General features: G+C 39.6%; 4 protein-coding genes and 2 long non-coding RNA genes across 9 annotated transcripts; 4 read left to right on the top strand and 2 right to left on the bottom strand.

Moving 5' to 3' along the window:
- The first annotated feature begins 34,070 nt into the window (after positions 1–34,070).
- LOC134295826 (uncharacterized) lies at positions 34,071–71,013 on the top strand. The gene is made up of 3 exons (XR_010002424.1): positions 34,071–34,205; positions 38,601–38,718; positions 70,626–71,013. It is a non-coding gene; the product is annotated as an uncharacterized LOC134295826 (long non-coding RNA).
- A 1,397-nt stretch (positions 71,014–72,410) lies between these two features.
- On the top strand, positions 72,411–83,894 carry ccng1 (cyclin G1). Its single transcript, XM_003215118.4, has 7 exons — positions 72,411–72,707; positions 76,264–76,527; positions 78,392–78,645; positions 79,388–79,466; positions 79,559–79,657; positions 81,023–81,217; positions 81,751–83,894. The coding sequence occupies exons 2-6, from the start codon at positions 76,264–76,266 to the stop codon at positions 81,212–81,214; spliced, it is 888 nt and encodes a 295-aa protein (XP_003215166.1). The 5' UTR covers positions 72,411–72,707; the 3' UTR covers positions 81,215–81,217; positions 81,751–83,894.
- A 1,554-nt stretch (positions 83,895–85,448) lies between these two features.
- On the bottom strand, positions 85,449–86,777 carry LOC134296217 (uncharacterized). Its single transcript, XR_010002833.1, has 2 exons — positions 86,224–86,777; positions 85,449–86,107 (listed from the first exon to the last, which is right to left on the bottom strand). It is a non-coding gene; the product is annotated as an uncharacterized LOC134296217 (long non-coding RNA).
- Positions 86,778–92,421: 5,644 nt separating this feature from the next.
- Positions 92,422–98,415, bottom strand: nudcd2 (NudC domain containing 2). 2 transcript variants are annotated; one of them, XM_016995040.2, is made up of 4 exons: positions 98,159–98,415; positions 95,280–95,328; positions 94,427–94,503; positions 92,422–92,635 (listed from the first exon to the last, which is right to left on the bottom strand). In XM_016995040.2, the coding sequence occupies exons 1-4, from the start codon at positions 98,345–98,347 to the stop codon at positions 92,552–92,554; spliced, it is 399 nt and encodes a 132-aa protein (XP_016850529.1). In that variant the 5' UTR covers positions 98,348–98,415; the 3' UTR covers positions 92,422–92,551. The 2 variants fall into 2 exon arrangements, with proteins under 2 accessions (XP_016850529.1, XP_008111398.1); XM_008113191.3 differs by having other exon boundaries at positions 94,427–94,578; positions 98,159–98,413.
- A 4,991-nt stretch (positions 98,416–103,406) lies between these two features.
- On the top strand, positions 103,407–128,479 carry hmmr (hyaluronan mediated motility receptor). 3 transcript variants are annotated; one of them, XM_008113209.3, is made up of 18 exons: positions 103,407–103,553; positions 108,076–108,174; positions 109,419–109,510; positions 110,961–111,041; positions 111,740–111,928; positions 113,194–113,277; positions 113,795–113,895; positions 114,530–114,601; positions 115,086–115,267; positions 116,286–116,404; positions 116,861–117,075; positions 120,148–120,264; positions 121,873–122,031; positions 123,650–123,796; positions 124,626–124,725; positions 125,468–125,644; positions 126,633–126,795; positions 126,919–128,479. In XM_008113209.3, exons 1-18 carry the CDS (start codon positions 103,508–103,510, stop codon positions 126,972–126,974), a joined length of 2,199 nt encoding a protein of 732 aa, XP_008111416.2. In that variant the 5' UTR covers positions 103,407–103,507; the 3' UTR covers positions 126,975–128,479. The 3 variants fall into 3 exon arrangements, with proteins under 3 accessions (XP_008111416.2, XP_008111422.2, XP_062826560.1); XM_008113215.3 differs by lacking the exon at positions 121,873–122,031; XM_062970490.1 differs by lacking the exon at positions 125,468–125,644.
- Positions 128,480–131,543: 3,064 nt separating this feature from the next.
- mat2b (methionine adenosyltransferase 2 non-catalytic beta subunit) lies at positions 131,544–143,605 on the top strand. The gene is made up of 7 exons (XM_003215120.3): positions 131,544–131,710; positions 133,307–133,501; positions 134,769–134,883; positions 135,159–135,311; positions 137,071–137,264; positions 140,749–140,862; positions 142,143–143,605. Exons 1-7 carry the CDS (start codon positions 131,648–131,650, stop codon positions 142,311–142,313), a joined length of 1,005 nt encoding a protein of 334 aa, XP_003215168.1. The 5' UTR covers positions 131,544–131,647; the 3' UTR covers positions 142,314–143,605.
- The last annotated feature ends 574 nt before the right edge of the window (positions 143,606–144,179 follow it).

The following is a 144,179-nucleotide window of genomic DNA, read 5'->3' as shown; positions in this document are numbered from 1 at the left end:
ATTAGTCTCCCAGGTACAAATCTGGTCAGATCATAATGTTGTTAACAATTCAATTACTCAAATATCTTTGGCTGTAATCCAGGAAGCAGGTAGATCCAGAATAGTAGCCCCATACATGAGCTATCTTCTTCATTGGTGTACTCATGAAATGTTTGAAATGTTTATTCTTCCACATTTCTACAAAAGAAAGGTACAAAATGTAGGCAAAATCTACACTGGTCATTTATTGCAGCTTGAAGCTGACTTCAGTGACTTAGATGAAGGGTTAGAAGGCATGATCATCAAGTTTGTAGATGATATCAGATTGGGAGGCATAGCTAATACTCCAATAGACAGGAAGAGGATTCAAAATGATCTTAACAGATTGGAGAGATGGGCCAAAAATGAAGTTCAATGGGGACAGAGGAAGGAGATTCTACTTAGGCAGAAAAAATGCAAAGATACAGAATGGGGGATGCCTAGCTTGACAGCAGTGCATATGAAAATGATCTTGGAGTCCTCATGGACAACACGTTAAACATGAGCCAACAATGTGATGTGGCCCCTTTGACCCTTCCAGCTACTTTTCATCCTCACTGTTGGAGCTGGCCATGACACTGCCAAAACATGCTTCAGTGCGAATTAAAGGGTTTAAAGTATATCAAGCCAAGCTCAGGTGAAAACCAAGTTAAACCCTTTAATGTGCTTAAGTGAGGTCTAAATTTAAATAATAAATCAGCAGAATGTGAATTGCTTGATAGACATCTATATGTACTGAACCTATCTGAAATAGGTTTGAGGCCAGCTTCCACAGATAATGTAATCATCTTCCTGGCCTCAAACCTGTTCCTGTCATGTCAATCTAATCATCTGCACAAAGAAGCCAGTTTCTGACAAACCAGTGCTAAATCAACCTAAGTGGTCAGTGCAGATGTGCCCATAGTGGAGCAAATATCAAAACGCTGTAAAACAACAGTAGTCCAAGACAAACATGATTACTATCTACATGAATCAGTGTGTGCCACTTAATGGGTCATTTCTATCTTTATTTTCTCCATATTGGCCCTGGTGGGCTTCTTAGCTGTTCTTAAATCCTTTTTTTTTAACAAGGTGTCCTTAGACTCTCTAGAGAAATAGGATATCCCCCTCATCCTATAACAAAATAATGAATAAGAATCTAAGCTTCAGAGCTCACAAAAAGGATATTAAATGAGTAATTCTTTAGCTCATCTTCCCTTCAGTATTTAAAAGTTAAGTTTTCAAAGTTATATTTACCATAAAAAAACTATGACCTGAAATTCTATATATTACTGAGTCACAGCTTGATGCTCCCCTAAGAGATGTTTTCAGTTTTCCCCTTGCTGAAAATGATGAATATGCACCACTTCAAAAGGGATTATTGCCTATGGAAACCAAGCAGGAATATCAGAAAGATAATAGTGGGAGACAAGGAATAACCTTGGAGAAAAAATATCTTTCTACTTTCAAGACAGGTTTAACCTCTTTGGTAAAGAAGTGGGGAAAACTTTTCAAATTAATGTTTGTACAGCTGTTTAGTCATATGTGCATGGATCTAGGACATGGGAATGCAAAAAAGTAATCAAATATTTATAATCACCATCGTTTATTTATTTATATGATAACATCAGTGTGCATTGGACCTTATGCAGCAAAGATATATACTGTTCCTGAGGAAATTAAAGCTGATCAAGAAGGTGAAATAAGCCGAGACAAAGATTGCATATCATTAAGTAGGGATGATACTATAACAAACTTTTTAGAGAAAGGAAAAAGAAAGAAGGAGACTTCAGAATAGGAAACCTTCTGTATTGGATTTCTTTCATATCTCACCTCAAAGTCCTGGGATAACAGTCTTTCCTAGCCATGATTTCTAAATGTCAACTTGAATAAAAATATCTTCTAGAGGAGGAAGAATATTATGATACTTTGATGAACCACTGGCCAATCTGTGGTGGATCACCAATACTTTGTAGAATTCTTGGGATTGCCATACTGGGATTGTCCCACACTCTGGGATTTCAGAGACCTAGTAGCAACCCCTCTTGATGTCAGAGAGAAAGAGTCCTGGTGATATTTAAAATATGATAGTTCATGTGATGTCATTAATTGTGTTACATAAAAATCTGGGAGAAACTCTAAGATCTAGGAACTCTAAGAAAGCAAGGTGCTTGGTATTTGTTGATTTTCACCCAAAATGTATTGAAGCAAGTGCACATGAACTTACACTATATTCAAATGTTTTTACTTAACAGTTAAGGAGCCCCCTATGGTGCAGTGGGTTAAACACTTGTGCCGGCAGGACTGATGGCTTGAAGGTTGGGTTTCTGACCTGAAGGATGCCAGTTCAAATCCAACCCAAGAAGAGCGCTGATGAGTTCCCTCTGTCAGCTCCAGCTGCATGCGAAGGCATGAGAGAAGCCTCCCACAAGGATGGTAAAAACATCAAAACATCCGGGCATCCCCTGGGCAACATTCTTGCAGACAGCCAATTCTCTCACACCAGAAGCGATTTGTAGTTTCTTAAGTCTTTCCCGACACAAAAAACCCTAACAGTTTAACCATTCCAATCCAGTAATCTGAAATCTGAAATACTTCAAAATCCAAAATTGTCCACATGAGTGGCTGAAATTGTGACACTTTTGCTTTCTGATTGTTCAATGTCCTCAAAATTATTTAAAATATTGTATAATATTACCACCAGGGTATTTATATAAGGTGTATATGAAATAGTTTAGATTTGGGTCCCATCTCCAAAATTTCTCATGATGTACTTATATGCATCCATTATTATTATTATTCCAAAATAATAATAAAAATTGAAATGTAGAAGTGATAGCCTGGACAATATAAGCAAAATGGGTAGGAAAAGTGGTAAAAATGAGTATTTTTTCTGAGCACAAAGAGCTTGTTTCTTTTGCCAGGATGTGCATCTATGTTCCCTTAGGACCAAGAAAAAATGCAATTAGACCACTTGATCTCCTGGAGAATGCAAGTGCCTCTTCCTCTTATTTAATACCAACAACTAAGGCCTACTGGGCACCAGCCAATCATATGCATGCTGCCAGTCAGATTCCTTTGGATGTCCCTGCAGGAGAGCCTGGTGCCTGCTGTCTGACTGGGTTATGTGTTTTGCACCCACACCCCTCCTCTGCAATCTCAGCAGTATCTGGAGAAACAGCTCACTGCCTGAAGCAACATTTTAATCCCTTGGCTAGGAAACAGGGTGTTGAATTCTTCCACTCAATCACACTAACCAACATTGAAATCTTACAAAGTTGCCAGGTAGAGCTCTGAAGTGCAACATCTTTAAGGAGAGAATAAATACAGCCTTGACATATGCACTCAAGTAGCTAAAGCTGGGGAGGGGGGACGTGATAAGAAACAGTACACATGCAATTCATATATAGCTCTGTCAGGGATGGAGATTTATCAGCATCATGAGATGGCCATGCACTATTCGGGAGATTATTCCTGAAAGTTAAAATAAAAGTCTAAAGGTGGGAAAGTGGCAAGTTTTAATTTTTCTAAAATTATCTCAGATGGCCTTGAACTGGAGAGGTGAGGGGACCATCATGCCTTTTGAAAGAAATTCATGGGGAAAACAGTGTGTTTAAAATATGATTTACACAACTATCTCTAAAGAAACCTAAGGTATGCCCAGCAGAGTTCAATAAGATTACACCTAAGGGGGTGTAAGGGGCCCCTGGTGGCATAGTGTGATAAAGCGCTGAGCTGCTGAACTTGCGGACCAAAAGGTCCCAGGTTCAAATCCCGGGAGCGGAATGAGCGCCCGCTGTTAGTCCCAGCTCCTGCCAACCTAGCAGTTCGAAAACATGCAAATGTGAGTAGATCAATAGGTACCGCTCCGGTGGGAAGATAACGGCACTCCATTCAGTCATGCCGGCCACATGACCTTGGAGGTGTCTATGGACAACACCAGCTCTTCGGCTTAGAAATGGAGATGAGCATCAACCCCCAGAGTCAGTCACGACTGGACTTAATGTCAGGGGAAACCTTTACCTTTATCTAAGAGGGTGTAAGGTCTAAAACGCATGTTTAACATGCATATTTCACCTAATGAAAAAAGACATTAGGTTTAGATGTTGATTGGTAGCCTCTGGACTACATTTCCTAGGACAATTCTTTATCCAGTAGACAACACCATTTAAATCCAGACAGATGTCAAATAATGCTGGCAGTAGCATAATAATGACAGGTTAGAAATAGGAAAGATGGGATTGGAACATGCAGAGATATGTGTACCAATGGCAACTCTGTAAAGATCAAGACTGTATTTAGGATTGCACAACCTGATTAGGTCAATGAGATGAAAGTCAGAAGCCATAGATAATCACGCTAGACAAGCAAATATCCTGAATTGCCTCCCCAGAATAAATTATATTAATCAAAATCAAATTTAAAATTTAAATGGATTTGGCTTAATCTACATAATATGTTGCAATTGCAAACCCCGAGGTTCCTACTCGAAGGGCATAATCTGCAATCGAAGTAGCAGATGAAAGGGAAGTATTGACAGAGATTAGCTGATGTGCCTGCAATGGGAGATAATTAGGTAAGATATCTTCTCCCCACCATCTGAGTGGGCAATTTTTTCTGTAAAGTGAGATGTGGGACCAGTGTTCATTGGGGGCACATGAATGAGAACAGAAAATGAAAATATAGTATTAAATTTGGACACCAAAAAGCTTTCTGAGTTGGAATAAAGGTTCCTTGAGGACTATGTGATTTTTTGGAGGAATCCAGTGGTGTATCAGCAACTTTTCTGCCTAGTTAAGGAGTCTGTTTCCTCTATGTTATTCCATTATATTTCTAAAACAGGTTCTACAATAACTACCCTGTTTCCCCAAAAATAAGACTGTGTCTTATATTAATTTTTGCTCCCAAAGATGAACTAGGTCTTATTTTCAGGGGATGTCTTATTTTTCCATGAAGAAGAATCCACATTTATAGTTGAACAAAAAATGAACATTTATTATATACTGTAAAGTAGTTGTCATCATAAATCAGCATAAACCAGACAAACTGTGAATCCTAACAAGAATTTCTTGTTACTACCATTATTTCCATATACAATAATCTATGGTACCTCTTGCAGTTTAGGCTTCACAAAGTTTCCATGCTGATTTTTCTCTATTCTAGTTTCAATGTAGCCATGAATAATGAATAATATAATATTCAATAATAATAAGGTAATAATATAATATAATATAATATAATAATAATATAATGCTATAATAATAGAATAATATAATGACATAAAATATATTAATAGGATAATATAATAAAGGGATATAATAATAACAGAATATGATAATATAATAATATGATACTATAATAGAATAATAATAGAATAATAATATAATGATATAACAATAGAATAATATAATATAATGATATAAAATATATTAATAGGATAATATAATAATGGGATATAGTAATAATAACAGAATATGATAATAATATGGTAATAGAATAATAGCACAAAATAATACGTTTCATGGCATAGGAACAAGAATAGGAGAAGGAGAATCCAAATGTGTCCTGTGCCTTTAAGAAGCAGGAGCAAAGGTGAGTGGGAAGCGTGTTCAAGCCCTGTCTGGAATTCCTCTGTTTTCTGAGTGGTGTTCTTTATTTACTGCCCTGATTTTACTTTTTTTTTGGAAACACAAAAATAGCAGATGTGATGGTTGCATGCATTTTAAAGACGCTATTTTGGGGGGGGAAACTCCTCTCTTATGGGGTGGCCTTATCAGAATATATCTCGGGGGGTCTTGCTTTAACAGAACATAATTGAAAGCAATCCCCCTCCTTTTTCAAAACCTGGAGCCCCATCTAAGTGCCATATAATGCAGTTTGAAAGGGCATGATATATGATCAGTGTAGCAGACACATATAAACAGTTTTGCTGCATTAAACTGCATTATATGAGTTTCCTGATAGGGCATTGTAGGTGGGGACTTGGGGCCAGGACCTGAAGGTGTCCTGTTCCTTTAAGAAGCAGGAGCAGGGGCGAGTGGGAAGTGTGTTCAAGCCCTCCTCCTCCCACCCTCCCTTGCCCTGGCAGCAGGAGCTAATCAGAAGCCTCTGGGGCAAAGGGGGCATGGCCAGGATGGAGCCGTGTCTCAGAGGGAAGAAAAGGCAGTGAGCGAAGGAGGCACCTTGGTTCTTTGAACTGCGTATATGCGTTGGCGGCCGGGAAACAGGCGGGAGGCAGGGCCGGGCCAGCCATGGAAGCACAGAAGGCAAGCACTCTCCCTCCCTCCAGTGCGTATGAGTGCTGCTTCTGCCCTGCAGCCATGCTTCCCAATGGAACTCTGCTGCAGCTGGAAGGTCCCATTCTTATTAACTTTGCTAGGTCTTACTTTCAGAGGAGGCCTTATATTTGGCAATTCCCCCAAACCTCTACTAGGTCTTATTTTCCTGGGATGTCTTATTTTCGGAGAAACATGGTACGCAACATGAGGTACTATGGCAAGAAAAAATCACTACATACTCAAATTTCAGTACTGAAGGTCCATTTTTATGTGAAATTCAGCCTCCTGTTGTCTCTTTTTTATAGTTAAGACCAATTCTTTTTTCAACTAAGACTAATGTTCTTTTGTCTTATAATGAAATTGTTAACACCTCTATGTGCATAAGATTTTTGCAGTGCAAAGCTACTCATGCTCATTGAGAAGTCCCACAGTGTTTCCCATGAGACTTACTCTTACTTAAATATCCAGAGTTAGGGAGTTTGGAAGATCTTAGCAATGTCCAGATGGCTATCTAGGTACACTTCAACTTTCAACATGGAAATCAGGTTTGAAAAAATGTCTACTTTCAGTGGACTCAACATCTCATGTTCTTCAGAACATGGGATGCCAGAAAAATCTAATCTTACTAATAAATGGGCCCCAGTTTCCCACTATTTCTTTCTTTTCTTTTTCCCCCCCTTTTGCTTCTATCATGATCTTTACTGAGGTATATCCTTTCTATGTATTGTGGTATCTGGGTTTTTTTGGTAAAGGAAGATGGATGAAAAAGAAGGGAAGTGGATTAGATGAAGAGGAAAATAGCAGGGATTTGCTATTGACACAAGGCTTGTGCTATGTATCCTAATTTTGGAAAAAGAGAGGAATACTCAAGGTTGACTACTGGTAATGTTGTGGTATTGAAGAACCTTCATAATTTTCATAATCCTTGACATAACTGTCAAGGAAAAAGAAACATAAGGATATAATTAAGGTGTCTATTGTCATAGAAATGTATTTCAAAGTAATTTACAAAAATAAACAAAACACCTCATAACCTCTGAGGATGCCTGCCATACATGTGGACGAAACGTCAGGAGAGAATACCTCTGGAACATGGCCATACAGCCTGGAAAACATACAACAACCCTGTGATCCCAGCCATGAAAGCCTTCGACAACGCATTAAACAAAATGTCAATCAGCAGAAATTAATAGTGTATGGTTTCAAGTCCTGGAATGTCTTATCCAGTTTTCAGGGGAAGGGGGAAAACTCTCAAGGTGAGATTGCTGTCACCTTTGAAAGAAGACCAGGGCCCACCCCCCATGACACCATAAGGATCCTTCTGTTGATCTTATTTTGCCTTGAAATATCAGGGCCTGCCTGAATAGTCCTATCATGGCAACCATGTTCAATAGTAGAATGTTGGAAGAAACCTCCATCAAGAAATAGACCCAGCAGAGAAGAACATATTCTGTTTACAAGACAAGGAAGATACTACTTTAACATATTTTGCATTTTGGCTGATTTCCATTTTGGGAATTTAAAGAGCTAATTTAGTCATTTAAACAGTAATTCCCTGACATTATAGCTACTTGCCCCTTCAAATGAAATAGCTATCATTTAGGATTTAAAGAAACAACAATTTCATTTTGTGTTTTCAAAAGTACATAAGTTAATATAATTATAAATTTAAAGAAGTGAATTAAATTATATTCTATAAAATATATTGAAATTCTGATAGCCAGTAGCCTATGATTAAAAAAAAAAACATGCCCTCCTCTTGCCCATTTCATCTTGGCTTCCAAATCCAGGCAATACTCAGGTCAGCATAAAAAATAGCAATACTTCAGTTCAGCATGAACCAAATGATATTCTTCTTGTTCCATTTAGAGTACACCTCAATAACTACAAAAGTACTAAAATATATATCAGTACCTACACTGAAAAGTTATCACTTGTTGTGATGTAATGTGGTTCTTAGTCATTTCAGTAAAGGTATTGATTACAAGTAACTAGTTATTTGCAACTAGTTTCTTCTGCACACTTATCACCTTCCTAACAGCATAGATACCCTGTAGACAAGATACATTAATAATAATAAATACTCCACCACTCATTCTGCCCCAAAGCTCATAATTTGTAAGACCTCCAGTAAAGGCAACAGAGGCTGTTGTATTTTTGCTATATTATGTGATGACATGGGTCATTGGAAAATATGATGCTAGAGAAAATGGAACTCAATAGGACAAGATAAAGACTGCTCTTCAGGGTTGTTTTGGTTTGTCTTCAAGTCATTTCAAAACCAGGGGATACACTGCAGTTTGCTAGAAAGTCTGGAGAACTCCAGAACTTTGGGGCAGTCTGGACAATGGGATCAGGTCTAACTGAGACCAGATAATGCTTCCATCACACTTTCCCTGTGCTCATCAATGCAGGGAAAAGGAATGGATACTGCTCGTGTCATCATCACTCCTGGCCAGCCATAGAGATCCATCTGAGCTCTGAGAATGGGTTACCCACACAACCAGCATGAAAAAGTGGAGGCCATGAGTTTGACAGCAGCAGAAGCTCCCACAATAGCCAGAGACTTGGATGAATGAGTAGTGGTGGTGGTAGTGACACAGAAGAGATGAAATGTGGTCCACCACAGAGGAATGGATGGTGTCTAGACAACAGTCCTGGATTTGGCAGCCAGATCTAGGGCTGCTTCATGGTTTACACCGAGCAAAACTGTCCAGAGTAGATTAGCCCTTTAAGTACGTCAATCTCCTTTTAAACTTGACTTCTGACATATCCCCTAACTTTTCTCTCTGATCAAAAATTATTAGGTTAAGGATATACTTGATATACCTTGAAAAAGTGTAACAGTTAAATGTCTCAAACATGGCAGTTAGTGATGCCAAACTGCACTGATAGATGCACAGTTTGTCTTTTCTCTATATCCCTGCATTGTGAACATAACCAACAAGAAGATATTCCAGAGATGATATGGGATGTCTTTGAAAGGGAAATTGGAATGACTTAAGTCTTAAGTTTTTAATAATCCAAACTATAATGAAAAATAGAAAGATCAGGTTTTTTATTGTAATCAGTTCTTCTGCAATAACACTTGAGGGAAAAAATGGAAGGAAATCTGGATCATTGTCACGAGTGATGATAGCTTATTGTCACATTGTTTCTCAACAGCTCCACCAACCTTCTTTTTCTACACTGATAAGTGCTGTAGGGTGTGAATGATTAATTTCTTGGTTGCTTAATCAGTTCATCTGTCTCTACTGCCATGTGTGATATCAGTCATTTTGAGGAAAGAAAATCCATATACCTGGCTTGAAGTCCTGAGGACCATTGATTGAATTTCTTGTGGGCATCTGTGCATTGTGTGTGTGTTTGAGGGGGTGAATAAATATGAAGAAGTGCTTTCATTGTAAAGAAATGGGAAATGTGATATTTCGTTGCATAATAATCATACTTTATTTTCTTTTTTTGAAAAAAGGGGTGCGACTATTACACAAGGGAAAAACAGCTTTTTGTTCAGAAACAGTAGCTTTTTTATAAAAATGTTGAAAACAACTTGAGAACATATACAAGAGTGTCCAGAAAACTAATTTACACAGTTAAACATTTTAATCTTCCTTTTCAGAAGACTCTGCACCACTGTCATTGCTATCAGGATCTGATGTGTTGTCCTCAGCATTGCTTAAATAAAATGTTTTATCCTCCCCATCATTCTCCCACAGTGTATCATCTTCTGATCCATCCAGTGCAATAAAAATGCCAGTTTTAAGAACTTTGCACAACAATGTCCTGCATGATAAGGTCCCAACTCTTAATGACCTATGTACACAGAGGCGGTCCAACCGCCAGGTGAGGGAAACATTTGCCTATGGCGCCATCGTCCCGGGGAAGCAGTTGAACCCCCGGGACGATGGCACCACCCCCACCACCCCCCATCTCCTCCTCCTTTGGGAAGGCCCATCCAGGCCAAAAGGAGAAGGCTCATCCAGGCTGGATGGACCTTCCCACCCTGGCCCACACACCCTGGCCCCACCTCCCGTGCAGCGCGGGAGGTGGGGCCAGGGTGCATGGCATGGGAGCCGGGGCCAGGGCGCGCGGCACGGGAGGCAGGGCCAGGATGCGCGACGTGGGAGGTGGGGCCAGGGTGCGTGGCATGGGAGGCAGGGACAGGGGATGCACAGCACAGGAGGTGGGGCCAGGGCACGCGGCACGGGAGGCAGGGCCAGGGCGCGTGGCATGGAAGGTGGGGCCAGGTGTGGCCCCGCCTCCCGCACTGCACGGCCTGGCCCAGCCAGCCTGGATGGACCTTCCCGCCATGGCTGCGCAACGTGGGAAGCGTGGCCACCCGATGTGGGAGGCGGGACCAGGGTGCACGGTGCTGGAGGCAGGGCCAGGTCTGGCCACGCCTCCCGGGTCACACAGCCATGCCTCCTGGCGGGGCCAGGGTGCGTGGGCCACAGCAGGAATTTTGGGAGGGCACCAAAATTCATTTTGCATACTAAGGTAAAATACCTATGGACGCCTCTTGTATGTACACATCAGTTCTAAGAACAGGCGCTTCACATTTCTAGAGGATGTCAATTGGTAATCATCACTCATCATCCAGTCATTATAGAAATGGTGCAAATGGTCTTAAGCTCTTGTTCACTGATACATCCAGTGGCAGCAAGAGAGAGAGAGGCCAAGCCACCAGGAATCAGTGCATCTTGCACCTCATTGTCCTGGAGAAGTTGCTTCACTTCCTTCACAAGGTGACTTCAGAAACTATCCAAAACTAGCAGAGCTGGCTGTTTCCATAACAACAGTTTTAACCCAATCCACGAGTCCATCCAACCCTTTGCCTGCATCCATACATGAATCCCACAGGCATTGTTTTCCTTTTAAAATTATGTAAAACAGTAACTTACTTCCATCAGCTGTAATAGCAAGCATTAGGGTTCACTGCAATCTCTCATGGTAACACTAGATGACCCTTTTGGTGCAACAATACTGCTGCATGACACATCAAAGAACACAGCAGTTTGGTCAGCATTACCAGTTTGAGGTGTAATCACATGGCTGCTTTTGGTGTAAAGTAGATCTCCTTCAGACAGATAGGTTGTGTCATTACATGAAACTTATAATCCAACCATGATTCATGTTAATGTTGTGTTTGCAGGCTACCTCCTGTGCTTTCATCTGCAACATCTCATAGGATACACTGCAGCCATTATCATGTATCTCCCTCACATACGCAAATCCACACAGAGTAAGGGTGGTTTTCTCTAGCTTCTCTTTAACTTGTGCACCAACTTTTCATTCACAGAAAACATCCTTCCTTCAGCTCTGTTTCCCACACTCCTCAGAAAAAGCAGTGACTCTCAGCTTGAACCCTGCTGAGTAACTTCTATAGTTACCCCTATTCATAATCAGCTCAGCAGTTCTGATGAGAACACAATTTGGAGGAAGGTAAGCAGTCCCCAGTGTTTCCTCCATGTATCTTTCTGCCCTGTCCTGAAGAGCTTTACCACTTCATCTACCCAAAGATCCACCCACCCATCCATTTATCCATCTGCCTGCCTGCCCAGTCCCAACTGCCGGCTTCACTCACTTGCCTATCTACCACCCACCCACCCACTCACCCGTTCACACACTCACTTATACACCCATCCATCTGCTGCCTTCTAGAGACATTGCTTGAAGCAGCTTTTGGTATCCTGGGGATGGGATAGAAGGAGAGGGCAGTGTACAATGTACCTAAACTGCATTTTTATGCAAACTTCCTTATGAGGTATTTCATCAGTGAATGGATTGTCTGACTAAATGTGGAATCATAGAATTGCAGAGTTGAAAGAGACTGATAAGAGGACCACCTATCCCAGCCCCGTGCCATGTTGGAATACACAATTAAAGTACTCCCAGAAGTTGATCATCCCAATCATACTCAAAGACCTCCAAAGAAGAGAAGTCCACCACGTTTTAAAGCAGTCTGTTTCACTGTCAAAAATTCTTACAGTCAAGAAATTCAAATTTCTGGTTGGAGCTGCTCGCTGAAAATTGCAACCTGATATAAGAGTTGATTGTTAGCAAACATTTTAATCAAATATTAATTTGAAAATTTATTTTCACACAATGAGGCTATTTGTTCATTGATTTTCACTCTGATCCATGAAGTCTGCTTCACCTTGTCATTACTGTCTAGAACTCATTACATCTCCCAAAAGGCCTGTGGACATTGACAACAATTTCTATGGTATCCACTTTGTATATTTTGAATTACCCTGTGTAGAAACATTATGTAAATAGTTTTCAGACATGTACTGCAACAGTTCTTTAAGGGAGCAGACAGGAGGGGGAAAGAGAAAGGGAGGTCAGGATTGCCCTTGAAGCAAGCAATAAACCTATATTGTAGCATTATTGTGTTTAGAATAACAGTGGAGCAATGAATCTCTGCAAACCAGTGAATCAGAAAACAAAGACATAGGAAAAATAATTACCTATGGATCTTTTTGAGCTTACAGCCAAATTGCCTTCATATACAGTCAGTAACACATTATCACCTGGCATTTTACGAGTACCATAAACGCTCCACTGGGCTTTGCTTCTAGGCAACTACCGGTACTTTCACTTTACACTGGCATTTGTCAGAGTAAAGACTACATGTACCCTGGGAGTCCTGTGCCTTCTCTACATCATATGAAGAGAAACTCACACCACTTTAATGATTGTGTCTCTTTAAAAATTGTGTCAGATCTACATTTCATATTCCGTGCCCTTGTCTAGGCCAGCAACCTTAGGTGAATCACTTAGATAAGAAAAGTTGTATTTGCATTCAGCTAGCATATGGGATGCATTAACCAACCATTATATGGAATATAGGAGTTCCTCGATCTGTCAAATATATTGTATAAAATGCCATTCTGAGGGCTCCTACCCCTTTATGGAAGAGCAGAGAATTTTGGATGCTGAACACTTATTGCGGACCACTTTCTCTTGTTCTTTTTAGAGCTCTTCAAGAGATGAATAAGAAATAATGTGGATACTTTTCAGATCTGTATCAAGGGATGTATCTCCAGTTCTTCATAGTCATACTAAATCTGATTCACATCACTGATGACTCCCTTTTCACTGAAATTACCAAATAACTATAGTTTATTCTTGTGTCTGTTGTTCTTGCCCAGTGTGGGTCCAGCACCAAGAACAGGAACACCATCCATTGCTCTTTTATGAAAGGAATTTCATCACTTCCAGTGATAGTTTTCATGCACAACTGTGACTACAAAATAGCCAGATTCTATTTGCTGTCCCGTCAGCAGTTAACCCATTGAATCAAATATAGACATTTTTCAATGTATAAACATTTGGTGAGTCTATTTCAGTTGGGAATTCCATTGTAAAGTTCTTTAGAGAGACAATATGTACTGAGTACAGACCTTATAAGTCCCATAGTCTAAAATGGGACAAAGAAAAACAAATCAGAAATTGTAATACACAATACAAAGGCATTACATTATTTTAAAAGTATGCTATAACTACAAAATCCCATCAATAACCTACATCATCCCCTCTCAACCTCAGAATTGGAAAAGATCATCCTCAAACCCATTACCAACTTTCATAACAATAGTCTGAGCCATTTTCTGAAAATAAAACAGGAATTCCTGATTTCTTGTAGATTTTATTTATAATGATGGAATATGATTAATCTGATTTGACTTTCTGTAGTCCTAAAGTTAAACTGCTAAGTGGCCCTATAAGAATCACCCTTCAAGATAAGATCAAGGTTCAAAGAGGCCCCATCTACAATGCCATATAATGCAGTTTTAAACTGCTTTATATGGTCAGTGTAGACTCATATAACGGAGCTCAAATCTCCACAGACTGTATAATTCAGTTTCATACTGAATTATATAGTAGTGTAGATGGGGCTCTAGATTGTTGGTTCCCAAATTTCCCCCCTTCATGTGTTTTGGACTTCAATTCCATGAAGCTCTGGCCAGCTTGGGCATAAGTAAGGGATTCTGGGAGCTGAAGTCCCAAAAGGCTCAGGACCCAATGTTTGGGAACACTGACCTAGCCAGTCTAGGTTAAAGTAGCATTTGTTCCAAGAATCCCATCAACAAAAACGGTACTGGGCCAGAAAAGTGCAAATAGTTTTATACAGTACAGAATAGGAAAGAGGTAGGTACCAGGGACTATTATCCCATTAAGGTGCCGGAGGAGGCATACACCCAAAGACTATATACGGCAAGGAGTAAAAATGCTATAAAAATAGAATGGACAAACAGGGCAATCCCAAACTAAGGAAATCAGTCGCCAAAAGCCTGTTGGAAGAGCCAAGTTTTCAGGCTCTTCCGAAAAATAAGGAGGGTAGGGGCCTGCCTAATCTCCCTGGGGAGAGAGTTCCAGAGCCGGGGGGCCACGATGGAGAAGGCCCTCTCCCTCGTCCCTACCAACTGCGATTGCGATGGTGGTGGGATCGAGAGGAGGGCCTCCCCTGATGAACAGAGAGACCGTGCAGGTTCATAGGGGGAAATATAGTCGCGAAGGTAGGTGGGTCCTGAACCGTTAAGGGCTTTATAGGTGATAACCTGCACCATGAATTGGGCTCGGAAAATAAACGGCAGCAGTGAATGAATAAGCAGTGAATGAATAAGCACTATTTCAGGATTGGGGTGAATACCAGATTAGACACGTGTCATGTACAAACTGTCTTGCACTTTAAGAAACCCATTTGAATTAGATTTTTTAAAAGTTTCAGAACTTTAAATATTTTTGAACTCTATTTGTGAAAGCGATAACATTTCCTTCCCTTCAGTGAGCTGTCAGATTTCACTTTGGAACATGAGAATCATTCTTTTTGGTGGTTAAGTTTAAGCCCCCCCCCCCTTTATAAACTATCTTCCATCACAGTCTTTTCTGATACTTCTCAGCACTGGAATTATATGTAGAAATAATTTTGCAGCTCTCTCTGAAATGCTTAGAATAAATATACTGCAACTCATTAATGAGCATTGCGTTAAACTGGAGAAAGGCAACATAAATCATGTATCAACAGCTCCCCCCATTGGAAAGCAAAATTATACCTGCAGTTTCATCCCTCTTTTTTGCAGTTTGCAAAATATATAATCATTATGTGTTAAGTACTATTTGCATTTTAGCTGCTTTTGTTGATGACATATGTCTTCCCATTCGCCTGGGTTACAATACCAAGTATACTGTAATTAACAATCTAGACAATGTTATAAAATAAATTAAGCAAAATTTCAACTGTAACAACATATGACTGAAAGAGCAAAAAGCATGCATAAAATGTAAAGTGCTTGGAAACTCAAAATTAGAAGTGATATACCTTCAGATGTAAATTATTTTTGTCTTTGTATATGGGCAGCCCATTTTCTGCTCATCAGGTTTTAATAATGTGAATGTTTGATGAGTGTTCTAAAAAAATGTGGATAAATGCAATGCTTTTGGAAAGCTATAAATACAGATAGTGAATGCCTAGTAAGTTAGACTCAAACAATTCTGTATCTTGCTGAGCCAAAGTTGTCAACCATTCTGACATTCAACATAAGCTCTTTCAAAACACAAGACTGAAAATTCCTGAAAAAAATCAATCCATCTCCCCAATTTCTTTAGTAAGCTAAACATCAGGCTTTTTAGCTGGTTCAATACAGATATTTCCTTAGATTTCACCAAACTGAAAGTTCCCACAAGACCAGCAATAAGCTGCCTTTTGACCTTGGTTTCTCTCCAGAGCAAAGCTAACAGCCTTGGTCATTGGAAGTTACACATTAGGAAGTGGCAGGCTATCTTCAACACCAGTAATTACAGAGTGCTTCCATAGTTATTTATACCTAAAGAAAGTGATAAGGCGAATGACAAGAAAGCGTACAAATGCACAATACTGTAATTTGTGAAAATGGTGCTGAAAATAAAAGAGAGAGACATTTGGTTGAATATAACACACCACACACACACACACACACACACATGCACACAGTACTGTATATCTTTTGCTTCCTATATTTTAACAAGTGGGGCTCCTCTTCTCACTTAATAGAAACAAAATCCAAACCTCTGTATCTCTCCTTTCCAGAATCTAGACTGTAATTATGCAGCTCACATACGAAAGACATAACGAGGCCACAAAACTGCACAATCATTTAGGATCCCATTGGCTGACCTTTTCCATTTCCACATAAGCAATGACTATTTCTGTACTGCAAAATGCTTACTGAAGGACAGACAGATTATATACCATGCATTCTAAAGTGGATGGTTGCTATGGTTTCCTCAACGGAAAGCACAAGATTATCTTTGTGAGATTGTCACAGACCTGGGGAGTGATCTGCTTTGGCCAGTCTGCCTCTTAGACCCAATTCTGGAGTAATTTAGTACAGACCATCAAAGGCTAACCAGCTTTTCACAATAATGCTACACTCAGGACAGCTAGCACCATTGTGCCAGATAGCCAGATTACACAAAGTATCTTAAATGGCTTTTGTAGAAGAAATACCCAAAGTCAAAATTGTTGTTACTGAATTCAACTGTTAATTCATACTTGGAATATTCCCAGTAAGCTTCAACTGAAGTCCTTTCCTTCTCTAGAGGCAGTGCTCTTTGTAATCACATAAACACATCTCATGCCATGAATCCATGCTGCCTAAGTATAAAAAGATCAAAAGAAAAGGTAGCCAAGGTCTTTTGTTTCTTGAAATACACAGAACCTTTGGTATCTGCCTGAATTTGGTTTCAGGAACAAGGTCCCATTGTACACTAAAGTGTAGTAAAATGATGTTCCTTATATAAAAGTGGCCTCAGAAGGGGGAAAGAAGAAGCAGGCATATCTCCACCATGCCAAGGCTCAGATGTAGATGTAAGTCTCTCTTTCCAACCCAGCTGCCATTGCCCTAGCCTTGGAGGGAAGGAAGAAGATTTCAACAAACTGAAATCTGCCCTGTGTCCCCTATTGGGTGAAAAGGGCAGGATACAAGTACTGTAATAAATAAATAAAATAAAGTTTGTGTTCATATAGTCATATTAATTCCCCTTTCTCTCTGCAATCCTCTTCCCTTCAAATCATAGAAATGTAGAATAATCGAGTTGGAAGAGACCATGTGGGCCATCTAGTCCAACCTCCTGCCATGCAGGAAAAGCACAATCAAAGCAATTTTGAACCCATTACTCTGAATCCTAGTTTCTAGGGCAGTGGAAAACAAGCCTGGACCCTCTTCCTTATGACATCTTTTAATATATTTATACATGGCTATCATGTATCCTCTCAATGTTCTCTTCTGAAGACTAAACATACCCAATTCTTTAAGACACTCCTCATAGGGATCTCTAGATCTTTGATCATTTTAGTTGCCCTCCTCTGGACACCTTCCAGCTTATCAAGATCTCTTTTGAATTGTGGTTCCCAGAATTGGACACAGCATTCCAGATGAGGTGTAACCAAAGCTGACTAGAGAAGCACCATTACTACCCATGATTTAGTCACTATACTCCTTTTGATGCAGCCCAAAATCCCATTGGCCATTTTAGCTGCTGCATCACAATGTTGGCTCATGTTTAACTTGTTGTCCATGAAGACTCCAAGATCTTTTTCACATATACTGTTTTTGAGCCAGGCATCACCATCTTTGCATTTCATTTTTTCTGCCTAAGTGTAGTATCTTGGATTTGTCCTTGTTGACATTAATTTTGTTAGTTTTGGGCCAGCTCTCTAATCTTTTAAGGTCATTTTGAATTCTGGTCCTGTCCTCTGAAGTATTAGCTATCCCTGCTAATTTAGTGTAATCTGGATACTTGATCAGTACGCCCTCTAAACCTTCATCCAAATCATTAATAAAGATGTTAAACAGTGATTGCAGACTGCCTCCTTAATGACCTGTTCCAAAATATTTCCTGGTATTTATGCCAAACTGACTGGATGGTAATGGTTTTGGTCCTCTCTTTTCCCTTCTTGAAGATAGGGACAACATTTGCCCTCCTCCAGTCAGCTGGAACTTCTCCTATACTCCAAGAATTCTCAAAGATGATTGCCAGTGGTTCTGAAATGACTTCTACTAGTTCCTTCAATATTTTTGGATGTATTTCATCTAGCCCTGGAGACTTGAATTCATTTAGAGTAGCCAGGCATTCCTGGACTATTTCTTTACCTATTTTGGGTCCTGTCTTTGGATTGTAAGCCTGGAGACTTCTTGTTATTGTATAGCATCAAGTGTAGTGATGGCACTATATCTATAAATAAATGATCATCATCATCATAATTGTCATTGTTGTTAATGTGATCTGCTCTCAGGAATCTTTTTATAGAACCACCAGCCTTTATTCAGATGTTATCACTTGTTCAGTAAATGTTTTGAAAGTGCCTACTTCAGAAATATTAGAACTTTCATTCCAATTAGGCATGTGAAGGCCATAGACAATATGCCAATGAAATCGCGGGTTTATGTAATGTTATGTATTTCTGTGTTTCATAATTTTATATAGCCCATAAATAAATAGGCCAAAACCTGTCAAAATTGATATTTTTGTTTTTTAACTACTAATAAAAAGCAACCATCTTTTCAGCGTCTTGAGATGTCTATCCAGTTTCTTCTGTGGCTTCCACTGGCTGTATTGGATGCAGTGGAAGTGTCCTTCTCTCCTGGGTCAGCCACCATGTCCATGGCTATATCCCATTTCAGCTGATTTGTATATTTTCACCTAGAGTTATCTTTTTTAACTACAACTCCCAACAAAGCCAATATAAAATGTTTAGAAGTGTTCTTTTCAAGGTCTGGTTTCAACAATGGATGGCTCTAACAGTTGTATATCCCACCCATCTATCTGAGGGATTTTACCAGAACATTGTCTATATCTGATGTTTTGCAGTGCCATGAAGTTTCTGCCAAATCTCTTTTTTTTTACTATAGGATTGTAGGCTTAGAACCACATTTAAAAACTGCTGGGTTATATTTAAAAGGGGGAGAAAGCTTGTAAATTACTAATTTTGAGAATGGAAAGTCAGTTGTTCAATAGCTCTGTGATTAACACTTACCAGGCAATCTCTGCAGGATATGTCTGCCTAGCAACCAAATTGAATAAATGTGGGATCAATACAGCAGCAGTAATACAGTTAATCTGGTTTTAGAGGTTGAAAATGTAGTATTTAAATCTAGCTAGTCTGATGTGACAAATAAAGCAAGTACTTTAAACAAAATATGTAACCAACAATTAATGTACAAAGTATACAGCCCAAAGTGAAGACTTGGTTTTACTCCTTGAAATTGTCAAGGTCATAGGTTGCCCTTCAAATTTCCTTGTATCTTAAAACACAGAGATGCTCTTAATAGCAGTGGCTTCCTCCCAAAACAGAATTTTGAAACAGATTGAAATGCAGCTCAGTAGAAGCCAGTAATTTAATGGACTGAGACTTTTTCAATACTTTAGATCACATTGTGCACCCCTGCCTAGTTTCCATTGAAAGTTATGATGGTAGCTACTTTACAGATTGCAGTTCTCAAAAAATTATGCTTAGAAGTCGCTTATTCTGAGAGAGAGACAGAGAGAGAGAACACAAATCAAGCACATGTTATTATCATAAAAGCTCTGCACTTCTTCAGGCAAGAGGAGTTCTGCATTATCATTTGCAAGAATGAGCAGGACAGACCCAGGTAAACCAGTGCCCAGCTTCAGAGCTGAGCATACTTAAACAGCATGATCAGTCAAGATGAACATCCAGGCTGCCGTTTAGATCATCTCGCTTGGAACAACATCATGATGTGGATCACTTACAGCAGTTGAGCACAACTGATGCAGAACTACCTAATGGAAAAGCATGAGATAATCTGTTGCAAAGCATAAGAATCACTGAGGCAATTTTAGGCGTTTCCACCTCTGCAAAAATCCCATGTTTTTGGTTTTATTCCTATCACCTCATTCTTGGGTCACTGGTTTTTCTGTTTTCCTAGTCAAGACAAACCCCTTTTTTTGTCCGTTTGAGGCCCATCCTCATGGCCTCTTTCTTCTCCTCCTAAAGCTGGGCTGACACAGACCCCATCTAGTACCACCATCTCCATCTGACAACTTCTGTGAATACATTTTTAAAAACCAACCATTTGGAGCTCATTTCAGCAGTTCGGTTTTCAATCTCCCTGCCTTTGTTATCCCCTTTAATAAAAAAAAAAAATCTATATCTACCTAGGATGCTAGGAGACACTCTGAATCCTTCAGATGTGAAAACCAATTTTTACAAAAGAATAATAATAATTTCACCCAAAATGCTTGAAAATGTCCACAGGGAGCATGGCATGCATTTCCACTACCAATTTCCTCAGGAGAGAACTTTGAAATTCAAGTCATGGTGAAAAGGCCCCCATGCCCTCAAGTCATTTGGGTGCAAAACATTGTTGTACTTTTGGGAGGAGGCAGAAGAAGGTGTGGCCCTCCAAAAATGTTTGGGCTAATTTACACCAGCAAAGTAATTCAGCTCCAGTATGTAGTATTCTTACTGGGTTCAAAATTGTCTAACACCACACCAATCCTTTAAACATCCATACTGTGATTATTTTTTTTCCTGCCTGAAGGCAAATTGGCACAAAAGGATGTCTTTTCCTATCTTGAACACTGAGTCACATGTATTAGAATTTTCTTTTCATCCCAGTATTCATAACCATTTGTTAACCAACAGCCTTTCTAGTTTCCCTGTAATTGACTGTCCATCTGCACTCTTATAGGTTGCCTCCCTTGCTGGATTTCCTCTTCAGGGAAAAATCAAATGCCTCCTCCTTCAGTTCTAGTTGCAACATTTAAAATTCCACACACATATCTTATCTCAAAAAACCCTATGGAATGGAACAGTGAGTTTGTAAACCTATCATCTTCAATCCAGCAAAAATCACAAGCTGATGCTCCTCATGTTTCTTTTAATCTATTTCCTCAACCCCCATGATTTGCTGATATTTTCTTGTTACTTTTGATGAGCAAACTATTTTAAACCCCTCGTCTTTTACACTTTCATTGAACTTCATGTTTCTTCTCCAGGTTGAGCAAGGGTTGGAGATGGGGGTGAGGGCTGAAACAACACCAGAGACTGTTCCCCAACTTCTGATCTCCAATTCACCTTTTCCATTAAGTTGGACCTGCAATACAATTCATAGGGGTTTTTCTATATATATGGGTTCATTTGGGTGGGTTCATTTTCTCTTTCCCCTTTGCACTTGCAAAAAGATATATATATATATATATATATATATATATATATATATATATATATATATATATATACACACACACATACATACACACATAATCTTTTTGCAAGTGCAAAGGAGAAAGAGAAAATGAACCCACTACCCTGGGGTTTCCTGTGTGGGAAAGCAAATCACAGAGTGAGGTGGGAATGGAGGAACTGGCTTTGAAGTTTAATTTAAAAGATCCTCCTTTTCTTTTTGATCTAGGAAGAGTGAAAACACCTAGCACACCATGAACAATCTCCCATGGGGAGATTGAACATTAACAAGGAGAAGGAGGTGAATAGGTCTTCACAGGAGCAAGGCAGGAGGTTGAATACTGCTTGGGATTGTGGGAGCATGTTTTTCTCTGTGTGCACATAGGGGGGAGGAGATCAATAGAACTTTGGAAACCAAAATCATGTATCTGTTTGCAGCGATGGTAGCACTGGCATCCTTTCACTGGCCAAGATGTCAAGTATTAACCCAGAAGGATAGATCTGCCGACACTGAACTGTTCCTTTGTGTATTAAGCTTGGATTGCCACCTGCAAGATTCCAAAGCCTCACAGCTGCTGGCACAATTGCTGCTTCTGCCATCTTGCTGCCATCTGCACAGATATGATAGGCATACAACCACAATTTTAAAACTTTGCTGATTAGAATTAGATTAGAATAAGAGACACAAAGATTGAGTTTATGAAAGGTGTGGGCTTTCCCTTTCATAACCTTCACCAATCCAAATGGGACATGAGAGAAGCCTACCACAGGATGGTAAAGAATCTGGGCATCCCCTAGGCAATGTCTTGCAGATGGCCAGTTCTCTCACACCAGAAGCAACTTGAAGTTTCTCAGGTTGCTCCTGACATGGAAAAAAAACCCAATCCAAATGACCACATAATCGAATCTCTCAAGACCCACATAAGAAATGAGTCTGGGCTGTTACAATGCTAGAAGGCCGAAAGAGAGTTGAACGTTAAACAGACAGTGCTCCCACATTTCCATTTCCTCCCCCCGCCAAACCGTTTCATACTTCCTCCATAGCCATTCCCACTGTGATTCTTACCCTTTTTCTTTTTTCTTGTCCATTATGGGCTTTCCTGGAGCTGCAACTGTTGAAGTGGCTGCACATCGTCAACAAAAAATAATGACACCACACTTACTATACAAGATGCCAAGGTAACTTCCCACCAAGTTCCACCCCTCAACCACCTCACCAACCTACCTCTGTTTAAGAAGTGTAGTTTGAGATTTTTTTTAAATAGAGCTCTTATGTATCAAAAAGAACTGCTTTCGCTTTGAAACTGTTATGAACATCATATGTTCTAATGGCACCAGCATTAAGGGGAGTATTTTACAGGTGTTAAACAGGTGTGGGGAAATGGCAAGCTCTGCTGCAGTGATGCTTCCCTATCACATGGGGGAAGTGCCACCCAAATGGGGGCAGAAGTGTGCTGGCCCAATGGAGCCAGCACAACACAGGAGCCTTCCCGTGTTGATGAGGAAGCGTCCTTGGATGCTTCCCCACCGGTTGGGGGCAGGGCCTCTACTGGAAGTTGAGGGATGTTGTTTGATGGACTGTGTGCCCATCTCTGCTTCACTGGACACTTAAATTGGTAAGTATGACTTAAGTAAGTCTTAACTGCCTCTTCTCCTATCCCAGTATTCCACTCTTTGCTAACAGTTAGCTTGAATTCATTCACATTCTCCTGGCCCTTCTCTTTTTTGTTGATTTGTATTTCTATACATTTCATTTCACACTGTTATGTATTAATTAAAGACTCCTGTGAATTCAAGGGATCAACCCAGAAGAGAGTCTAATCACTTCATCATACGGGGCTAGATTCGGAGGCAAATGCCGTTCTAGCCCTGGTCACCCACGGAGCCAGCCAACACCATTTACACAACATTGTGTTGGCTTTGTGGGTGAAGAGGGGCAGAACCGGCATGCCACCCAGGCGATGCAAAGCAAAACAAGGTATGGGTTGCCAGATTCCACAAGCCGTCCCCCCCCCCCCCCGGCAAAGAGGAGCACCGCTGTTGGCCTCCGCCACAAGTATGATGGGGTCATATATGCTATTCCTCTGCCATGACAGACGCAGCTCATCTTTTTCTGTTGTTTTTCTTGGATCATTCTTGAACCCTGATGCTGAGAAGTAATATGGAAACATTTCCTGCTTGCCTTTTGCAGTTCTAGATAGGTCATTGTTCTGATCCTGCTATTGAGGACTCATAGCCAGGTTGGTGACTCATACAGGAAAAGAGAAGTTAGACTTTCTAGTGAAAGCATAGCATTCATGCCATAACACACTCTAGAAACAAACCAAAGAATTCAACATACCTCAGTCAGAAGAAATATAAAAAATGATTTTGTACACAGACTTCACAGTAACATAACAATAAAAAACCAACAGCTGCTTTCTCAAGAAGTTATCAGTTGCTGAGGACAGAAAAACAGCAGCATTAATATCTTTTAACAAAAATAATAAAGTTCTGTGATACATGAAATACTACTATGTTCTAAATTATCATATGAAATTTTGGGGGGTAGAATGGGGTCTACATTTAGCTGGACAGTTATTTCTAGCATAATCCACATCTGCCCCCGTTCTTTATTTATTTATTTCCACCATTTCTACCCTGCCCTTCTCACCCGAGGGAACTCAGGTGTTCTCATCTGAGGGTCCTTTAGTCTTACCCTAAAGCACTCTGGCTCTCAAAGTATTCCTCTCCAAAATGCAATATCAGCACACCCACAAGAATGTACTGATCTTTATTTTGAACATTTTCCCACTGTAAAAAAAAAATCTTCAAAACTTCTTAAGATGCAAGAATTTGAATCTGGTGGATTTGCTCTCTTTCTTCAGTTTATGCTGCCAACTTTTAAGTAGAAATTTGGAAATGGCAGCAAAGAGCCTAGAAGCATATACTTTCCAATACCACACACAGGGTCCGCCAAGGCTGTTGTTTTTTTTTAAAACTAACAAATTATTTGTTCCCACTGAAGCTCTGTCCTTCAGTTTTATTTCCTCACTTGGACACTACGTAGGCCTAGGGACATTATAAGAAAATGAAAATGTTGGCTGCTGAGAATCATCATGCTGCATAGCCATCACCCAAAAAAACAGAAACCTGTGTTGCTTGGGAGAGAGGGAGAAACCTAGGAAGGCTGGCCTGAATAATGTTTGAGAACACAGGTCTTCACAATTCCAAACATGCCCATAGGCCTAAAAATATCAGGGACCCCCACCCAATCTAAACAGAAGCCAGTGTGGTGTAGCAAACAGATTTTTCCTTTCTTATACACTCAAAACAAATCTTTAAAGCAGTCTCTTGAAAGGGAGAGATAAGGGAACAACATTAATTCAAAATTGGCTGCCTCAGTTTTGACCCACGCTTTTTATTGTTATTGTCTTGTTTAGTCAAGGGTGAATGCAGAGGACTAGCTTTTAGCAATTTCTTCTGAAATCTCCTCCTCTCGAGAGAGGCTTTTAATACACACGGACATGCTTCAAAGTCCTTTATAAGTGATTTCAGGCATCTTCCCTTTCAACAAACTGAAACGGTATCTGGTTTCCCAGAAAGTCAAAAAACTTTCTCTTTCTCAAATCAATCACTGTGCTTTTCAAATTTTTAAAAAAGTTATGGGATGAAAAATAATTGAATTCTAAAGGAGCAGGGATGCTAATATAATATTTTAAACTAAGATGAGCTGAGAAGAACTGTCATGCCAGTCAGTACCATTCAGAGCCTACCTACCCTACTGATGGTTCCATTTAAAAACAGTGTAAATGTAATAAAAGCTTTTATCTTGTCCTACTTTGGGGGATACTGACAAATCGATCCCTGAGTGCCAAGCATCAGTGAACAGGCAGGAAGAGGAGTTTGAAAGGCAAGGACTTGCTTGGCAGAGAGAAGGAAAGGGGGAATAATAGATGTTCAACATAACCCTCCTACTACCCGGGGTGCATCTACACTGTAAAATTAATGTAGTTTGACACCACCAGAGGCGGTCCAACCATAAGGCGAAATAGGCATTTGCCTGTGGCGCCATCGTCCCGGGGGCACCATCGTCCTGGGAGGAGGGCACCACTCTCCACCTCCTTCTCTTTCGGGCCTTCTAGCGGCTGCGCTGGGCCTTCCGGCCGGCGCAGACCCACCTTCGCACCACGCAAGCCCACCTTTGGGGCCTTCAGAGATTGTGAGGTCTGTAGGAACTTGGAAGCTAGGTATGTGGGGTTTATATATCTGTAGAAGGTCCAGGGTGGGAGAAAGAACTTTTCTTTGAAGCAGGTGTGAATGTTGTAATTAATCACCTTGATTAGCATTTAATGGCCCTGTGGCTTCAAGGCCTGGCTTTTTCTTGCCTGGGAGAATCTTTTTTTGGGAGGAGTTAGCTGTCCCTGATTGTTTACTGTCTGGATTTCTTCTGTTTTCAGAGTGTTGTTCTTTATTTATTGTCCTGATTTTAGAGGTGTTTTTTTTAATACTGAGGGCTATCTGGGTTATCTAAGTCCACACTGCCCTATATCCCTGTTCAATGTTTAGTGCTAAATTTGCAAATATAGTAATTCCTACATAACATTACCATGTATTGAACTGCTTTTTCTATTGATTTGTTGTAAAACATGATGTTTTGGTGCTTAATTTTTAAAATAATAATGTAATTTGATGTTTTATAGGCTTTTCCTTTATACTTCCTTATTATCCAACATTTTCGCTTATCCAACGCTTTTATTTTTCAGTGATTGGTTTGGGGGGGCGCCAAAATTCTGTTCGCCTACACTTGAAAAATACCTAGGGCCGGCTCTGGACACCACTTTGACTGCCATGGCTCGATGCTATGGAAACATCAGAATTGTAGTCTGGTGAGACTCCAGCTCCTTTTGGCAGAGAAGACTAAAAACGTTTCAAAACTAAAACTCCAAGGATTCCACAGCATTTAGCCATGGCAGGTAAAGTGGTGTCAAACTGCCTGGCTTCTACAGTGTAGATGCACCCCATGTTTATTTATCTAAGTTAACTATTGAGGAAGAGGTGTTCCATAATTTACAACCTCCTTTCAAGAATCCCATTGTAAAAAAAAAGGTCAAATATAAAAATCAATCAATCATTAAAAATACATTCAGATGTTGAGTAAATGTTACATAGTCACACGTCAAGTCATGAGATTTATTGATTCTCAACATGAGAAGTGAGCAGAAAACTGTCCAAATGCTTGGAGGATGTTGTTTTTTTTCTATCAATTCAGAGCAAGGAGAGTCTAATAAACTATGTAACAGCATTGCATTTTGCCTGTTAATGAACAGACACTTCAAAAGAGTTGCTGGAAGCTAGTGCTCAATAAATCATTCTCAATTCACTTGTAAAAGAGCATGAGGAAGCCCCCTCTAGATACTCACCCATATTTGCCTCAGAAGAAAGTTTGTGACACTGCACTTCCATCTTTAAAAAAGGACTATTGGTTGTCACTTTTTAATTCACTTAACATGCAAGAATGGGAGCATCCTCAAACTTCACACCTGACTCTTCAAGGTGTTTCATAATGATTAACAGATGTTGATTCCTGTATGTTGAAGCTCCCCAAATTGCCTCCCTCCAAATGCCTGCAGTGTTCGCCTTTTTCACTGCAGTTCTTGGACTAGAAATCCAAGCTCAGTCTATTCATTTTTTATTCATTCAGCTTTTAAGGCCTCACCCTCTCCATTTTAAACCATTTCTGTTTGCTAAAAGCTCATTTCCTCTGGTGTATGGGTTTATTTCCTTATTTCCTGAATATGTTGAGTTTCCCCCCCCCCCCTATGTATAGGCTATTAATTCCCTATTAACATTCATATACTTTTGCAGTTAAACTCTCTTTCAAACAGTTGTTTCCGGAATAATGATTATTTTCTCTCCCCTCCCTTTCCCCCCTCTGTTGCTCTGTGTTTACATTTGTGTGCTACAACGTGTAATTCTAGGAAAGTGAGCTTCCATTAATATAAATTAGTGGGTCAAATATGATAACAACTGCAACTTCCAATATTTAGAGATCCTTTATATAGATGTAATTCTTCATGCTCATATTTGGAGAAAACACTGGTTAACTATGGTAGCATTTCCAAAGTTAATGAGTTGAAATATGCCATCCTCTGTATGGTTTTACTAATGCCTTCTCCAGTTTTGTTTGATCTACACAATTCTCTAATTTAGTATTTATCTCTTCCAAGTTCTATATAGACATCCAGTCCTGGCAGTTATGATTCAAGAGGGCAGGGATCCAAAGTTGTTTCAGTCCTCCAAGCATCCTTAGGCAGTACATATTGAAAATTGATTCATAACAAGGAGAACCAACAGTGATTTGGCAACATCCATCTCAGAAGCTATGCTGCTGGCCCTGCAAATATCCAAAGTGTGCCAGATCTTTTCTAATTCCTTGGATTGCTGAGGACAGAAAGACAGAGGGATCACCTCCTGCAGTCTATGGAAGGCAGAGTTCACCTTAAAGATTAGAGTGATTATTACACAATCATTTAAGATACCTAAAAATAAAAGCAGGTTATAGTGCATGGCACAATTGTAATCCCATCCCAAACCAAACTTCCAGTTGTCTGAAAATTGTAGTTTATGAAAACACTTAGGAGTCCTCTTTTGCTTCTGAACCCACTTGCATTTAGCTTTCTTAACAATGTAATGAATCAAATTGGGCCTCTGTAATGGGGAGTGGGAGATTGTGGGCAGAGCTTCTGGGAACAAATATTATCCCTTTCCAGCTGCAAAGGCTGGACTCTTTATCTCCTTTAACACCACTTGAAATGCCGTGTTTCAACGTTTTGGAATCCTGGGAATTGTAGGTTGTACTACTCTAAGAATTCAATTTGCCGCCCCACGAACTGCCATGGCTCAATGCTATGGAATCCTGGGACTGACATTTTGACTAACACTGGCACAGAGAATTATCAGAGTATCTGCCCCACAGAACTGTGCCGTGTTCCATGGAGCTTTGGGATTAAAAGGTCTGAAAGGCAGGAATTACGTACCTTCCTTTCAAGCTGCTATATCTTATTTCATTCGGTCTTTCCTTGCAGCCTGTGGACTCCAAAGAGTATAGACTCCATTTGAAGGAACAAAGATGTTAGGCTTAAGAGTTTACTGTCTGACATACACTCTAGCAGATTCTGCAACCAATCAGAATGAAATATGATTCGAATCTTAAAAGTACCAGCTCCCACCTTATCAATCGATTGCACTAATGGCAGGCACTCCACCTTGTAAGTAATGTGAATGTACCACTTTAGAAAAGGAAGGCTCTGGAGGTAGGGGGCAAGGAGAAGGAAAGGAGGTGAAAGGCTAAAGACAAAACAGAGTATACGTTGAAACTAAAAATTTAAAGAAGTTGTTTTAATATAGGAGACAGAAATAGAAATCAAGAAAGGGCGAAGAAAGGCTGAGAAGAGACCAAATTATGTAAGAGGATTGAAGCAGCTCTAGCAACAAAGTAGAGCAGAAGAAGACACTCTGATAGGATTGTCAGAGTGGTAGGCAGTAAAGGGGGGAATACCAGAAGATCTTTCTTTTTTCCTGCCAATTGGAGTGAGCCAGCAGTTCAGAAGATAGTCGCCCTTTTTCTGCTGTGAAATACCTTGAGTTGGGCTTTAATCTGTTTTCAATTAGGTATTTGTCAGACAAGTTCTGCTGTCTCCAAAGACATTCTTTGTTCTTGTCTTGAGCATATCATGAGGCTAATGATCAAGAATATTTGGGAGCAACTATATCAACAACATTGATCAGCTTGATTTTACAAGTATTGAACAGTGCCTTGGCAGGATCACTGGCTAAAGGTGACATTTTCTATTTTTGTTGTTTCTTGTCTATATTGCATTATTTATCAACTTGCTGGGAGAGATAGAACTCTCAGAATTTTTCAGTATTTCAATTGTTTAATCAGGAAACTTGACCAAACTTGATGCTGTAGATCATGGAGTACAGCAGAAGTGCTGGCTATGGTTTTTGACCTGAAAAGGTTTCCCAGTTTCTGTGTAATTGAAAGGAAAATTAAATTGGTTCCATTTTTTAGCATATATATGTACATCTAGGCAAGGGCATTGTACAGATATGGCCATATTCCTCGCACCACACTTCTGCAGAACATCAGTAGTTCTGTCAAATGTGTGAGTCAGATATAACATGGTTACCATTGTAGTCATGAAATACTGGACCATAACATGATAGGCTTAGAAGCGTTCCATCTCTCATCCTCACAAAAGGCCTAAAGCGGAAACTCTGAAAGAGGTGGAGGACCATGGGAGGGATGGTCCCACTAATGCCAATTAAGATCATCAAATGTCCTAAGAGTGATTGAAATGTTCTTTGGGGCGATCTCACCAGTTGACTGCTTGTACAGCATGCAGTCATCACACGATGACTTCCTTATGTTGCTGTTGAGTGTTTTCAGCTCTGCTAAAAACATGGGTTCAGGGGCCCCAGTGTGTCTAGTTTCCCAAAGGCCAAATCAGACACAGATGGATAAAAGGCAAAAGCAGAGGGTTATTCTTATTGGCCAGAGAGGATGTCAGCAGAGAAAGCACTCCAAAGTATTGACATATCACAATTGCAAATAGAGCTTTTCTTTTAATTTGACAGCTATTCATGAAACCTGCACCAGCTCCTGATAGGTCCAAAAACTGTCCACCTAGGATCCATGTCCTGAGTGGCTCAGGACTCCATAGGACATAATTGCTGTTTGGTTTCTTGTGTGTCAGAAGATTTAACAAACTGTCATTGGTGGGTTTTTTTTAAAGAGTTGGTCCATTTATTGATTTACTTCTGAGAGAGACACGATCAGAAAAGAATGCCATGTGGCATTGGGAAATGAGTCCATTATGGGCTTAATGGATTGGCTCTGGTTAACATAATAGGGTTAATCTTATTACACAATAAGGTGCCCTTAGTTGTTGGTTGGTTGGTAGACCTCTTCCCATGCAGCTGATACAAAGGTCTGTGAAAAGGGAACATTCCCAGACCAGCTCAGATCATTCATATTATTTATGCCAGATGTATGAGGGAAACTCAGAAGGCTTTGACTCAAATTCATTGTATGTTCCTCTCCCATTCTTCCTTGGAGAACATTATGGTGATTGTCTCTGTGTGAGGATGTGGACGGATGAAGTTCAAGGTCTGGGGAATTTCTAAGGAATGTCATAGTCGCTTCTTAGGGTGATTAGTAATGACCATGTTGCTGGCTATTTTTTCCAATGGAGCCACAGATAATAATTCATAATTTGGGGTCCAATTTCTCAATATCACTGCATCATTCAATATCACCCATTTGAACACTAGTAGAATAGAATAAAGATAAAAAATGCCTCTTCTCCTAAAATAATCTGATTTTAGGTAAGTTTTAGCAGACATATCTGACTAATATTTTGGTGGACATTGGCTACACAAAAACAGCATGAGTTGTCACAGTTTTCGAAATTGGTTTGCTTTTTGTAGTTTTGCAAATGCCTGGAGTTACCCTTTGAAATATTACTAGGTTAATTACCTCTTTAGAGCCAACTGTGCTTTCAATTTTTATGCAGAGCTATGAAAAAACAATATGACAATTTTCGGTCTCTCAATTAAACCCAATGTGCAAGATTTGGCATTCAGGATTTCTGAATCTCAGTTTGGATAGGTCAAAAAAGACTTTATCTGGCTCAAATTCAGATTGCTGAATCAAGCTGTGAGCCAGATTGTTTGGGGATGAGGCCATGCACAGCCCTACCTCTTAGAATAATTGTCCCTCTTTTGATAAGCAAATGGAACCAGTATAGCAGAAGATCAAAGAAACACCTGTTTTGAACAGGCATGTTAAAATGTGTGAAAGCGAATGAAATAAAGAATGATCTGGTGACCACATGAAATATGAATAGCTGATTTGAATATATTAGATCTTTTATTCTTTTTCATCCCCATGCCACGATTGTTTAATATTGAAAACTCCAGAAATACAGACTGAAATTGACTAGAAAAACAACACTTTGGCATTCAGAGCAACATTTGCAATTTGCAAGCAGAGGGGTGTATATTATTGGCAGCCTCACAAACTCCTCCCAGGGTCTGCAAGTCAAGCTGTGTATCTTTTGATTTATGCATTGTTACTTAGCAGGGGAGTTTAAAGAGCTAATGTCAATTTCAGTTTCACCTTGGTGGTCCCACCATTCCAATTTCAAGAAAAGCATGACTCATATACAGTCAGACATAATGCAAAGTCAGAGCTGATAGGTAGTACATGTGGAATTTCCACCTAACATATAACTCAAGAGGGCCAGTTGCTTTGAGGACACACACAGAAAACAAGACAATATTATTTTACTCATTTTCACAAGCCAAAAACATCAATCATCTCAAATGTCATCCAGATATGACTTCATCTAGATATGGTATAATTCAAACTATTTAATTACTTTTTAAACAGAAACATAATCACTATTGAACAGGAGAGATTATAGTATGGATAGTATTCAGTGCAAGAATGTGTCACAGTGTCCCAACTTAGATGACGGACAGCATGGAATATCTGGCAAGCAGTAGGTCGAACCCTGACCTTGCCTATGGTCCAGGCTTACATAGCTTCTTCATTCACTGGCATACCTCTGTCCAGGGCAGGTTGGAAACTTGGCAGTGAATACGGAATGTGGCCACCAAGTATGCGGGAAAGGGCTTGCTCAATTTACACCAGTCCTTCTTCATCAGCATTGACTAACAATTCTCCCTCAGACATGATTCAAAGTGCTATTCTTCAACTTTCACACTCTTAATAATTTCATACCAGATTATTTCGAAAAAAACAAAGCTCCCCATTTGCTCCTGCTAGAACCTTAAAATTGCAATGGTCATTGGCTATACCAGTGGTTCCCAACCTTTAGGCCTCCAGGTGTTTTGGACTTTAACTCACAGAAATCCCAGCCAGCTTACCAGCTGTTAGGAACTTTGGGAACTGAAGTTCAAAACACCTGGAGGCCCAAAGGTTGGGAACACTGGACTAGACACTAGGCATGTGTGATCCATTTTTTAAAAAAATGGTTCAAAAGTACTTACAAAACTAAGGGGTGCTGCCGCTTCATTTCTAAGGTGTTTCTAAAGTTTAGGTGGTTAAAATTTCAGAACTCTAACAAGACTAACGAAATTTCATTATAATAATAACAATAAAAAAACTTTATTTATACCCCACCACCATCTCCCCAATGGGGACTCAGGGCGGCTTACATGGGGCCACGCCCAAAACAATACAATGTAAACAGCATATAAAAGAACAGCACAACACAATACAATAAACAATACAGTAAATAATATCCATTACAAAATAAAACAAGGAGACAATAAAAACAAGGGCAGACCACATGAACATTAAGTTAAAACTCGGGGTGAGAAAGACATAAAAATAAAAACCACAGCGAACAGGGTCATAAGGGAGTGGGGTATTCTGGAGGATAGATATTAGGGGGAGCAACGGAAAAGAAATATAAAATGGTTATTACATTATTATTTTGTTAATGACGATTGTGCATGTGCATTAAGGAAAACATCACTGTCAGTGGGGAAGCTTCAGGGGGCCCCATTTTAAAACTGCAATAGTAGAACATTTTTACCACTGATAGCCCACCAAATTTAAGAACATTTGACTTATTCATGGATTTTTGGCAAATTTTCAAAGTTTTTATAAAAATATATATTTAATAATAAAGAATATCTGTTCCTGGTTTGAAACTGTTATTTCATGTTTCATTGTGTGGTCTTTACTTTGAAAGCAGTTGTTCTACTCCAGAAATTTTGTTTTTGTGGAAGAAGCTGTGGTAAATGGGCGAAGACTCAACAAAGCAAAATGTGCTATAGGGCAATGTCCCTTGCACAAAGACATAGTTTTTGCAGTGAAATAAACTTTCACCAATTTTTATGACAGAACCAATTAGGAACTGCCATAAAACTGCAAGAAGGGGAGGAGAGAGGAGAAGAAAAACAGAAATCACAGTACAGACATCATCAAAGGACATCTAGACTGACCCCCTTCTTCCGGGCAGAAAGGAACCATCCAAACTCTCCTGACATTCAATGCTTTCCGTATTGAGTTGGGGGGGACCCCCCTCTGATGCAGTCTGGGAAATGTAGTTTAAAACAGGTATTTGGCTCCTCACTTCCCAAACCACATAATGCAGTAATTACTACTATTGGGGAAACTTCAGGGACCCCTATCACCTTCATTTTTAAAGCTATTGGGGTGAAATTTGCTACAATGGAAGAACACATTTGCCACTCTTTGCCTATCAAGTTTCTTAATGTTTCACTTATGGGGAATTTTTAAAGTTTTAAAAAACAACATTAAAAAAAACTACAAGAGCTAGCTCTTTGAATTTTCTATCCAATGACACAAGATAACAGAGGATCATTCCCCCCAATTTTCAGAAATATTAATACATATAGTGATTTTAGGAATTTTTTAAAAAAGTTTTGAGAAAAACAAACTGTTTAGGGGAGGGACAACTTCCTCTCTCCTCTCCTGATTGGTGCATTCTCATTCTGATGCATACTGAGAAATGTAGTTTAAGGCAGAGCCTTTTGAATTCTTTGGCATAGGGCTGCTCTCCTTCCCATTTCCCAAGTTCTGTGTGTTCCCAAAATGCAATTTTCCCTGTCTTCATATGAGAAGGAAGCCACCATGAAGTCTTCAAATGGAGAAGCCATTAAACAGGGAGAGGGATGGCAAAGAAGGCAGCCAGGTATGGTAGCTTTAGCTTTTCTTATGCTTTCTTTCACTAGTAGCAGCTAGCAGGACCAGGAGTCTTCCAAGCTTTACAAAACACTAACAAAAAAGTTTGAGGGTCAGCTTTGATTCCTGAGTTTTTGGAGTGGGCCAAGCTAATGCTTTGGAAAAATTTTCAACTTACAAAACTTCTGATTTCTTCTGATTTTTCACAACTCATTTGCATACCTCTACTAGACACAAACAAAATTTGACGTGATCTAAAATTGCCCTTAAAAGCTCAGGTTTTTTCTTTTTTCTTTTTTGATAGCCAAAAACATTGCAAGATTGAAGATTATACAGTTTAAGATGTAAGATGTGTCCTATTGCAAGTCTCAGGAGGAGTAAAATACTTATTTTCATAAATTTCTTAATACTTAAAAAATGTAATGATTTCTTTTCCATTCCTAGACTACATGTGAGAGCCAGTAAAAATAAGGATGAAAATGTAAAAGAAGCAAGGAATTTAGAGATTATATATTTGCAAGCTTGTGTTTGTGTGAATTCATGGTAAGACTATGAACACCATAAACTTTCTTAGTTAAGGAATACTCATAGGTGGCTTTACCAGTTTCTTCCCTTGGAATATAGTCAACAACATCTGATAGCAGTTGGTTGTCTGCCATCCAAGTACTAGCGAAGTACTTGTGAAGTCATAGTGAGGGGAAGTCATAGGGAGGAGGGAGCAAGCTTGTTTTCTGCTGCCCTGCAGACTAGGACGCGGAACAATGGCTTCAAACTACAGGAAAGGAGATTCCACCTGAACATCAGGAAGAACTTCCTCACTGTGAGAGCTGTTCGGCAGTGGAACTCTCTGCCCTGAACAGTGGTGGAGGCTCCTTCTTTGGAGGCTTTTAAGCAGAGGCTGGATGGCCATCTGTTGGGGGTGCTTTGAATGTGATTTCCTGCTTCTTGGCAGGGGGTTGGACTGGATCCCCATGAGGTCTCTTCCAATTCTTATTCTATGATTCTATGATACTCAGTTTAGCTTCCATGATTGGATAGGGACAAGTGGAAGAATTTATTCTGGGGAAGGATTAGAGGCCACATATTGTTGTGGCTTATATGATAGATTAGGATTCAAGGAGACCAAAATTTAAATCCCCACTCAGCCATGGAAACTCACAGGGGGGACTTGGATAAGCCAGAATCTATCAACCTCAGAGGAAGGCAATGACATACATCATGTGTATAGGTCCTGCCAAGAACACATGAGTAAAGTATGCTTGTTTAAAGCAAAATCACACCCCTGAAATCTCCTAATGATGGGGGTGGGTAGTTTTAAGGACTAAATAGCGAAGGTTGAATAGCGTCTCCCAGAATCTGCTGCCTGAGAATTCTTCCTAATCAGAATAGATCAGACAGGTGGCCTGCTGAATAGTCTACACTGAACCAAGACAGCTTTCTCTATGAAAATGAAAAAGACAATTCATAAATTATCACAACAACAACTAAGATATTATTTTCCTATCTAAATTGGAAGCAAATATAAAGATATTGGGTATTTTTCCATTTAATATAAGGTATGCAATCTCTATTCTTATGTCTTCCTATACAGAAAACAGGGGTTTTTTTACAGTGCGGACTGTTGAAAGGTCTGATAATTTGCAATTAACCAATACATTCATTTTTGCTGAATAGTACAACAAAGCAAATCCAATTTATTTCAGTTTTGCTCCCACGCTGATTACCCATCACTCAATTATTTCCCATTCCAATCTAATTAGCATTCCAATTAATTGTACCTCTTCACATTGAGAAACAAATGTTCTTTTCATTGATTGCAAGATATTTCCCCATTCCTAGGGTGAGAAGTGGGGAGGAAAGAACATTAAGGAATTGTGGATCATGTACTAATGAAATAAAGTGAGCCACATAAAGAGATTAGCTGAAGTGCCAGGGGAAAATGGGTCTAATGTTTACTAAACTTACTAATAACTGGTGACCTATCATTGTTAGACTGAAGTAGGGCTTCTGTAATAAGATTCAGAATTCCAGTGCCATTAGGCATTCAACACTACTGAGAATACTATTGCTGACTGAAGTGTGTAGGTTGTCAAAATTGTTTAATTCCACTTGAAGCAATTTTTGACCTCTAACATCAATAGAGTAGATTATAGTTGCTCCATAGGCCTTGGCAGTAATACCTGAGGAAAGGCATGAAGGACCTTTATACTGTACCTGTCAAAGGAATAGAATCAGAACAAGATGTCCAGTTCATAAGGCTATAAGGGCTGATGCACTTCTTCATGGGTTTATTCTTTTAGATGGAAGAGCATTCCCAACTCATTTTCACATTTCCCTCCTTTGCTCCATTTGGTGTGATAAAGCGGTCTTACGAAAGAGCTATCCAATTACCACTGCTTGAGTATGACTAGAAAATATTTTTCCAGTATAGTATCCACATGGGATACATTCCCAGACTTCAAATGGATAGGTGAAATCATGAATAATAGCAAACCCTATTATTTTCAATGGGATGAACAACAGAGGCACTGAAGAGCTTACAACAGTTTACCTAGTACAGAAGACCCTAAGTGAATAACTGAATAAGTGAAACCATGTATCTGTACACTGTATAGGATGGTCTTGTGTTCAAACAGTCCTCTGTTTGAATTTGTCCTCTACTTGAAGCCCCCTTTTTGAAATTTAGTTTTAAATATTCAGAAAAGGGAAGACCATGGGCCTTGAAATTACCTATCCATGGTTAGAAGCAAAACAATAGCCTGGACAAATACACAAAACTGATATGATCACAATTTTTTTCACAATGTTAACAATGTCTAAATTTGCATCTAAACATATAATAGCCCATATGAACATCTTGTGTTGTTCTGTGGCTGTGATCAAACTGCTGTTGAAGAAGCCATCACTGGACCTCACTCAATTAGACAAACTTTTGGCCAATTTCCAATCTCCCCTTTTTGGGCAAAGTAGTGGAACATGTGGTGGCCGCGCAACTCCAGGCATTCTTGGTTGACACTCATTATCTAGATCCGGCGCAGTCTGGCTTTAGGCTGGGACATGGTACCAAGATAGCCTTGGTCACCTTAGTACATGATGGCTCTGGTCCTTCCTAGAGGGTCGTTCCCAGAAGGTGTCACTGGGGGACACCTGCTCGGCCCCGCAACCATTGTCTTGTGGGGTCCCGCAGGGTTCAGTATTGTCCCCCATGTTTTTTAACATATACATGAAGGGGAAAATCATCCGGAGTTTTGAAGTACGGTGTCATCTGTATGCAGATGATGTCCAACTCTGTCACTCCTTCCCACCTGTCACTAAGGAGGCTGTTCAGGTCCTGAACCGGGGCTTGGCAGCTGTGTCAAACTGGATTAGGATGAACCAATTGAAATTGAATCCAGACAAGGCAGAGGTCCTCCTGGTCAGTCGCAACGCCGAAAAGGGCATAGGGTTACAGCGTATGTTGGATGGGGTTACACTCCTCCTGAAGATACAGGTTCGCAGCTTGGGTGTTTTCCTAGTTTCATTGCTGTGCCTAGAACCCTAGGTCTCAGCAGTGACCAGGGGAGCATTTGCACAACTAAGACTTGTGTGCCAGTTGCGCTTGTACCTTGGGAAGTCTGACTTGGCCACGGTGGTCCACACTCTAGTTACATCCTGTTTAGATTACTGCAACGCACTCTACATGGGATTGCCTTTGAAGATGGCCCGGCAGCTCCAATTAGTATAATGGGCAGCAGCCAGACTTATAACCAGAGCGGCATATAGGGAGCATACCACTTCTCTGTTACGCCAGTTCCACTGGCTGCCAATATGCTACCAAGCCCAATTCAAAGTGCTGGTCTTGACCTATAAAGCCCTAAACGGTTCTGGTCCAACTTACCTGTCCCAACGTATCTTCTCCTATGAGCTTACAAGAACCTTAAGATCATCTGGGGAGGCTCTGCTCCTGGTCCCACCTGCCTCGCAAGCGCAACTGGTGGGGAAGAATGACAGGGCCTTCTCAGTGGTGGCTCCTTGGCTGTGGAACTCCCTCCCCAATGACGTCCGGCAGACTCCATCCCTTTTGGGCTTTAGAAAGAAATTAAAAACATGGCTATGCGCGCAAGCGTTTAATGAATAAGCTTTTACGGCTTGACATGGTCTGGACCAAGGATTATGCGCAAGGCTTTTGGATGAACGGATTTAAGCACTTTGCATGTTTTAAGTTTTGTATATTGTTTTTAATTGTTTAATGCTTTATTGTTTTAATTGTTCTATGTTTTATTTTATTGTATTGTTTATTGCTATTGAATTTTGACAGATTTGTAAGCCGCCTTGAATCTCCTCAGGTGAGAATGGCGAGATAGACATGACATAAATAAATAAATAAATAAATAAAGTGAATTTGTCCTCTTTTCTCCTCTTTCAGATGGTACATTTCTCCTGGATGGCCATATGTCATGGGTGCTTTGAGTTTGTTTTTCCTGCGTGGCACAGGGATTGGACTGGATGCTCCATGTTTATTTACAAATGGCTGTTATAGTGAAGTATGTGAATTTGTCAAATGTTACACTTTCTCCAGACCAATTTGTCATATCCACTTATGTGTGCCCTAAATGAACTACTGCCCATAACCTCTGTTGTATGTGACAGACAATATATAAAGATTTTTTGAGTCGCAGTACAAACTAAGAATCCTATGACAGATAAAAACATGTCCTGGACATTAATGATTAAAGTAGTTCTTTTCAAGGATGTCCTAAATGAGGGGGCAAGCAGAGAGCAGATTGGGATGGCATGATTCCAGCAGCAGTAGATTCCAGTCCCCATATGATATGCAGTAAACTGATTTTTGTTATTGTTTGCTGTGAAGTTGACTTTAACATATGGCAATGTTATGAACGAGAGATCTTCAAGCTCCCCAGACATTAATTGCCCAGCTCAGATCTTTGTTTGATTATAGTGTTTTCAGTGTAAAATACTTTAATAGTGATTTAGCATTGCAATCTTCTGCTCAATACTAGATCCTTTGGTGCTGCTGCCATTGCCTCTGCCTGCATGATATGGGAGTTCCCTTCAAGAACAGTGGTGCTTTCAGCATAGCTCCTTGCCTCATTGGAGTGCACAGTCCTACCACCACAAGAAAGAGAGTGCTAAAGTGGGGGGGGGGGGGGTAGATGAGTAAGATGTTTACATTCCCAATGAATCATCATAAAAATTGCAATAACTCCCTCCCAACCCACCCACACACACACTCCAAGTAAGGTACCTCAAATCAAGACAGTTTTGAGAGATGTTTCTTTGAAAAGATTTGCATGCAAATTCAGGCTATAGTACTGCAGGTTAATTCCTGAGCTGACCAGGTCTTGCAATTCTCTATCTGCTTCTCAGAGTTACTATTCTAATTTTTAAAAAAATATATTATTCTTACTGTTGGCTCTCGGGATTCTAGAAAAATATCAAGTAGAACCTATAAATCTGCCTGCTCCTGCTATGAATTAATTATAGGATCATGCTAATGACAGTACAGTTGCTGTTCAGTCTCATTTACTTGCACTCTTTAACATGTGAGGTGAATAAGCTGGTGTGTGTATGTGTGTATATGTTTGCCTTCAACCTCATAAATTTATTAGGATTTTCTTAGGCATGGAATATTCACAGGTGATTTACTGATCTGGTGCCTTCAGGGTATTTAGGCCAGATAGGTACAATATTAGCCTCTTGTCAGAGTATCCATGAAGCCAATTACTGACACCCCAATCCCTTGAAAAAGACATCACATGGAGACTGGACCATAAATAACAACATAATTGCATTAAACAGGGTGTGTTTTCGTTCCCCCTGGGTTGTGTTTTTCTTTGCTTGTTAGGGTAAAGAATAATCTCCACAGAAGTTGTAAGTGCAAAATTGTGAGAAACATAAATATACTTCAGGGTATACCCCATTTCCCTCAGAGTTCTTTGTATCTAATTATCCCCCAGGTGACAATCTGTTTTTGAGATTTCCATGACATTTGACTGTAACTCTTTAGCTTCAGCTGAAAACAGACGGCCTTTATTTTAACTGATTTCTTTCAACTGCAGTAAAATTCATTTTTCCAAGAAACAGTGTGGCATTTGTACATAGACTAACTGTACTGTTTTCTTGGGGATCATGCTTTTATTTCTCTGTAACAAGAATATACATAACACCATGTAATTAATGGATTAAAATAAACCATAAAACTATCATTGCACCTAAAAAAATACTTGTGGCTATACCCATATATGAAAAAAGAAGGACAGATAAAAGACAAAAAGGCCAGGTCTAGGAGAATAAATATTGACAATTGGGATTTTGTGTGCAATGCATGAAATTGAAAACATTTTGCTTTCTGGGAAGCTCAGATTTTAAAGGCAAGACTTCATATTTAACAGCGTCATGCCAAAGTGACCTTCTGTGGATTGATTTAAAGCAGGGAACGCAGATCACACTGCCTTTGCAGCTGGCCTATAGCTAAGAAGAGGACTTTTACTTTTATAGACTGAAGGACATAAAGAAAAAGTCACTGAGGAATTAGACCGCACATTCTTAAAGCTTCTTAAAGCCAGTAAACAGTTCAGCTGCTAAGAACCAGTTTTTTGGAATCATTCAGTCCTGACTGAGGTTAGCAACTACTAATTGCTACTTTGCATTAAAGTAACTTCATGTTTATTAGGTTTTTCTCCCTACCTGCTCTCTTCCAATTCTCTTCATTTCAATCTGCTTTTTCTTCTTTTGGTACTGTTCCACTATCCAGGTAGAATAATGGAACAGTACCCTTTGTTCTTTCTTCCCCATTACACTATGTGTTTAGATATGAACAAGTAATTGCAAGTAAAACTAATTTATATTAATTTATATAAAGCTAATTTATATGTTTTAGAAAAAAGACTATGTTTATTTCCTTCTCAGATCATGTGTGTTTGTGGGTAGGTGTGGGGCTGGTTATTGTTCTGTTATTATTCCATCATATTTAACATTTTCAGGAATCACTTATTTCTAATTTTGTAACATTCCAACTTGTCCAAATATCAGTACGTATTTTTTTACAACCATACATAACACCTTTCCAGAACACAAGTTTAACATTTACATTTCAAGAATTCTACCATAGCACATATACTATGGAAAGAAAAGTCACATCAAATGATCCAAAGGATCAAATACTCCAAAGGAGGAAATTAAACCATGCAATGAAAATTTAGATTTTATAATGGTCAAGCTTTCTATTTTAAACTTGAAAACCCCACATTGAAATAGTCTTCCCTTCTAGAAACCTTTTGAAAGGTACCCAGTCTTTCCCAAATTCCAAAGGTTCTTTTGACTGGAGATATCCTTCAGAATGTCCATCTCAGCCACCTCCACCACTTTCAAAATCCATTCCTCCATTTTCGGAGTTTCCTCCAATTTCCAGATTGGGTTAAAGAAGCATGGCCTCATACTATATAACTCTTTGGGTTTTGCTGATTTGCACTAGTTTTTTTTTTTTTAGTCAATTTTCACTTATTTCCACTTCTGGAAGAATCTATTTGTAGTCATTTCTTTGATCTGCATCAGCAAAAAACAAAAAATAGGGAGATGGTTTGCTGAGAAGATCCTATGATTTGAAGGCAAAATGTTCTGTCCCCTGATTTTAGTTTTAAAAATTCTAAAATTATAGAAGTTGAGAACCCAAAATACTCAGGGCCAGAAGTGTTTTGGATTTTGGATTTTTTTAAAAATGTAGATTTTTGAATACTTTTATTTGCATATGCACAAAGAATGAAATTCCTTGGTGATGGGACCCAAGTCTAAACACAAATGTCATTTATGCTTCAAATACTTGCAGCCTGAAGGTAATTTTATTCAGAATATTTTTAATAATTTTGTGAATGAAACAATATCTATGTTGATTGAGCCATCAGAAAGGTGTCACTATCTCAGCCGCCCAAGTGGACAATTTTGGAGCATTTCCAATTTCTAGATAAGGTTATACTCAATCTGTATTGCAAAAGTGTCATTTCATGGTGCACTATATAGTGCTAAAACCTTTTTTTAAAAGAAGAGAATGGAGATATGTTCCAGTATGGTTTGGAATTAAAAGGAACCCTCCTTGAGGTATGGAATAAAATGTTGCATTCATGCTAGGAATTATCAGAAAAAAGTAGAAACAACAGAAACACTGTTTGAATTTTTTTTGAAATCCCTGCGGCTACAAATACTACAATATCCTTACAGGTTTGTCCCATCTGGATGATCCTATGTAGTTATTTGTATCTTATTTCTATTAACCATTTGCACGGGAATACCTGTTTCAAAACAAAATGTATACATGTTACACTGGTGGCACAGTGTGTTAAAGCGCTGAGCTGCTGAACTTGCAGACTGAAAGGTGCCAGGTTCAAACCCCGGGAGCGGAATGAGCGCCCATTGTTAGCCCCAGCTCCTGCCAACTTAGCAGTTCGAAAACATGCAAATGTGAGTAGATCAATAGGTACTGCTCTGCCGGGAAGGTAACGGCACTCCATGCAGTCATGCCGGCCACATGACCTTGGAGGTGTCTACGGACAACGCCAGCTCTTCGGCTTAGAAATGGACATGAGCACCAACCCCCACAGTGGGTCACGACTGGACTTAATGCCAGGGGAAAACCTTTACCTTTACCTAATTAATATTTACCAAAAACACACATATTCAGTTTCTTTACAAGGAGAAATTGCTAATAACAACCTCACTTCCACTTTGTCATTTTATATTGAGAATTTGGTACATTGTTTAAAAGGATTTTAAAAATTAATATGAAAGATATTTAAATCACCCCATATGAAAAGCACTTGCCCCCTTTTTAATAAAAAAAGCAAAGTATACTTCCTTCATGAGATATAATTTTGTACTTTTAATTTAGATAACTCATATTATTTACTGGCAAGAGTTTCTAACCAGAAATAAGTTCCATATTCATGAAGCTTGATTTACTGTAATAATTTTTTTAATGTTTTGCATCTGCAGATGCTTTAAGTAGATACTTGAATTGTGATTCATGGGCAATTATATGGGCTTATCTTTAAAAAGAAGTACTCAGTTGATGCTGTGGGAAAGTTTCCATTGGCGTATGCTTGCTCGGTGGTGTCCTTTTAGTTGAAGAAAAGGTGCGAACTCTCTAAGTCTGTTTTGAGGCCTCTCAACCCCTTCCATTTTTGTGAATGTTGATGGTGATTTATTTTTTTAACAAATTAGCACCCCCAGGGAGCATGAGGTTGTTTTCACCTAAATTTGAAAAACCTCCCATAAGTATCATAAGGGGACATTCATAGTGAAAAGAGGGAGGGGAAGTTTTGTAAAAAAGAAAGAAAGAAAGGAAGGAAGGAAGGAAGGAAGGAAGGAAGGAAGGAAGGAAGGAAGGAAGGAAGGAAGGAAGGAAGGAAGGACGGAAGGAAGGAAGGAAGGAAGGAAGGAAGGAAGACAGACAGACAGACAGACAGACAGAAAGACAGAAAGAAAGAAAGAAAGAAAGAAAGAAAGAAAGAAAGAAAGAAAGAAAGAAAGAAAGAAAGAAAGAAAGAAAGAAAGAAAGAAAAGGATCTAGAAACTCTGAGGAGTGGAGGGACTCGATATGTTGGGAGAACCCTTCATGTTCCTGCAAGAAACCAATGTAGACTCCCTCCTAACACAAGACCAGTGATCTGGCTTTTTGTGCTGAATCTAGCTTGAGTTCCAGGCCCCTTCAAGGCTTCATTTGGTACCAAACACATTCCTATCATGAGAAACATTTTACTGACAATCAGTGATGCAGCAGGTGGTCTATATTATAGCACTGCTTCTTAAATTGTGGGTCTTGACCTCAAATAGGATTCTCTTAGTTCAATGTTGGGGTCACAAAAATTGGCAAAAGGAAAAGGTTTTCGAAACCCATTTACACAAATCTATTAGCAACAACATGCAGTGTTTACAGCGGACTCCGCAGAAAATGTTTCAGTAGTACTTCATGAATGGAAAATCAGCCTGTTTAGTAACCCTTTCAAATGCTAACATTATCAGTAAATGATTTTTAACCTATTTTATATACCTATATACCTGGGGGTCACATAAAAATTTCTCAGGTGGAAAGGGTTGGAGAGAGGGGAAAGTTTAAGAAGCTTTGAGCCATAACAGATAGAATTTTGTTTCATTACTTCAAGTGAAGGACAACAATGAGCAACCTCTATGTTACATAACTCTGGAAACTTACTGAAGCCATCTATAAGTAAAAAGCCCAACAGAATTGCTGAATGCAATCATTACAATGTGATAATTCATGGCCCCATGTGTTCTTTGGTAACATCACACATTCGTGTACAAATGGAATGGTCAGTGGTGCCAAATCTGCCTTAAAGCCCCAATCTGGCAGTCTCCCACTCCCACTTCATTGGTTGAAAGAAAAACTTTGAAGACAGAACTTTAATGATATAGATGAAGTGGAAGATGCTGTCAGACACTGGACTAGGGAATGACTGAAACAGTTTTTCCAAAGTGGATTTGATGAGTGGGTTTAAAGGTGAACAGATACATCATCAGTGGTGGAGACGGTTTTGAACAGCATCATGTTATAGACAAACAGTTATTTTATATGTGTATGTAGTCATATATGTCTCATGTTGTTCCGCCATTGTTCCGCGTCCTAGTCTGCAGGGCAGCAGAAAACAAGCTTGCTCCCTCCTCCCTATGACTTCCCTTCACGTATTTGTACATGGCTATCATGTCTCCTCTCAGCCTTCTCTTCTGCAGGCTAAACATGTTCTTTAAGCCACTCCTCATAGGGCTTGTTCTCCAGACCTTTGATCATTTTAGTTACCCTCCTCTGGACACTTTCCAGCTTGTCAACATCTCTCTTCAATTGAGGTGCCCAGAATTGGACACAGTATTCCAGGTGTGGTCTGACCAAGGCAGAATAGAGGGGGAGCATGACTTCCCTGGATCTAGATGCTATACCCCTAATTTATGCAGGCCAGAATCCCATTGGCTTTTTTCGCCACAGCATTACATTGTAGGCTCATGTTTAACTTGTTGTCCATGAGGACTCCAAGATCTTTTTCACACGTACTGCTGTCGAACCAGGCATCCCCCATTCTGTATCTTTGCATTCCATTTTTTCTGCCAAAGTGAAGTATCTTGCATTTGTCCCTGTTGAATTTCATTTTGTTATTTTCGGCCCATCTCTCTAGTTTGTCAAGATCATTTTGAATTCTGCTCCTGTCTTCTGGAGTGTTAACTATCCCTCCCAATTTGGTGTCATCTGCAAACTTGATGACTGTGCCTTCTAACCCTTCGTCTAAGTCGTTAATAAAGATGTTGAGCAAAACCGGGCCCAGGACAGAACCCTGCGGCACTCCACTTGTGACTTCTTTCCAAGTTGAAGAAGATGCATTGGTGAGCACCCTTTGAATTTGTTCGCTTAGCCAATTACAGATCCACCTAATCGTAATTTTGTCTAGCCCACATTTTACTAGTTTGTTTGCCAGAAGGTCGTGAGGGACTTTGTCGAAGGCCTTACTGAAATCCAGGTACGCTACATCCACAACATTCCCTGTATCAACCCAACTCGTAACTCTATCGAAAAAAGAGATCAGATTAGTCTGGCATGACTTGTTTTTGGTAAATCCGTGTTGACTATTAGCAATGACTGCATCTGTTTCTAAGTGTTTGCAGACCACTTCCTTAATGATCTTTTCCAGAATCTTGCCTGGTATCGACGTGAGGCTGACTGGACGGTAATTGTTTGGGTCGTTCTTTTTTCCCTTCTTGAAGATAGGGACCACAATCGCCCTCCTCCAATCTGCTGGGACTTCTCCCGTTCTCCAAGAACTCTCAAAGATAATTGCCAGTGGTTCTGAAATAACTTCCGCTAGTACCTTCAATACTCTTGGATGTAGCCTATCTGGCCCTGGGGACTTGAATTCATTTAGAGAGGCCAGGTGTTCCTGGACAACTTGTTTCCCTATTTGGGGTTGGATTTCCCCTAATCTTGAGTCTAATCCTTGAGGCTCCGGTCCAAGTTATCTGAAGGATTGTATCTCGTTTTATAATAATAATAATAATAATAAGAAGAAGAAGAAGAAGAAGAAGAAGAAGAAGAAGAAGAAGAAGAAGTTTATTTGTATCCCGCCTCCATCTCCCCCGAAGGGGACTCGGGGCGGCTTACAGCAAAATCAAAATACAACAATGATAAAATATAAAACATCAGGACAAAGACAAAAACAAAAACAATAAAAAATATACACAATAAGTTAAAAACACAACGCAGAATTAAAACATCAGGTTAAAAACAATGAGGTTGCAATAGTGGATAAGCAAAGTGTACGGTGCACATTATGGGTAACAAATTCATAAATAGATAAAGTGCATTAGAATCATTTAAGGTCACATTTGGTATGGTAGGGAGGAGTCCTGAATAATATCAATCAATCATATGAACCTGGTAGACATTTATGATCTATTGAGGAGGGTCTTCTCTCTGTTCCACCACCCGCTCAAGTGCATTTGGTGGGAACACAGGAGAGGGCCTTTTCGGTGGCTGATCCCAGACTGTGGAATTGCCTCTCAATGGAGACCAGGATGGCCCCATCCTGTTAGCCTTCTGCCATCAAGCATTTGGGAAAGGATAAGGGGCATTCTACTGGAGAAGTGTGGTTGGGATTATTGAGGTTGGAAAATGTTTGAGTTTTAAAGCCTATTTTAAATGTATTTTATTTTAATCTGTTTTCCCTTAATCCACACTGTACTATTTGTTTTTAACATTTGTATTGGTCTTTTTAAACTATGACCAAAGTGTGGGATTGTTAATTGCCTTGAGTTCCCACAGGAAGAAAGGTGGGGTATAAATAAAGATGATAATAATAATAATCTGGGTATTCTGTTCACATCAGCAGCTGAATTGCTTGAGACCAATTGTAGAATTAGCCACAGTGCTACTCACAGTTGTCCTCTGATCTTGTTTTATTTTGGATTGTTTTGTCATTGTGTCTTTGTGATAAGAGGGGATTGAACATACTGCCTTCTACACAAAATTATGAAGCATTAGCTATGGTACGACTGTTGTTGTCTTTGAGAGGTCCTATGTTAGTGTTTCTGACTCTCCCCCCCCCCCCCCCCTCACAACAATAACAACTACCATCAATGTGGCCCAGTAGCTGTTTGACAGTCTGGCTTCTTAGCAAAAGTCTGTCTGACATGGGAGACCCTACCAGTGGTACTCCTGTCTCCTGCCTCACTGCCAGTGGAGCAGAAAGCATGTGTCATTGGTGGAATATCACATCTATTGACACACAAAAGAAGGCCAATACATTTTTGTGGGGAGTTTGAGGATTGCTCAATATTTTGATACCACATGGTATCACAGGAGATTTTTTTCTGATTTAACTATTTTTGTTCACAGATATAAGTGTGCTATTGCTGTTTTTTAGTTGAGGATGGTTGGTGAGTGGTCCTAGGAGAGACAGATGTTCCAAGGATTTCATATTCTTTTTGACAGTGATTTTATCGAACAGTCCTATTTCTGTGATGTCTCTGTCTATCTGCAATTTATTTTCCTTTTTCTTGGTTTTGGTTTTAATGCCACCTGTAATATTAGTATGGCAGCCAAAGCTACCTTGGGAGGGAGCAATTTATACTGTGAAAATGAGCAAGAAAGAAATGCAGTGTTTTTAACCACTTCTTTTAGACTAATAGTAGACCCATTCACACTCCACTTAAGCATTATATCTTACTTTAACTGCCATGGCTGGATCCTATGGAAACATGAAGTTTGTAGTGTGGTCAGAAAAATTAAAAGAGCTCTGTCTCTGAACAGAATTCAATATGCCACCCCCTCACCTGCAAATCCCAGAATTCCATGGGATGTGGCCATGTCAGCTAAAATTAAATCATACTGTTCCAACTGCATAGGGTGAAAGGGCCATTCAAAGTTTCCTCCATATATACATATACACACACAATGCTGCTTCCATCCAAGAGAAGCAAAGGTCTAGATCCAAAGGTGGGTAACAGCGGGGGGAGCCTGTAAAACAATATAACAAGAGGGGAAGGTTTCAATCAGAAGATGGAAACATTTTCCAGCCTTAGGAAATGCAGATCCCTAAGCAGAGAGGCTCTTAATTTCATGTATGTTCATTAAGGAGTAGGGTCTTTTGGCCTGCAAAGCATCACACAATTTCATGCAACGGCTACTGTCAGATGATGGCTTCTGTGTCAGAAGAGTAGTATGTCTGAGTTAGTGTCGTGCCCTCTTGCTATTTCCCCTAAGTTGGGTTTTCCTTTAGTTAGAAAAGGCTTAGTTTTCTGTGTACAGTAATTATGGGAAGGACTCATAGCCAGCCCTTTCCTTTAAGACATCCATTTAAGACATCCCTGCCCAGAAGTAGAGCCTTGTGGCCAGACCTAGCTGTACTCCTGAAGTCAGTCAGTTTTGTGCACAAGAAAGGTTGAAGGAGGCTGGAGAAAGGACCATTCAGCACACAATTATTGGAGCTCTTTGCAAGAGACAGTTGAGTAATGAACAAGAAAGAAGAAGCATAAGACAGAACAAAGTAAACAAAGCTTTGGATCAGCAAGACTTCTACCCTCTCCTACAAAGACTTTTCATTAGTGAGTCCAGGGAGGAGTAAGGATTTGGAACTTTGTTATTACTAAATTCTTGTTAAATGTTCATCTGTGCCACCCCAAACTGTTCTCCTTATAAACAATGCATTGGGGGCAGAACAGTTTGGTTAAAAAATTTAATCTACTGCTGCACCCATTTTGGAGATAGATTTTAGCACCTTTGATAGATAACTTTTTAAAAAAATGAAATCCTGAATAGATTATTTATATGAAAACCACCCACTGACATTGAAATCCTCAGCTGTCATTGCCATCTGCGTTTCTGAAATGCTCAACTCATGCTCTTTTCATCTAAATACTGCACCTTGCTCCCCATTCCATTCCACTCCCTTCTCTGCTGTAAAATCTCTGTGCAGTGCTTGGGGACAAAGATATGACTGATAGAGTGTAACATGCAGTTTAGCTCAAGTGTATTCTGTAATGTCCTTTCTAAAAAATGGAAAGCCTTCTAGGTCTTCCTAAAAGATAGGGTAACTTTCAGCATTTTCTAATAAAATAACAATTGTGGGTTTTGAAAGAGATTTCAATGGTCAGCCAACAAGTTTGAGATATGACTTACCCATTATACTACTCTTTAAAATGTGATCCACAAAGACAACACTATCTAAGTTACAGCTCCTTTCTTGTTCACTGGCTTCATTATATGGGGGGAATGAAGGTTGATTTCCTACCATTATTATTTAGACAGCTTCACCCAAGTTCTCATTTAGACAGGTTCAATCAAGTTCTCATTTCGATAGCAGATGGAGAGCTGAGGCTGACAATCCTATTACAGCAACTCAATATCGAGTGAAGAAAAACTACTTCACGCATTTCATGCTAGTTTAATGATGTCCAAAAAATAAATGTACACTGCTGGGTTTTTTTTAGTTTTGATCTCTATTCATAATCTAATGGTCTGCTAATAACTGCACATGGTTCAATGAAATAAATACACAGAGAATTGCTGCCACAGTTAATAAGATTATATGCGTATTTTTGTTATGACAGAGGTAATGATGCTTTTGCAAGCAATCCACAGTGATCCTGCACTGATCACAAGCAGCACAAAATGCAATGCCCTTTTGATGGTGTCATCCTAAGAGACACAGTTTAAAGAAGTTACATCTTTTTATCTTCGGCACAAATATTGATTGACCTCCTTTTTGCTAGGTACTGCAGACCTCAGGGCTTTCAGGGAAAATGAGAAGCTCTCCACAGAGATGCTGGAGAAAGAAAAGTAGGTTATGTTGAGAACATGAAGAGCAGAACTGGGGAAGCAAGACGCCACAGGACTCTATATGTTTTCAACATTATGCAAGGAGACATAATCAGCCCACTTCCCCAGCCTCCCATTTAATGCAGTGGTGCTGAAGTTTTGTGACTTGAAACCCGAAACATTAAGCCTTACATCACATGTATGACTCAGCTGTCAAAAGTGGGTTCTGTGCACCACTCTCTGATTCAATATAGTCTTATCTGATTTGCTCTGAAAGTTCTTGTCGAGGGAAATGGCCCACAGAAGTGACAATGGGGAACATTTCCCTGCCCCAAATACAACATTACTGCTTGCTTAAAAATAATATCACTGACATAAGGAAATTGAGGCAAAATGTTAAAAGTTAATTTCAGAACAGATGGAGGAGATAAGCTTTTGTATCCAATGACAAATACATATATTTTATCTCTGCTTCACATGAAATTCAAATATATATGTCCATTCTGGACACCTTGAAGTGGTACGGCCAGAGCCTGAATGTTACTGGGAACAAATAATGTTAATTGTAATCAGTTTATTTTTCAGATTTCCACAATATTAAATATAAAACTAAATTACTCCACAATTGTTAACCTGAAGAGTGACAACCACTCTCTCTATGGTGTAATAGTAACTTTGAAAGGTTACCTTATAAGTTACTTCTCTTCTATTATTGTGGAAGTGGTTCAGAAGGGATTTTTCTCAGAAAATAACTGTTTCTTGCTATATGGCAGCAGCTGCTGTTGTTGCATGCAAAAGGGGGGGATGGGAGCCAACTTCAACACATCTCGAACAATTTTGACCCCATGGAATATGACAATACTACATCAAGCCCCCAAAATATGCACTGCTTCAACTCAAAAAAATCTGTAGAGAAAATTACATAAGTTCATACACTTTGATTTAAAATCAAAACATTGTGTTCCTGAAGCACAGTGTCCTTATTTCCTTATTTTCTCACTGGCAGCATTTGGGAGTTCTAGGATTGGTCCTCAAAACAACCAGGTGGACATGTGCCTCCATGGACCATGTGTTGCCCCACTCTCTGCAAAGGAAACAACTTAGGATGTTCTCAGAATTTGTTTCTCATGTTCAGTCCTGAATAGTCCATTTCTTTCTTTCTTTTTAAGTCTGAGTAAATATGAATGTCATGGATTTTTGTACTCTACTATTTCTACTCATTCTTCTGTGTACAGCAGACAGGTGAAGCATTTCTTTGGGGAATGTTTTCATTAGCCCTTTATGTTCAAGACTTACATCTACGCAGAATAATGAAAGTCTAAAGATACTGTTATATCATATGCTTATCAGTTCTGTGTTTATGTGTACACACATCCTATTCCAGCCTACTTGAAGGACCACATCTCCTCCTACCAGCCCACACAAGCCCTGAGATGATCAGGAGAAGCCCTCTCAGTTCCACCACCATCACAAGGTGGGAATGAGGGCCTTTTCGGTAGTGGCCCCACAGCTCTGGAACTCCCTTCCCAGAGAGGTGCGATTGGCCCCCTTGTTATTGGCCTTTACACCCAGGTGAAAATGTTTTTATGGAAGCAGGCCTTCCCTGACAACACATAATAGCAGCTATTTTGGCTAGACAAGACTCACAGGGCCAAAGACTTGGAGATCTGACTCATTTCATTTAATGTTTACTGTTTTAACTTGTTAGGACAGCCTTAGTGGCCTGAGGCATAGGATTTTTAATGATAATGATATATGTGATTATTTTTATGTTTATTTATATTTATGTAACTTGTGTTTTATGCAATGTCTGGATTTATTGTTTATATATTGGGTGGGTGGGATTATTGTTTTCTGTATATGTAGTTGTCTTTTTTCTGTTCTGTACACCGCTTTGAGTCCCATTTGTGCGAGAAAAGCGGTATAAAATTAAATAATAATTATTATAATAATAATAATCCAGGTGGTGTTTGTTTATTTTTAATGTAGTCTTAGACAAGATGGATATATTTTGTGTCACAGACTAGCTTTTGGAGCATACATGTCTAAACACTAAAAAGTACAACTTTTAAAAATTATTTTTGATACTTCTTAAGGTAGTTTTGATACTACAGTATTTCTTTAAAACTGCAACTATAGCAGTAACACATTATTTGCAGAGGTGAAATTTCAAATGCAACCTTTAAAGCATTTTTTCAAGTTCTGAGTGGATCTTCATAACAGTAATAATAGAGCAAAATGTGGGGAAATAGTGCAAAGGATAGAGATTTATCTTTTTCATAGCAGAAATACGCCACTTTCTTTAACAGTTCTTGATCTACTGTTTCCATTGTCAGCTTTACCAAGGCAGAGAGTCAGAAGGTAGGAGGATACCCCGCGCTCCATTCTATGTATGAAGGCAATTGAACAGGACACATTTTGTGTCATACAGAACTCTGCCTTTCAAGAGAGGTAGGGGCTCAGAAGTAACACCAGCTGCTGTCACTGCAATTGCTGCCTCAGGCATTGCCTCTTTCTGCCTAATGGTAGAGTTAGTTCTGCATCTTTTTTCCAAGTTGTAATCATATCAAGCAGGTTATTTGAGATTATACTAAGACAAAGAGTTGGGCTATTCTAGAGAAAGGAAATGGGAAGGTCTGCTTCCTAACTGCATTGCAACTAGAAAAAAAATTAAAATGAGATGTCCCTTCCCCGGCAATGAGGGCACCATTCACACTGCTTGTAGAAACCTTCCTTTCCCCTCCCCTCCCTAGATGGTATTCTAAACAATGACAGAGTAGCAACAGGATAGATTGGTAATGACCAGGCCCAAGGAGAGCACTTCAGATAGCTATTGGTACCAGGCAATTGTCCAGCTTTTCTGGACTGCAAGTACCAGTCATTTATAGGCATCAGATAAAAAATTAGATAGTCGTGTTTTCCTATTTCCAACTGCTAGCCTCTGGGAGTTCCCACATCTTTCAATGCTTATTGCTCAGCGATGGCAGCACAATATTGGGATATGATGAGCTTGTCAAAGGTCTTCCCTAAATCACATCTGATTAGCTATTAAACATGTCCCGATGGAGTACTCCATTACTTATATTCCAAGTTGCCTTCTTGCCATAAGCTTCAAAATTAAAAACTCACCACTGTGCATCCTACACACATTTTGTAAAGGAGTCTAAACATGTTGAGTGGGAGTTACTCCCTAACAAGTAGGTTTAGGAGTATGCAGTCTGGATGTTCAGATCATACATTGCTCTAAAGATGGCAGATGTGGTGGTCTGTGTCATACTAGGTGAAGAGAGGGAGGGGGAGGCAGAGGTGGTTGTTTAAGATTTCTGTTTGGGCAGCACCATGAGACCGGTCCTTCCCAAAGATGCTACTGAGAAAAGGTACAGGCCCTTTCACACTATACAATTCTGTGTGGCACCTTTCATTATCTCCTTAGGAAGTGAAACATTATAGCCCCCTGTGTCCATGCCTGAGCAATGAGGCATAACCAATAATTATATTTCACAAATGCTAGTCTCAAATCAATGCTCTGCTCCAAAGTCCAGCATTTCCACCATTATTTACAGGGTAAGAATGGAGATAAAGCCAACTAAGCTTTCCCCTTGCAGGAATAGCAGAATCAGCTGTCTGAAAGGAGGTCCGCATTAATTTGACACCTGGAAAGATCTGGACCTTAATCTAAAGTCCGGATCTTTCCAGGTGCTGGGCATGTAGGGATTGACTTCTGGGACTGCTTCCACAATCCCCACAGCCATCCAGTTGTGCTGCTGGAGCCTGAAGGAGCCGGAGGGTGCCCATCCCCTCCTCTCTAGCCTCCCCCCAAAAAAACTTACCAGAGGGGCCTGCCAGCAGTGCAGACCCCTCTGCAGAGTACTCCTAATGCACGGAAATAGTGTGTCAGGAGGTGAGGGAGGAGGGACACAATTTTCATGCATCAAGAGTATCGTGCAGAGAGGTCTGTGTTGCTGGCAAACTTTACAGTAAGATTTTTAGGGGAAATGGTGCTGGATGGAGGAGGGATTCCATCCCAAGTCAACCTTGGTTAACCCAGGATGGCATCTAGTCACCCTCTCAAGGAAAAGCCTGGGGTTTGGGTTGGGGGTGGGGACAGAAACCTGAGAGAAAGTGAGTTATTTTAATCCACTTCTTCCTGGGTTTCTGCCATGTCTGTAGGGGGCCCTCAGTGTTATCAAGCCTGTAGCAGGTGGACAGGAATCTCTAGCTCTTTTTAAGAACTAGTGGGACCAACTTCTTTTTTGTTGTTATTGCTGAACTGTGGAATCTTTCCTGGAACAGTGGACAGAGCCCTGCTTAGAATAGATACAGTAAGAGTCTCCCCTGGCTTTCTAGAAATGCTCAAGAGATTGAATAAATTTGACAAGCAGACCTTAAGGATTCCGAACCTTAGGGGAAAGCTCTTCTTCAGCCATTTCCACCACTCTTTGAGGGTGCAACTACATGAGCCACATACGATGATGCTGATCCAGAGAGAGGTAGTTTGTATCAATGAAGCAGAAGTCCACATAAACAACTGCCTAGCAGGCAGGTGTCTGCACTGCATGGCACTGAGCCATCCTGATGTTTGGATGGAGTCCACACGGCCCAGTGGTGCTTAACTCCAGTTTGGTCCAACTGAAACAGGACCCTTACTTTTCCCTTCTTGTCCTTGGCTTAGTAGTGACCATAGGGTACAAATTAGTTGCATCCATTGATGCTGGCCAAAGTAAAGAGAGAAAAGGGAAGGAAAAAAGATGAATTGCTCCTTCCTTTCACCTCTTCTTTCCCCTCTCTCCATTTGTTCTGTTGTTCTAGCCAGTGTCAGTGGATGCAATGAAAAAAGACGATTGGCAGTTTCACATCCACTGCTAAGTCAAGGATGAGAGGGGAAAGATAATTGCCATCCCTTCTTCCCAGATCATCTGGGTCTGGGGAAAGTGGGATGGCCATGTGAAATAGCAAGCTGCTTTGAAATAGCAAGCATGGCAGCAAAGTACAGGCAAGCTCTGAGCTTCAGGAAGCTCCAGAGCACCCACAACTTCTTTGAACATGGGACAAGGCCACATTATGCAGACTTGTTCCTCATTAGGGCAAATAGACCTCAGTAATCATGTGGATAGATGCCACAGAGTCCATTCACTGGTACATTTGGCATGTGTAGATGACACCTGAGAACAGCCCTTTCCTCCGGGATAGGTTGTTAGCTCTCCCTATTCAACTGCCACTTGCTGGAGCTGACTGCTAAGGAAAATGCAATTTCTCTTGCCTTCTCCCTTCTCCTGGTGACTCAGTCTTTATACCTGTTCCCCGCACATGCTGAGTTTCCAGTATCACTCTGTTGCCAGGTGACTGGCCAAATTAACAGTTGCTGCTGTTCTTCTCATCACTGCTTTCCAAATTGCCAGAACCAGAAGGAGGGTGATAGTATGACGAGCCCTGATATCCTCTCATATGCTACTTTATCTGTCCTGGTTGTTTTCCATGGAATACTGGGTACTTTAGTTTGCTCAGAGGCACCAGAGGAGCTTCCTGTGGATTTAAAAGCCATTCCCTCCAATGCCAACCCAGGCCTTCACACGATGGAAGCATTGCAGTTAAAGTAAAATCATAGTAGTCATTGCTCCATGCCCATAGATTCTGCATCCGCAGATTCAACCATCCAGGGTTGATCCAAAATTACATCTTGATTTTATATAAGGGACATCATTTTACTATTTTGTTGTATGTAACAGGATTTGAGCATCCACAGATTTTGGTATCCACAGGGAGCCCTGGAACAAAACCTCAATGGACATAAGGGCCTACTTTAATAGAACTGTGTAACATGAAAAAGTCCAAAAGGGAGAGTAATGTGGAAATACCTAAAGCTTGGAAAGGTTTACACTACATCTCCCAGGATTAATTGACCACTGTAAATGACACTCAGAATCCCAGTAACCCTGTTGGCTGTGGGATACTGAGGATGACAATGAAAAAACAGCTTTTTCGTCCATTGGGAGTGACCACTGTGCTTTTTTGCTTCTGATTCCATTCCAAGTAGCAGAACTGAAGGTTCAATGCTGCCTCGGGAGGGGGATTTCTATAGAGTGAAGGGCCCTGTTTGCCCTGTGTTTTCCCAATCTCTGTTGCAGGGAAGAAGGGATGCAAGGTCACTGCTTCCCATTAAAGCTGTTTACCTTGTTTCCTGAATACAAGCAACACTGTTAAGCATGTTTTTCATCCTTAAATGAACATGTGCCATCTTTGACCCTTACAACTTCCGATTCTGAGGGCCAGAGTGTGGAAACTGCTAGAAAAACAGAAAACTGTTGCTACAGAGAGGACAACAAACTGTAGGTATTTGAATACAACAATATGTATTGTTTTGCATAATGCCCTCTAGACAAAGCAGGTTACCTCAGTGAACCACAACATGTTTGCCGTGGCCATTTAAAACTGACAGAGCACCAAAAGCCAAACTCGCATCCATCATTAACTGACAGTTTCTGAGCCACAACTCAGTTTTCTCACTTTCAGCTGTTATTTAGCCCTCCTGGACTGAAGCATTCCTGGGGCTCTCTTGAGTTTTGCTTAATGTCACAGCAATTCATTAAATAATGATGGGAAAACCTTTCAGTTGTGTGCACTCTCCAAGCCGAACATGAGATTATTGGTGAGCTTAATTAAAGCTCATGCCTATGTGGTTTTCAGAGCGCTTTTGGAGAACATCAGCAAGAACATTTACTGTCACGATTTATGGGAGGACTCCAAAGAGGTGGATGTCAAGACTGTGTGGGACAGAGAAGAACAGCAGAGCACTGTTGACTGAACTCTTTTGGGGAGTGCTTTTCCCTCCTACCTAAATTTAGATTGATGGATCCCTAGGGCAAGCCAAAATTCAAAAGTTGGAACAATGCTGCCATCTCCAGGCAGAAGTGCAAAAAGGCAAAGGATAGAGGAATGATTGCGGCAAGAGTAAAACAGATTGAATGAAATGGCAGAGGATTTGCTTCTTGTATGCACTGCAAAAAATTAGATCTGTGGTTTTCAACATTTACTTTTACTACTGCACATCAAGTATACAGTGTTATAATCAAAAGCCCCCAACTCACCCATAAAAATCTAAGGGCATTAAAATTGTTCCCCAGGCAAGGCAATTTCCTTCAGATAAAGGAACAGATTTATTTTCTGTGCACAGACTACACAGAGCTCAGGCATATATTTAGAGAATATGTAATTCTGGGTCTCACCTAATCAGGATTTTTCTTTCTTTTCTTTTAAAAATCTATTCTCCTCTGTCATTGTGGCTATTAGAATTACCATTCAGGTGTTTTCTTTGTGGGTGTTCATATACCTATAGTAAAAACATGTGAAATTATTGTCTTTGGTTGATTTTGTTTTTGTTTCCAAAGGAGGGGACACACTAATTTGATTCTTGCTTTTTGCCACCCTTTTAAAGAACCGATGAGCAGCCTAATAGCATATGCAACTCTTTGCCACTGAGAATAAGACGCTATTGCAACAGGAGCAAGCAGGCTGCCTAAAATTTGCAATTGAAAGCATTACCACCCCTCAATTTGTAGATGACTCCAAATGTTTTCAAGGAAGAATAATTGAAGATGCACCCATGTTGTTCCATTATGGAGGTTTGATCGTACTTTAAGTTACAGGGAATTCTGAATCTGTAGCTTGGTGAGTGCCCTACCACAACCAAAGTAATTTTTTTCCATGGTGATGTGATTGTGTAATCCTAAGAGGCAAGGAGCTGGGCTGATGGCAGCAGTGCTACTGGAAGGGTCTTTCATGTTAGCCAGGCTTTTGCTGAAAAGCCAGACTAAATGTGCAAAACAACTACTGGGCAGCAGCATTAGAGGGAGATGACACTGACAGAGGATGCCTCAAGAACAACAGAAGAGGTACTGTTACTACATGTCTGTGCTGCACAGAAATAGAGCTGGTAAAAATAATTTGAATGACTTTTACCATGAAAACCCTATGACAAGACAATTCCAAATGAACAACGGATAGTATCAGAAGATGAAACTCCAGGTTGGAAGGCATTCGATTTACAATTCTGTAGATATTCTAGACTGCCAAAAAGACAGGAAGAATGGGGAGGAGGGATGTCCTACAGCAAATCAAGCCTGAAATTTTCCCAGAAGCCAAGATGTCATACTTTGGACATATCATGAGAAAGCATGGCTTGGTAGAAAAGGCATTGATGCTGTGCAAAGCAGAAGGCAGTAGGAAAAGAGGAAGCCCACATTCCATATGGATAGACTCAGTCAAGGAAGCCATGGCTCTGAATTGGCAGGACTTTTGATAATTTGGAGGAGTCTGACATATATTCATAGTTTTACCAGGAGTCTACTTGACAGCAATTAACAACAAGTGACATAGCATTCTATCTGTTTCACTTTTTTGCATGATAGCAGGAGAGCTCTCTAATAGAGTATTCTAAGCACCTCACCAAACTAGAAATCCCAAGACCCTATAGCATGGAGCCATAACAGTTAAAAAGAGATCAAACTACTATGTTTGGGTATGCCCTACATTATACAAATCTTTGCAGATTCAGCAACCAAATACTAAAGAGGACAGGACTCCTATGCCCTTGTAGAAGAAGCAATTTTAATAAATGCCTTCTAGTATGTCCTTCTTGACACAGATATAAAGGTAGATGTAAGGATGGAGTTCTGAGTGTGGTGTAAACATAAAGCATCTTAGCTCTATATGGGCAAGCCTAGAATATCGCTATAAATTAGCTCCTGTTGTATCTAGTCACTCAAACACAACTGGGTTTTTAATATAGTCAGAACATTCTGCTTAAATATGTCCTGCATAATTGGTTTTATTGATTCCACATAAAATGTAGATTAGCTTTAAGACTCTATAAATGTGTACAAGGAAATAAGTGAATATTTAAAATATTACCTTGCTGGATGAAACCAATGTGAAATTTCATTCAGCATTCCACATTCAGTGGTGACCAGCCAGTTGCCTCTTAGAGCCCTCCCATACAGCCATATAACCCAGAATAACAAGGCAGAAAATCCCACAATATCTGCTTTGAACTGCATTATTTGAGTCTACACTGCCACATGTTCCAGTTCAAAGCAGATAATGTGGGATGTTATTCAGCTTTGTGGAAGGGGTCTGAGACACTCACTAGGAAGTTATGAAAGTTTTAATTTTGTTATCTAACAATCAAAAATATTCTCTTTCTAATAATGGAAACTCCATCAAATCCCTGAAACCTTGCTTTCCAAAAATTGTAAGAACAAAAATATATGACGTCTGGAAAACTTTTTTGAGATTCCAGAATGAACTGAACTTCAGTTCAAGTTAAATATTCAGAAGTGTATGGCAATGTATGGAAAGCACTAAGAATAACCTAAAATAACTAAAAATAAAAATAGCCTCTGGAAGAAACTTTTTTAGTGGTATGCTCTAGAAATAGAACCTGCAATTTTAGTTAAAAGAGGATAGGGTGATTTGTGGCTTCGACAGCATACTGGAAAAATTATCATAACAGGTGATGCATTCTTTATAAATGTTGATTATATAGATAAGTCTCTCTCTCTCTCTCTCTCTCTCTCTCTCTCTCTCTCCCCCCCCCCCCTCTCTCTCTCTCTTTGTTCGAAAGATGAGTCATCAGCAAAAACTGCTACAATATAGTCACACCATTTAAGGGTGATTGCTGGTTTCCAACTGCGACAGCATGAGACAGATTTAGATTTCCCTCCCCTAAAGCGACAGAGATGCCTGTAATAAACCCATTATAAAACAATAGAAATATACATTGCCTATTAGAACAGCTTTTCCCTTGATAGCAAGTATGGCTAAAATACAACCACCGTTTTAGGAATCCTCTTCCAGAGTGTAGGGGAGGCAAACTCTAGGGAGATGCGCCATTTCAGAAGAGGTCACAATTACTGAAACTAAGATACTGTAACTAATTTCACAACAAAGGCCAAAGAGCAGGTGTAGGCAGGATAGTGAATAGAAGATAGTGAACTGACAAGCTGAAATGTGCCCAAGTTTATCAGAATCTAGAAACTAAGCCTTATGAGGAATAACTTAGGAAACTGAGTATGTTTAGCTTGGAGAAGAAAAAAATTGAGAGGTGCCATGATACCTGTCTTTAAATATTTTGGGGTATGGTATGTAGAGGAGCCAGTTTGTTCCCTGCTGTTCAAGGACAAGAACACTATTAGAACCAAATTGCAAGAAAAGAGATTCCACTCAAATTTTCTTGTTGTTAACTTCCATCAAGTCGACTTTGAGGCAACCTTATGAATAACAGGGAGCCCGGGTGGCGAAGTGTGTTAAAGCACTGAGTTGCTGAACTTGCAGACCGAAAGGTCTCAGGTTCAAATTCTGGGAGCGGAGTGAGCACCCGCTGTTAGCTCCAGCTTCTGCCAAGCTACCGTGTTTCCCTGAAAATAAGACAGTGTCTTATAAGACATTTTTGCTCCCAAAGATGCGCTAGGTCTTATTTTCAGGGGATGTCTTATTTTTCCATGAAGAAGAATTCCCATTTATTGTTGAACAAAAAAAATGAACATTTTTTATATACTGTACAGTAGTTGTCATCACAAACCAGCATAACAAGACAAACTGTGAATCCTATCAAGAATTTCTTGTTACTACCAATATTTCCATGTACAACACTCTATGGTACGTATATTTACCGATCCTACATGCTCTGGTGTTCTGTTCGGCAGGCATGCTTCCAAACAAAAACTTTGTTAGGTCTTACTTTTGGGGGAGGCCTTATATTTAGTAATTAAGCAAAACCTCTACTAGGTCTTCTTTTCTGGGGATGTCTTATTTTAGGGGAAACAGGGTAACAGTTCGAAAACATGCCAATGTGAGTAGATCAATAGGTACCGCTCCGGTGGGAAGGTAACAGCGCTCCATGCTGTCATGCCGGCCACATGACCTTAGAGGTGTCTACAGAAAATGCCGGCTCTTCAGCTTAGAAATGGAGATGAGCACCAACCCCCAGAGTCAGACATGACTGGACTTAACATCAGGGGAAACCTTTACCTTTTTTATGAATAACAGCCCTCCAAGTCAACATTTTTCCCTCGGGTTTTGCAGATTCAGGAATGTGAATTTCTTGATAAATGTATCCATCTGGATTACAGTTTCCCTCTTTTCCTACTTCTTTCCACCTTACCAAGCATTATTGCCCTTCCTACGACCATACCTGCTGGGCTAAAATTGGCAGCATTCTTCTCCATTTGCCCCACGGAGCTCCCATCCCATGATGTTGAGCTACCTCCAACGGGGCTCCATGGCACAAATGGAGAGGAACTGGCATATGCCACTGCAGCGCAACACAGGAGGCTTCTTGTGTCACATAGGGATCAACAGGGGAAGTTGGGTGTTGGCCACTTTCCCACATGGGATGAAGTAAAGGGGAAGCTGGGCAATGTGGGGCATGAGGCAACGGGTTTCCCACAACCTGTGACGATTCCCGCAACCAATGTGATAAGGCCGATAGTCATGTTCATAGTACAACAATCTCAGTTTAATCATCTTGGTTTCTAGAGAGTGTTCAAGCTTCATTCAACTCTTTTTTGCAGTCCATGGTGTCTGTGGAAATCTTCTCCAGCACCACATTTGAAATGAGTTGATTTTCTTGATATCAGCTTTCTTCACTGTTCAGCTTTCACACAACCATATGTAGATGTGGGAAAGATAATGGCATGGACAGTTCTAACTTTAGTATTCAGTGATGTCTCTTTATACTTCAGGATTTGGTTTAGTTACTTCATTGCTGCCCTTCCAAGTCCTAGGTTACATCTACACTGTAGAATTGATGCAGTTTGATATCATTTTAACCTCAATGACTCAATGCTATGGAATCCTGGAATCAGCAGTCTTTGGCAGAGAACAGTGAAGAATAGGTAAAACGACAACTCCCATGATTCCATAGTATGGAATCATGGCAAGTAAAGTGGTATCAAACTGCATTAATTCTACAGTGTAGCTGCACTCCTAGATTTCTAATTTCCTGACTGCAATCTCCATTCCGATTTGGTATGATCTGCCACAGGTTTAATCTTACCACAACTCAGTTCCTTCAGCATTAATAGTGCATCAGCTAGATTGGCTATTTGGCATCCGAAATAATTGTCCCAGCCATGTGAAGATTGAGCAAGGTAAGGCAAATCTCAAACAATATTCAGTGTCTAATTTAAAGTTACGTATATCATCTGTGCTCATTATTTTTGTTTCCAATGCAAATCTCCCTTTGTACTTTCTTTCTTGACTTTTTTTCATGATTATTTCAAGTCTTTGTTAGTTTTTACCAATAGCATGGTGTTATCTAGCCATCTTAAATTGTTGATGAATCTCAAACTAAGTATACACTGACAACAAAAAGGAGATACAAGGGTGGTGCAGATGAACCTGCCTCACCAGGTACTGTTTTTTAAAACTAACAACATGGAGCACTATGTTTGGCCTTAAAAATGGAAAAAAAGAAGAAAGTGTAGGTTTGGAAACAATTATCCCTGGAGGTGTTTTGGGAGAAGCCTTTAAAAGGTCCCTAAAAGGTTCAAAATGTTTTTGTTTAATTATGCACAACTTACCTGACCTGATTGTTTTGCTTTGCAAGTACATATTGTTAGTTTTGAATGAAAAGTTTGCTGAAACATGTTGGACTGCTAATCTATCCCACGCTTTCTCATTTTATTCCTGTCTCTGGTGCCAAGTTTTCTGTTAAGGAAATAATGCTCTGGGGAACACATCTACTCATCACTAATTGAGAAGTATGTGTGTATGTGTGCCTTCAAGTCATCTGTCAATGAAGGGCAACTCCATAATTTGCATAGAGTTTTCTTAACCAATGAATATTTGGTTTTTGCTGCTCCATTGTGCCATGAATATGGATTTTGCCCCCTAAAACACAAACACAATTTTCCTTCAGTTCTGAAATTTCCAGTATTTCAGTAATTTAAAACTTCAATTGAACATTTAGAAATACATGTTAGCCATCCGAAGTAAAAGGACAAAGTGACCAATGAAATGCAAACACAGCAAATGTTAGGGTTCTAGGTGTGAACTACTGTAGATACTCATGTAAAAGTCAACCTCATGTATAATTCAAGGGCAAGTTTCTGGACCAGAATTATGGGTTTTGATATGACCCGTACATAAGTTGAGGGTCATTTCATGGAGAGTGGAAAGCAACTTCAAACAGCCACCTGCCCATTGTCAGTGTTGTAATTTCCCCACCCAAGCATTTAAAAAGGCCAAAAGTGGTACCTAATGTAACAAAATTTGGTCTCACACACTGGGGTACCTCTCTACCATTCTATATGATATCCCTGACTCCTATGCAGGTTGAGGGCCCTTTCATACAGTTATAGCCTCAAGATTCTATTTTCATTGCTGCAGCTGCATCTTTTGGAAACCTGGATTTTGTAGTTTGGTCAGAGGCACCAGAGAAGTTCTCCATGTGAGAAAATTAAATACCACTCCAAAAGAGCAGATTCCAAAACTCAATGAGGTGGAATCATGGCAGTTAAAGTGAACTTATCACACCATAACTTCATAATGTAAAGGGCCCTTACTGACTGCTCTTTATTAAAATACATTGTGCTTTTAAGTCATATACTGAAGATATTCTTCTACTCATTTTCTCTCTATGAATAATTTTGGAATGTGACAAGAGAAGAGGTAAACACAGAAGGCTTTGCTATCTGATTGTAAATTTTAAAAATGGGAAGCTACGTTGAGATTAATTTCAGTGTGTTTCTCCCATATTTATATTTTTAAGTCATCTATCCCACCCACTTTCCCAGCATTTCCGAAAGAAAGAAATCTGTCAGTCATGCCATGGAATAATCTCTGAAACATTGACAGTCACTTGGGGAGCAAGGTAAACTAGTTTCTAGTTAAAGCACTTGGCTACCAATCTCTAATAAATAATAGATGCCTAAGATGAGACATAAATATTAATGTCCATGCTTGACCTCTTTTTGCATGCACATGTGGGATTCTGCCTCCCTCTTTCATCGTCCCTCCCTGACTAGATTTTGTTTTAGCAACTCCTTTCATTAAACTGGCAAACCACTTTCTATCCAAAATGAATTTAAACAGCAGCTTGTATTCTAGTGAAAACAGCAATGGAAATTAAATGAAAGTTAAAATGTGGGTATGCCTCCAGAAGTAACACACAGGGGGGTTAATTGTTCATTCCAACTAGAATCAATGGTATTTGTATAATGGTATTTGTCATTGTTGTTTGTTTTATATCTACAAGTCATTTCTGACGTATGGTAACTGTAAGGTGAACCTACAATGGGATTTTCTGGGGTTGAAAGTGTGTGACTCACCCAAGGTCATTCCTTTGGTTTCCATGGCTAAGCAAGGAGTTGAACTCTGGTACCCAGAGTCATCATTCAAAGCTCACTACAGTACACTGGCCCTCTATCATTCTTGTTACATGCTGTCAAGTTGACTTCAACTTCAGGTGGCCCTATGAAAGAGAGGCCTCCAAGAGCCCCTGTTTTCAGCTGCCCTGCTCAGGTCTTATAGACTCAGGGCCATCCATAGTGTGGTCTCTCATGTCCTGCTGCCTTCATTTCTCATTTTTACAGTGACTCACATAGTTTCATGATATGTCCAAGGCATCATGTTTCAGTTTAGACCAGTGGTTCTCAACCTGGGGTCCCCAGCTGTTTTTGGCCAGCAACTACGAGAGATCCCAGCCAGTTTACCAGCTGTTAGGATTTTTGGGAGTTGAAGGCCAAAAACATCTGGGGACCCCAGATTGAGAACCACTGGTTTAAACAAACAAATGTCCTACCATTCAGCGATTGATTTAATGGCCCTGTCATGCCACCAGAAGGCTCTGAATCTACTGCGCTGCCCCTTTAAGGATCTGAGGAGGTGGAGCTTAGCCTTAGCTCCTGCTTAGCTACATGCCTCATCGTGTCATTTCATTCAGATGAATCTACAGAGACTGTAGAAGAGCTAAAGGACGGAACACTGAAGGAAGATAAACAGATGATGAATCTACAAGTTAGAGCAGTTATAGTCTGTTTTAGATTAGTTGATCTTTTGTATTAGTTATTAATTTGTTATTAATAAGGGGTGAAACTTATTAGTAAGTTTTAGGTGGGGAGTGTCATGCCATCAGAAGGCTCTCAATCTACTGCACTGCCGCTTTAAGGATCTGAGGGGGCGGAGCTTAGCCTTAGGTCCTGCTAGCTTGAAATGGCAGTTATTTCAAATTAGAAGTCTTGGGGCTTCTGCTACAACTTTTCTTCATATTAATTTCACAAGTATGTTTGGTTAGCTATTGAATGAATCCCATCACAACAGTGGGTTCTGAGAGTAGAAATCAGAATCTGGTTTTGTGCTCATTATCATATTTCATTTGAGCTGGATATGGGTTCCTATATACTCAGATTATGAACAAAGTAGTTGCTTCAGTAGTAGTAGCTACTGATCAGACACAGTATGTGTATCTATCTAGTGAGCAGTTAAATTATGTTTTATGGACAAATAAAGGTCACCTAACAGAACGATGCTTAGCCTTGCTTAGGTCCTGGCAATTTTTCTGGGGCATTAACTTCAGTAAATATGATTTCAATATATGGTGGCATACAACCAGTGGTTGTATGTAAGGAATACATCTAATCAGTAAATAAATAATTTAATTTTATAAGTCCCCCCCCCCACTCCTAAAAGAAAGAGAAAATAGCAAGTGAGGGTCTATTCCATCGATCTGTTAGTCTGGATATTTCCCTCTCCCTCTATCTGTTTATATCTATCCATCCATTATCTATCTATTACAATGGTGAAATCCATAAAAACCTACTTATATCAAAGTGCAATAATGAATAAGCATCTATAAGAAATATTGCATGGGTATTTATTTTTCTTAAGGATCTTGTGTATTTGCTTGCTAGGAACTGAGGCTTAAGAGAGATTTAATTCCAATTGAAGAAGACCCATTGAATCAATAAAAAGTACACAAGTCTTGCTTTATCAGTTTCCTGTGGATGTGTTAGTTCTACTGAAGTTAGGTCTAACAATTGGATTTAGGTCCAAGATGTTCAAAGAACTTTGTTCATCCAAGTATCACATCCAGGCTTTTTACAGATAGTAAAAAATCTTTTTTATCAAAATAATTGGTGTAGATTAAATATTACTAGTAGTCATAGAAATGATATTCCAGGAAAAAAAGGGCTATAGTTGCTGCATAAACTGCTCTCAGTCTTTAAACAATTGTCCCTGACACAGAAATAACAATGGCTTGATCGACTAATCACAGAGAACAATAATTTGCATAGATGCAATTACTAGGAAATAATTATACATTTAGAATGCAAAACATGCCTGTCGCTCCTAATCAATGCACAAATGAAAAATAATCAAACAGTTCAGATTACACACTGAACAAAAATCCTATCCAGTGAATTGCCAAGAGGTTCGAACACATCAAATAGCAATTTGTGAGCTCAAAGATAATTTTAAATATAAAAAGTTATGTGGACTAAAGGAACATGTATTTGAAACCTGATTTCCACCAGCAGGGTGCAATCCTTTGAAAAGTTCTTACGTCCCAGGAAAAATGAACAGTATTTGCACAAGAGCAAGATTGATCCTATCATTACGTAGGATGAGGTGGCCATCTCAAGTAACATTCTTGTTGCCATTGCAGGATATCGCCAATTCCTTGCTTTTAACATTATTGTATTTGTATGGCAACATACCCTTGAGATGTCCTAATTCAACAGGGACAGTTCCAATTACCGTATACAGTAGAATCTCACTTATCCAACACTCGCTTATCCAACGTTCTGGATTATCCAACGCATTTTTGTAGTCAATGTTTTCAATATATCATGATATTTTGGTGCTAAATTTGTAAATACAGTAATTACTACATAGCATTACTGCATATTGAACTACTTTTTCTGTCAAATTTGTTGTATAACATGATGTTTTGGTGCTTAATTTGTAAAATCATAACCTAATTTAATGTTTAATAGGTTTTTACTTAATCTCTCCTTATTATCCAACATATTCGTTTATCCAACATTCTGCCGGCCCGTTTACATTGGATAAGAGAGACTCTACTGTATATTCATGTGCAAGTCAACCTTGTGATGGAGACGTGGTTTAAAAAGAGAATTTTCAGAGATACTTCTAATGACTATAAGTCCCATATGTTCTGATTGAATGCTATTTGACCTAATTTGCAAAAGGCTTTAGTGTGGCCTATGTTTGAGAGAAAAACACTGATGTTTGGGAAAAAAAAGTTGTTGCAGAAAGGGAGTTACTTTTAGATCAGGACTAAACTGGTTAGATAATACTCCCTAGGTTTCCCAGCCATGTTGGACTTACGCTTGCAACATAAGTAGATAAGCAGGTGCTGTGATCAGGGTCAGAAAACATGAAAGCACCATTGTCTAAAGAGTCACATGTTGTTACAACAAAGAAAACCAATGGAATTGCATGATAGTTAAGATGCTTGTGATGTAGCCAATATTAGAATAGGGTAATTGATCTTTGAGAACCAATAAGAATATGTTTTCTACTTTCTGTAAAAGTGATAAAAAGCATTGCAACCTATTTTCAGGTTGCAACAAATACTTTGATTGCATTGCTGTATGCATTATTTTGTCGTTATTGCTATGGCCACGCAATAAATAGCTTTTTTGCAGTTTGAAGGTCCAACTTTCATGGTGTCCTTCCTTGCCCTCTCCACTGGAAGGAGCTCCTGCTTTTGACTTTGGATTAAGAGAAGTATTTTTGCATCTTTGCCCCTTCACTTGTATATGATTCAAGGGCAGATTTGGGGGCCAAAATTATGGATTTTTGTACAACCCATGGAGGGTCATTCTGCAGAGAAGGGAAAGCACCAATGCTGGCTCAGGTGCCTCTTGCATTTCCCTTTCTAGGCATACAAAAAGGCCAGAAGCGATGCCATGGGTATAGTAGAGGGCATATATATAGTGAGAGAATAGGGGACGGTAGAGGGGATTGGTGCTTCTTTTAGGTTCTTCCAGGGTGGCCTGAGCTCTTGCCTTTTGCCACTGCACTCAGAGAAGCCGATGGTTCCTGGTTTTTTATGTGTTAAGGTAAAGTACCAACATTGGCCCATGGATAAGTCAACTCAGATTTTAGGTGGTGATTTTTGACTACAATTTCTAGATTTATTCATGAGTATATAGGATAATCCCCTACCATGTGTTTTTTTCAAAGAAATTCAACTTGTAGTGATTTTCTTTACTGGTTTTCCAGCTGCTCAGGTTGCTACTAGGATAATCTTATTCGTTTTTTGAGAGCCAGTATGGTGTAATGGTTTGAGCATTGGATCACAACTCTAGAGAACAGAGTTTAAATCACTATTCAGGCATGGAAACACACTTGGTGACTTTGGGCAAGCCCAGCTTTCAGAGAAAATCATGACTCCTCTGAAAAAAATCTTAGCTGTAACCTGTGATTTGCCATAGATCAAAAACAACTTGAAGGCACACATTAAAAATGGCCCATTTTTTCTCTTCTGCTTTCACTTTCTTGCTGTCTTCTCTGATTAATTGAATTGCTGCAAACTGAGTTCAAAATACAAACATATTTTGAACTCAATTATCTCAACAGGGAAGAGAATAGAGGAGGGTGTGGAAACTTGCCCTTTCTAATCAGCTCGGGAAAAAACAAACTGCTGCAGCCTCTCCTAACTTCTGTGTTAACTTCCTTGTAAATAACTTTTCTCCCATAGTGACCACAACTCCAATATCGCTTGACCACATGTTTCATTTAGACAGTGCTGGAGGTTATGTTGCAAGAGAAGGAAAGAAATGTTTGTCAGACATTCTGCTTTAAAAGCTTTACTTGGGGGTGCCATTTTCTGTTTTGCTTCTAGCAGCAAAATGTCTTGGGCTCTTCTTGCACAAGAACACACTCTCATTCATTACAATGGCGCTTCTCCAAGACAACTACCCAAAGCGTTATGGCCAGTACCAATAAAACATGATGATTATATGCTCTTTTATTTGACCTTAATTGGCCCAACTGTTGCTCCCTGTGCGCGTGCATGTGCACACATTAATATCTGTGGCAAAATTCAGTTCAGGAAGTAAAATGGGTAATGTATGCACAACATTTAACTTAATTGTGCTCAATTCTAGTCTCCTTCAATGCAAATGGTGTTCTCAGAGGCATAAGAAAAGCTGCCATAAATGGTGTTTAACAGCTGAAAGACAGAATTATATGCAATCACAGCTGCTAGTTACAGAATTGCTACTTTAAGACTGCAGCTGTTTGATTATATCCATTTTTAACTTATTAGTCAATCCTCATTTTCAGAACACAGCTAAGAAACTGTCATTCTCTTCCAAAGAGGGAAATTACGGCTTAACCCTAATGAACCGCAGTCTGTAATAGCGTTTGCGCTGTCAGCATTCTTTCATATTTTGCCGAACCAAATGCCTTCACAAGATGCCAGCTATAGTTGAAAAAGAAGTTCAGCTTCTAGTGATTGCTTTCTCTGGTTCTCCAAATGTTTCAGATTACTAACAGGACAATGCTATGCATTTTTTGCTCAGAAGTATGTACCACCAGGGCTAGCATGAGCATTGAACTACAACTCTGGAGACCAGGGTTCGAATCCTCACTTGGCCATATGAACCCATTGGGTGATCTTTGGAAAGTCACACTCTCATCCTCCGAGCGCAAAATCCATTCTGAACAAATAATGCCAAGAAAACATACAGGGAAATTCCTATTATATTCAGTGAGCTTGTTGTCTGGTATCACACACAGGGTGCATCTACACTGTAGAATTAATGCAGTTTGATTTTAACTGCCAAGACTAAATGCTATGGAAACATGGGGGCAGTAATTTTCCAAAATCTTTAGCTTTTTCTGCCAAAGAGGGCTGGTGCTTCACCAAACTACAGTTTCCAGGATTTCGTTGCTTTGAGCCTTGGCAATTAAAATTGTGTCAAACTGCATTAACTCTACAATGTAGACACACCCTTAGTTTGAGTTGGGCACCCACAAAAGCAGAATCTCCAGGTCCAAAAATGAATGACATAGCAACTTTCTGTCCTGTGTTGAGGTTGTTACTGGAAAAAAAAACTTCTCAAGCCTCTTCATACTAGAGAGCTACAGGCACGTGTCAATATCCCTATCCTGAGTATGATGGCCTCCTGGCTTCAGGGGTTCCTGAGTGAAATGGATTATGATACATTTCAATCTGGCTTCAGACTTGACTATTGGACAGAGGGAGTTTTGGTCAACTTGGTGAATGAACTGTATGGTGGATAGAGGAGTATGTCTTTGTTGATTCTGCTGCACTTCTCAGCAATTTTAATATCATCTTTCATGGTCTCCTTCTGAGCTGGGACTTAATGGCAATAGTTCCCCTCCTTCCTGGAGGGAGAACTCAGAAAGTGATGCTAGGGAATTCCTGTTTGATGCCCTGAAACAGAGCTTGTGGAGTCCCTCCTGGTTTGTTTTTGTCCCCTGTGCTGTGCATCTTCTACATGAAAGAACTGAAATATTATCTAGAGTTTTGGATTTCAGTGTCACCAGTGTGTTGAAGATACCAACTCTCTCTCTCTCTCTCTCTCTCTCTCTCTCTCTCTCTCTCTCTCTCTCTTTCTCCCACAGGTTCCATGGGTCTGAACAAATGTCTGTTGTCACTAATGTACTGGGCCAACAAGTTGAAACTTAATCCAGGGAAGACAGAGGTGCTCCTGGTCAGTTGAAAGGCACAATTAAAAGTGATGGACATGACCCATAAAGCCCTATAACACTTAGGTCCAGTTGATTTGAAAGACTGAATCTCCCTGTATAAAACCATTCTTAGATCGTCTTATCGGCACCACAGATCTGTTTGGTGAGGACACAGGAGGGAGCCTTTTCAGTGGTAAACTCCCTTCCATGGGAGCTAGGTTGGCCCCTTCCCAGCTCTCCTTTTGCTGGAAACTGTTTTGCTCAAGCACGCTTTTAATATCTAAGTGTTTGCAGGTAGTAAATACTCTAAAGCAGTGATTGTCAACCTGTGGGTACCCAGATGTTTTGGCCTTCAACTACTGGGAAAGGGTTTAACCCCCAGTGGTGCAATGGATTAAATCCTTGTGCCAGCAGGACTGATGACTTGGAAGATTGGGTTTGCTGACCTGAAGGTTGCCGGTTCGAATCCAACCCAGCGAGCGCACAGATGAGCTCCCACTGTCAGCTCCAGCTCCATGCAGGGACATGAGAGAAGCCTCCCACAAGGGTGGTAAAAACATCAAAACATCTGGGCGTCCCCTGGGAAACGTCCTTGCAGATGGCCAATTCTCTCACACCAGAAGTGACTTGCAGTTTCTCAAGTTGCTCCTCACACACACACACACACACACACACAGAAAACAGTAATGCTCATCAGCCCTAAGAATCACTGCTAATGCTTGGGGGTTATGGTATATGTAGTTCAAAAACATTAGGCCCTTCCCTAGAACAGTATAGATCAGTGGTTCTCAACCTGTGGGTCCCCAGATGTTTTGGCCTTTAACTCCCAGAAATTCTAACAGCTTGTAAACTGGCTGGGAATTCTGGGAGTTGTAGACCAAAACAGCTGGGGAGCCACAGGTTGAGAACCACTGCTCTAAAGGTACCAGATCTCATCTGATCTTAGAAACTAAATGGGGTCTATCAGGTTGGCACTTGGATGGGAAACTGCCAATGAATATCAGGTGCCATCGGCTGTATTTCAGAGGAAGGAACTGGCAAAACAATCTCTTGAATTGTCAAAGGCTTTCATAGTCGGAATCACTGGGTTGCCGCGGTTTTTCGGGCTGTAAGGCCATGTAGAGAATGCTACTGAAACATGGCCATACAGGCCAAAAAACGCAAAACAACCCAATCTCTTGAGTCTTCCTTGCGTAAGAAAACCCTATGAAATTAATGGGGTCTCTATAAATAGAGAGGTGACTGGAGGGCACATAGCGCAGCCACACTGTAAAATAAACGCAGTTTGATACCACTTTAACTGTGCTGGCTCAATGTCTTGGAATCCTGGGAGTTGCCGTTTTGTAAAGTTTTTAGCTTTCTCTGCCAGAGAATGCTGGTTTTCCACCAAACTACAACTCCCAGGATTCCATGGCATGTCGTCATGGCGGTTAAAGTTGTGTCAAACTGCATTTATTCTACAGTGCAGATGCGCCTACAGTCTTCAGGAGTTCTGCATGTCAAAACGAGCGCCTCAGAACTGAAGTGATAGACGCATGCGCTTTGCGATCCTACCATCAGAACAGAGACAACCTGCGGCACCGATTGGAAACCAGAAGTTAGAGGGCGTAGTGAATTTACAATCTCCCCTTTCCTCTATGATCCCGCCCTCCCTTTGAAGCCTCTGCTGGAGAAGTTGAGGCTTCACCTCTGACGTACTCAGAGCAATAAGCCAATGGCGGCGGCGATAAAAGCCGGGGGGCGGAGCTTGCGGGTCGGCGACTAGATTGAGCTGGAATGGGAAAGAGAAAGGAATGGGAGAAACTTTTGAAGGGCAGGCAATTACTGAGAGCAGCTTGCTTCGAAAAGAAGAGTCCAAATGAACTGAGTTTTTGCTTGTTTGTAATATAGATGATCTGCACAGTGTGTGCTATTCATGTATTCATTTTGATTTAAATTAAATCATTATTCTTAATTCTGGAGACGCCCAGCCTTGCTCCCACTCAGTGCTGTTTTGCTCCTTCTGCGGAATACAAGGTAGGTGCTGGGAGGCTATGGGTCGCCCATGGGACTCCCAATTGGGACTAATTGGGACTCCAGCGCGGAGAAAAGGCCAGGAGGGCAAGTCCGGGCATGTCTTTGCTCGCCTTGGGCCGCAGCAGTTGGGGGAGAGCCCAAGGCTTCGGCAGGCGCTACTCCTGGCGGGCATCTTCTACACTGCAGGATTAAAGCGGTTTGACACCACTTTCACTGCCATGGCTCGGTGGCATCCCGGGGTCTGCAGTTTTCCAAGGCTCTTAGCCTTCTCTGCCAAAGAGGGCTGGTGCTTCACCAAACTACAGCTCCCAGGATTCCATGGCCCTGAGCCAGGGCAGCTAAAGTGGTGTCAAACTGCGTTAACTCTATAGTACAGATGCACTCATACTTTGAGTTGGGCACCCGCAGAAGCAGAATCTCTAGGTCCAAAAATTGGAATCCAGTGCAAAAAGTGGAGGGACTACTGTAGTGACAGCAAATCTTATATATAGGATTTAATACTTCAATTATTATTATTATTATTATTATTTCACTTTATTTATTTAGTGTCCCTTGTTTTGGAATAGAGTAGACTTTCAGTTAACCAGAACTCAATCAACCTTCAAAAAAATCAAAGAAATAGTACTTAAAAGTAAAATAAAATAAATATTTAGCGCAGTGGTTTGCAACCTGAGGTCCCCAGATGTTTTTGGCCTCCAACTCTAAGAAATCCTAACAGCTGGTAAAACTGGCTGAAATTTCTGGGAGTTGTAGGCCAAAAACATCTGGGAATCTCAGGTTGAGAACCACTGGTTAGCGGATATCTAAGTTTGTCCGCTGAGCTGCTGAACTTGCTGACCGAAAAGTCGGTGGTTCGAATCTGGGGAGGGGTGAGCTCCCGCTGTTAGCCCAGCTTCTGCCAACCTAACAGTTCAAAAACATGCAAATGTGAGAAGATCAATAGGTACCGCTCCAGTGGGAAGGCAATGAAGCTCCATGCAGTCATGCCGGCAACATGGCCTAGGAGGTGTCTATGGACAACGCCGGCTCTTCGGCTTAATGGAGATGAGTAGCGTCGAACATGACTAGACTTAATGTCAAGGGAAACCCTTTACTTTTAACCTAAGTTTACGTTAGGTTTGTCATTATTTGTCTTGCTTTGCGTTCAATGACTGTATTTCAATATTAATATCAAGCTAAGATAATGATGATTACAGTATGATATAGTATGAAGTGTAGTATTAGTTAGGCCTATTTTAATAGCAACTTTCAAGCAGCTAGAAACTACTACTGTATTATCCGGCATCTACCAATCCAGTTAGCTGAGAGGCCACTGTACTTGGTACCAGAAGTATTTTAGTTTTTGGAATATCTGTACATACATAATGCAATGTATTAGGAATGACATATAAGTCTAAACACAAAAATAATATGCACAAAGCAAGGTTTGTGTGTAAGCAAAGACGCCGCTATCTTAGCCCACCCTTGAGAACAGTTTTGGATTTGGGAAGTGTTTTGGATTTTTGAATTCAACCTCTTGAATGTTGGGTTCATTTACTCCATCAGTAGAATCATGTGGAATACATATTATGGTTTTAACAGTTTTACGTATCTATGTTTTTACCTGTATTGCTTTGGCGCCAGGCCAAAGCAATCGCTCCGCGCGGCCTTCCGTGTCCGTGGGGTCGATTGGAAAGCCTGCGCACGCCCACAGGCCCATCGACCATGCTTTTTGGGCGATGGGCCTGTGTGCGTGTGTGGGCCTTCCAGTCGCCCCCGCGGACGGGTGGCTGAGCGTGTGTGCTCCCCAGTGGGCTGCCGCCGCCAGCGGTATTTTTCAGCGATTTATTTGGGGGGTGGGGCGCGCCAAAATTCTGGTTGCCTACTCCCCAAAATTACCTCGGGACGGCTCGCTCTGTTCCTTCATAATTCCTGGAAAATTTCGGGCTGAGAATCATAAATGTCCTTTTCTAGACTTCAAATTTCAGGATTCCATAGAAGGTTGCCGTGGTAGTTGAAGTGGAGTCATAGCTCTATAGTTGCATAGAGTGAAAGTGTAAACCAGTGTTTCTCAACCTGTGGGTCCCCAGGTGTTTTGGCCTACAACTCCCAGAAATTCCAGTCAGTTTACCAGCTGTTAGGATTTCTGGTAGTTGAAGACCAAAACATCTGGGGACCCACAAGTTGAGAACCACTGGTGTAAACACACTTCTTTATGATGTGAGCACTCTTCATATTTCTTGAAATTTTGGAGCCATATAACCTGTTTGTCAAAGAGTGATGATCTTAAATGTATACTCCCTTTAATTCGATTGAAAACTTCCTTGGAGGCTGCATTACAAATACAAATGTAGGATGCCATTGTAATACTTAACATGGAAGCCGTTTCTGAGCAGGTGCTAGAATAGTTTGAGGCAAGGCTGTTAGAATAGTTACTTCTGTCCTGAGGGCACATCTGCCCTGTAGAGTTAATGCACTTTAACACTCTTTTAAATGCCATAGCGTGATACAATGGAATCCTGGGGGTTGAAGTTTGATGACACAATTTGGCAGAGAAAAACAACAACAACAATAATAATAATAATCATCATCATCATCTTTATTTGTGTTCCATCCTATCTCTCCAAGAGGACTTGGAGCAGATTTCAGCAGACGAAAAGGCAAATATTCAATCCTTTGTAAACCCTATCTCCATTTCCATTTCTAGCCTCCGCTGTGAACTTTACTAATTTAGTACAATCTAAAATTAATTAAGAACCTGACCTAAAAGCCTTGTAAAACTACAGCTCTTTTGATTTCATAGCATTGAACCATCACAATTAAAATTGAGTCAAATTGCACCAGTTCTACCCCGTTCATGCACCCATGTACCTTCCTAGCCATCTACAGAAGCTGCACCAACTGAATAATGGTGCTATTTGAAGGCTTTTGCCAGTCCACCAATGAACTTTTATCAGTTCTCTTTTCACCCCCCCCTCCCCCCCACACACACACCTTTTGAATTATCTTGGTCACTCTGGCTTTGGAAAGCAAATCTGGAAACCCAATAAAACAGGTATTGCCACCTTTGGGTGACATTTCTACAGCAAGAAAAGAAATCTTTTTGCTTTTCACCTGTTGAGCTGTAACTCCCAGCATTCTGGCTCTATAGCAGTGGTTCTCAACCTGAGGTCCCCAGATGTTATTAGCCTTCAGCTCCCAGAAATCCTAACAGCTGGTAAACTGGCTGGGATTTCTGGGAGTTATAGGCCAAATGCATCTGGGGACCCCAGGTTGAGAACCACACTAATCTACAGCATTGATGTTCTGTTGCATATATGTTGGACCATTTATTTATTTATTTCCTACATTTATATCCCGCTCTTCTCAACCCGAAGCAAACTAGAGCCATATTGGCTGGGGATGATAGGGATTGTAGCCTGGAATATCTGGAGGGCATAGGTTTGCAGAATGGTTGTTCTATTCTCTTGTTAGTTGCCTTGAAACTTGATGGCAGAATCGAATATGATTCTCATGCGGCTTGACATGTACATGCTTCGCTGTAGGCAATTATTCTAAACCAAGTCTTGTATTTCAGATGATCGAAACATTTGCCACAAGTGAAGCTCAAGAACTGCTGCATCAGCTGAATGTGTTACTGGAACAGGAGTTAAAATGTCAGCCAAAGTTTTCTGGCCTAAGAATAATTGAATCTGCTCATGATAACGGGCTTCGAATGACTGCGAGATTGAGAGACTTTGAAGTGAAGGACCTCCTTAGTTTAATTCAGTTCTTTGGCTTTGGTACAGAGACATTTTCTCTTGCTGTGAATTTCTTGGACAGGTTTTTATCAAAAATGAAGGTAGGTCTTTAGATTACTATTTTATAAGCCAATTTATCTCTGCTTTTGTATAAGGCTTCTCAGATATATGGGTTTCTAAGACTTCAGCTGCTGGGGAGACTTGCATTCAGTGCAGTGTTGATTTATCATCTTGTGTGCAGTTATGCTGTGTAAATCAATCCTATTAACTGGAATCAAGGCTTGGGTTTTTCAAAATCATGTCCTCTGTCTCTTTCAAGAAGTATTGGATAAATTCCCCATGGAACACTAATAAAGTACAGTGTCTGAAAAATCACGCTTCTAGTTTTCTTAAAAATAGGTATACAAGTACAGCTTGGTTGTGAACACCGAAATGCATAATATTGAATGGAATGTGCACTAACTTTGATTTGGATTATCTGTCATCACACATGGCTAAGGTTCTCATTTGCTGGCTGACCTGGAAGGGTGTATGGAGTCAATAATTGCTGGTAACCTTAACGGTTTTCTGGACCAGCATTTCAATTTGCTTTTTAACATCTCTCTGTTCAAGAGGAAGAGGTATTACAGCAGAAGGGGACAACCTTTCACTTTTCAGATACTTTAGATTACAACTCCCATAATTCTGGATCACTGCTATGCTGACACTGGCTTCTGGGAATTGAGGTGGAAATGGAGAGCTGAAAGACCATTCTTGGATACAGGCTATGCAGCAGACATATTAATCACAGGTCTCCTAAAAAGGCTATTTGAACAATTTCCAACACTAAACTGACAGTGGCGGAAGAGCTGACTACAATGAGAATCTCCAGACAGATAACTCTAGAAGTTGGCATATTGTGTGCCAGTGCTTGATTTCAGCTCAAATGTCAACTACTGCTGAGTATTTTTGTATGCCTTTTCCTTTAAAGTATGACAGGATCACAGTGGGAACCTGGGTGAACTGCTTCAAAAACACTTCAGCCTTAAATGATGCTGCATTTGATCTTTAGTCTGACCACCTATCTTGGCATAAAACTGGAAGGTGGTCTTTGTGATAGATGTCCTGTTGAAAAACCTGATTGTACATAAGCAGCTTGCCTCATGGTATGTAATTAGTACCTACTGTAAATTACCAGATTTCACTGGGTTGTTGGGAAAAGAATAAAGAGATTTTCTGTAAAGGATACTTCTGTCGGTGTGTCTTGGCCTGATGGGGCCACATAAGGAGACTGTGAAATTATTTAAACTCCTGGCAAAGATGGTTCTGCCCAGCACAGAGTGTTTAAAGTAACCAGAATCATCCTCAATTGCATTCATCTGATACATTTTTGAAAAATATCACTTGAGCAACTCAGTGTTACATGTTAAGCACACACTATTCTTGCAGTGGTTTTATCAATAGTCGCAAAGGATTAAGGCATCTATATAATGGCAGATACCTGGTCAGAATGTTGAACATTAAGAAAAGTTTATATTTCCAAAACAATGTGGCACATTATAAACCTCAATTAAATGTTAATGGTACATGCATTTGCCTGGGGAAATATTTACATAGCAAATCCAGTGAACTCAATGGCATTTAACATTAGCCATGACTAACTTTCTGTTGATTTTTATGACATTCTTACACTGCAAGACTAAGTGAATCTAACCCAAAATGTTGAAAACACCTGTTACTCAACCAGCATGTTGAAGTATAATGAAAACTTAAGAATGGCATGGTTAGCTGACTTTTAGACTATGTATAAAAAGAAACTGCTGTACTTTAACAATCCTATGATATTGAGTCAAAGTTCCTATTGCATTTAGTGGAATTAACTCTAAGAATCTGTTTTTTAGTGTTGTGAGATATTGTAAAACAGTTAAAGTTGCACATAATTGTCCTTGAAAAAACCTTCAGCTCTCATGTCCCTTTATCTTCTAGGTGCAGCCGAAACACTTGGGATGTGTTGGGCTAAGTTGCTTCTACCTGGCTGTGAAAGTGACCCAAGAAGAGAGAAATGTTCCACTAGCCACAGACTTAATCAGAATCAGCCAGTATCAATTCACCATTTCAGACCTCATGAGGATGGAGGCGATTCTTCTGGAGAAGCTTTGTAGGAAAGTGAAGGCAACAACCGCCTTCCATTTTCTGCAACTTTTCCATTCAATCCTACATGGTAGCCTAAGTTGTGAAAGGTGAGTCTCTCTTTCAGAATGAATTTAGTATTAGCTATTACTTTAAGGAAGTTGGGAAGCATGGAGCTGGAGAACAATTCCCATGAGTTATATTGCAAATAGTGTTTCCTCACTACTTCGTGGTTCGCTTTTTGTGGATTCGCTGTTTCTCGGTTTTTCAATAAACTCTAGAATATTATAAATCATAAAAAATTACAATTTACAGCCTAAGGAAGGGAGGAAGGAGAAGCCAAAGGGAGAGAAAGGGAGCCGAAGTGGCAATGGGAGGAGAAGGAGGCAATTTATCAACACACGATTGGTTGATAAAAACTTAAAATAGTGTATAACAACAAAAATAATGTATAAATATTAAAATAAATATAACGTCCCTACTTTGCAGATTTTCACTTATTGTGGGTGGTCCTGGAACATAACGCCTGTGATAAGTGAGGGAACAATGTATATATTGTTGCAGGATAGCAATTTAACTAGATATAAAATCTGCAACCAGAAAATGAGCGTAAAATTCTGCCAAAGTTTTTCGCTATCTGATTTTAAGGATTATTGGTGATTTTAAAAGTTCCCAAATACCTTGTGCGAGTCAATGACTAAATGCTATTTTTTAATCAGATAGCAAAACATTAGGGCACATATTGAAAATCTTGATGGCTACTTGGAGACTTAATTCAGTGAATTAGTACTAAAGTTATCAAAAGTATTCTATTCTTGCAAGCAATTGAACCAGGCCATGTTTTTCTCACAGGAAAAGTTACCTTAATTTAGAGAGACTGGAAGCCCAGCTGAAGGCATGCCACTGCAGGCTTATTCTTTCTAAAGCAAAGGTAAGAATCCCGACCAGCGCTTTCAAGAATTCTGCTGGAGCTTGACAGAACTGGTTGATCATTTAATTTCAATTGCACTGTCTGTTTCTCAGCCGTCGGTGTTGGCTCTTTCAATAATGGCCCTCAACGTTGAAGAAGAAAAGCTTCTGGAGCTGGTGGAAATGATAGAAAGCCTTCGAACATATTCCAAGGTAGGCTATACTTAAAACACATTGAGAAATTATGTAAGATTGCATCACTTTGCTAGTTTCGTCATCTTCAAAATTACTATTTTGCAACTCCAGAAAATATTTTCTTCTGCTGGAAAGCTTTCTTTTGTTAAAAACCTCAGTGTTTCTTGACGGTGCAACGACTTTGCAGCCAAAACATGTAAGTCTTTGAAAACAAAAAAAGCAAGTGATCATCTACTAGAGTTTTCCAAACATTTCATGTTGGTGACACACTTTTTAGACACACATTATTTTACAACACAGTAATTCAGTTTTACTACCAAACCGGAAGTCAAACCAAACCCTGATAAGATAGACACATAACTTGTAATAATTAGATTTTTTTGTGGGGATACAGCATATCTCATGAAATCTTTTCGTGTGTGTGTGTGTGTGGTGTGTGTGAGAAAGAGCGAGAGCGTATATTTCCAAGATTTGTGTAGTAGCAATGTGTAGCAATATGTAAATAGATGCACGATTTTTTTAAAAAAATGTATAACTACTAAGGTTTTTCATTATGTTTGCGTGACACACTAATGTGTTGTGGCACACATTTTGGAAAGCTTTGATCTATTAGAATATGAAATTTTGTCTTCTAATTTGCTAAGATTTCACCTGCATTTGATCAGCATAACATCCAATATTACATACAACTCCCAAATTACGAGGAGGCCTCTCCTTTCCCTCCCTGCCAGGAAATCTTAGTGCTCAGCCAAAATGTGTTTGTATCTCTCCCTCTTTTTCCTTTCCTTTATGTCTCTCCCCAGCTTTCCTTTCCTTCACAGCCTAAAACAAAAACCGGTACCTCACTGAATACATGCAATGCAATAGAGCTTCCTAATATCCAACTGTCTTGTGTTGCACGTCCCTAAGCACTAAACCATCTATGGCACCATTCAACTTTTCTGGAAATACTTACTGCTTGCAGAATGGTTTGTTGGTTAACATGAAATGGGTACTGTTCCCTAGAGTGTCTGGTATTTCACAAATCCTGTGGTTCCTATTTGCTCAAAGGAATAGTACATTGGAGATAATCTTTCAAGATATAGTACTACTTCAGGCTGAAAGTATGTTTGCAATAACTTGTTCAGACATTTCTCAGGGCCACTAATGCTGTTTGAATAAGGACATCAAATATGTAGAAGCTTGATAAATGCACAGGGTGGCCTAGAAAGCTTGCCGAGTATAAACGTATGCTGTATATTATCACCTGCCAGTTACATTGCTCGCATCAACTAGGACTGCCTAGTTTATATCATAAGGATAGGCATGCATCTAGCTGTCAGCATGTTTCTTCAAGGTTTTGTGTTGTATTGATTGACCTTTATTTTCACATTTGCCTTCAAGCTAAGTGGCAGAGAGCTCTCACTTTGGAAGGAACTTGTCTCAAAATGCCTCTCAGAGTATTCCTCAAGCAAGTGCTCAAAACCAAATGTTCAGAAGTTGAAGTGGATAGTGTCTGGTCGCACAGCAAGGCAGCTAAAGCACAGCTACTATAGAATAGCCCATCTTCCCACTATCCCCGAAAGTGGTCTCTAAAAGGTGAGTGATTTTTCAAAATTATGCTTTGTGGTTTGGGTCTTAGCATACAAGTCCTCTTCAGAGACATGCTGTTCATGATTTCTGTAGAATCCTTAACTGTCCTTACCCTGTAAGGTAGAATGACCCACAATTTGATAAGAAGTACCTCTGCTTATGTTTTCCCAAGAATATAGCAATTGCACTATTGTAATTTTTTGAATAATATTTTAGCATAAAAGGAAACACAGCTCATTCCTGCCTGTCTTAATTTGGCAACCTTCAGATATTTTGAGCTACAATTCTCAGCTTTTCTGGCCAATTATGAGGCTGGTAAGAACTGAAGTCCCAAATATTGTGAAAGGCTGTTGGGAATGATTGACTGGATATAGAAAAAAAAAGCTAGTTGTTCAGAATGAATAAAATTGCAGTAAAGGTCATGCAGATATTTTTGTGCTGTAACATTTTGTCAGTCTTAAAATTAATATGGGTCTAGTAAGCAGTATTGCTTAAATTAGTACTTGTAATGAGAGTTTCCTTATTCTTTTTGGCTACAGACAGCTCTGAAGAAGAAAAGATGCATCACTGACCTCCAACGCGGGTACAACCTTGAGGGCTAAGATCTTATTTAAAGCAGACTGTTTTGAATGCCACTGACCATAGTCACCACGTATTGAGTGCCTTTGACTCATAGGACTCTACTGCACATTCACTGATGAAGAAAATGAAGATGTACAGAATGATGCATCAATCTCAAACATAGATATGGCAGCTAATCCAGTGTTTCATGCTAACCTACCACAAATTTGTTTGGTTCAAAACATTTCTGCTTTATACAGCACTTTATGAATTAGTTACTGGCTCAAAATGAATAAGTGCAGTCCGACGCGGTAATACAGATTTTGACTTTTGCAATATAAAATTGTGTGCATAGTACATTAGAGGTTAGAGCACTCCTAGCGCTCTGAGGCTTGCTTGTTTAGATGTGGCCCACGGTATTTTTAAAAATTATATTGGAAGAAAGCAACAAAAAAATAGACTTTATCTGGAATGCTATAGCTGCTTGAATCAATGATCCGCTATAGAAGTTTGAAACTATTATTCAACTTCTATGTCAGCATTGAATACGAAAGAGAATCGATACATGTTCGCTAAAATGAAATGTTCAATATATGTAGTGCATTTGCACAGCACTAAGATATTACATAAAGAATGCTCGGGATTATTTTAATATGAGAAGACACAATCACTTCCAAATTCTAGCAAAGCACTCTTTGCAAGGACAATTATTTCTTTTATAAAGAAACTAGACAAAAATAAGCTTAGTTCAGATTGTAGGACACACACCAGTTGAGAATGTTGGCAACATCTTAAAATAGAAGCAGACATACAATCTGAGTTGGGAGATGTATATTGGGGGGGGGGGGGGGGGAGAGAGAGAGAGAGGTTGGGTTGAGTTCATTGAAATCACTGGGTCAAATTAGTTGTGAGGACTTCACTCTCAATAATTTCAGCAGGTCTTTTCTTGGGTTATCTTAATTAGGATCTAATCCTTGTTTGCATGTGGCTATAATTATCTCAAAGCCTTTGTAGCTGAAAGTGGAAGAGGCAATATTTTCCTAACACGTTTTTGTAAACATGGTAGTGGTTTTTAGGCAGCAGTTTAGTGATTGATTTGTAGAAAGCCATTAGGCGTAAAAAATCAGCGATTTTTTTATCACTGATTTTAGTACTGCACCTCAGAGAAAGTATTAACTAATGGAATGCCATTTTTCAGTTTAAAATGTTCCTAGTTGATAGTAAATTGTATGTGAAGGAAGTTCTACCAGAAAATACTTTTTGATGCTGATGCAAATGGAACATAGCCAAGATTTCTTCCTCCATGGTGAACCAGCCCATTTTTAACTCAGGTTGAATGCTGAGCTGGGGAAGCTAGAGTTAGCTTTGTGGTTATCTGAACATTGACAACAGTACTGTATTAACTTACCTGTGTTATTCAGCACCGTGTATTAAAATGTGTAGTATCATCTCAGTTCTTGCAATAGGCACTTTTCCCTGTTATGCTAAATCTGACCAGCTAAAAACCTCTGGAAAAATTGTTACACCTCCAACACTTTAAGACTTTCTCATTACTCTGTAACTGCATTTCACTCATGACTGAGGGCCCTTTCCCACTTTGTAATTATAGTGCTATCATCCACTTTAAGCACCATGATAGCCTATGGAATCCTGGGATTTGCAATTTAAGAAGGGGCATTGAAAGGTTCACAGCTAGAGTTCCTCTGGTGCCTTCAACCAAAAAGCCCCAGGATTCAATATGATGCATTACAATTGTATCTGCATGGAAAGGCCCAGAGATATTAAGCAGAATTACTGTAATATTTACAAATAAACAGATGTAAGGACTCTTTCTTCATCCAGGTGTAATCCAGGATGCCTTCACACATCTACCTCATTACAGCCTGCTTGTTAAAACAAACTGGCAGGATGTTTCCTGCAGCTACTTTGGATTTGTAAGTGACCACACTTGTTAAAACTTCCTCTTGTGCCTTTGCCATCTGTACATACTAGATTGGGAGAGAATGAGAATGCAAAAGGAAGCATTCAGTGTGAAAGAAAAAGTGTTGTAATTATAAAAAGTGTCATTGTATTTTGTAAGCAGCAAGTGCACCTTTCAATAAAACCTTGAAATTAAATTGTATGAATTTGTTTGCCTCATTTTGGTGAACATCAGCTTTAAAAAACTCATAAGATGTTAGTGAAATTAGGCATTTTATCTATAATTTCTAAGAGAAGCCAATGGACACCACTCTTCATACCCATTATGTTTACATGTAACAAAGATGAGACCTAGCATCAGAGACTCTGTGTTGTATTTGTTCTACTTTTTTCACTGAACACAAAGCATTCAGATTCAAATGTAAATGTGGATGCTCAGAACAATTTGATTTCACATTGTGGCTGTTGTGAAAAACTAGAACAACTTAGTATACGTGGCTTTGTACCATTTCAATCAAATTTCACACAGAAAATGAGTCAGATTTTCTATTTAAAAACCAAGCCTTTTGCTTCTCTGCTCTTGTAGTAACATTGGGGTTATAAACCGGCATCATGCCAGTGTCTACAACCAGCATACTATTTCCTTGTTATTGTAAAGGAATGGGGAAAACACACAAATCCTAACTCCTCATTCTTAAGATCAAAGTGGATGGATGAACTTCCTTTTAAAAGGAAGTAGGAGAAATTACCAAAAATTTATAGGCCATTGCAGTTTAAAGAGACTGAGTGAAATCTGAGCCCACTGTATTATAACTATCTACTTTCATAAATAAGGATGTCTAGAAGGAATTATGGTAATACTTTCATTCCTGCACCTTTTTTATTGGTGGATTTCAGTTTACCAAATATTGCCACTGAGAATTATTCAAGTCATGTTTAGCCACATGACATCTATCATTTCAACAGATCTGGATTTTGTTCCCTACATACCTGGATTTCAGTATGTCTTTCTGTTGTTCTATTATAGAATTAAACTAAGATGTAAACCACCCCCCTTCCCGCCCACTTCTGCTGCATAGCACATTGACCAAACAGGGTAGCTTTCTCATTGTCAAAAATATTAATCACATCAATAGATCAGTTTTCTCAGTAAAAATACAAAATAAGAATCACAGTCTCTAAAAAAAAAAGCATTTTTCAGTCTTAAGTGGTTCTGTTTCAACTGTACAGCTCCACTTTCTAGAATCAATACTTTTAAATCAACTGAAACATAAGGTTTCCCCATTACTCTCATCATTTCCTGTCTCTTTTGTTCCATAAAGCAGCCTCCTCCTTTCCACTACCTAATTTCTGGCAGCAGTTTGATTATATAAAGCACATTTTATATAAAGCACACACTCCACATTTGTTGTCTCAATGGTGAAAATAGGTGCATTAAATTTCTGGAAGACTACTTGGTTTAAACTACTATTATCTAATCAATTGTAAGGAAGTTTTAAGCAATAATTTTTGAACATGAAAAATTGAGGCTCTTCCCTTAGACCAGTATTTCTCAACCTGGGGTTCCCAGATGTTTTTGGCCTTCAACTCCTAGAAATCCTAACAGCTGATAAACTGGCTGGGATTTCTGGGAGTTGTAGGCCAAAAACACCTGGGGACCCCAGGTTGAGAACCACTATCTTAGACAAATACAAGTGTCTGATTAATGACACAATAATTAGAGACATAAAAATGCATGCTTAGGGAGGAAAGCAGACAAACTACAATTGAAATTTATTAAGTTCATTGTGTGTATATACAAATATTGTACAAATGAAATTTGAGTTAAAAACAAAACATGCTTGTACCTACAATTTGTTACAACCAAACACTTCCTAACTGCCTAGGAACTATTTCATACTTATGTTTATATAAAGAGGGTTTTTTTTCTTTAAGAATCAAATGATTAATTTTACCAACCTCATAGTACAAATGAATCCAAGTAAAGCCAGCCCTTCACATTCACTGCAAAAGCAAAACATCCAAAAAATTAATAAAATGCCACTTTTTACCTGAAAGAATGCCTCTTTGGTAATCTTTAAGCCCTCCAGTGCAACACTATGGTCAGCTTCTGCTGGATGTTGACCAAATAATCAAATCCGCAAAAATGAAGCCCACAAATGTTGAGAGTGACTGTAATTAGAAAAAAAGCAGACCAAGTTCCACATACTCAAGGGGGCTTGATTTAGACCAATATTTCGCAAACTCATTGAGAAACAACATGGCTGCTTTTGAAACTCCACATGCCTTCAGTTGATTTCAGACAGTAACACTCATCAGCCTTAAGAATCACTGCTAATACTTGGGGATTATGGTATATGTAGTTGAAAAACATCTGGCCCTTCCCTAGAACAGTCTAGATCAGTGGTTCTCAACCTGTGGGTCCCCAGGTGTTTTGGCTTACAACTCCCAGAAATCCCAGCCAGTTTACCAGCTGTTAGGATTTCTGGGAGCTGAAGGCCAAAACATCTGGGGACCCACAGGTTGAGAACCAGTGATCTAGATGAGCACCACTATGCCTAACACTGCAACCTGAGTTTTTTAAAATTCACATTTACAGTGCAACATGGCACAAAATTATGATTGCAGTTAACTTATGCACCACAGCATCTATAAGGGTCCTTTCTCATGAGTAAAACTGGGTTTGAACAGGATGGCAAATTGTTTTTAAAAACCATGTAGCCTTTTAAAAGAATATGCCTTTATGCCACAGTAAAGTACATCTGCAGAGAAACACTGTAGTCATTTCAAAACTTGGTTTTTACCTGCCACATATGAAACTCAGAAATCTTTAGGGAGTAGTACCCTCCTTTTCAAAGGATGTAATTCCTTGTGATTCTTCAAAAACAACTTCTTGCTGGCTTATCAAAAAACAATTAAATTCCTACCAGACTGTTTATTACATTAGTTGAAAATGTGTCCTTCGTCTTGGTAAGCATTTATTGTACAAATAGCACTGATTTGTACATATATATATATGTCAGTGTTTATTTTTCATTACTGTGCAAGCACATGTTAAATAAAAGCCTTTATCATATTGTGATTTATGTTGGGAAATCATCCTGGACTACTCAAGTCCAAATGTAGTTAGATAGATGATAGAGTTAGATTGAGGGAATCCTTTCCCTGTTTCCAAAGCATGCCTAGACAGGCTTTACTGTGTTTCACTCTATCCTGTTTACGTCACGTCCCTTACTTTGAAGTTGGTAGAAATGTGAATCTTTAGGGACACTAACTCCCAATTGGTCAGAGTGTCTTTTATGGCCCCAATAAACTGGACCATGCGGTTGGGACCATTTTGGTTCTCTCTCTTCTCCCTTTGTTCTTCAAACTAACAAGCAGCATCCTGCCATCTCTCCTGGCAAGATGTAACTATGTAGATGTTTGTTATTTTTCCTTACTTATTTTTCCTTAGAATCCAGTCTATAGTAATCTAGACAGCTCCCAAGGCTTTCTATCTACAATGGAGTTCTTTTTACCTGAATAAATACTTTTTGAACTTTTATTGAGACTCTGCAGTCCATTGCAATCCTAAAAAGGCTTCTCTTGCTCGCCAGTGTAAGTAACTGTTGCATTTGAAAGCTTTGCTTTTGCTACTCTGCTGATTTTGGTGGAATCTCCCCCAGAGAGGGTTAAATTGAGTCTAACCGCTCAGAGATTACCACAACAAAGGGTTTACGGGCCCAGACACTGCAAGCTGAGCAAAAGGGAAATAGCCTGTTTTTTAAAAGGATTGAATTGAAATAAGGAGCAGAGGAAAGTTCTCAAAAGATTTGAGACTTAATTTCAAGATTTTTAATTTTTTGATTTTTCTGGATTATTCCAAATATTTTGATTTTTTTGGAGATTTTTAATTTTTTTGGAAATTGAAAGGATGGAGCAAAACAAAGAAACCTCTTGGAGCCTACCCAAGCTGCAGGATAATGGAGAGAACTACCTGAACTGGAAAAGAAGACTGGAAACCATGCTCAAACCAGCACAACTAAAAGTGCTGCAAGAAGGCGGGCCACCAGAAGGAGCCGGGGAGGAGGCTATCCAGACGTGGCGGGAAGATGATCGTTTGGTGAGATGCATAATAATAAATTCCCTATCAGAGAGAGTTTTTCAATTTGTAAGAGATGCTTCTAATGCAAAAGAGATGATGGACTATTTGCAGACTAATTACAGTAAAGGGTCGGAGGCAGATATTATATTGGCATATAAAAGACTCTTTAATTCAAAAATGCATTCAGAAGATGATTTGAATGATTACCTGCAACAGATAAGATCTCTAGTTGATCAATTGAGATCTAGCGGAGAACCAATTACTGAGAGAATGTGCATAGGATTAGTTGCGTGTGGGATCCATCCATCTTACAAAAGTATTATTACAATTTTACGTAATACACACAGACTTGAAAGTGAAGAGCTTACTCTTAAATCTATCACGGCTGAGTTGAAATCGGAATATCTCGAAAGAAATGGATCTGATTCCAAAAATAATATGCAATCTGAATCTCAGTCAAAAAGCATGGCTCTGAAAGCTGGGCACAAATTTAAACTCAAGAATAAAGTGATTTGTAATCTCTGCCAAAAGGCAGGACATTTGCAAAGGGACTGCTGGTTTGCTAAAAACAATCAAACTAGTTCTACAGCTTCTCACAGCAGGAGTCAAGGATCAAAGCCTAGGGTTTTCAATACCCAGGTCAGAAGACAAAGCCAGTTCTCTGCCAGTGAAAATGCAAATGAGAGATTAGGTCAGCACACCTCTGCAAAGCATGCAAATTTGGTGTTACCAAGTGACACAGCTGAGTCAGAAGGAATTAATGATTTCTTTGGAAGTCTTGCATTACATGTGACCAATAAGCTTGTTAATGAAAAAGATATCTTATTAGATTCTGGAGCGACGGACCATTATTTTTGTCATTTGGATTATTTTATTGAAATCGAGAAAGAAAAATCTACTGTGAAAGGAATTGGATGTCAAAAAGTTAATTGTACAGGGCTAGGCAAAGTGAATCTTGCATGTGCAGACTCTGGGATCAATCTAACTCTCAGCAATGTTTACTACAGTAAAGACATTGGAACTAATTTGATTTCTGTGGCAAAGCTGATGCGTCATGGATGTAAAATTGTTTTTGAGAATGGACTATGTAAAGTGCTGAAAGATGGAAAACTTGTTTTAAAGGCTGAGGAATATCATGGGATATTCAAAGTTATGTTTGAGCCAAAGTTTTCAGGATTAGCCTTACCAGAATGTGAGAAACGAAACTGTGCTCGTTTATGGCATGAAAGATTTGGTCATGCAAATGAGAAATATGTCTGGAATGCAAAAGAAGTATGTAGAGATATGGAAGTAAATTCATGTTGTAAGGAGATATGTGAAACTTGTATAAAGGCCAAGGCATGTGCTCCAAATGTTCCAAAAGACAAAGAGTTTGAAGCGCAACGCCCTCTGCAGGTCATATCCAGTGATGTATGTGGCCCCATGTCTACATCATTGGGGGGGTCTTTGTACTTTGTGGTTTTCAAAGATTCATTTTCTGGATATACCAAAGTCTATTTCATGAAGCACAAAAATGAATTATTTAACAAATTAAAGGAATATTTGGCCATGGTTGAGAATCAATTTCAAAGGATGCCAGAAACTCTGAGGACAGACAATGGAGGAGAATTTTGCAATAAAGCAGTGGATGATCTATTGAGGAAATATGGGATTAGACGCCAATATTCTCTTCCCTATTTTCCACATCAGAATGGCATTGCAGAAAGAAAGAATAGAAGTTTGATTATAATGGCAAAATCCATGATTTATCATGCAGGAATTCAGCGTAAATTCTGGGCTGAGGCCATTAATACTGCTTGTTATTTGCAAAATAGAATGCCCAATGCAAAAAGTCATGTAACCCCATATGAATTGTGGTTTGGTCATTCTCCAAGTGTAAAGCATTTGCGTGTGTTTGGATCCAAAGCCTATGTGTACATCCCAAGAGAAAAGCGAAGTGGGAAGTTTGATTGCAGCTCTAAAGAATGCCTACTGGTTGGTTATTCTGATGAACATAAATCTTACCGACTTTATGATCCAGAAAAGAATATAATTTTTGTAGGAAAGACGGTTTACATAGATGAAAGAGTTGGAAGAAATTTACAGCCTCCTGTTGATGAGCCTTTGTTAAGAAATGACTCTGATGACTTAACATGCGGTCTGCAGAGTGGAAATGAGCCAATTGCGCCATCTGCTGGAAAAGTCCTGCCATCGCTGGTCAGAAGGGCTGATCAAAGAAATGAGCCAACGCCACCCAGTGGAGAGACCCTGACATCTGAGGTCGAAGGACCCGATGAAAGGATTGACCCACATAGTGGCATGGCAGAGGAACATCAATGGCACCCTCAAGGACCAGATGAAAGTGCAGAGACACCTGATGGACAAAATGAGCAATTACCACGCAGATCTCAAAGGACAAATCGTGGGGTCCCTCCCCAGAGATTTGCTTATCTTACCAATGAAGCTGAACTACAGGAACCATCATCCTGGAATCAGATGCTGAAGTTTCCAGAGGATGAAAAAGAAAAATGGCTTACTGCTGCATCAGATGAAATAGAGTCATTACATAAAAACAAGACATGGACACTTGTACCACCACCAGAAAATAGGAATGTAGTTGGCTGTAAATGGATTTTCAAACTGAAACGTGATGAAAATGGACAGATACAGCGATACAAAGCCAGACTTGTAGCTAAGGGCTACTCACAACAATATGGAGAGGATTATGATGAAGTTTTTGCACCTGTTGTAAAACACACCACCTTGAGGACATTGCTTGCAATTGCAGCCTCTAGAAAAATGAATGTTGAACACCTTGACGTTGCTACAGCTTTTCTTCATGGCGAATTAGAAGAAGAGATATTTATGCAACAACCACCTGGATTTGAAGACAAGGCACACAAAGGATATGTATGCAAATTGCAACGATCTCTCTATGGTTTAAAACAAGCAGCAAAATGCTGGAATCAGAAATTAAATCAAATGTTAATTGAGAAGGGGTTTGCACAAGGGAAAGCTGATCCTTGCCTTTATTCTAGATTCAAAAACAACAGATGGACATATGTTCTAGCCTATGTAGATGACATAGTGTGTTGCTTTCAACAGAAATCTGACTTTGATGATCTTGTACAACATTTGAGCCGTACCGTTGAAATCAAACAACTTGGCAATTTGAGTCATTATTTGGGAATACAGGTTGAAAGAGAAGAAGATGGGAGCTTTCTCCTGAATCAGAGACAAAAGATTATTGACTTGCTAAAACATCTTGGACTCTTAGAAGCAAATACAGTGACTACACCCATGGAAGTGAACTATTGGAAAAACACTTCAGAAAGTGAACCATTGAGTGACAACACCTTGTATCGAGAGGCAATTGGGAAAATGTTGTACATCTCTCGAATCACAAGACCAGATATTTCAGCAGCGGTTGGGATACTATGCAGGAAGACTAGTAAACCAACCAAATATGACTTAATTGCAATCAAAAGAGTTGCTAGATACCTAAAAGGCACACTGAACTTCAAGTTGAGACTACAAGCCACCAGCAACCCTACACTGACAGGGTATGTGGATGCTGACTGGGCCAATGATATTACAGATCGCAAGTCTACCAGCGGCTATCTATTCTTCTACGGAGATGCACTGATAGACTGGACAACACAGAAACAAAAAGTAGTAGCTTCATCTTCAACAGAAGCAGAATATGTTTCCGCATCAGAAGCGTGCAAACAATTGAAATGGCTACATATGATGTTATTTGATTTTGGAATCGAAGAACCAACACCAATACAAGTTTTTGAGGACAATCAAGGTTGTCTGAAGTATACTCAAACAGAGAAGATCAGTGCATTGCTCAAGCACATTGACACAAGATACCACATCGTGAAGAATGCACACGAAGAAGGATTTATGAGGTTGGAGTTTTGCAGATCTGAAGACATGATTGCCGACATTCTGACAAAACCCCTGCCTAGACATGCTCATGATAAGTTGAAGAAGATGTTGAACCTGATGGACATGAGCAGCCCAGGCTGAAGAAGGGGATTGTTGGGAAATCATCCTGGACTACTCAAGTCCAAATGTAGTTAGATAGATGATAGAGTTAGATTGAGGGAATCCTTTCCCTGTTTCCAAAGCATGCCTAGACAGGCTTTACTGTGTTTCACTCTATCCTGTTTACGTCACGTCCCTTACTTTGAAGTTGGTAGAAATGTGAATCTTTAGGGACACTAACTCCCAATTGGTCAGAGTGTCTTTTATGGCCCCAATAAACTGGACCATGCGGTTGGGACCATTTTGGTTCTCTCTCTTCTCCCTTTGTTCTTCAAACTAACAAGCAGCATCCTGCCATCTCTCCTGGCAAGATGTAACTATGTAGATGTTTGTTATTTTTCCTTACTTATTTTTCCTTAGAATCCAGTCTATAGTAATCTAGACAGCTCCCAAGGCTTTCTATCTACAATGGAGTTCTTTTTACCTGAATAAATACTTTTTGAACTTTTATTGAGACTCTGCAGTCCATTGCAATCCTAAAAGGCTTCTCTTGCTCGCCAGTGTAAGTAACTGTTGCATTTGAAAGCTTTGCTTTTGCTACTCTGCTGATTTTGGTGGAATCTCCCCCAGAGAGGGTTAAATTGAGTCTAACCGCTCAGAGATTACCACAACAATTTAAAGCTGTTGAGAATAACAAACAATCCATGCCCAATCTTAGTCTCACAGATGAATTCTTATTCAACACAATATATTCCTTTGTACCCTTTTGTTTTAGTTCTAGGAATACAGTCAAAAGCATCAAGTTATCTTTCAAAACTGGAGAAGTCTGGCCCTCCTTTGCTATAGTTTCCAGAAATTTCAGCTCCACTGAAGTCAAACCCAGGGTTCTGCAAAAAAGACAGATTTTATTTATATCTCTGGTAGAAACACATTTGTAGAACTGACTTTTAGTATTAGTTAACTCTTTTCATGACATTAAAGAAGACAGTTGTGATTTTATACCTGCAAAACAGAAATGGTGTATAATGCCACTCAACAATGAATATACAGTACTTATTTTCAAAGAGAACAAACATCACATTTTTCTTTCCCCATTGTTTCATATTTTCTTTTTCATAAACTAAATTAAAAACCAGAGTCAATGTTTTTCATAAAAGACTATAATTCCCAGTGTAAGCCACCATCAAAAAATTCTGAATCCTCAGTCATATATGCCTTTACACACAACTATGCAGAATCCAATTTCGCCAAGTGCAATTAAACTTGATCCCAGAGAGGTTTTTAAAAGTGCAGTTATCAGAATAGGAAAATTCCACACGGTCAATCAGAATATAAATGTAACATTCTGATAAATTCTAAGTTGCACAATGAGGTGAGGAAATAAAGAAAAGACAGGATATTTGGGGGAATTGGGCAAAATAATTACTGACACATATAATCTGAAACAAAAGCTATGTCCAAAATGCATTTTCTGAAAAGAAAATACATTGTTGTCCCAATCATGTGGAAACATATTCACAACAAACAATTCACAGTGGACTTTTTTTTGCAGATGATCATGCTAATGCAGATATATCTGTGGAGGGGGGTCAGGAAGGGTACAAAATGTGGGGTGCAGACCCAAGAATGTGAGCTTGGTCTCTAATATTTATCTGTATTATGTGAGTAAAATGTGAATGAGCTTCTATTCATTCAGTAAACTCAGATGATGGTGGTGATGATGATAATAATTATTCACTGCATTTCTATACCGCTTTTCTCACCCCTGGGGGGGGGGGGGGACTCAAAGCGGTTTACAACATAATAAATGGCAAAATTCAGTGCCTCACATATATATAAAAATATATCACATATCTAAATAAAAAACATATAACTGTAGATTTAAACCATTAAAACTATAAAAACATCAGACATAGACATATTCATGAAACATGTTACTACAGCAATTAAAATAGATCCCTGCTCTTCCCCCACCACCATCTCCCTATCCATAGAGTTTCAACCCCTCTTTATATACCCTCCCTGCTCCCCCAGGGAGCAAGAGAGTGGAGGCCCTCTATGGCAGGTGTTCTTGCTGGGCCTTGCTTCGCAGAGTCATAGGGCCAGGGCCTCAGTTCTGCAAATAATGAGTTCTAGAAGCTGAGCCAGAGGCAACAAAGAAAACAAAGGTTGGCTCTTTCCTCGAAGCCCCTGGTGATGGTACCTTCACTCCCTTGATAGTCCTCTATGATGATGATTTATATCCCACTTTTTCTCTCCATAAGGAGACTCAAAGCGGCTAACATTAAAAGCATTACAATACAATCTAAAATATACAAATATTAAAATAATATTAAATATCATTAGTATTAAAAACAATTCAGATTCTATTGTAGTAATATGGCGGGTGGCTCCCAGAATACAGAATATTTCCAGTGTTTATGAGCTAACCACCTCTCTACTGCCTTTCTAGTAGCAATAATAATAATAAATGTAGGTGCTGATATTAATGTTTTAATTAATGTGACATTTTAAGGTAGTGTTTCGAAGTGTTTGAATGGATATTTCAAATTAACATATAATTCAATTACATTCAGTGTGGGTGATGAAAGATTTGGAAGGATAAAGAAATGTCAACACATAACTTTCCCAATAACATGGTTTAAATGTAACTTCAATATAACTTTAACTGGACTCACCTCTCTCTGGAACCTCTCCAGAGTAAGTTTCCTCTGCATTTGGTCCTGGACCCAAGGATCAGCAGCATATTCATTCTCTAGCAAAGAACGCCAACAATTTCCAGCATCACGGTTAGTTTTTGTTAAGATGATTCGTATTAGTTTCTGATCCTCTTTACAAGAGAAGAAGAACAGAAATTATCACTTACACACAATTGACAACTCCCCCCCCCCCCCCCCCCAATATAGGCCTGTTTTTTAAAATAGTCAACAAAGAAAGAAACTATCTCAACTTAGTTAGCATAGGTTTTAACTTCTCTAGATATTTGGTTTTGCTTCACTTATTCACCCTACTATAAAGAACTCTATTATGTGGACTTAGAAACTTTTAGTTGACTCTTGCATATAAAACAAGCATGTATTTTGACTAAGTGGCATGTTGAAAATGAACATCATGTCTATAAGGGTCTAACCAAAGAGCTGGCAATCATGTCCCATGCAGACTCAGTAACACACACCTCTAATTCCAAACAGTAAAATAGGTTTTTATAGGAATGAGAGGCCTGTATATACTTGCCATGTGCCATTCAACCTTTATTCTATGCTTTCTCAAAGCAAGAGCTTTGGCACTCTCAAAACCATAACTTAATATAGATAAGAATTCCTTAGATCTGCTGGGTATAAGTGCAGATTTTGTTTCTAAAGGACTGCCTGAGGAGTGAAAGGAGCAGGACTGAATTATTGCCTCTGCTGAGTTCTATGGGAATCCTCCTGAAGATCAAAACACCGTAAGGTTTTCATTATTAAAACAAAAGAAAAATGTCAACCAGAAACTTAAAGTGACTTTTGCAAAGTTCACTGAAACAAGTGTTACCTAGTGTCCATGTTGCTTCATCTGCTATTGTAGAATCAAAGAGTTTACCCTGAAATAAATATCAAATTAAAAAAAATCAGCATGATTCATATTACAAAAGCAAGTCGTATTTGCTTACTATCTTCAATTTTCTCAAATTCATCCCTATGAAAATATTATTAGTTTTTGAACCTAAAGTAATAAATGATTATCACTGCAGTCAACAGAACATATTTTAAAAATGTCAGCAGGTATCATAAAACAGTCCAATAAAAAAGACTTATCACACTGTTACTAATTATCATCGTAATTCTCTAGCTTGCATGGATTTCAATATATTTATAACAACCCAGTATTGCAACTATAAGCTTCAACCATATGTTTCACATGTATTTGCACTCTTTCTAGGCAAATGGCAGGATTATCTTTCTAATCATTTGATAATCTGGATTCATGTGTGATAAAAAGTAGACAGCTGTTCCCTTATACATAAGGAGTGTAGAAAGGAATGTAAGTAGATTCTGTAGGGCTATGTTGCAAAAAAATTAAGAGCCAAGGAAGAACCTGTACACAGACAACACAGACTTTTATGGAGAGATTCTGCCAAAATATAAATCCAAGATAAAAACTGAATCTCTCAGATCACCCCTGTTTAAAGAACTAATGTGAAACCATGACATACCTGAAACAGCTTCCCAAGGGAAGTATACCTTCTCAACTAGGGGTGCATCTACATGGTAGAATTAAGGCAGTTTGACCTAAGTTTAACTGTCATGGCTCAATGCTCTGGCATCATGGGATTTGTAGTTGGATGGGGCAACAGGATGCCTTAGGCATTGTTTGGGCTAATAATTAAGGATTAATTCTGTTCAGGCAGAAAGAAAACTTGGTCATTTTAAGAAGTCATATTTTCCTTTCCATACAGCAAGTAAACAAGGCGGCACGTAACTAAACAGATTGTTTAATGAAAAATGTTCAAGATCGACATTTCCCTCCTGGTTAAGTTACAAGGCTAAAGATCTTGTAAAATTCTGCATTAGCATTGAGCCATGCAATTAAAATAGCATTTTAACTGCATTAATTCTACAGCGTAGATGCACCCAGAGTTGAGGAAGGTCTTAGTGTTTCCCAGACATATCAGATTAAATTAACAAAAAACATTCTGGATACTAACCCAACATTCCCATGAATGCCATTGTACTTCAAGATTAATCTGATGCCATGCAGATGTTCTATAAATTTGTCTTCCTCAACATTAAAAGTGGGGGAAAAAAACCCTCAATGTTCTGTCAAATACACCTGAAACTGTGCCAGACAAAGGACAAAATGTGAAAACATTAACTGGATGACGATACGTTTGACACAGAAAAGAACTGAATGCAATTGGTGGAAGCACATGACTAATAATGCAAGCCTGCAAAATTGAGAGTAATAAAAACTTTTTAAGAAATGTATTCTTATAAAAAAAGAAATTTGGCATTCTAAATCCAAACATGACCTCAAATATGATCCACCACGTGCAGCTTTTTAACTACAGTAGAGTCTCACTTATCCAAGTTTCTGGATTATCCAAGCCATTTTTGTAGTCAATGTTTTCAATACATCATGATATTTTGGTGCTAAATTCGTAAATACAGTAATTACAACATAACATTACTGCGTATTCAACTGCTTTTTCTGTCAAATTTGTTGTAAAACATGATGTTTTGGTGCTTAATTTGTAAAATCATAACCTAATTTGATGTTTAATAGGCTTTTCCTTAATCCCTCCTTATTATACAAGATATTCGCTTATCCAAGCTTCTGACGGCCCGTTTACCTTGGATAAGTGAGACTCTACTGTACTTGTTTTGACATTTTTTATTTTGTGGCTGAGTAAGATTTCTTGAGGGAGTAAAGAGCAATTTGAAGTTTTCTAATGGATTTTCAAGAGTTTAATTCACTGATATGAAACACAAAAATCTTTACAAAACAACATGCTGAGTATCCAAAATGCTTGGGACCAGAATGTGTTGGGAGTTTTGATTTTTTTCAGGTTTTTATCAACTATATTTATAATAATTTTGAGCATGAAATAAAGTTTGTACACACTAAACCTCAGAAATAGTAATAATAATAATAAATTTATTACCCGCCTCTCCCTGCGACTTGAGGTGGGATACAACATCATTAAAACAAGAGATAAACAATAAGTTTTATTTATATCCCAGAACTCTGGGAATCTTGCAGCAAGTGTTTTGATAAAACATTATCAAAGGGCACACAACAAAACACACAAGAGTGAAAATACAAGTTAAAATCAATTGATAAAAGTGCAGATTAAAATTCACAATGGTGTCACTATCTCCGTCGTACATTTGGGCAATTTTGGGGACCCAGAAAAGGGATGCTCAGCATAAAGTAAAAAAAAATATACGGGGACATTAGTTTCTTAATCAAAAGCAACAGCAGAACTGATAAAAAAGCCTCGAATTTGCGAAAAAAATGTACGAACGTACGTTTTTATTACGGTTTTTAGAACAGAGCACCCCAAAATACATTAAAAGCACCAAAAAAAATTGGAGGGAAAGAAAGCATATAGGTGGCAAGAAACTTCCTATCTGACCAAGCACCTACAAGCTTCAGAGTGTAGAATAAATGACACTCGAATTGCATGGCTCAATGTTGTAGATCAGGCATGGACAAACTTCGGTTGTGAGGAATTGTGGGAGTTGGAGTCCAAACACCTGGAGGGCCAAAGTTTCCCATACCTGAATAGATGCTTGGGGGTTGTAGTTTCACAAAACCTTTTGACTTCTATGCCCAAGCATGCGGGTGCTTCAGCAGACTACAACTCCCACAATGCCCTAGCTTCGGGCCGCGGCCGTTAAAGGGGCCGTGTCTCCATCCGCCCCGCCTACCTTGAGCACCTCCTTCCCGGCCACAGACAGCGAAAGGCAGCGGCTCTGGAGACTACACTGGACCTCCTTGGCGCGGGTCCCCTGCGGGACGTCCACCTCCACGAAGACCTCCTCCATGGTCTGGTACCAGCGGCCCCAGGGAGTGGCGCACGGGACCAGCCCGCTCCGCTCCTCGAATGGCGCCGACATCTCTTAGCCCCTCAGCCGCCAGGCCCACTCCGCCGGGAAGGAAGGGAGGAAGCACGCATGCGCACTGCTTCCCAATGTCCTCGAATCGCAGGCGTGGAAGACACATTGAAGGCTCACTTCCGCCAGCAGCTGCCCATAGAGTTATGAAAAAATAAAGAGATAAGATAATACGGACTGTAGCTGCATCTGCATCAGAATCATCACAATGTATTATCGAAGGCTTTCATGGCCGGAATCACTGGTTGCTGTGGGTTTTCCGAGCTGTACGGCTATATTCCAGAAGCATTATCTTCTGACGTTTTGCCCATATCTATGGCAGAGATTGTGAGGTATGTTGGAAACTACTATATACAGTATCTGTGGAAGGTCCAGGGTGGGAGAAAGAAGTCTTGCTTGTTTGAAGCAAGTATGAATGTTGTAATTGATCTCCTTGATTAGCATGTAATGGCCTTGCAGATTCAAAGCCTGGCTGCTTCCTGCCTGCAGAAATCCTGTGTTGGGAAGTGTTAGCTGGCCCTGATAGTTTCATGTCTGGAATTTCCCTTCTTCAAGCATGTAGACCAGGCATGGGCAAATTTTGGCGCTCCGGGTGTTTTGGAATTCAACCAATAGACTGTTAGGAATTGAAGTCCAAACATCTGGAGGGCTGAAGTCTGCCTATACCTGATGTAGACAATTAAAACAGAAAGGAGGAAACCATGAAAATGAACAAAATCTGGCTCCCAGTATTAAAAAAACCCCTAAAATCAAAACAGTATATAAAGAACAACACTCAGAAGACGGGAATTCCAGACATTAATCAATCAAGGCCAGCTAACACCTCCCAACAAGGATTTCATCCGGCAGGAAGCAGCCAGGCGTTGAATCTGCAAGGCCATTAAATGCTAATCAAGGTGCTCAATTGTAACATTCACACTTGTCTCAAACTAACAAGAGTTCTTTCTCCCAACCTGGACTTTCCACAGATATATATTCCCCACTTTCCTAGTTTCCAACAGACCTCACACCTCTGAGGATGCCTGCCACAGATGTGGGCAAAATGTCAGGAGAGAATGCTTCTGAAACATGGCCATACAGCCCTGAAAACTCACAGCACCCCAGAATCAGCACAGTTGTCCACCAGTATAACTGCCATGGCTCCAAGCTATAGAATCATTAGGACTTTTAAAATATAGTATTGTGTTATGATGTGCCTTAAAATCATTTCCAGCTCATGGCAATCATATAAAAGGGGGTGGGGGTTGGGCGTTCTTTTCAAAATTTGGCTAGAAGGGTCTCCCCATTGCCTTTCTCTTAGCCCTGCAGTGTAAAACTAATGTTTGACACCCCCACTTTAGCTCCCATGGCTTAATACTATGGGGACATGGGAACTATAGTTTTAATCTATATATCTATATCTTTGTGCATCATCTATGTGTATCTATTATCTATTTTTATTATTATCCATAATAAAAGTGAAAACTCATATGTGTGTATATGGCATGAGTGTCCACTCACACAGACAGCCTCCACAAACAGGCTATAGTTTCCAGTGCTGAGAAGCCAACAAGTCACTCCTCTGCACCGACATTACGGTTACAGCGAGCACCATGAACATGTAGCCCAAACCCTGCCAATGTCCTTCCCAAACACTACGGCCCACCACCCAAGGAATGCTTTTATTTGGGGACCATTTGATCCTAGATTTTGCATTTTCCTCCACCACAGGCAGGCATCCCAGGGTTCTCCACTGGTGTGAAATTTGCATGACTCCGCTTACTGCCCTTCCCTTTCAAATCTGTCTGCATAACAAACACAGCAGATCTGAGTTGCAACTAATTTTACTGGAGAAGTTTGGGGACTGACTGAACATGGTGGAAGTTGTAGTTCACCCCGCATCAAGTCAGAGCACTGTGACTCCTACTGGGGAATTTAGAGGAGTTATAGTTCACCTACACCCAGAACGCTATGAACCCAAGCAATTATGGGTCTGGACCAAACTTGCCATGCATACCTGATATGCCCACATTTGAATACTGGTGGGTTTTGTGAGGAATTGGCCTGGACATTTGGGAGTAGAAGGTACTGAGATTTATAGTTCACCTGCAATTGAACCCCACCGATGATGGACCAGGACCAAACTTGGCACACACAGCCCCCATAACCAATAGAACATATTGGACATGTTTGGGGGAAAGGGACTTATAGTTCACCTGCATCCAGAGAAACAGTGAACCCCACTGACAATGGACCAGGACCAAACTTTGCACAGAGAAGCCTCATGACCAACTGAACATACTGCAGGAGTTTGTGGGAATAGGCCTTGATTTAGGGAGTTGTACTTCACCTGTATCCAAAGTTCACTGAACCCAGCCAATGACGGATCTGGACCACACTTGGCACACAGACACAACATATCCTACTGTGGATACTGACAGATGTTTCGGGACAATTGCCCCAGGAATCAGGGAGTTGTAGTAGTTCACCCCCATCCAGACAGCACTGCAGCCAGGCGATGACCAGCCAATGACAGATCTGGACCACACTTGGTACATAGCCAACTTTGAATACTGGCAGGGTTTGGGGAGGATTGACCCACGATTCTGGGAATTGTAGTTCACCCACTCCAAACTGAGAATACCTGACATTCAAAGACAAATAATGCCTTTTTCAAATAACCTGGGCACCGCCAGGTCCCTAAGCTAGTAATTTAATAATTAATAATAATAATAATAATAATAATAATAATAATAATAATAATAATTTTATTTCTTACCCACCTCTCCTCGTGGCTCGAGGCAGGTTACAAAACAATTAAAATACATAAGCACAATGGATTAAACCACTGAGCTGCTGAACTTGCTGACTGAAAAGTTGGTTGGAATCCAGGAGGTGAGCTCCTGCTGTTAGCCCCAGCTTATGCCAGCCTAGTAGTTTGAAAACATGGAAATGTGAGTAGATCAAGAGGTACTGTTCCGACAAGAAGGTAATGGCGCTCCATGCAGTTATGCCAACCACATGACCTTGAAGGTGTCTACGGACAGTGCAGGCTCTTCACATTAGAAATGGAGATGAGCACCAACCTCCCCCCCCCCCCCCCCCCGAGTTGGACACAACTAGACTTAATGTCAGGATAAAACCTTTAAGCACATACCTCAATAAAAGTTACACACCAAAAGGTATCTCTACAAAATACATCTTAACAAAACTGAAATCAAACAAAGGACACTTAAATTTATGATTAAAACTGACTGAGTAAGCCTGTCGGAAGATATAAGTCTTTACATGGTTTTTAAATTCAGACACTTCATTTAGCTCTTGGAGTTCTTCCGGCAGGTTGTTCCACAATCTTGGGGCGGCCTCTGGGTGACAGTTGCCAGTTGGGTTCTGGCAGGCTGGAGCAGATGCCCCCCGAGATCTGAAGTGTGCGGACAGATTGTATGGAAGAAGGGGATCCTTTAAGTAACCTGGACCCAAACCATGTAGATCTTTAAAGATCAAAACCAACACTTCGTACTTTGTCTTGGGGCAGCCAATGAAAAGGTCCTCTGGGTGGTGGTTAACAGTTGGGTTCTGGCTACTGTTGTAAGGTCTTTAGCCTTCTCTGGCAAAATAGTGTTTCACAAAACTACAAATCCCAGGACTCTGTGTGGTGACTCAATGTGGGTTTTTTTTTAGTGTCAGGAGTTCTGGTGTGGGACAGTTGGCCATCTGCAAGGACGTTGCTCAAAGATGTTTAATGTTTTACCATCCTTGTGGGAGGCTTCTTTCATGCCCCACATGGGGAGCTGGAGCTGACAGATGGAAGCTCACTCGTTCTTTCTGGATTCGATATGCCGACCTGTCAGTCAGCAGTCCTGCCAGCACAAGGTTTAACCCAGTAATTCTCAACCTGGGATCCCCAGATGTTTTTGGCCTACAACTCCCAGAAATCCCAGCCAGTTTACCAGCTGTTAGGATTTCTGGGAGTTGTAAGCCAAAAACATCTAGGGACCCCAGGTTGAGAACCACTGGTTTAACCCATTTTACCATCAAGGGCTCCTTCCATGTGGTTGAGCCATGGCGGTTAAAGTGGCGTCATGCTATATTTAATTCTGCACTCTGGATGCACCCAAAGACTGAGCTGTCACTCATGAACCCTTTGAATATATATCAGCTTTAATGCTGACTCTTTAATTGGTTCACAGCTGGGATGGTTTAATTGATTGTAGGTAAAGGTTTCCCCTGACGTTAAGTCCAGTCGTGACCGACTCTAGGGGTTGGTGCTCATCTCCATTTCTAAGGTGAAGAGACAGCGTTGTCCATAGACACCTCCAAGGTCATGTGGCCAGCATGACTGCATGGAATGCCGTTACCTTCCTGCCGGAGCAGTACCTATTGATCTACTCATATTTGCATGTTTTCGAACTGCTAGGTTGGCAGAAGCTTGGAGCTAACTGCGGGCGCTCACTCAGCTCCCCGGATTTGAACCTGGGACCTTTCGGTCTGCAAGTTCAGGAGCTCAGCGCTTTAACACACTGAGCCACCAGATTGATTGAGTGTATGTATGGCCCTTTTAAATTAGTGGCTACTGCCACGTTTTACTGACCACTTTAATTTGAGCGGAGCTCTTGTTAATTTCTGTACTTTGTGGTTGATGTAAATTGGCCTGTTTATTGGTTTTATAAATGCTGATGCAGTGTATTTTGTGTGGTGCGCGGCACCATCGTGTGCTACTCTGTAAGCCGCCCCAGGTCCCTATTGAGGGATGGTGGCAGGGTATAAATGAAGTATTGTTATTATGATATATTCAAATGAGGGCTTGTGTTAAAATTAATTTCTAAGCAGGTCGAGATTGCTTTGACGGGCCTCAAGGCAGAGTCCCAGGCCCCTTCCTCACAGCTGAATAAAATCCCACCTTATCTGCTTTGAACTGGGATCTAGGGCTGTGTGGAAGGGCCCCCCTGCCTCCTCCCTCAAACAACACGCCCTTAAACTCCAAGACAGGCTGGAGAAGTACCACTCCGCTTTCGGAGTTCCCTACTGCGCATGCTTTGGGGCTAACATCTGATTTGCGGAGCCGGCCGCCGCTCGAGCCCTCGGATTGGCTGGTTCGGCCCTGACTTAAAAGAAGGAGGCGGCAATGTGGCTTTTTGAAATCCGTTTTCTCTGCTCGGCGGTCCTGCCTGGCTCGGCCGCGACATGTCCTTCCCCAGGGCTCCGCTCCGGCGCTTCAACGAGGCTCCCGGTAAGCCAGCCGGTCTTCTTTTGCGTCGCATATTCTCTCCCTCTTGCTCTCCGAATAGCTGGGCAAGAAGTTGCTGGGTGCGTCCATGCTGCAAAATTTATTCAATATATGGTCGAAGGCTTTCATGGCCGGGAGCACTGGGCTGCTGTAAGTTTTCCGTGCTGTATGGCCATGTTCCAGAAGCATTTTCTCCTGAGGTTTCGCCCGCATCTATGGTAGGCATCCTCGGAGATTGTGAGATATGTTGGAAACTAGGCAAAGGAGGTGTGGAAGGTCCAGGGTGGGAGAAAAGACTCTTGTCTGTTGGAGGCAAGTGTGAATGTTGCAATTAATCACCTTGATTAGCATTGAAAAGCTTTGCCAGCTTCATGTCCTGGCTGATTCCTGCCTTGTTGGGAGGTGTTAGCTGGCCCTGATTGTTTCATGTCTGGAATTTCCCTGTTTTCAGAGTGTTGTTCTTTATTTACTATTTTGATTTTAGATTTTTTTAATACTAGTAGCTAGATTTTGTTCATTTTCATGGCTTCCTCCTTTCTGTTGAAATTGTCCACATGCTTGTGGATTTCAGTGGCTTCTCTGTGTAGTCTGACATGGTAGTAACCAGTAAGCAGCCAGACGTTGAAGCTGCAAGGCCATTAAATGCTAATCAACTTGCCCAATTGCGACATTCATTCTTGCCTCCCAACAGACAGAGTTCTTTCTCCCACCTTGGACATTATTCCACAGATACATAAACCCCACTTGCCTAGTTCCCAACAGATCTCACAACTCTGAGGATGCCTGCCATAGATGCAGGGGAAACATCAGGAGAGAATGCTTCTGAAACATGGCCATACAGCAACCCAAAATTAATTCAGTTTAACACCACTTGAACTGCTATGGCTCCTTTCTATGGAAACATATAAGTTGTAGTTTGGTGAGGCACCAGCACTCTTTGGCAGAAAAGGCTGAAGACCGTGTAAAACCATAACACTCGGGATTGTGTAGCATTGATCCCCTCACTGTTCAGGTGATGTCAAACTGTATTAATTCTACACTGTAGGTGCACCTGCGGTCTCTGTAAGTTTCTTTTCCCCCGCTCCCCCAGCCAGGGACTATAAAACTGCCTGAAATAGTGGTCTTGTTTGGGTGCCAGTCTAACACTGCTTTTTTCCTAATATAAAAATAGATACAGATATGTAGGGTGTTTCAAAATGATGGACCAAAGCAAGTATATTTTAGGATGGCAATGAGTTACAATTAAATAAAAATGTTACAGTTTAATGAGTGGGTTTCTGTGAATTTTTCGGGCTGTATGGCCATGATCTGAAAGCATTCTCTCCTGACATTTTCCCCACATCTACGGCAGGCATCGTCAGAGGTTGTGAGGTGTTGGGAACTAGGCAAGAGGGTTTTATATATCTGTGGAATGTTCATGGTGGGAGAAAGAATTCCTGTCTTCCTGAGGCAAATGTGAATGTTGTAATTGGCCAGCTTCATTAGCATTGAAGCTTCAAGGCCTAGCTGTTTCCTACTGGGGGAATCCTTTGTTGGGAGGTGTTGACTGGCCCATATTGTTTCTTGTCTGGAATTCCCTGTCTACTGTGTGTTGTTCTTTATTTACTGTCCTGATTTTAGAGTTTTTTTTTAATGCTGGTATCCAGATTTTGTTCATGTTCATTGTTTCTTCCTTTCTGTTGAAATCCTTTCTGTTATACCACCCCCCCTCCCCATCCCCTTACTTTGTGCCCCCCTTCACCAAGACCAACCAACTCATATTGTTTCACAAGTCCAAAATTTCATTGCCTCTGTTGCTGGCTTGTACCCCTTTCCCTCATTAAAAATATACTCAATAAATTTTCCAAAAATCTGTTTGTTTCGATATTCCCTTTTTAACTTTAATATTGCAAGTCAGCTTGTCATTAATAGCTATGTTCCAAATTTCCCTGTACCATTCTTCTGATTGGATTTCTTTTTTTCTTTCCAGTTTTTTGCTATTAACAATTTTGCTGCAGTTATCAAAATAGAAACCAGTTCTTTCTCCTTGTGTTGGGATTGTATTGTCATGCATAAGTAATAATGCTGATTTAGGTGTATTCTCTATTTCTATTTTTATTGTTGCTCTTATTTCTTTAAATATAATTTCGCAGATTTTTTGTATAATTTTACATGACCACTACATATGAAGACATGACCCTATTTCTTGACAGCCTCTCCAACACTGATCTGTGTATTTTTTATCAATCTGATTTAATCTAATGGGAGATAGGTACCACCTCCATACCATTTTGTAATAATTTTCCTTAATTCTTATGGACATATTTTTGATAATCTCATACTCCAGATCTTTGCCCATTCTTGATTATTCAGTTTTTTCCCCAAACCGACTTTCCATATTTCCTTCAAATGAACTTATTCCTGTTCGTCCATTAATAGTAGTTTATAGATATCGCTAGGGGCCGCTGGTGGCACAGTGTATTAATGCGCTGAGCTGCTGAACTTGCAGACCAAAAGGTCCCAGGTTCAAATCCCGGGAGCAGAATGAGCGCCCGCAGTTAGCCCCAGCTCCTGCCAACCTAGCAGTTCGAAAACATGCAAATGTGAGTAGATCAATAGGTACCGCTCCAGCAGGAAGGTAACGGCGCTCCATGCAGTCACGCCGGCCACATGACCTGGAGATGTCTATGGACAACGCCGGCTCTTCGGCTTAGAAATGGAGATGAGCACCAACCCCCAGAGTTGGTCACGACTGGACTTAACCTCAGGGGAAACCTTTACCTTTACCTATAGATATCTCTGACTGTACCTTTTAATGTTGCATTGTCTTCTTTAATCTCCCTTTGAGTTATCTTCTCTATTTTTGTATATTCCCTACCCCCATTATACTTTTTCCTTAAATTAATTGACCATTTCCCCAATTGTAAATATTTATACCATTCTAAGTCTCTTCCTCTTAATTCATCTTTGATCCTTTCCATATTTACCATCTTCAGATCCCAATCTTTTACTTTCATTATACCTCTTTCATTAAATTGTCCTTCGAGTTCTTTTGTCTAATTTACTGTGAAGTTTTCTGTCATTAGAACTGGCATGATAGGAGAAATACCTGGCATTAGGGGTTTTATTTTGTATCTTCCCCAAATCTCCAGAATATTTTTTAAAAAGGGTTAAGTTGTTATACCATTTTTTTATCCTTTCCTCTGTTACCACTATAAAATATGTTCTAATTTCAATTCTAATTTTTTATCTTCTTCTAGCCACTCCAAGCTCTTTTGTTTTGATAAGCTTTCTACTATGTATCTTATTTGATTGGAATGATAATACAATTTAAGATTTGGAAGTCCAAGACCTCCTCCTTTCTGTGGTTTATACCACAAGCTTTTATTTATTCTAGCTTTTTTATTCCCATTACAATATAAATTTAACATGCTTTGCCAATTCTTTATTTCTTGATCTGAAATTTCTACAGGTAGCATTCTAAATAAAAAAAAATAATTTGGGTAGTATCTTCATTTTGACTAATGCTATTTTGCCAAATCATGATAATTTGAGTTTATTGTATTCCACTAATTTCCTACCCTTTGAGTGAGAAGGGTGGGATAGAAATATTGGAAATAAATAAAAATAAATAATTTCCTTTTTAAATTTGGTTAAGTTGTTTATTTTCAAATTCTTTAATTCTTTAGTTATATTTATCCGTAAATATTTAATTATTTCTTTAATTTTAATTTTCCCCTCCTGTTTTATTTTTTTAATCTCTTCTTCCTGATAGTTAAATACCATCATTTCTGATTTGTTCCAATTAATTTGTAAACCCGTTATTAATCCAAATTCTGTTAAGTGTGCCTCAATTTTCTCCCATTGTTTTATTGGCTGTTCAGTTGAACAATGGTCCACTATTCCAAAGAATTGAGCCATGGCGGTTAAATGTAGGAATTCTACAGTGCAGATGCACTCATGGAAGTGCCATTTAGATTCATGACACCTAACTACTATCCTCTGTGGTGCCTCAGTTTTCCATGCAGTCTAAAGTGTGTTCTTATTGCAGTCCACTCTTTTGCTGCTCTTCTTTCGGCGGGCAATAATATCACTTGATACTTTTTTACGATATGTGTTATTTCCTGATTCTTAGTCAAAATAAGGAGATTTTCTGCAATTGCTGCTTCCAGCCATTGCCCTGAGGAGAATAGATCATGTATATACTGTGGAAGGGCAATTGCTCATTGGGGAAGCGCATAATTTGCCCATAGATGATTCAACACTAGGTTCTTAGTGTGTCGTGCTCCAGAGAACTGGGTAGCAAGTGAAGGCACAGATGTTGGGCATAAACCTTTGTCACCATCAGGCAAAATACACAAATAATCTAGCCTAGTATAAGAGAACTTCGTGTTTGTTGACAGCACTAATAAATAACAGCTGGCTGGTGTCCACCTCATTAAAGTGTACATATTTGGTGTCACATCTAAAGCAATGAGGCTGTTAAAAGATCAGTTTTTCATCACTGACTTTTATTAATATTTATACCCTTGCCCACTCTTTCTAGCTTGTGCACCACCACCAGGCTCTTATGATGTTAAAACTTCAGACGCCTCAAAAGGACCTATATCTTTTGAAAAGTCTGAACGATTCAGAGTACAAACAGGTGAGTAATCAAACTATGAATGGCAGCAGTCTCCTTGCATTGTGTTGTTTCCTTACCGTTAACACATTTCTGTTTTCTGGTTTTTCTACATGCATGGAGAGTCTCCATTCTAAACTTTCATTGTGTTTCTGAATACGTGCATTGTTTGTATATAAATGTGTTCATCATCATCATCATCATGTCTCTTTCTGACTTGGTTTGCAGTTTTCTCTGGAACTAACCTAAGACTAAATCCCACAGAAGTACATTCATACATTAAACTTGGCTTGTGTCCAGTTCTGTAAATCACCAAACTTGTTTTTCTTTGAGTCCTGATCAGTGGAGGTGATGAACACAATTTAAGATGATTGGTTATTAAATTGTATCCTGCCTTTCTCTGGCCATGGGACCCAAGATGAGTTACAACAAATTAAAACAGTTTAAAAATTATACAGTTAATTAAGAGCTTGAGGTTGTAGTCTGGTAATTAAAAAAGACAAGGAAAGAGGCCAACCAAATCTACCACATAAGAGAGTTCCATATCTTGGGAGAAGCCACTTGAAAGACTTCTGTGTTCTCACCAAATTTAGATGTGGTGGTGATGTTGGAAAGGGAAAAAGTTCTCCCCTGAAGATTTTAGAAGCCAGGTGTTGCCTTTAATTGTTATATCTCTGAATAATTTAAGACGTGGCTTTCTTGCATAAACTTTTTTGACTTTTTTCTGGTCCACTTGAAGCATATACAAGAAGGCTTTCTCCTTTTTAAGTGCTGGAGTGTGGAATCTGCTGAGAATCACAGAGTTGGTTGAGACCCTAAGGAACGTACAACCAGTCTAGACAGGGGGCCATCCATTCCAGAGGAGACCGCCATGCTCCAAGGCAGCATATTCCATTTTTTAACAGCTCTTACTGTCAGGAATTTTCTCCTAATGTTTTGATGAAATCTCATTTCTTGCCATTTGAAACCATTCTAGCATTCATCGCTTGAAAATATTCCAAAAAACAAATCTTGATTTTTTTTCATTTACATAAGGGACATAATGTTACTATGCCATTGTATATAATGAGACTTGAGCATCCATGGATTTCAGTATCCATGGAGGTCCTTTAACTAAACCATAGCAGATACTGAAGGTTCATTGTACTTAGTGTTCTTACATTTCCCATCTAAGGCTACAGAGTGAGCAACTGGAATATAATCTGGTGAAAATATTTTTATAATGAGTAACTAAATGTCTCACATAGGTGTATTTTTGCCTTCTATAGGAGACGTTGAAACTCAGCCGAATCGCAGCCATATGAAGCCTCCACCTTCCCCAGCAAATGGAAGAAAAGTGACACTTCAGAAATCAAAAAAAGTATTATTAATTATGACTATTTTTTCTTTGTTGGCATTATCCTTTACTGTGCCTTTAAAAATTGACAAAGGGAAAGAAATAATTTGCCCCTAAAGAAAAGTTTGTAATTTGCGTAGGAACATAATGGATAACACCCAGACAATAAAAGTTGGTGTAACATGTTGAGCTTGTTATTACAAGTGCTATCAATTTGACTTTGGATCCCATGAACAGGAGATTTCCAAGCATTTTTGCTATTAAAAGTCCAGATCTTAACTAAATTCTCAGCACTTCCCAATTCAGAAACAAAGATTTTTTTTTAGTCACTGCATCTGTAATGCAGCCTTTCTCTTTTCCTATTACTTCCAACTCCAGTTGTATTGCCAGCATTATTGGTTTTTCTAGTAATTTACCTTTTCCCATAATATAAATGGAGGTTATCATACGTAAGTCATTTGGGTTTTTAGTGATGGCTGTCAAACATTTTTATTTGTTTTGGCATTCTGTCAGACTTATAAAACTCCTGTCCTACATTGGTAACATAGTTGCTGATTTTATTTTAAGTGAGATGACATAAACCTATTCTTAAATGTTTACTTTTGAAGTGAAGATTTTTATAAAGTGTTCTTAAGTTTTCAAGTTAGTACATTAATAACAAAGCACTGTTAAAATAACAAGTAATCCTAACCAGGTATTTTGGAAAAGTAACAATATATTTTTTGAAACATAATGGTCAAAATTCTGGTAACAGCTAAACTACTCTGGTAACAGTAATTTGTTGGGTAAATGTGGAGAAATAAAGTATTGGACAAAATTCATACTAATAGCTTTTTAAAAAGTTACTAATATTGCTGGATACAGTACCTTAATCCATAATCCACTGTATTTACTTGAATATAATGCACATCTTTTTTGGCTAAATTGTTTAGCCAAGATGAAAGTGTGCATTACATTCGATGGTGCATTACAATCTCACGCCAAAACTTTGCCTATGCCCCTCCATTAGACAGAGCCGAGTGGACTCATAAACGTCAGCCTGATGGAGGGGTGGTGACTCCCAAGCTGGCCTCATTCAGCCCTCGCTTCCCTTTCCTGGCGTTCTCTCCTCTTTCCCCTTTGGAAAGAGGAGGAACCCCCCCGCCCACCGTTGCCCTTGCCCAGGTAGTTTGCATGAGATAATTGGCACATTTAAATTTTGTAGAGTTTCATTTCTGTGGATTTTAAACAAATCCAACTTTGGTCTGACTGTTGTAGATCTCCTTCCAGGTAAACTGTTTATACTTTTAAAGGCCAACAGGAAGCTCTGGAATGGGCTGGTCCATGAGGTCACGAAGATTCGGAAGCGACTGAATGAATAAACAACAACAAAAACTTTTTAAAGTTGCTTTCATTGAAATGTGCCAGATATATACATTCATTTTTGGTGTTTTAAATATTAATCTTCATTTAGTTTCTCTTCTTTCAATCAAAGCCAAATAGCTCTGGAATGAAGGTTGAAAAGGATTTGACTGTCTTGAAAGATATGAAGAAACAAAAAGAGCTAGAAAAAGAGGTAATGACACTGTCTTATTTAATGAGAGTCGCAACTAAGTTTGTCTCCAGTTTAAGACATCAATAATTTAATTCTCTTGGAATCCATATACATAGTGGTTGTCTACTTTTTCTTTTCAATTTTAAAACTCACATTTAATCAACCTGATGGAAATAAAATGTTTATCTTCACATAGATAGTGCAGTGTGTTTTAAAAGGCCATTCCCATTCTCTTCAGACTTTCATGTGATGGATAAATAAGTGACTAAACCAATTTTTACAACACAAGAGGATCAATCAAAGGCTGTTCTGAGTTGTGCAGTTGTCAAAGTACTTTTTAACATCTATCTGGCTTCTTGTTTTCACCTGTTACATTTCTTTGTAAACCATTGTGAAGCTATTGAGAAACAGCTGTGTATAAATGTGAGAGATAAACAATAATTACTTTCAGTAGGTGAATACAGAGATTTCAAAATATATTTTTTTTTCATTTATAGTGTCTTAAAAGTAACGACTTAACCCCAGTTCAGTGAATGGGACTCCTTAAGTGTTTTACCATTTAGCAGTGGATTGACGAGGTCTACCTATTTGGTTTAGTGGTAGGACTTAATCTAGGTGCCAGCTGCTCTTATGTGTACATAACACACAGTAGAATGCTTAGGATCCTTCTACTTCCATCTATAACAATTTGGTTAATAATTTCATACTTATTTGTATAGATACGGTTGTTGACTGGAGAACGAAGCCAGCAGGATAAAAGGCTGCAAGCCCTGGAGGAAGACCTTGCAAAGGCTGAAGCAAAGCTGTGTGCTGTAGTGAGGGAGAAAACCTCTCTTTTGGAAAATGTTGCTTCTTTGAAAAAACAGCTTCTGGATTTGAGCAGAACCAATGAACTTCTAAAAACAAAGGTGTGTATAATTAAGGTCCTTGTGACTCCTGTAGTGTTTGCCAGCAGCATAAGTAGCTACTTCCTCTTCACGGTTTCTGAAAATGACACTTTGTGCCAGAAGGTATCCAGTCTTTCATGTCAATGCATGGCTTGGCACAAATAGGTAATTTTTTAAGACGCCTGATGAATTCCTTTTTTACTTTAAAGGGGATATGCATTCTTTTCCCATTTTTTCCTTGCTGGCACTGTTAATATTTGTTGATTTATTTAGAGCTTGAAATTATTACTGTTCAGATAACAGTTCGGATAACCACCCTCAGAATTAGATTACAAGATGCCTGACGGGTTAGATCAGTTATGGTTTGTGATCAGTTATTTTGTCCAAGTAATCCCACATTCCTTCAGCATAGTGTAAATATCTGCAGGTGAAACTATACTATACCAATCTATATACCCTGCACAGTACTGAATAGCCTCTGAAACTGCTCTTTTTGGTCATTCTGGGCTTTGCAGTGAGCAAACAGGGTCAGAGAAGCATCTAGCTGCATCTCCAATAGCCAAATGCTATTGGGTCTTTAATTTGGTAAAATAGTCTGTCACACCCGGGATATATCGGTACTGATGTCGTCATTTCATGTCTGGCTACTGGGGAACATGACTAGATATTTCTGTAATCCTATCTGCTCACTGCAAAGCACAGAATGTCTGTGCGGTAGCTTTGTAGGCTGAACAGTAAAACTATTAGGTAAGCTTTGGGTGCTATGGAGTGGGGAATGGAATAATAATCCCTGCAATGCCTGAAAAAGGACATTCACATGTACAAGGGATTCTTACCTGTATGGATGCAAGTCAATATGTGGGCATATTGTTTACATAGTTGTCTACTTACTGCAACCACAGACAATGATCAACAGGCTTCATGTTTTCCTTTAACTGTGAAGTTCAAGGTGAGGTTTCTATAATTTCTATCCTGCATTAAAAATGGTACAACACAGAGACATACATGTTTTTATATATCGAGCATATGTTTAATTTGTCAGTCCCACATGCATATGTTGGGAATAAATGTCACTGAACACCAAGGGACCAAACTTAAATAAAAAGTTTGCCCACACTGAAGTCAGTGGCCTGACAAGCAGTTATCATTGGCTTGATTGTCCCTCATAAGCTCTTCTTAAGGCTGTTTCTGAAATTATTTGGTCAGATAGATATTCGAAAGCAAAACTTTTCCTATTCCCTGTCTCTCTTTCCCTCACTTTCTCCCCCCTCTCCTTCCCATTTAAGTGTTTTGAAGATGGGACACAGAAAAAAATGAGCACTCTAATGGTAGAGGTAATGAAACTCAGGCATCGTCTGACTGCGAAGAGGGTGAGTACCTATTTCTATAACATCTGCTGTTTTAAGTCAGGCTGCCATGAAAAGTAGACATACAAACAATGTGAAGCATTTACAAATAACATGAAAAAAGTCATTGAGCAACAGAAAGACCAGGGAAAATAACTATTAGGGAGAGCAGCTATGCTAAAGCCACTATTTATTTCTATTCTTTTTCTGTTCCAGCACCTGTGGTCAGTTTGATAAATGGCATGAGTCAGTGCTAGCATGCTAGAACTTCTGTTTGTTTTTTTTTCCTTTGTGAATCTCATACTGGCATAATTCACTGGGTCACGGGAAACTGTTCTACAATGATATTGCTAGAGTTCTTCCTAGCTAGACAAAATTTACATGAGGGCAGGCAGAATGAATGATCCATTCATGATCTTAATCTTGATATAACAATTTAAATGTGTGCCACTCTGAAATTTAAATGCCATGAAGGATACTATATAAAGGTTTTAAATAAATAAAAGTAAATGTTCTAGCCTTCTGTGTAATGTGTTTTCAGGTCACCTTTGTTAGACAGAGAGACATGGAGTCAAAACCAAATGCAACCCAAGAACCCATGGAACATTCAAAAGAAAAAGTAGCACAGCTGGAAGAACAATTGTAAGTCAAAGGGCACATTTTCCATGTTAAGTCTTGTCTTAATTATAATCTAATTAAGGCAAAGATAAATGTGGCGAATTGTCCTTGGTTTCTGAAATTGCCATGTGCTACTTTCCTAGACACCTTTTGGAACTGAAATATCATTTTACTCATTACCTGTTTTCAGGCTTTGATTGTGTTTGGTGTAGAAGGCTAAACAAGTAGTTGAAAACTGTAGGAGCTCATACTTACTAATTTTCTGCACTGCATATTATCCTATTGCAAGTGTAGGGATCATGTACGTCTTCAGATGTTGTTTGATTTACCTTCACAATTACTTTCATTATAAAGAATGGGAAGCTATGTTGGAAGTCACAGTCACACACGAACCTGAAGACCCTATAATTCTTACCACTGCTCTAGTACAATCTGATAAGGCATATAACAATAACAGTGTATGCTGGGGGGAAGATGCTGCTGCACAATAGCATTCATGTGAGAGTCACTTCTTAGATGGATTCTTTGCTATGTGTATTTTCTCAGTTCTTATTGCATGACTGCCATAGCTGACTTGATCCTCCCATTGGTCAACTTAGAAATTAAAATATATTTTACTCAATCTAATATTTCTGTGTTCTTCTTGTCATTACTTTAGGATGGAAATGTATAAACAGGCTGAAGAGAAATATGATTCACTGAAGCTCTTGGAATATATTACAGAGCTTGGGTAAGTCAAGTGTACAGAAACCCTAATTTGACTTATTGAGGCAATCTTAGGACTTCCTTCATACATGGAAATAGAAATAATTTAATGTTTGCATGCTCATTTGTTGAAGAGTAAATCTATAGGCATCCAAAGTGGTGATATCCTCAAGCAATGACAATGTGTGAGAGTACCGACATTAGAGTTTCTGACATTAACCAATATAAGAACAGGATTTATGTTGATACAGTTGCTTTCAGGATATGGAAATTGCCTCATTATAATACCATGTAATTCATGAAAATAGCAGGCAAGAAATGTGCATGAGGCATGGTTGGAATATATTTGCATATGGATGATGATAGGTGGAGAGCGAAAGTAAGAATATGATGAGAGGCAGGAGAAAAATGTCAGGATTAATGATGGAAAAGACAGAACAGTGAGGCACACTGAAACAAGACAATAAACTATAGTGAAAAAAGCTGTTATGTGTCTATCTTTCCAACAGGAATGTTGCAGAACAAGTGGGTGATAAATACAACCTAGATATTGCTTATTTAGAGGAAATAATAGAAGCCAAAAATAAGAATATTGAAACATTACAAAGTGCTCTTCAACAGAAAGAAACAATGCTATCAACACAAGTTGAAGAGATGAATGAGAAATGCAAGATGGCTGAAGAACAAAAAGGTGGCTCCAAATATGTAATGTGCATTGGTCAAACTTTCTCTTTTTCAAAGGAAGGTCAATTTGATTGCCTTTGGTTAGTCTTTTAATTTCAGCTGGCAGATACATTAAAGTCTGTACTTAGTCTATTCTTCACTTTTCCATCAAAAACTCATCATCAAATCCTCTTTAGTGCTGAAGATACCTATGTAAATGCTAAGTAGCCCAATTTATCAAACATTCTTAAACAAAATAAATTTTAATTCCTAACTGACGCTTTAAAATATTGACTCTGAACAGGGGTTGAATTTCAAGGACACCATTTCACTAATAATAATGTGCGGACTTTAAGGTACTAATAGATTTGGAACACATTTTTCTCACAAGCCAAGATATATTAATTCCATGCACATTTATTTTATTTTCATGACAAGTACTCTATTGCCACTTAAAAGAAAAACCCTTGTGAAATGTTTGCAATGCTGTGTGCCTAAATTACACTTTTGTTCAAATTTGAACTTGAGAAAAAAACCAATCAAAATCCTATGCTAACCCATAGACACATGTTTTGGCTTTTGAAACATCTCATGTATACTGAGTTTCAAAATAAGAGTTAACATTGCTGCTTTCGATAATAACTTTCTTCTGGGCATCGAGATCAAACAGTAGGAAACATTTGTAAGAAAAAAAAATTCTAAATTGTTTTAGCAGAAAGTAAATGAGACATTTAAAGTTCCGAATTGTTTTAAGATGGTATTTGTAAATTTGATATTGGAAATAGAACCACTGCAAGTGCTTGCTTCCTTTTTTATTTTTAAAAAAGAGAATTCAGGACTCTAGAAAGAAAAATCTTGTATGCCACATAGTATATATACACTTTGGCATACAACAAATCGTTACTCTATTGGATGGCTCTATCCTGTAGAATAACAATTTGATGTATTCCACAGTGGATAGTATGTCCACATGTTCTGATTCACAAATGTATATATGTGTGTATATTTTCTCTCTCTCAACCTACTTTTTGTCATTTTTGTTTCAGAGAAAATGCTAACTGAATATGAAGTAAAGAAGCAAACTATGAATGTTGAGATGGAATGCTTGAAAGAACAACTGAATCTAGAAAAGCAGGAGCAGCAAAAGCAGAAAGAAGCCTATAAGGTAAATAAGATAAATGACTAAGGACTTGTTCTAGCTATTTTGTTTACAGAAAAACAAAAATCTGGGTGGGGATGTAGGCAGGGTGTAGGATAAAAGTTGGCCACACTCCCTTCTGGTTTCCTATTGTTCTCAGTAGTAATGGGAGCATGATTAACCAGATGTAAATGATAGTGTATAAAGATAGATAGGGTGTCTGGATATCTTGGAAATTTCCTGCAATTTATTATGGAACAGTAGAACTGGGAAGGAGCTGAGAATTAAATGGCCACATAAAGATTTGTATGTACACAGCCTCTAAGAAAGCACAACTGTTTGTGCAACTATTCTCATGGTGGCATATGTTTCCAACAGGATTCGTTCTCATTTGTTTGTTTTCTTAGGGCAAGATGGCAAATTATTTATGCTAATGGTTAATTCACTCTACACACATACTCCTTTTTGCTGAATGTATTTCAGGAGATCTCGGCTACTATGCAGCAGAAGCTATTTGCTCTTCAAGAAGAGATGGTGAAAGAGAGACAGATTCTAGAAAGAGAACTGAGAGAAACTATGGATGAGGTGGATAAACTGCATGCTAAAGATGGTGAAGCTGAGAAACTGTTAAAGGACTTGGACGAAAAGGTGGAATCTCAAGATGAGAAAATAGCACAGCTTGAAGCAAAACTAGAAAGGTATGTAGAAAAGACAGCAATCTGAATGTTTGCCAAGACAATGGATTCTCCCTTTGCACTCTGCTTATCTATGCTGGAGAATTATGCCCCTTCTACACTGCCAATATAACCCAGATGATCAAAGCAGATAATTTGGATTTTATATGGCAGTGTAGAAGGGGCCTTAGATGAAGCCCCAAAGATGAATTACACAGGAAAGACCACTTGCATGATGAGGACGAAACCCATGGTTCTCATAAACAGCACATGAGGGGGAAAAAACCAATGTCTGAACTAACCATTTCAAATTGCAGATAAGGTGTTATAGATGAATAGTATATTCTCGCCACTGATGCAGCCTGGGATGGGATGTAGAAGTGAGAACAGCAACCAGGCTCTGCTGGACTTAATACCTTTCCTTTTTTTATCATGTCTCGTGTAGGCTAAACCTAAGAGCAGGAACTGTCAAACCAAGAATTAAACTACTCATACAAACTGATGGTGCTGCATATGAATCAGGATTTGGGATAATCTCAGATTTTTTTTTCAAATTCTGGTTCTTTAGCCTAATTTTTTAAATTTAATCTGTGATTGTTAATCAAACTAATTCTTTTAACTCTTGAAGGATGGGAAACATGCCTTTTAATATTAGCCATGCTTGTGTGTGCATGTGTGCTTCCTTATGTTGCCTGCAAAGTTTATTTTATTTTAAAACATTTATTAGTTAAAAAAGGGGGGGAATGGTTATATACATTTACAAACAGAGCACTTAACATACAGAGACAGTAACAAACACAGTAGGCAATACAGCCTTTCCATCTCTGAACCCGCGAACCCACCACCTTGGACTTCCTTGCTCACTTGGCCATTTGTATATCATCTATTAATTTTTCTCTCCAATCACTCTTGAATATTTCTCTTTCTCCCTTCCATTATTTAACTGCAAAGTTTTTTATTGCTCTGATTTTTCTTTTACATGTTTCTTTGTGTCATCCCCCTTCTGCTTTCCTAGGTACAACAAACAAAAAAAATTAGTTTTGGGATAAATAATAAAATAAAATAAACTATTTGTAACCCGCTCTATCTCCCCGAGGGGACTTCGGGTGGTTTCCAACAAAAATGACAAACATTCAATGCCAAAAAACAAGCAACTAATCACATCAAAACAATAAATAAAACAACGTCAATATTTAAACTTATAATGACAACCAAGAAATAACCAAAAATTAAAGATGGTTGGAGATGTAAAATTTTTGGAAACGATGAAGCTAAACATGTACATACATCCAAATAAATTGTTTGGAAAAATGAAAACATGCAGTAGTTATCAGGGTTTGTAAGTTACACAACATTTCTTTAAGTGATAACAGGATTAGTGTCTCAGGCCTAACCACAGGTGTCATTGCAATTGGGTGTGGTGGCTAGTGCTGAGACTATAGTATGTAGGTTGTAGTAACCCTGTGTTATTTTGATGAGGGCAAGAGGTCGGTGGATTAAGATCGGAGAGATAATTTGTTGTACATATTGTAAATACTGTTTGTGCTGTTGCTGCAACTAATGAAAAAACCTTCCAGATGGAACAAACAGCTTTGTGTCTGTGTTGTTCTTGTTCTTGAAGAGACCACTTCACAGCAAGAAGGTATTTTACTCCATAATAGAAGTGAAGAGCCCTTTCCGCTGTATATCAGGGAATTTCAAGCGGTTTGGAGCCCCTGACAGTATTAACACTACTGGTTGAAAGTGTGTTGCTTTAAGAATGTAAAATGTTATAAGTATAACTTGATTTGGCATAAAATTATAATACTTGATATATTAAAAGTACAGTTTACTCAGACAAAAATTACAAGTTGAGTCTACTTTTTAGATAACATTTTTTTCTCACGAACGGAGCTACAAGGTCCCGAACTCTAAGAAACATCTGAACTATAGGGAACTTCGCTGGCCTTACCACTGTAGGAGAATCAAACAAGAAAACCAAATCAGTAAGAACAAAACAAATGTTTAATATTAGAGAGAGAGAGAGAGAAACAGAGACAGAGAGATTTAAAAAAGGAAAGTAGTTTATCTCCCCAATTCTTCTGGAGTGTCAAGCAAGTATAACACATTTATAAAAAGAATTGAGAAATGGAAACATGACCAGGAATTACAGTGTTTCTCAGGGCATCTGATGTGTCTATTTTTCCCAAATGTGATAGGAACAAACACCAGAGTTGCATACAGGGAGCATACAACCCCCCTGTTGCGCCATCTCCACTGGCTGCCAATCTGCTACCAAGCACAATTCAAAGTGCTGGGTTTAGCCTATAAAGCCTGAAACAGTTCTGGCCCAGCTTACTTGTCCTAACATATCTTCCTCTATGAACCATCTCAGAGTTTAAAATCATCTGGGGAGGCCCTGCTGTTGGCTCCACCTTCTTTGCAGGCACGACTGGCAGAGACGAGAGACAGCCTTCTCGGTGGTGGCCCCTCGGCTATGGAACTCCCTTCATAGAGATTAGATCAGCTCCCTCCTTCCTGACCTTCCACAAAAAATTGAAGACATAGCTCTTTGACCAAGCCTTCAAAAATCTAGTGCAATAATTAGATATGAAAGATGTGTAATTGACCTATGGATCATGTGATTTTAACTTGTATGAATTTAAATGCTTTAATTGTTTTAATGATATGCTCATTTTTATTGCACTACATTTTTGCCTATGTTGTGGAGCTGCCTTGAATCTCCTCCCGGGTTGAGAAAGGTGGGATAAAAGAGCTGCAAATAAATAAATAAATTTGCAGACTATTAGCCAAAGACTGTAGACCTTTTATATTTTTTCCATTTCCTCCAGCCCAAACTTTCAAATCTCTAGAGATTGTTTTGTTTTATTTAAAGACAAGAACTAAAATTAGAATGACAGATGTCAACAAAGCTAGGTGCATAGAATTATTTTTATGTTCTCGCCATCTGAAATGGGATAAAGTACTTAAACCAAAGGCTGTCATGGACCCTGAGATTTTTGACCAAAGGCACTAGCTTGTAGAAATTATCTTGTAATTCAGTCTATAAATCTTGGGGTTCTTAAACTGTATATTTTACTCTTTTTTTCCATTCAGGAAAAATGCAACGTTAAAGAAAATGACAGAACTACACAGTAATGCCATCGAGAAGAAACAAAAAGAGCATACCACTGTCCTATGTAAGCTGGGAGAGACCACTGCTGAATTTGAAATGTATGTAAGGCTTTGACTAGCGAATGGTTGACTCAATTTCTGTTACTATAGGTAGTGGTGGATGTTTGAAAAATCGTGTCCTTCTCAGATGCCATTTATAGATGACAGTTTCAGATCACTTATTAGTGCTTTATGTTCTCTAATGAAATTTTACATACTGCAAACACATTCGGTTTATGATGGCCATTTGCTACAAGTAGCTGTTTTCTGGAGTTTTATGGTTATTCTTGCTACTGAAGTAAACTCTTCTTGTCATTCTCATCATAGGAATGTAGCAAGCTGTCTTACACATTGAGTGAGAACATTATGCCTGCCTAACACAATATTGATAGTTCTAACTCATAGCAGCTGTTCAACAGTTTTGATCAGGTTTCTCTCCTAGCCCTACATGAGATTGCATGATATAGTGCCTGCATAGTGATCTGACTAACTATGATTAGCTTCTGAAATCATTTTAAAAAGAGTTTATTTAGAGTGGTTTGTTGGCTTTGATTTGTGTAATTAGCCTAACATTTTATTTATTTTAAGCATTCCACATTGGCCAGTCTAGCCACATTTATTAGAGCAAGAGAGTTTCATAAACGTTTTTAGGTAAATAATACTTTGTTTGACGACAGCACTTGCTGATAGCATACTTGTCCAGGATGCATTCCTTCACTTGTTCTGTTGACTCTTTTGGTGCCAACATATAATTCAAGTTTCCATTTCAAGAAGGAGGGAACACAACAGCCTGCAAATTGGTCTGAGAAGCCAATTGATTAGAAACTTGTATTTTTCACCAAAGTGCAGAAGTCTCCAATTTCTAAATGGGATTTGCCGAAGACAGTGAAGTGTTTCAAAATAGTGCTAGCCTGTCGCTGCCCTCCATTCACAATATCTGAATAATATTAATGAAAACCCACCAGTTTGGCACTGTTAAAATTTCTAAGTTATCCTGCCTTTTAAAAAATCGTGTTTTCCAGTGTTGTATACTACTAAAGTGGAAATAACTGTAACTGAATCAATGAAACAATTTCAAAAATGGACAAGAGTAAGCAGGGTCATCCTCAAGGAGAATCGTGTGATTTGGCTCTCCCAGAGAAGGAGCAGAGACCTAATGTAGCCCCATCTCTGTCTTTTTGAATTGCTTTTCATATGGTTACATTAAGGTCTCTTGTACAGTGATTAGTCACAACACTTTGTCATCACTATACCCTATGGAATCCTGAGATTTATAGCTTTGAGGCAGTACTGGAGTTCTGCCATGGCAATTTAAATGCTATAATATTGCAGTTTGAAAGAAGCCTATATATAATGTGCTAAAGCCTAGTTCAGGGTTAATGAATCTCCAGCTGAAGAAAATGCCCCAGGCAAGTTCCCTAATTGCACCTGCAGGAGCTACCTGGGAGAGAAGGCCTTGCTGTCTTACTGAGCAGAAAATTCCCCATCCACCGTGCTCTTCCCAGGACCTGAAGGATGTGTGGTAGGGAATGCCAACCTCATCAAAGCATCAACTAGATAAAGAATTTTCCAACTATCACATCAATTGGGGACTAGGGTTCGCAGCAGAAAGTAGATATGAAGTCGCATGAAGACAGTAAAATAATGTAAATATTGTAATCTCTGTAGTTTCAAAGCTTGTGCAGAAAAGGAAATTGCATGCCTCAAAGAAGAGAAAATTACTATGGAGGAAAAACTACTTCAGATGAGTAAAGCAATCCACCAGAAGATTGAAACAATACAAGAGTTACAGCATGCTAAACAGAAAGCAAAGGAAGAATTTGCAAGGTATGGACAGCAATAAGTAATGCACCAGGTGGTTTTGATGAAGAAAATGATAATAGAGGGCATGCCACAATATTCTTTTATGTTTTAGACCTCTGACTGAAACCAGTCTCATCATTGAGCCAGGTCATAAAACTGACAAAAATTCTCCAAAGCATAAATTGAATTTGGTTTCAGATAATTTAGGCAAAATAAGATATTTGTTCTACTCACAAATATAAGGGTAAACTGCTTTACTCAGTATAAATATACATACTTAATATATTTTGCATAATTCCTATTTCCCTTCACACCATCTTGCAATGTGGAAATAGTCCATAAAAGTTGAACCTGGGCCTTAGGAGTCTAGTCGACACTTTCAGTAGTTGATAAATAACTCCTTTTTTTAAAAAAAAGTACAGTAGAGTCTCACTTATCCAACATAAACGGGCTGGCAGAATGTTGGATAAGTGAAAATGCTGGATAATAAGGAGGGATTAAGGAAAAGCCTGTTAAATATCAAATTGCATTATGGTTTTACAAATTAAGCACCAAAACATCATGTTTGAAATCCAAAACACCTGGAAGACTAGAGTTAGGAACACACGGATATACTGTAGACTAACCGTCTCTAAAATCCCATATTGAGCATATAGGAATGGCAACACTGGAAAAATAGTTTACTAAACATTTGATATTGGTCAACTGTCTCCAGAATCTCATCTGGAGCTGGGTGGCTCTGTGTTGGGAGGAGGGCTTGGCTTGTGCCTTCCAGCCTAACAGAATGGGGCTGGACTGGATAGCCTCTTAAGGGAGGGGGTCTCTTGTGTTTCTAGAGTTCTATGCCTTTAATTATCCTTGTTTGCGTTAGAGGAGGAGGAGGAGGAGGAGAAGGCCAGAAGTGCAAGTTGCTGCAAGGCTGTCAAGGATAAAAGATAAAAGAGGGGGGGGGGGGGGAGGAAGAAGAGAGTGTGGGGGGGGGGGTGAAAAAGGAAGGGAGAAGGGAGGGAGTCAGAGGATCTGGAGCAGTCTGTGTGTATGCAGGAAGAAAGAGGGGTCCTCCGCCCACCCACCCAGGTAAGGAAACGACAGAAGGCAGCCAGCCCCCCCGCCCCACTCTCCAGCCCTGACTTGGCCTTGCCTTGCCCCCTGTGGCCCTTTCCCAAGTCCCTTTCCCACTGCTTTGGCTTCCCTCCCCCCACATTCCTTCCAATTACCAGCCCTTTCTCCCCCATTGCTTTGGAAACAAGGCTGGGTTGGAGACACGACACTGTGTGCTCCAAGAGCAGACAAATAAATGGCTCCCTGACTGATGATTCACTCCCCTTCCCTCCCTTCCCTTTGGAGATGCGATTTCCTCTTCCTTCCAGTTTTTTTGAATGGGAAAGAGAGCTCCCCCCCTTTCACCTTGGATTGAAGGAAGGAGTACCTATTAAAGGGTGCAATGTTTCCAACTGGTCACTAGATGGCATCGAATAATACAGAGTGTTGGATAAGCGGAGGTCGGATAAAGCGAGACTCTACTGTAATAATTTGTTCAATAGATACTACACTGTTTTTGGGTGTTTTTAAGCCTAATATGATACTAATGTCCACCTGCATGTTAAAATACAAAGTTTTTCTTCTCTTTTCCAATCACTAGGATGCTGTTGGATGCTCAGACAAAAATAGCATTGAAAGATGCAGAAATAAAACAAATCAAAGAATCAAGTGCAATGCAGCTTGGTGATCTACAAGCAAAATTAGAAGATCAAACTGAAGATTTTAAGAAACAACTTGAAATAGAAAGGCAAGTTTCATTAGGTTTGTGTTAGGTCATCCAGTTAAAATATCTGAAGACAAATGAGTTGGGATTGTCAACAGACTCAGCAAATAGAGGGTTTTTTAAAAAATGTGAGTGCATATATGTGCACCCACACTGTCCACGTTCCATAAGGAGCTAAAAACGTGGATGTTCCGTTGCACTTTCGATTAAGCAGTTCACAAGATACTCAGACTCCAACTATATCTACCTGCAGTTCCCGCACTTTATCCCTGTCCTTTCTCCTATAGGTTTAGCGTTTTAAACTGACATTGCTTTTACTTCTAATTTATTATTGGCCCTTGCATTTTTGTCCATCAATCATGTTCTGAAATTCTTTTGCACAATTCCCTTCCCCCCGAATTTCAGTACCCATTACTGCTCAGACTATTGGCTGTTGGTGATGCTGTTTCATGTTATTGTCTTGTTGTAATGTCGTTGATTTTATTATTATTATTTTTTTAAATATAGATTTTTATTATTTTCTGTGTGACTTTTACAGCGAAGGCGAGGAAAACAAAACTGTGGGGGTAATATAGAAATAAGCTGGGGAGGTAAAGTGGGTGAAAAGACAGCAGAGAAGGGGGGAGAAAAAGGGGGAAAAAAGAAAAAAAAGAAAAAAAAAAGATCCACCTTGTCCCAGTGGGATGTCGTTGATTTTATTGATAGATGTTTTAATCTATGTTTGGCTTTAATCTTTGTTGGAATGGGCTTGTCCCCATGTAAACTGCCCCAAGTCCCTTCGCGGAGATGGAGGCAGGATATAAAAATAAAGTTGTTATTATTTATGGTATATTCTTCCTTTTTTTCTCCTTAGGAAAACTATTGCAGAAAAATTAGAAGCAGATTATAAAGAGAGCACAGAAACCTGGCGTATTCTATATGAAGACCTCTTTAACAAAGTAAGACCTTTCCAGGTTAGTCCTTGAGCATAGATTTCAGCAACCATTAAGGGTAAGGTAAAGGTTTCCCCTGACGTTAAGTCCAGTCATGTCTATAGACACCTCCAAGGTCATGTGGCCGGCATGACTGCATGGAACACAGTTACCTTCTTGCCGGAGCGGTACTTATTGATCTACTCACATTTGCATGTTTTCGAACTGCTAGGTTGGCAGAAGCTGGAGCTAACAGCAGGCGCTCACTCCGCTCCCCAGGTTTGAACCTGGGACCTTTCGGTCTGCAAGTTCAGCAGCTCAGCGCTTTAACACACTGAGCCGCCATTAGACGTACTAAATTTAAGCTGGAAAGTTTATGCTTCCGTTAAGATGCTTCTGAAGCCTAACTGCTAGTATGCAGTATATATTTATAGTCAGTGTTTGTATTATGTCACCTCCCCGTAGCACCTAATCACCCAACCCAAATGATAATGTTCTAAAGCTGCTTTGCATGGATACTCCATGTTTCATTGGAAGCAGGCAGAATCAGAGAAACCAGTGTCTCAGCACAGATGTAATTCTGTGTCTGTGTATGCAGATGTCACCAGTTGCTTCTCCAACCTTTTTTGCTCCAAGCATAAAACGGCCATGCACAAGCAACTTCAAGGGGATTAGGCATGGCTCAGTATGGCACATGCAGATATTAATTTGCTGCGAGGATGTTGGAGCGAGACCATGATGTTTTGATGTCTGTTGTTCAACATATGTCAAATGTTACATTCAGCAACAATTGGATGCATACGAGGCAGAAAAGAATGCCCTTCTGAATGAGCATGGTGCTGCCCAAGAAGAACTGAACAAAATCAGTGATGCATATGCTAAGCTGCTTGGCCATCAAAATCAGAAGCAGAAAATCAAACATGTCATAAAACTGAAGGAAGAGAACACCCAACTGAAACAGGTTTGTGTGACTATATGATGTTAGAAAGAAATTCAGGGGATTGCCCCTTGTGGAAGAGTTCTAATACAATGGCATACAAATTCATAGTTTTCAACTTGAGATGTTCTTGTGTTTTGAATAGTTCTTCTTTTCTTTTTCTTTTTTGTAAAAACAGATAATATAATGCAGGCAGGGTTATTTGAATAATACTGGTGCTATGATGCTTACCAAACCAAGGATTTTGTTTTAGAATTAAACATGATACTAGGGTTGTATGTTAACCCTTTTGTGAAAAGAAACATTCATCAAGGTGGTATGCCTACTTTTGTATGAGGAAAAAAGGTTGAATACAGAAAGGGCAGAAGAAAAAGTGGAACCCAGCAAGTTCTGTGAATTTAGTTCCATCGAAGTGCACGATATGTTCATAAGTATGGTAATTTTTTAATCCATTTATATCTTACTCTTTTCTCAATAATGAGACTTGAGGTAGCTAGCAACATTTAAAAAAAAAAACAATTCAATCAAAACTACAAAAGCATGAGTAAAACAATTGATACATGTTACAAATGTCTGACATTAAAATTCACTAACAGACAACATTCAAATCTTAAAAACAGCTCTGTGCAGCATTTTCCAAAGATGGGAGATTTTTTTCCTATTGTATCAATTTTCAATTTCAGCTCGCCCCTCCCCAAGGTTTTAGACTTCAAATCTCTAAGGTCTTAGTCAACATGATTTGTGGACAGGATATCTGGGAGCTGAAAACCTAATTATGTGGCATAACAGTTAAGAATCACACTCCCATTTTACTCCCTACCACCTGATGAGAAGGGCTGACTAAATCTTTCATTGGAAGCCTTCTATTTCAAGCTACTGTATGAGTTTTTTTTCTCCCACTGGGTTTAGTAGGCCTAGGTTGCAGATGTTACGACTATGAACTGAATGTATTTATGTCTCACTTTACAACATAAGGAGTTAATTTTGCATTGTGATATTCATTTATTCTCAGGAAATATCAAAGCTGCGCTTCCAGCTAGCAAAGGAGAAACAAGTTCATGAAGAGCTTCAGGAGAAAATAAATCAAATTCAGGGGGTAAAGCAATTTGATCCTTCAAAAGCTTTCCAGCACATTCCCAAGGAAAACGTTCCTCCCAAAACACCTTTTAAAGAAAGTGAGTGCCTCTAAATATATTTCATAAACTTGATTTTTTTCAAGTGTTCAAATAATTTTTATCTGTCTATGGCAACATGAAACTTATTTTCTGCAGCTTACTGTATCTTTTATTGTATAACAGGTAACAGAAGAACAACCAAATTGCTCTCAACTCATCTGGAACAAATTCACACGTAGGAGCTTAACTGCAAGGATTTTGCTTTTGAAGAAAGTAACTGAGCTGCTCTATGAAACATTGTGAATGTATCTAGGTTGTCTCAATTTAAATGGATAATGTAGCTATCATTTTAAAATTTCTGTTTATATAATTACTGTTCAAATTGTCTTTTGTTTAGAATGAAAGTGGTGATCACCCTGACATAGTTAATTACCAGCTTTCTGGTCACCAGATATGTACTAACAACTAGCCCCATGGTGGCTGCAGTTTCAAACTTTTGTCTGTTTGTGGTGAGAATTAACCTGTGCTGAGGAGTTGAAATAAAAGCAAAAGTGAGAGGGAGTAAGAAAGAGAAGGTTCTAGGAGAAAGAAAAAATAAAGGGTCTGAAGATCAGGGGTCTTATACCTGACTTCTCACTGAAGAAGTGGATTGACACAAAAGGCTGCCAGTTAGTGAAATTGTCCCTTCAATGACTGAACATTGCTCCATAAATCTTTGCCTGCAATATACCTTGACACTGGGATTTGTTCTAACTCTAACATTTACAAAGATTTTTGTATTTCACAAAGCACATCCATAGACAATTTTAGCATCTAGGTAATTTTATAATTTATTCATTAAACAAACATTATTTTAGTTCAACATGATACTTATTGCTTGAACATATTTTCCCTGCTTTTTAATAACTTCAATAACTAAAATTATAAGGATAAAATTTGAAAGTAAAAGTAGAATTGTCATTGTACAAAGCCCAGGAGTATTAAACAATTTTAATTTTAGGCATAGTAAAACTTTTAACGTCATAGGATGGTCTCTACACGGGCCCAGATATGCAAAGCCTCTGCTCTTAATACTCTACCCTGGTTCAATTTTAAAATACAATGACCCTAAAATGTTAAATAATCAATAACAAGTGAGCACCAGCTGAATCAAGAATTCATAGATCTCCCCACATTAGACAGAGCAGGTACCATAAAGACTGTTTATGCTACAATGGAGGTAAGAGATGATGGTGATGAAGCAAAATCTCCGTTCTCACTTAATGAAGGTGCCGCTAATTGGTCCATTGACCCAGGTCTAATGGAAGTGACTCCCTCACCAGCATTGAAAAGAGAATTATCCTCATACTAAGAAATTATACACACTCTTAAAGAGGGGTCTGGCAGACTTTATCTAGCAGATAAAGAGACGTTGAACTAACAGCAAATTTTTCAGAATATTTTAATAAATTATTGCTTTGATTCTGAATGAATATTTATACATTATTTTCTGTGTTTTTGTTTTAATGCTTGTACAGTAACAATGATTACTTTTAGTGGGATAGGGAAGCATATGGTAAATGTAATAATAGTGATAAGTAATTTGCAGGTACTAATGAAGCTATTGTATTTTTAACTTCTCATATCAGTTGAAATTTGTGCAGTGTACATAGGATGTATTGTCTAAGTGCACAACATTTAAATGACATTTTTGAGATCTAATAAAATTGAAACTAAATGAATAAGAATGGCTAGTAAATTGAAATCCTGTACTGTTTTTTCTGCTGATTCCGATGAAATTTTAACTTTATGGATGCAAAATCCAGTCAAACAAGTTGACTCAAAGTGTACATCAAGATGTGTCGTGACAAATGTTCACCAATATTCAGACTGCAACAATTTCCATGCAAACGAAGATACGGATTTGAAATTTTGCCCAAGCATTATGCTTGTACTGGACATAATAATGGCAGATTTGCAACTATCCAGCATCTATAACTGCCCTGCAGGATCTCTTCAAATTTGTCTGCACAAATTGTAAAATCTACCAAAGTTCAAAACCAATTATCAAAAAAAAGAGTACCTGAATATGCTTGTGAATAGTAGCATCCGAAAGAGAGAAAAATTGCTTTACAAGACTGATATTTGTTTGTTTTGCAATGCAGTCATTAAGTATCTATTTACTCAGGTCAAAGCATGTTATATTTTGTGCATTTATGCATTATGCATCCTCATGGTCAGTACTTAGGCTGGAAGCATCCCATAGACTCACACTATTTATTGTATCAGAAGTGAAACCGAGGTTGCAGTTGTAATGTATTTAGAAACACAAAGTTTAAAACTTTACATTACAGTGTTCCCTCACTTATCGCGAGGGTTAGGTTCCAGGACCACCTGCAATAAGTGAAAATCTGCGAAGTAGGGAAACTATATTTATTTTAATATTTATACAATATTTTATTAGTATTACATTATTTTGTCTTTATCAACCAATTGTGCGTTGATAAATTGCCGCCTCCTCCTCCTGTTGCCGCTTGGGCTCCTTTTCTCTCCCTTTGGCTTCTCCTTCCGTCCTTAGGCTGTAAATTGTAATTTTTTATGATTTATAATAGTCTTTTAGAGTTTATTGAAAAACCGCAAAACAGCGAATCCGCAAAAAATGAACCACTAAGTAGTGAGGGAACACTGTATACTAAATGTCCTTTGATCAGAATCTGTCCACTCGGAATGCCTCTGGTGTTGCTGTGAGAAGGTCCTCCACTGTGCATGTGGCAGGGCTCAGGCTGCATTGTAGTAGGCGGTTTGTGGTTTGCTCTTCTCTATACTTGCATGGCACAGGCATCACTTTTGTAGCCCCATTTCTGAAGATTGGCTCTGCATCTCATGGTGTCAGAGCACAGTCTGTTCAGTGCTTTCCAAGTCACCCAGTCTTCTATGTGCCCAGGAGGGAGTATCTTATCCGGCGTCAACCACTGATTGAGGGTCTGGGTTTTAGCCTGCCACTTTTGGACTCTCGCTTGCTGAGATGTTCCTGCGAGTGTATCTATAGATCTTAGAAAGCTATTTCTTGATTTAATGCGTTGGCTTACTGCCTGATATTCGAACGGGGGATGGGCCGGAGATGTCACTGCCTTGGTCCTTTCATTACTGGCTGCTACTTCCCGGCGGATGTCAGGTGGTGGAATACCAGCTAAACAGTATAATTTCTCCAGTGGTGTGGAGTGTAGACATCCTGTGATAATGCGGCATGTCTCATTAAGAGCCACACCCACTGTTTTAACGTGGTGAGATGTGTTCCACACTGGGCATGCGTACTCAGCAACAGGATAGCAAAGTGCAAGGGCAGATGTCTTCACTATCTGGCTGTGATCCCCAGGTTGTATGATATGTTTCTAGCACCCACTTTTTGCTTGATACTCAAGCGGTGCTTCTTGTAGGTCAGAGCACGGTCCAGGGTAACTCCCAGGTATTTTGGTGTGCTGCAATGCTCCAGTTCAGTGATTCTCAACCTGTGGGTCCCCAGGTGTTTTGGCCTACAACTCCCAGAAATCCCAGCCAGTTTACCAGCTGTTAGGATTTCTGGGAGGTGAAGGCCAAAACATCTGTGGACCCACAGGTTGAGAGCCACTGCTCCAGGTAATCTTCAGAGCTGGAGATGCTTGTCTGTTCTTGAGATGAAAAGCACAAGTCTGCCTTTTAGATGGATTAGGGATCAGCTGGTTTCCCCTGTAATAGGCAGTAAGAGCACCTATATCTTCAGAGAGCTTCTGTCCAACCATTTCAAAGCACTGGAGGAATAGGAGAGGTGCACAAACACTTCTGAGGGATAATATTTTTGGGAGGGAGGATAACTGGGACTGGATATTGAATCTGGATAGGAGGGCTGCGCTGCATAGAAAAAGTCTGGTGGTACAGTAGAGTCTCACTTATCCAACGTAAACAGGCCAGCTGAACGTTGGATAAGCGAATATGTTGGATAATAAGGAGAGATTAAGAATAAGCGTATTAAACATCAAATTAGGTTATGATTTTACAAATTAAGCACCAAAACATGTTTAACAGCAAATTTGACAGAAAAAGTAGTTCAATACACAGTAATGCTATGTAGTAATTACTGTATTTACGAATTTATCACCAAAATATCATGATGTACTGAAAAAATGACTACAAAAATGCGTTGGATAATCCAGAATGTTGGATAAGCGAGTGTTGGATAAGTGAGACTCTACTGTACCAGCTGAGGTACTTTTTTTTCTATCCTGAATAAACTCTGGTTAAGGCTTCTAGGTGCCCAGCCCTCTTGTTGGAGTCCCCGGTGGAGTAGTGGGTTAAAGCCTTGTGACTTTGAAGGTTGGGCTGCTGACCTGTAAGCTGCCAGGTTCGAATCCCACCAGGGGAAAGCGCAGATGAGCTCCCTCTATCAGCTCCAGCTCCATGCGGGGACATGAGAGAAGCCTCCCACAAGGATGGCAAAACATTAAAAAAACCCATCAACCCATCCGGGCGTCCTCTGGGCAACATCCTTGCAGACAGCCAATTCTCTCACTCCAGAAGCGACTTGCAGTTTCTCAAGTCGCTCCTGACACAAAAAAAAGCCCTCTTGTTTTCTTGCCAGTCTCAGGCTGATCCAGCTGCTACCCTCAATCCACCGGCCGGGCTCAAAGCCTCTATTTCCACAACAAGGGCCAGGGGCGCCTCTTCCTCGTTAGTCGGCTGAAGAACGGCTTTTTCCTCGATCCAGCCAATAAGCGCCGGAGCAGCGCTCCTGACGGCTGCAGAGCCCCGCCTCCCAGGTGGAAGGAGCCAATCAACGCCTCGTGGATTAACCAGGCCCCGCCTCCCGGGGCGAGAGAGAGGTCGCTGAGGCTGTCGGGTGGCCTCCAGACGACGCCTTCTGCAGAAGGAGACGGCGGGTGTTGCTGCGCCGAGCGGGATGGTCGGGTGGGAGAAAGGGCTCCGGATCCACTTTGAGCCGGGGAGCTGCTGGCTCGAGGAGGTGAGGCGGGCGGGGCGGAGGCACTCTCTTCCCTCAGGGCCGCTCAGTAAACAAACCCTAGCCGCGCCCCCTTCCGCTTCCTTGGCCGGGGGAGGGAGGCGGGTTAGGGGCGGCTCGGCCCCGGGTGCCCCTTCTCCCCACTTTCGAGCCCCCCAGTGCTAACCCCTCTTTGTTGGGCTGCATTTTCCATCATCCACCGCACTCGGCGATAGGCTGGTGGCCGGGGCCGATGGGAGATGTAGCCCGGCGACTTCCGGTTGGGGAGGAGAGGGCATGTTTCTCCTCTGTCCTAATTGAGAAGCAGTCGTCCCTTTAAAGCAGGCATGGGGCAAACTTGGGCCCTCCAGGGGGTTTGGACTTCAACTCCCACAGCGTACCGGCTGTTAGGAATGGTGGGAGTTGAAGTCCAAAACACCTGGAGGGCTCAAATTTGCCCCATTCCTGCTTTAAACCTAAAAGGGCGTAATCCTGACAAGAAGTCGCACTAGCATTGGATTCAATGAATTCAGTGCTAGTGTATTGTATCAATGGATCCAAACTGGACAAGTGTTTCCTGAACACCGCTGCTGAGTAAGCCACAAACTACACTTTACTTGGTTATGTAGATCCTGTGCTACATTTGACAGAATAAGCCCTTTTTGTAATAGTAGAAAACCACTGGTCTTGAAGATTTTGCTAGACTGCAACTCCCATCAGCCAGGCCAGGCCAGCCAGTAGAGCAGTGATTCTCAACCTGTGGTTCCCCAGGTGTTTTGGCCTACAACTCCTAGAAATCCCAGCCAGTTTACCAGCTCTTAGGATTTCTGGGAGTTGAAGGCCAAAACATCTGGGGACCCACAGGTTGAGAACCACTGCAATAGAGACTCCTCCTGCAAACATCATCATGCTACTGTGGGAGCAAAATCTCCCTGGAGATTTATACATAGAGAGAAAGAGCGAGAACAGAATCTTCTTGATTTGAATCTTGTTCAGACACAGAAACAAGGCGGCTTACATATGGCAATTAATTAATGCCTTAAAACACATACAAAACACTGAGCTTAAAATAAATTGAATTAAAATTAATACATATTAAACATTGAAAAATTTCATTCAATATTCCAAAAATCATAGTCTAAATCCGTTCCGTAGTCATTGCACATATTCCAAATCTATCATTGCACTTCGCTATTCTCTGAAAGCCTGATCTGAAGGCTAGTAGGGAGGGGGCTGATGTAATGTTGCTAGGGAGGGAGTTCCACAGCCAAGGGGTCACCACTGAGAAGGCAGTACCTCTCGTCCCCACCAGTCACACCTGCAGAGGAGGTGACACCAAGAGCAGGGCTTCCCCAGATAATCTTAATCTCTGAAGAGGTTCATATAGGGGAAGATACATTCGGACAGGCAAGCTGGGCTAGAACCATTTAGGGCTTTGTAGGCTAAAGCCAGCCCTTCAAATTATGCTTGATAGCAGATTGGCAGCCAGTTAAGCTGGCGCAGCAGTGGAGCTGCGTACTTCCTGAAACACAGCCAAACATAGGTAGGATGGATTCATTCCTTCCTTCCTTATTCTTAAAGTAATCAGCAGTAGTAAATGGATGTGCATTTATTTTGCAGGAGGATGTTGACATCCCTAACAGACGGGTTCTGGTTACTGGGGCCACTGGGCTCCTTGGTAGAGCTGTGTATAAGGAATTTAAAGAGAATCGGTGGAATGCGGTCGGTTGTGGGTACAGTAGAGCACGTCCGTTGTTTGAGCAAGTTAATCTTCTGGATGCCACTGCTGTTCATAACCTAATCCAGGGTTTTCAGGTAAGAATTGTGGCAAGAAGAGGGAAGCTGCTGTCATCCCATTGCTCAGAAGGTGCTCCCAGGTCAACAGTTACCTGTTAAATGCAGCTAAATCTCAGTTAATAAACTGTCTGTCAAAGACATTCTTTTGTACAAAGTCATTTTACACCCACCAACTCTTCTTCTAGCTAGCTAGAAGATTTTCTTTTTAGCTGTGACAGTCTTGGGAAGCTGGAAAAACACACCCTTTCAGTTCCAGATTGCAACAATATGTGCAATAAACAATAAAAACTTCAGTTGAGAAATAATGGAATTCTACTCTAGCTGATCATACCAAAGCACTGTATTTCTGCTTACAACATGCAGGGTAACAACACTTTTTACTGAGATTTGGAAGACGTTTTTACATAGACTCTAGAAGTTCAAACTGTGTGCTAGTGTATATTCATGTATAGGTCGGGCTTACATATAAATTGACTGCAGATTTTGGGCCAGAATTATGGATTTTGATGTGGATAAATAGAGGGTTCTTCTGTGTAGAGGGGAAAGCACAATTGCTGTCTCAAGGGGCCAGTCACCTCTGGCTGCTGCTGCTGCCATTTCCTCACCCAGGCATTCAGAAATACTAGAAGCAGTGCCACAATGGAGACAAAAGGGTCCTTTTTAAAGATTTTCCCAGAACCACAGATAAATTGACTCAGGTTTTTTGGGTTGATTTTATTTTTCTTAAATTTTTTAGACTTATACATGAGTGTATAGGGTATTTATACAAGGTTCCTAAGAGAAAGGTGAGAGAGATATAAAGTAGATGTAAAAAGCTGATCAGGTTTCATTTGTGCATTTTTTCAATTACATAAATCTTTACTGAAATATGTTGAATTGCTCCTATTTTGTGGTGTAACAGCTTATCCTGTGTCTCCATGTTATTTCTGCCTCTGGTACCAAATTTTCTGTTAAAGAAGGAGTGCTCAGGAACACACCTACTTTATTAACTGAGATATACTTTTAATTATGCACCTCTTGCAAAAGAATCCTGCTTTGGTTTTATGTATAGTTTTTATGCTTTCTCTAAAATCCTTTGTAAAAGAAAATACCCCATGTGAAAGGAAAAAGGATGCCTGACTTGTATATTTGATTTTTTTGTGTGTGATCCCCATCCCTATTGCAGCTATCTTGATGTAGTTTACATGAAAACTAAAATATGGTCCCATTTATGCTACTTGTCTGAGCTACTTGTTTGTTACAGCTACATTTTTCTTCTGTAGTCATATGGATATTTAATTTCCAGCCTCATGTGATAATACATTGTGCTGCTGAGAGAAGGCCAGATGTTGTGGACAGTCAACCAGATGCTGCTTCTCGGCTCAATGTGGTTGCTTCAGGAAACATAGCAAAAGAAGCAGGTAAAAGTGGATTTTCTTTTATTCTTGGGGTACATCATTATTTTATATGGAATTAGAGGCATGGGCTGTCCACTTGACCTCAAAGAGTTGTATCTCTAATTGTTAGATTTTTTTAAAAAATCAGTAGAAGAGATTGATAGTAGGGTCTCGCTGACTAGAGATAGATTTTGGGTTAGAATATTTTTCTTTCAGCAAGTCAGTTCCTAATGAAAGATAGAGTAACTGCTGTTTTGTGTACCATTAAGCTTGCTTTTGTTTTTTCCACCTTATGCTAGCACAAGTAAGAGCATTTCTGGTCTACATTAGTACAGACTATGTATTTGATGGAACAGATCCACCCTATAAGGAGAACGATGTACCGAATCCTCTAAATCTGTATGGCCGAACTAAATTAGAGGGTGAAAAGGCAGTTCTACAGAACAATAAAGGTAAGTATACATTGGAAGCTAGCATGTTTTTTCTTGCCAATTAAATCCAGGTGGTTGCAATTTTGTACACATTTACTTGGGAGAAAAAAGTGTTGCACTCATTTGTATATACTTTTGAGAAGACGCATAAATGCTTTTGAAGTGTTAGGAAAATATGGACATAGAGAGCTAAAAGAAAAGAAAACATGTGTTTAGAATAAACAAAATATACTTTTCTCATAGATCAACATAACTACATTTCTTAGTTTTTCCATAGGAAAAATGTGAGGGGAATGGGAAGAGTCAAATTCCTTCAGGAAGCTATGTAACATATAGAACACTATAACACTGGTAACTTGGAAAGATTTAGCATTACTCCATAAAAACCAGTGAGATAATGAACAGAGAAAGGTGTAAAAGACAATCTTCTTTTTGAAAAAGTGTTAACCTTGCTTTGGTGAAAACAGCAAAATGCCGCAAACCCCGTATTTTGATTTAAAGTAAGATACATAACCACCGTCTTTGTGTATATGTGTTCTTTAGAGATGGGGCTTTGAACTTGAAATCTGATGCTAAGAGTTGTTTCCCAGTAACCAACTTAGCTGAGTAAAAGCACTACATTATGATTGTACTGGACAATGGGTTTGGATGATGGGTTCAAACTACAGGAAAGGAGATTCCACTTGAACATCAGGAAGAACTTCCTCACTGTGAGAGCTGTTTGACAGTGGAAATCTCTCCCCGGGGCCGTGGTGGAGGCTCCTTCTTTGGAGGCTTTTAAGCAGAGGCTGGATGGCCATCTGTCGGGGGTGCTTTGAATGCGATTTCCTGCTTCTTAGCAGGGGGTTGGACTGGATGGCCCATGTGGTCTCTTCCAACTCTACTATTCTATGATTCTATGATCATTGCAAACAATAGCCAAGATTTCCACCGAAAGTATTGCTATATTTTGTATTTGTATTGTCATAGTTGCACGAAGTCACAAGCTGGAGAGGTAAATAATTAGGGTGACTTTTTTTTTCAAGCAGATTGCATATACAGTAGAGTCTCTTATCCAGCATAAACGGGCCGGCAGAATGTTGGATAAGCGAATATGTTGGATAATAAGGAGGGATTAGGGGAAAAGCCTATTAAACATCAAATTAGGTTATGATTTTACAAATTAAGCACCAAAACATCATGTTATACAACAAATTTGACAGAAAAAGTAGTTCAGTGCTCAGTAATGCTATGTAGTTATTACTGTATTTACGAATTTAGCACCAAAATATCACAATGTATTGAAAACATTGACTACAAAAACGTTGACTACTAAAAGGCAGACTGTGTTGGATAATCCAGAACATTGGATAAGCGAATGTTGGATAAGTGAGACTCTACTGTATTTAAATAATGCAGGAAGAATAAGTAGTGGGTTTTCATAGTCTGCTTGTTTGGAAATAATTATCCTTTGCAGAGTGATTGTAGATGATTTTTCTCAATTCCTTGATTTTTCACTTGGGTTTTAGAGGGACATTTGAAGTGCTTTCCAGTGTAAATTTTTAATGTACTGTATTGCATGAATAATAGCTTAACATTTAAAGACTTGTCATTTTGACATCTCTGTTTTTTACCAAGGTTATTTAAAAGATAACAGACAAGTAAGCAATATTTAAAGGTGATATAATGTACTGTATTACAATAATTTGAAGGCATTTTGTGCCTCTTTTTTACAAGCTCAGCTTAAGAAGTTCATCATACCTAATACATATTTTTATTTATAGCTTTTCTCATCTTTTAGATGCTGCTGTGCTTAGAATTCCTATTTTATATGGAGAAGTTGAGCGACTGGATGAAAGTGCAGTGACAGTTATTTTTGATAAAGTACAATTCAACAATAAATCAGCCAACATGGACCATTGGCAGCAGAGGTTTCCCACCTATGTTAAAGATGTAGCCAGTGTCTGCAGACAGCTTGCAGAGAAGAGAATGCAGGTAAGAAATTATATCAGTCAGTTTCAGGCCAGATTTCAAGGGCTGCTTTTTATAATGTGAGGATATATATAAAATTGTAGCAGTACTGGTAGTGTTCACCATAGTTTTATAGAATAATCAACATTTCAACAATATGTATCATATGCTTATAAGATTTTCATGTTAATACAAGTAACAAGTAGAACCAGACATCCTGAGGAGTGAGGTTGAATGGGCCTTAAGAAGCATTGCTAATAACAAGGCAGCAGGAGACGACAGGATCCCAGCTGAGTTGTTTAAAATCTTGGAAGATGATGCTGTCAAGGTGATGCATGCCATATGCCAGCAAATATGGAAAACACAAGAATGGCCACCAGATTGGAAAAAATTATATCCCCATACTCAAAAAGGGAAACACTAAAGAATGCTCCAACTTCCATACAGAGGCACTTATTTCCCATGCCAGTAAGGTAATGCTCAAGATCCTGCAAGGCAGACTCCAGCAATACATGGAGCGAGAGTTGCCAGATGTCCAAGCTGGGTTTAGAAAAGGCAGAGGAATGAGAGACCAAATAGCCAATATCTGCTGGATTATGGAGGAAGCCAGGGAATTTCAGAAAAACATCTATTTCTGCTTTATTGACTGTTTTAAAGCCTTCGACTGTGTGGATCATAATAAACTCTGGCATGTTCTTGGTGGTATGGGGATACCAAGTCACCTGGTCTGTCTCCTGAAAAATCTGTATAAAGACCAAGTAGCCACAGTAAAAACAGACCACAGAACAACAGACTGGTTCAAGATAGGGAAAGGAGTACTGCAGGGCTGTATACTTTCATCCTACTTATTCAACTTGTATGCAGAACACATCATGTGACGTGCGGGGCTTCACAAAACCAAGGCTGGAGTTAAAATTGCTGGAAGAAACATTAACAACCTTAGATATGCAGATGATACCACTCTGATGGCTGAAAGTGAGGAGGAGCTTAGAAGCCTTATCACCAAGGTGAAAGAAGAAAGCGCAAAAGCTGGGTTGCAGCTAAACATAAAGAAAACCAAGATTATGGCAACCAGACTGATTGATAACTGACTAATAGAGGGAGAAAACGTGGAGGCAGTGACAGACTTTATATTTCTAGGCATGAAGATCACTGCAGATGCAGACTGCAGCCAGGAAATCAGAAGATGTTTACTTCTTGGGAGGAGAGCAATGGCCAACCTTGACAGAATAGTGAAGAGCAGAGACGAAGGTCCACATAGTTAAAGCAATGGTATTCCCCATAGTAACCTATGGTTGCAAGAGCTGGAAAAGATCATGATGCTGCGGAAAATGAAAGGAAAAAGGAAGAAAGGCCGACCAAGGGCGAGATGGATAGATGGTATCCTTGAAGTGACTGGCTTGACATTGAAGGAGCCGGGAGCAGCGATGGCTGACGACTGTGTGAATGAAGAAGACAAGTAACAAGAGAAGCACAGCATTGTTCAGAATAAAACCAGTAAATTAGATTATGGGATATTTTCACATTAAGACATGAATATACATCAGGGCTTGGAATTATTCAAGGATAGGTTACGGAGTGCAACCCCGTCCAGCACAGGTTGCCACCCAATACCCCGATCCGACGAGCGACTGACCAGGAGGGCCTCTGTCTTGTCAGGATTGATCCTCAGCTTGTTCCTCCTCATCCAGTCCGCCACAGCGGCCAAGCACGGGTGCTGAACCAGTGCTTGGCCGCTGTGGCGGACTGGATGAGGAGGAACAAGCTGAGGATCAATCCTGACAAGACAGAGGCCCTCCTGGTCAGTCGCTCGTCGGATCGGGGTATTGGGTGGCAACCTGTGCTGGACGGGGTTGCACTCCCCCTGAAATCACAGGTCCGCAGTTTGGGGGTCCTCCTGGATTCAGCGTTGACGCTTGAGGCTCAGGTGTCGGCGGTGGCCGGGAGGGCTTTCGCACAACTCAAACTTGTGCGCCAACTGCGACCATACCTCGTGAAGTCTGACTTGACCACGGTGGTGCACGCCTTAGTTACCTCTAGACTGGACTACTGTAATGCGCTCTACGTGGGGCTTCCCTTGAAGACGGCCCGGAAATTACAATTGGTCCAACGCTCGGCTGCCAGATTAATAACGGGAGCGAGTTACAGGGAGAGATCTACTCCCTTGTTTAAGGAGCTCCACTGGCTGCCGTTCATTTTCCGGTCCCAATTCAAGGTGCAGACCATCATTTATAAAGCCCTAAACGGTTTGGGACCCACCTACCTTCGTGACCGTATCTCCTACCATAAATCTGCCCGAGCCCTTCGATCATCAGGGGAGGCCCTCCTGTCTCCACTGCCTTTATCTCAGGCCCGCCTTGTGGGAACAAGGGAGAGGGCCTTTTCTGCTGTGGCCCCCCGTTTATGGAACTCACTGCCCATTGAGATCAGGCAAGCCCCCACTCTTTTAGCCTTTAGGAAAGATTTAAAAACATGGCTCTTCCGGTGTGCTTTCGGAGAGTAACTGTTATATACCTCCTTTGTTACTCCCCCCAACATCTATCCTCTAGACTGTTTCACTATCTCATGTTCCTGTTCCCCATGATTTTATTCTTATCTTTTCTTACCCGAGTTTTAACTTTATGTCCATGCGGCCCGCCCTTGTTATGTTATGTTGCTTTTGCTTTGATTTTGTTCTGTACTGTGCATTGTTATTCTTGTATTGTTTAATTGTATTTTGATATGTTGTTTTTATATTTTGTTATATTGTACTGTCTTGGGCATGGCCCCGTGTAAGCCGCCCCGAGTCCCCGTTGGGGAGATGGTGGCGGGATATAAATAAAGTTTTATTATTATTATTATTATTATTAGGTTACTGGAGGACAAGTAAATGAACTACTGCTAGGTAGAATATAACAAATGTGGAAGGTTAGTACGGGAGAATTTAGGTGTTCTACTTCTTTGAGAGCACAGTTACCTCCTACAACAAATTATTCCCTTCATCAACAAGGGATCCTTCTCTGAATGTAGCATCCTTCTCTACTATGAAGGTTCCAAAAGAATTCAATCCAGTGTCATGAAACAAAGAGCAAAGAGACATTTGGAGATCTTACAAAATTACATTTTTTTCAAATATCTGTGATATTTATTAAACCCTCTTTTTGTCTTTCTAAAAACCATTTATTGACAGCTTGCTTCATTAGGCAGTAGAATCCAGAACAAGAATTGAATTTCTAAATTTATTTTCAGCTATATAAATAAATTGGAAGTGAAACTGTTCATGCCATGCTGTGTTGATACAGTTAGAAATTATATTTTTTGTATTTAATGGGTCTGAATTCTTGTCTGCAGCCTTACATCATGTAAGTGTTGTGCTGATAAAAAATCACGTTCTATTCCAAACACATTAGTTGTTCTTCCTTTTCTAGTCATCCTTAAAGGAGATTTTTGGAGAATTTTACTCCTCTAGCAGTTCAGTACAAGACAATATATGAAAATCCAGCTGTTTGATATTGTTCTCTTTCCTCAGAATCCATCCATAAAAGGAACATTCCACTGGTCTGGTAATGAGCAGTTGACTAAGTTTGAAATGGCCCGTGCTATGGCTGATGCATTCAATCTTCCCAGTAGCCACTTGAGACCAGTAAGTAATGGTCAAAATTGTTGGAATAATTTAATGAGAATCATGTAGTCCCACAGATGTCAATGTTCTTTAAATCCTGAATTATTATCCGGCATAGCCTCTGGTGGGACTGTTGGGATCTGCAGTCCAATAGCGTCTGCAGGTTTGCAGGGTTTTTGCCCCTATTCTGAAGCTTCTTACATAGAAGTCAGAAAGTCAAACGACCATTTGTGACCATATTAGGATTGTGGAGCAATATTTACCTTTTGTCTGAATGAATCATTCAAATGCCTAGGCTTTTTGTATTTGGATGTGATTTAATATTTTTACCGTTTCAAAGCTGTCTATCTGATAATTGGCTAGCTCAGTGGTTCTCAGCCTGTGGGTCTCCAAATGTTTTGGCTTTCAACTCCCATTAATCCTAACAGCTGGTAAACTGGCTGGGATTTCTGGGAGTTGAAGGCCAAAACACCTGGAGACCCACAGGTCTAGATGCTTGAAATGGAATTGTAGTCTCTCCATATGTTGAAAAGGATATAATTTTGTTCCGGTTGTACTTTTCCTTTGGGCCCCAGCCTTCTGTTCCTGGCTTGTATTGAAGCACTAGGTTGGTGTCATTTCTGTTGTGTGCATTCAAGTTGTTTCTGACTTAGGGTCACCTAAGAGTTACCACTGTTGTTGGGTTTTCTTGACCAGATTTTTTCAGAGGAAATTAGCTATTGCCTTCCACTGAGGCAAAGTTTGATTCACCCAAGATCATCCAGTGGGTTTCTATCCCTGAGTGGAGGAATACTGGTATTCCAGAATTCAAATGATTATGTAACATGTTACAATTACACAAAAAGTTACAATAGTTTAATGGTTGATCTAGTTGGAATAAAATAAAATTCATCTGTATGCTGATCTGTTTTGTTAGCCTAATAAACACCAATTTGACAATAGCTACTATTGCCACCTTACAAATAATTGAGGCTAGGGACTATTTGCTCTGGGAGCCATCTAGCAGGAATTATATTGAAACTCTTATGCCCCACCCTTTCAAGTGATAAGAGTTTCATTCACAAGTGGTTCATGGTTGCAGAGAATTAGTGATTTCAAATCAGGTCCATCTTTTTGAAGCACCCATTATTTTTTTCCCATTGTAGTACTTTTGAGTATAACAATGGGAAAATATTTAAGATAATTTGATATACAGTATTTGGCATATGCAGTGGTATGTGTATGTTTCCAGTGTAAAATGCCTTAACTCTTTGCTCTACAGAATGTGTACATATCTCCTTGCTGCCTGTTCTTGCTTTTAGATTACGGATGGCCCGGTGGTGGGTGCGCTTCGTCCCAAGAATGCTCAGCTTGATTGCTCCAGACTTCGTATGTTGGGCATTGAACAGCACACTCCCTTTCGGGTTGGAATTAAGGAATCCCTTTGGCCTTTCCTGACCGACAAGAGATGGAGACAGACTGTCTTCCATTAGTTTGTAAATATTGTAGTGTATGTATGGGATGAGACACGTTTTAAAAAAATGCAGGGGAAAAGACTAGTTTTGTATTGAGTGTTGTATGTTTGAGACTTAATTCAATCAGGTAAAAATATGGTCTTGCACTAGTGAAACTGCAAGGGGCACTGGCAAGCAAAGAAATGTGTTTGGAATTGCTTTCTGTTTTGCCATACAAAAATATCTAGTGCTTTAATTTTGGCAGCCATCAGTAATAGTTGAATAAAAGATCTGTTTCTTCTCTTTTGCAAAGTCGAGGTGTGTGTGTGTGTGTGTTTCCATTAGCTATGCAGAATTTCCTTTAACATACATTCCCTTAATTGCCAAAAAGAAAAAGAAGAAAGTTAAAGCATAGTGCATTTGTATTTCATTTTGGAAGCTATTTTCTTGTGCTTGATATTGAAATAGAAAGCATTGGAGATTGCATTGCTTTAGCTATCATAAAATAACAGTATATTTTTTCAGCTAATATATAGTTTTGATGCTTCAAAGAATTTAACAATGTTTTGCACTTGAGAAGTCTTGCAGTTTTTTTATATTAGTCGACATAGGTTACTGACCTTTCTCACAGACGCATGCTTCTGTATACACAGTAATCTGCTTAATCAGACTTCCTCTTTTGTCTGTTGGAAGCATGAAATGTGGATGTTCTCTTTGCCTTTTGCTGGCTGGAATTTTACCTTGGATCCCATTAAATCCAGACAAGTATTAAATTAATAATTCGAATATAACATCTGATTCTTCATATTTTAGTTCAGTTAGGAGAGCTATAACAATAGAAGTATTCTCAGCAGTTCCTTCGCCAAAACATAAAAGCAGGTGGTTTAGCTGATTTAGAAGCCTATATTTATCCTCTTTATAAGAACCACAAAAAAGTGTATGTTGGAAACACTTAATACTTCTTATCCTGAATATCCAGTTTCTAATATAGTGCTGTGTAAATTTTGTGTTCTTGCTTCTGTGTTGGAAGTGTTGGAGTATATGTTATAAAGTCTTCTTGCTTAAAACAAAACAAGCAAGCAAAATAAATCCCTCAAGGCAGCTTTTGGCAATGCATTTTCATTTTTCTATCCTTCCTGCAACTTGTCATCACCCGATTTTTCAAGGTAAAACATTCACAGAAGAACTATAGTTGACTTTTTGACATTCCTCACTTTTGTATTTTGGAGACCACTTCTGTTGTCAGTTTCTTCCCATATTCTAACTTTGTCTTAGTCTGAAATCTTGATGCACACTTGATAAGTTAAAAATAAAATATGGTATTAAAGGTGTATTGCTGTATTTTGTCTTGTCCTTTTTTGAGCAGCTCTTTGAGGGATTTGTGTTATTATGTTCACTTATTCTGAGTACAACCATCACTCACTTGTATCTGAAGTTTTTTTTTCTCCCCACATGGAGTCTTGAAGAAATTCAGATGCCACAAAGCAGAATTATCTGAGGCTGCCGTGTCAGAGAGGATTCAAAATTTTAGAACCAATTCTGTATTACTCAATTACTGTAATGTGTACTGTTACGTAGCCTGCTGGAAATTGTTTGAAATGGTTCTGATGGTGTGACAGTCAGCCTTCTGATGGATTTGAGGTTTTGGGGATGCACAACCATGGACTCTGTCAAGTTCTACCCTTGATTTGAACCATCAAATAACTGTTGGCGAAACATACATATATTCTTTGTATTTGTATTTCTATTGACTTGTATGCCACTTCTCTCCAAAATCGGGGTTCAAGATGGCCTATACGGGTGGAGCCTCCCTTTTCATAAATGCTTGAGAGCAGAAGTGTTTCAGGGTTTTAAAAAAAATATTGGAGTACAGTATGTCTTTGGAATAGGCTCATATTTTGTTGG

This window comes from Anolis carolinensis, chromosome 2, assembly GCF_035594765.1.
Source record: "Anolis carolinensis isolate JA03-04 chromosome 2, rAnoCar3.1.pri, whole genome shotgun sequence".
In the NCBI taxonomy this organism is placed as follows: Eukaryota; Metazoa; Chordata; class Lepidosauria; order Squamata; family Dactyloidae; genus Anolis; species Anolis carolinensis.
Note: the sequence above shows the minus strand (reverse complement) of the source record. Positions and strands in the feature narration are given on the sequence as shown.

Coding starts and splice junctions, on each gene's coding strand:
- ccng1 (XM_003215118.4), top strand. CDS start 76,264: ATGATCGAAACATTTGCCACAAGTGAAGCTCAAGAACTGCTGCATCAG. Junction 76,528..78,391: donor GGTTTTTATCAAAAATGAAG/GTAGGTCTTTAG, acceptor TTTATCTTCTAG/GTGCAGCCGAAACACTTGGG. Junction 79,658..81,022: donor GCCTTCGAACATATTCCAAG/GTAGGCTATACT, acceptor TTTGCCTTCAAG/CTAAGTGGCAGAGAGCTCTC.
- nudcd2 (XM_008113191.3), bottom strand. CDS start 98,347: ATGTCGGCGCCATTCGAGGAGCGGAGCGGGCTGGTCCCGTGCGCCACT. Junction 94,579..95,279: donor TGAAGCAACATGGACACTAG/GTAACACTTGTT, acceptor TCTCTTGTAAAG/AGGATCAGAAACTAATACGA. Junction 92,636..94,426: donor TGGAGAGGTTCCAGAGAGAG/GTGAGTCCAGTT, acceptor TCTTTTTTGCAG/AACCCTGGGTTTGACTTCAG.
- hmmr (XM_008113209.3), top strand. CDS start 103,508: ATGTCCTTCCCCAGGGCTCCGCTCCGGCGCTTCAACGAGGCTCCCG. Junction 108,175..109,418: donor ACGATTCAGAGTACAAACAG/GTGAGTAATCAA, acceptor TGCCTTCTATAG/GAGACGTTGAAACTCAGCCG. Junction 113,278..113,794: donor ATCGTCTGACTGCGAAGAGG/GTGAGTACCTAT, acceptor ATGTGTTTTCAG/GTCACCTTTGTTAGACAGAG.
- mat2b (XM_003215120.3), top strand. CDS start 131,648: ATGGTCGGGTGGGAGAAAGGGCTCCGGATCCACTTTGAGCCGGGGAGC. Junction 133,502..134,768: donor ACCTAATCCAGGGTTTTCAG/GTAAGAATTGTG, acceptor TTTAATTTCCAG/CCTCATGTGATAATACATTG. Junction 140,863..142,142: donor CCAGTAGCCACTTGAGACCA/GTAAGTAATGGT, acceptor TCTTGCTTTTAG/ATTACGGATGGCCCGGTGGT.